Below are 114,163 nucleotides of genomic sequence, written 5' to 3'. Positions count from 1 at the left end.
CCCCAAAGCAGGTCGGAACCCGTTGCCTTCACCACGTCCCCTTGCTGGGCTGGAAGAAGTGACTGCATTGCGTTGCTACCCACATTTTCCGCCATCACGGCTCATTTCAGCAGTTTCATGACTGAATGGCACCTCAGTTCAACATGCACAGATTGTGCGTTTTGTTAAAGAGCTGCACTTACCACCTGAAGAACACAGGTTCTAACCCTTGACAGAAAACTAAACTAAGAGATAGTCCGGCCAGTGACCATTAGGGTGGGAAAGTGTCCTTCCCATTTCATTCCCATTACTTCTCAAGCCTGATATGTCTTCCAGTATAGATCCTCTGAGTAGTACTGCTACTATTTTTCATCTCTCAATAACTGACAAGTTGTTAAGCCTCTGAAACGTACACATGTCATGAATTCTTGAGCTATAAGAATAGAGTAGTAACAGACTTTGAGATATAAACTCCTGTAACTTAAGGTAAAAAAAAAAAAAAAAATCAGGAAAACTGAATTTTGTTTGGAAAAAATGGTTGTTTTATGAGATGGAAAGTCCCAGAAATAACGTATTGCAAATCCATCACAAAATTTGTTTGAATGCTACTCCAGAAACGGCTTTGTCCTAAACCGAGTATTTCCAACTCTTTTAGCATGTCGTGTTTTTTCTGCGGTGACAGATATTATCATAATATTTCCTGCATTATTTATGGAAAGTCAGTTTCAAGGTAATCGGATGACATTGTGGATTGTGCTCTTTACCCTCTATGTCCAGACAAACAAATTCTTCAGTGAGATAGAGCAGTATGTTTACATTTACATTTACATGTATTCATTTGGCAGATGCTTTTCTCCAAAGCGACGTACATCCCATAGAAAATACAACTTCTTACATTCCAGCATTGTTTTATTGTGAAAGTCAAACACTGTCAGTACTGACATATTTTTTGTTGAATAACTAGAGCTTCAAGCTTCCAAGTTCCTAACATGTTAAAAAAATGCATCTCCTCAAAAAGCTGAAGACGGACACTGTGGATGACCACTGAAAAGCCTCTACAGCTGTCATTACATTAAAAAGGATTCAGCTGCAGTTGTACTGCAAGGAGTGGGTTTTCTAAATGGGGGGGGGGGGGGGGGGGGGGTCATCCAAAAAAATCTAATATTACAGTATTTTGAATAAAATAGTTTTGAAACATAGAAATATGCACAATTTCTTGGAAAAACCCCTTTGTTGGCTTTTGATGGATTTAAGCTTTTGCTCTAACAATATTTGCTTTCAGTTTTGCTGGAGGATTTTACACGATATTGATGGACGAGATCGTTTTCGTGATCTCTGCTGGGAAGTGGCTGGAGAATAGATTTTCCAGAATCACTTTGCCAAATTGCGGGCTGAAGCTGCTGCTGTTGTCCACGGGCGTTCAGATATATTTCTGGATCGAGTTCAGGCTTGGTGGGCTCCGGTTCCCTTTTTCACTTGTGGAATCTGATGTTCCGTGATGCCGTCTGCAGCCTTGCAAGGTACTGCATGAAGTCACCTGCAGCGGCACTTGTCTGCGATATTTTTTTGAAATCACAGACCGTACAAGTAGGGCCGCAGAATATATAGGTGGGAAGGTCGTAGCTGGGAACAACGTGGGTGAGTCGTTTGGCTCAGAAAAAGGTTTGCTGGCACAACTATTGCAGCTGGGAAACTGCAGCTTTCGGAATACTTCAATAAGGCCAACATCTACATGTTGGATTTCTTGTCTGTTTGTTCTACGGTTTTACTGTTTACATTAACAAAATCTGTTGTGTCACACATGTAGTCGGTGGTTCGGTTCAGCTGCTGAGTTTATATGGTGTATGCAGTTCATATAATGCAGGCCTCGTAAAAGTATTGTTTTCCAGATCATTTTTGTCTTATTTATAATCTGGGAAGTTTAACGGTGCTGAAGGTGAGGTTTTCCTAGTGCCCAGCAACACAGGACTTGAAAAGTGTGTAAAGCGGCACCACTAAACTGATGTTTTTTTTTTGGGCATTGTCATGTAGTACATCTCCACGCAAAAGAACTATATGGTACCGGACGCACCCATGAGTGCAGCCGATCAGCCTGGGTAAATCCTTGCATGGCACAAAGTGGAGAGGAGAGCGAAAGCGAAGCGGCGCGCAAGTGCCGAACATTTTGCGCGGAAGAGTTGGGAAGACACGTCCGCTGATTTCGTGCTGAAACTTCTGCACCGAATTTCTGATGGGTAAAAATAATTCCCAGAAAGTGTTCTCAAACAGCAGTGGGTTTGGCCTGTGCCTGCTGTCCGGTGGGTCTGGGGTTCAAGTCCCGCTTGAGGTCCCCCTGCAACGGGCTGGCATCCCGTGCTGGGTATCCCTGCGTCCTGCGTTGCTGGGTTAGGCTCCGGTTTGCCGCCACCTCGCTTGAGACAAGCGGTTTCAGACAATGCATGTTCTCAAACTTTTTGCTGGCACTGTGCATTTCTGCTCTGTGTGTGTAGTAAGTGGTAAGCTATTAATTCAGTCATCAGTGAAGACGCAATGCGGGCAGGAGGGACGGGTCCAGCTCGGTCTCGCTGTCCACACAGGTTTCTCCTACGTTCCTCACAGGAGCCTCACTTTTCCTCTTCAGAAGCACCAATTTCAGCTCTCTGCTCTCTTTCCAAAAACCAGAAAGGAGCCTCACTAAGGAGGTAGATGGACAATATTCAAGTGAACCGTGCTGAACATTCTGTCACTTTCCCAAGAGGAGGCCGCCCTATATACTTATGGTTTGTACTTCAGCAAAGAATAGTAGCTTGCAGAGGACTGTGGGATCACGCATTGCTGGATTTATGGCCGTCTTCTGTGTCTTTTGTTTCACTTTCAAGGACACAAATAGCCTGAAAGAGTGAAAAACGCTGGAGCCGTTCTCAGGTTCACAGCAAGATTTTAATTCAAGACCGTTTCAACTGTGCAGTGATTAGTACCAATAGATGGAAATACCAGTAGTTTTTGCTCCTTGAAATCTACAAAACCCAATCACTCGCTATGGCCCAACCGGACTCTTACGCTCCGCCACTTCTGCCTGCTTCATGGTCCCACACGCAAGAGGTCCGAAGTCAAAAGCTTTTGTTTCTGGCTGTGAGGGAATGAGCACCCTCCATCCTTCAGAACTGCTGAATCCCTCTCAGCATTTAAGAAGGGTCTCAGAACTCACCTCTGCAAATCTCACTTTTCTCCTGATCTCACACACACTGAAGCCGTTGTTCCCAAGCGAGGGGGAGGGGACACACCCAGGATGGGACGCCAGTCCACCACAAAGCACCCCAAGCGGGACTTGAACCCCAGACCTGCCAGAGAGCAGAACCCGGCCAAACCTGCTGCTCCCCCGCACGCTCGTCCCCCGATCTCCTATGAACTCAATAAACGTCTACTATGTAATCAATTAAATAATTTAAAAAACCTACATACAGCTGCTCATGTAATACTGGTTTATACGGTGGTATGAGACAAATGGACTGAACTCAAGAATCACGTGTCTGCATCTCGATCTCTCCTCCTGTTGGTGTGATCTGCGTTTTGTTCTCGGTGATGCATGTAGTGTCTGCTAAACAAATAAGTGTAAATGTAAATGCTTGAGAGACTTAAATTTAGGATGTAGCAAAACCCTGTCCCGTATGAGGACGTCTACATCAAATTCTCGTTCTCGGTGACACAGAGCATCAGCAACGGATCGACCGATGTGGACCAATGTCTGCTGCAGGCGTGCAGCTCTGCTTGGTGGACTTCAACCGTGTTTTACAGCTCAAGGTTAATACATCCGACCTGCTGTGCTCTGGATTAAAATAGTATTGTGATTCAAAGGAAATATTAAGTTTTCAACAAAGAGAACCTGTTATTCTTCAAAGAGCTAAGGAAACGAAATGATGACAAAGAAATTTGACGCTGACTCAACAGCGCTCTCTGACGGAAGGAAATTTCTTCTGGGCATTTTTTTAATTTGCTGGGTAGCTTGTTGGGGGGTGGTGCCGAATCATGCAGAAAGCCTTAGGCTAGAGCTAAAGGATGCCTTATTTGCCCCCCCCCCCCCCGACCCACAAAATTTCTGTATAACAGCACTGAGCAGACTTGCTGATATTATTTGTCCTCTCCAAAACCTTGTTATGCTCCTCCAAAAAACTCCCGATTTTTCGAGTTGTTCCAGAAGCGGAACCGACTGTTAGATCCGGAAACGTTTGGGGCGAGCGCATTTCCCAGCATCCACCAGTGTGTCGGCACAGGTCATTTGTCCCGCTTCTTCCGCCGCCACTGTGTCACTATAGCAGTCCTTGCTGTGCCATTTGTTTTTCAACTAGTGTGAGTTTAAGTTTGCTTGGTAGCCAGTGACTATTTTTGTGCTCAGTGTCGACTCTACTCTTCAGATGGTGTAATCTGAGGATACACTGTTGCACAGGGCATGGAGAAAGTTCATTCAAACCAAAAAAAAAAATTCACCATAGTATCCAGCGATCATCTTTCCCAGTTGGCTCCCTGAGTCTGCAAAACTTATGTCTGTATGGTGCAAATATGCAGCTTCTTTAGAAGGACAGCAAATCCAAGGATTGGTGAGATGTACATCAGAGCCCTGGGGGATAACTCTCTGGAACTGCTGGTATCTGGAAGTCATGAACTTTCAGAGAGCTGCACTCTTTCTCTGGATTCCTGAGGTAATGATGATGTTGGCCCAGGAGGGGTCTGGCAACCTCTCCTCTGAGTCGCTGGTCAGATGTGGGATGAAGGTCAGCATCTTACTCAGAAGAGCCCTTTCGGAGTTCCAGAAAAGTGTGAGTAAACACTTCTGGAGCTTCACCTCTCACTTTTACCTCCACGCTTCATGCAGATGCCAGAAAACTAAATCTTCCCTTAGTTCAACGGGATTGTTACACCAGGCCTTTGCCAATAGGAAACAAGAGTCCCGCTAAAGTGAACGAGTTGACTTGCACCCTTAACCTTTACCGGCATCTCTGAAACAGTTACTGCAGGGATTAACAACAGTCACATGGACGTATAAATCAGTGCCAGATTGGCTGACAAGAAATAGAGAAATATTTCTACGTCCTCAGATTCCACCTCTCTAGTGTCATCATTTTTTACTGAATCTTCTAACTCGACACAATTATTGGGAAAGTGAACCCAACTGTAGGTTCTTCAGTTTACCGGACCAGTTCTGTCATTTCATATCTGTATCCGACTTGGCTACACGCCACAGTGAGCCTGAAACCTTCTAATGGGAATATGTTCCTTTGACGTGCAGCCTACTCAGGGACTTGCTTTCTTGACGCCCAGGGGCTACGTGGAAAGCCAGCACTGTGATATTACATTTATATTTACATTTATTCATTTAGCTGATGCTTTTCTCCAAAGCGACTTACAATGTTAAGGTTACAATTACTTGCGCATTTACACAGCTGGGTAATTTTACTGGAGCAATTCAGGGTAAGTACTTTGCTCAAGGGTACTACAGCTGGAAGTGAGGCTCGAACCTGCGATATAACCTTAAGAACCTTCACTGTGGTTAAACAGCAACTTTGTTCCACCTACAACAGGATCATGCTGGATTCTTCCACAACTACATAACTTCTGTTCGCAATGCATAAGTTATGTCACTAAGAAGCAGAGTAGGATGGTGCTGGGGCCTCACAACTCTTGGGCTGTCAGTTCAGGAGGATTTGAATTAGTCTGAGCGGAAGAAATACGATCTTCAGTGTTTGTGGTGGCCTCATCTGGGTGCTCTCGTTTCCTCCCACAGTCAGAAAATGAATAGTTGAATTGACCTTAGTCTATATACTCATTAGTGACTGAGGCTGTGTGATTGGTCTGTAACGGTGGACCCTGCCTCATGCCTTATGCTTCCAGTTTAGGCTCCAGGCCACCACCTGGAAGCATAAGGCATGAGAGGAAAGGGAATAGAAAAATCCATCCAATTTCAATAACTGCTTGTTTCCAGCAGGTTTGTGGTGATCCAGAGCCTATCCCAGAAGCATTTGGTGCAAAGGCTGAAGGGGCTTCGACCTGGATGGGATGGGGATCGAAAAAGGAACACAGAAATGCGTGTAAATGATTCTGAACATGTGCATCTTAAGCCTGGATTTAAAGGTGTCCAAAGCAGTTTTGATACTCTGGATTTGGTACAGAACTAGCGTCGCGTCCGGATGAGAGTCCGACATGGACCCATGTTACTGTAACGTCCGAACACGGATTAAAAACGTAATGACCCCACGTGTGTTTTCACAAAGGTGAAAAGCAAAACACGAATCTGTGAGTGGGACTTCAACACAGAGATGTGACGGAATACCAGGCTGAAACACAAAAAGCACAAAAGGCAGGAGTAGAGGTGACAGGCACTCGGGACTGGAACATGAACACGTATGGAACAAGACTGAAGATTGAATACTGATTCAGAATCACAATCTAGACTCAGTTGTTTGTTGCTTTTATGCTTCGCTGATGACCAGATTGTGAACAGGTATATGGGTCTGGGTTAGTGGCACTGAGTGACATCTCCTCTGGCCCCTAGGGGTATTGTCCCTGTGGGTCATGACAATTAGATATTGTCAGTATTTAATGAGTAAAGCAGGAACATTGCATGTTTGGAAAAAAAATGGCTCAGGAAAGTGCTATTTATATCTCTCATTTAAATTGATGGTAATTAAGAATTCATTTTATAGCAATGGACTTTATAACAGGTTAGAAATTGTGTCCATTGTGCAAAGGGAGCCTGCATTGTCCTCGCACACACGCACGGTGAACTGGAGTCTAACCCAGCAACGCAGGGCGCAAGGCCGGAGGGGGAGGGGACACACCCAGGACGGGACACCAGTCCGCCGCAAGGCACCCCAAGCGGGCCTTGAACCCCAGACCCACTGGAGAGCAGGACCCGGTCCAACCCACTGCGCCCCCCTACACACACACACACACACACACACACACACACACACACACACACACACACACACACACACACACACACATTTTCAGAACCGCTAGTCCCATACAGGGTCATGGGGAACCGGAGCCTACCCAGCAACACAGGGCGTAAGGCTGGAAGGGGGAGGGGACACACCCAGGACGGGACGCCAGTCCGTCGCAAGGCACCCCAAGCGGGACTCGAACCCCAGACCCACTGGAGAGCAGGACCCAGTCCAACCCACTGCGCCACCGCGCCCCCCTACACATAAAAACATTTTTGTCTAAAAATAGAGACCGGAAATGCGGCCGCGTCCCTGTGGGCGTTTTGTCCCCGGGCTGAACCCTGAGAACCTCCGTTCCTCAGAAACACGCACGGCTTCCCAAGGAAACCACAATGATACACCAATGCTGAGGGAGTGACATCCAAAAAGTAATTAAACAAAACTGAGATATGTTCGCGAGGGCAGCAGATCGGCCTCCGACTCCGGGACGGATTTGTTCGCGCGAGCCGATTTCTAACACGCACGCGATGGACGTTCCGGGCAGCGACGCGATCGATAGGGGCTCTTTCTTTTGCGCACGCCGACGCCGTCCGTTTGGACACTTTTCCCAGCTGAATAAATCTACTCTGGGATCAAGGAGGATTTGGCTACGTCCTCCTTCACCGTCGCAGACACGTGCAACTTGTTTCCTTCAAGTTCAACTGCTCCCGGTAACTTTAATGAAGAAAACGGGGAATTTTACCCCGATCCGTGCTGGTATGCGCGGCCTTTCCTGTTGCGAGCAGCCAGGATGGACGCTCACCGCCTAGACCTGCTTCCAGCACAACCATCCCACCCATAAGTGCGGAGAATGAAACGAAACACTAAATCTCTGGCAAACCCTCCGAGATGTCGGAGGAGCTCAAGCTAGAGAAGGTGCCGCAGAAGTTCCACTAACACCGTTATAAATTCTTTACTGCCTGAGCTCATCGTAGCTCTTCAGCAAAACCCAAGCAAACATCTGCTCGACGAGCTCTTTTAAATCCTGGCCCGCATTCTGCCTGTCTCGACGTGAACCTTGTCTGATGGTCACGGCACATCCGTGTTACCCAACTCTCTGGAATCGCCTCTCATGGGGGAATGGAGCTATGGCCCTTCTCCAGAGCACATCTCCTGGGTGTGCGCACCTACACGCCGCTCTCCGTCTTTAGTTTTGTCTCCTAGGGGAAAGTACGGTGTATTTAGGAGAACAGTAAACATCATTCGTGTACGCCGCCCCGGTGGACTGGGCGCTGATGGTTACGCTTTACTCTTCGTCGCTGCTCAACATAATTGCTGTGTGTTGGTTTTACGTTCGAAAGAAAAAGCGGCGTGGTGTAAGACTTGGCCGCTCTTTCCTCTGAAGAACGTCGCCATCTGAAGCTCGAGACGCGCTGACATCGGGCGGAGGATTAAATCCAAATGGGGGCTACTGACTTTCCGGGGTACGGAGGAATTCGCAAAGATCTGAATAACAGTTCTATTGTTTGCAGAGAAATTACCGAAAAAGTTCGATTAAAAAAAAACACGCCCAGTTATCCTCCCCGAGACTTTAATTCGCCAGGACGTTTAAAAAAAAAAAAAAAACAAACAAAAAACCAGCCAAAACCGCATTTTCGTGCAAAACCGCCCGCATTTTCAGACAATATCCAAAAAAAAAAAAAAAAAAAATACGAGAGCGCTGTCCTCGTACACGTGGCTTTTCGGTTCATGATTTGCGCGTGTCTTTTTTTAAATGTTATGTCTTCCCTAACATTACGTTGGCTCGTCAGCTAGCGGGGAAAAGGATTCATCTTTCGTGACATAAGCGGAGCTAAAATGCAGGAAAAACGAGAAAGAATTTCGAGTCGTTCGGTTCGTTCGACTGGTTTTTTCCGCTTCAGTAATTCAATATGCTGCAAGTAGTCAAAGGCCAGTTCGGCTGAGCGCGCCGCCTGTCCGCGCAAGGCCCCGCGTGAAACTGCTGAACCGGTTTCCCTTGATCTTGGCACTAAAACTCATAGGAGGCCTGCACGCGTGAGAAAAGAGCCCCCCGGCCACCGAAGGCTGAAGCGCCGGCGGAGCTCCGAACGCAGCAGATTGCCGGCACCCCCCGGTTTCGGGACGGGATCGCATTCTTCAGCAGTTGTGCAAGACCTCGGCGGCAGGCCCGGTGCCAGAAACGTTGTTCAGCGACTCGAAAATGTGTTCTCCCTCCCAGGCCGTTGCAGAAGTCAGTCCCCCGCACGAATCGTAAGCTTTCTGCTCATCTCATTAAAATATGCTCTGGTTCTCATAAAGCAGAGAAAATAGCAGGAAGAAAAGCGAGGCTCGAGAAGGCGCTTGAGTTTCGTATGTTCAGATGGGGGGGGGGACGCATCTGTGCGAAGGGCAACGGCGGTCCCTCCGCGTTCATTTTAATTGCAGTGGGGATCCTCGTCTGGAAAAGCAGAATCGCTCATTTCGGTCGGCTGTTTTCTCCAGATATTCCTGCGCTCGACTAAAAATAGAGTGAAAGCCATTTGTTTTCCTCCGCAAGTCTGAACGCTTCAACGAGCGCTGCGCTTGGTGCTGTAAAACGATTCCCATCAACAAAAACAAAAAAAAAATCATCTTAACCAGTAGAAAATAACCTTTGCATGTATTCATCAAGCAGACACTTTTCTCCCAAGCGACGTAGATCTAATAGAAAATACGACGTGCATTAAATTACAACTAAATAAAATTAAAATTGTATGAAATTTTTTTAAAAAAATCTTTAAAACTCCACTTTGTTTCGCGAAAGTACACACACACACACACACACATTTTCAGAACCGCTTGTCCCATACGGGGTTGCGGGGAACCGGAGCCTACCCGGCAACACAGGGCGTAAGGCCGGAGGGGGAGGGGACACACCCAGGACGGGACGCCAGTCCATCGCAAGGCACCCCAAGCGGGACTCGAACCCCAGACCCACTGGAAAGCAGGACCGTGGTCCAACCCACTGCACCACCGCACCCCCCTCCCGCGAAAGTATTCCAGTGCAAATCGGCCTTTCGCACTTAATTTTGGAAACTATTTACGGGCTTCATTTATTTCTCAACGGCGCAAAATATCTATTTCTGCAGCCGGTTACACCCGGCGCATTTTTTCTCGTTTGCGCGGAGCGCTGGAGCCGCTTGCACGGGGGGCCTCCTCTTGTTTTTCTTCGCATTTTTCTACCGGAGGAGCGCTCCGAGAGAGCCGCTCATTCACCGCGGAGCCGCGGGCCGCATTCCTGCAGGCAGCGGTGCCACATCTGCAAACTATTAACCCAGTTCCTCCGTCCACGTCGCTGGAATCCACAACCCGAGGCCTCGCAGACGGGCTGAGCTAACTGGAAAGTATCAGTGTCCTACCCGTTGGAGCCGCCTGCCGCGGGTGCCAAATAACACCACGGAACACAAACACGAGTCAAATGGAAGGGATGAGGACGGTTATCCCGCTATAGGAATGCTGCCGCCCCCCACCTGGGAACCACGCCGTTCGATTTCGGCCGCCCGATTGCGTGTCCGTCCTTGCCGTATATAGCGTGACTGCATATGTTCCGCGGCGAACGGCGTAACGGACGCTCTGTTGGCTCCCGCCACGTTTCTCCGAGTGGAAGTCGGGGATAGGAAACGGAAACGAGCTCAGAGAAGCCGCTGAAATTATGCTTCGTAAGGGCTATTAAAGTTATGCTGGATCCCTCTCCGGGACGGATGCAGACACCCAACCGTAGATCACGTGGTCGTCCATGGGGGCAGCAGTCGATGCGCTGATACCGGAAGTGACATTTGGACCGTTGTTTGCACGGATTAGGCCGGACGCCGGAATTCAAGGCGGAGCTTTGATAAACTGATAATAATTCAGAGGTTATCAGTTATGATTCAGCCTTAATTTGTTCCGTGTTGCAGTGTGGCGACAGCTGCGTACGGGGGAGGATCTCTCGGGTCTTATTTCGAGCATTTATCGGCCCTCCCGTGCGATGAGTGTAATAACTACGCGGATTTTTAAGAGCTGGAAAAGGATTTATATCATCGGTGCAGGTGGACGCTCCTCATGGCTAAATTCCTTGAATCGGAAACACCGACTCCATTGCAGACCGCCCGACTGTTGAAATTAACGTCCGCACGGCTGAATATGGTGCGGGATGTGCAAATGCATAATGGAAATTTAAAAAAAAAAAACTGATAATTTCAAAAAAATGATTCATGTATATGGGGGGTGCGGTGGCACAGTGGGTTGGACCGGGTCCTGCTCTCCGGTGGGTCTGGGGTTTGAGTCCCGCTTGGGGTGCCTTGCAATGGACTGGCGTCCCGTCCTGGGTGTGTCTCCTCCAGCCTTATATCCTGAGTTGCTGGGTTAGGCTCCAGTTCCCCGCAACCCTTTATGGGACAAGTGGTTTGGAAAGTGTGTGTGTTTCATATATTCTCATGTCACACTGTGGTCTGTTTCTTACCTCCACTGATGACATTTGAACATCGATCATTACGCGCAAAGTAAAAACGAGTGTGACCGGAGAGTATCCTTTGAAACATCAAAACCAACAGAATGCGGCAGCAGAGGTTTTTTTTCGAGAATTAATGCTCATAAAAACATAATAATGCACTATATGAAAAGAAGGGGAAGAACGACCAGTTCTTTCGAAATGCCCATTGCATAAAAAAACATTCATACGCTGCTTTTCCACATGGGTGACAATAAAACGTGAGAACGTACCGACACAAGCGTGTATAAATCTGGAAGTGATGAAACACTCGAGCTCTTGTGGGTGTCTTTGCAGCCTTGAGGCGGTTGGAAACATCCACGGTTGGGTCTTCTTGCCAGAGGACATCCTGGAGGAAACCCATGCTGTCACACATTCGAACCCACAGCCCAGGAGAAGTGAGGTGCTACCTGCTCACCCACTGTGCTAAGTGAACTGCAGCAGTGAGACAGATATTTACTTATTTAGCAGATTCTTTTCTCCAAAGGAGGGGAGTGTGGTGGTGCAGTGGTGCTGTGGGTTTGACTGGGTCCTGCTTTCTGGTGGGTCTAGGGTTCGAGTCCTGCGTGGGGTGTCTTGTGACAGACTGATGTCCTCTCCTGGGTGTGTCCCCTCCAGCCTTACACCCTGTGTTAGGCTCTGGCTCACTGCATGGGACAAATGGTTTTGCGCAACATGTGTGTTTTCTCCAACACAACATTCGATGAACTCTCTGTAGTGTTATCAGCCCACACACCTTATTCACCATGGTGACTTACACTGCTAGATACACTACTTACAATGGGTCACTCATCCATACATCAGTGGAACACACATGCTCTCTCTGCCACTCTCATGCTATGGGTGAACCTGAACAGCTTGTCTTTGGAGTGTGGGAGGAAACCAGAGCACCCAGAGGAAAACCACACAGACTGAGCAGGGATCAAACCCATGTCTTCTCATACCACTCAGGTGTTGTGAAACAGCAGCGCTACCCGCTGTGCCACCCAGACATTGCACAGATAGCCCTGCAGGAGGTCAGGACAGGTGAAAGGGAGCGAAACCCCAGGAGGAAAAGTAACTCTCAGCTGCTGTCCTGTTCTCACATACGGGACTAAATAAAGAAGCGAAGATCATACGCTTGGAGAGAGCACCTAGGTGGCAAGGGGGCAGTGACAGGAGCGCGCTGGGGCCATGCGAGTCCGCAGACTGGATGCGGAGCAGCTTCCCAGAACAAACAGCAGCCTCTCATTAGCCCTGCCCACGCAGTCGGCCCCAGCTGGCTCCGCTACGCGTCGCTCCCCTCCTCGCGGCCCATCGTTCGCAGGCCTACGTGGCAGTCCGCACGTGCTGGCAGTCTGCAGCCCGATTCGAGGGAGGAGCCCAGGGCGGGACCGCCGCCGGACCAGCGCGTGAGAGAAGACCCAGACAGGCGACTCCTATTGGACCGCGCGCAGCGGCGTTGCGGTTTAACAGCACCTCCGTAGCGAAGGATCACTGTACGCGGCTCTCGGCGAGCCCCCTTTCCCCTAACCTTTCTCACCGCTTCCTTACAATACTCCACCGTTTCATTACACTTACAAATGAACCACCTAAAGATCGAGCAGCGCCGTGTTTCAAATTTCAGTTTCGCTGCTGCCTTCTAGATGTTCTGCTTTATTCATCAGCAGCCTATATGAAACGTGGGTGACGGGATGCGTAAAGATGAACTTTTTCTTTTCAAATCACTAACACTCACTTCTTCAGGGACAGCTGGTAGTGTAGTAGATAGCGTTATTACATTTGCATCCAAAGGTCACAGGTTCAATCCCACCTCCAGCTGTCGTCCCCTTGAGCAACGTACTTACCCTGAATTGCTCCAGTGAAATTACCCAGCTGTATAAACGGGTAAATAACTGTAAGTTCGTAACTGTAATAATTCTAAGCTTAACATTGTAAGTTGCTTTTCAGAAAAGTGTCAGCAAAACAGATAAGTGTCTTCTTGTTCTTTTTCATCAACAATGTACATTATGAATCAATAAGGTTTGCAAAGAAACTTTGTGTCTGTATTCTAAACATGTGTCGACACGGTTGTTGAGATGTTGGTTAAATATGAAAGAGCATTGATACAGAAATAACATATAGCCTAAGGGTTAGTGCTAATGCCTTTGGATCTAGAGGTTGTAGGTTTAATCCCTCCCTCTGACTGTAGTACTCTTGAGTGAAGTACTTACCCTGAATTACTCCAGAAAAAATTACCCAGCTGGGTAAATAATTGCAACCCTAAGGTTGGAAGTTGCCTTGGAGAAAAGTGCCCCCTAAATGCTATTCTTAAGAAGAAATGACACAACTTTAGAAGGAGTTGTGTCCAGATTCCATGTGTGTTCAGGGAATTAAAGGGCAAGTTGATTTTATGAGGAAAAATGTAATCCTGCTCGCCTCTTAGGTTCTCAAGCAGAGGGAAATCTCCGTGTTTCTACTGTCCGGCTCCAGGAAAATGAAAACGTTGAGTTTTCATGTCACTTTCGCCAACGGTACGCATGGCTTTCACGGCGGTCACGTACACACCACCCAGTCAAAGGAACGCAAAGGTGAGCGGCGTACGCCTCCAGAAGAGCCAAGTTTTACATGTCGGTAGCGGAAGGAAAATCGAAATGGTGAGAGCGCGGTGAAAAAAAAAATAAAACAATTGTTTGTACAGTCATGGAACGTTTGCGTAAGGGTGCCGGAATGCCGGTAGCGGGTTCCAAGAGAAAATGTAAAAGAAGATGAAAGAAAATGAAGGCCTAAAATAATGCATATAAGTCCACTTTTTGGCAGTTACATAGTCGTGATGTGGCCGTCTGGTCCCTAATTAAACGAAACCTTTTTTAGTTCTGAAATAAAACGTGGTACGTAGTGGTTAGAGCTGCCGCTGCCTTTGGTCCTAAAGGTCATGGGTTCAAATCCTACCTCCAGCTGTAGTACCCTTGAGCAAGATAATTACCCTCAATTGCTCCTATGAAATTACCCAGCTGAGTAAATAATTGTAGGTAACTTTACATTATAAGTTGCTTTGGAAAAAAGCATTTGCCTAAATAAATAAATGTAATTAAATATGATTTGAAATGGACAAAAATAGTGTTGTACTCTGTCTCTTTGCACATCCTTGCAGTTTTAAAGTATTTTTTTCATACTGTAGTACTTTCTAGTGATTTTACTGCATTACTGGTTTAAACCATGATCAACATGCTGGTACTTAACGTACATACTTTATTTACATGCTTACTCAACAAGTCAAAACACAGTCTTTGTTTCACTCAGATATGTTTGCGTTGCTAAAAAGGAACTGAGAAATTCATATTTCAGATTATTTGCATTCTTGCTTTCGGTGTATGACCCCTCTAGAAGGGATTGGTCGTAAAAAATTAGTGATCAATTGATCACTTTGGGCGCAGAACCACTGAACTTTGCCCTTTCGGACAGTGATGAACAGCAGTAACGGACACCAACAGTCAGCCCACCCAAATCTGTCATATCGCTGTCATTCCGTCTCACTTCATCACTTTTCAGCCAAAGGTCGCAGGTTCAAATCTTAGCTCCAGCTGCAGTACCCTTGAGCAAGGTACTTACCCAAAATTGCTCCAGTAAAATTGCCCAGCTGTGTAAATAACTGTAAGTAGACTGAGGCTGCAAGTTGCTTTGGAGAAAAGCAGCCGAATGAATTGATTTAATGCAAATTCTGCGATTGTAGTAAATTTAATCGTGTGGACGTAATTGTCCATATTTGAAAGTGAATTCACATTATTTCACTTCCAGTCCAATGATACAATGTATCTTTTCACATCGATAGCCTTCATACCTTCTTTCTTTACATTAAAGCACTCCTTGAAAAACAACGCAATACCGTACGGTGTTTTCTTGCAGTTTCATCTCCTACGACGAAGGGCCTTCAATCCTGGTCCTGCAAACCTCCTGCATCTGTTGCTTTTTCCTTCCAGCAGCAGATTAAAACAGTTTCAGTACAATGAACTATTAGAATTCCGACAGCGCTAATCCTAACCGTTTAGTTGCAGGACTTTACGCTTTTAACCCTTTCATCGTTGCATTGCAGGAACGACCTTTAATAGAGAAGATCAGCAAAAACGCTTCTTGAACAGCGATTTCAATAACTGCTAATGACAATACATACATATCCTATTTTATCCCGTATTGCTGTAGGACAAATCAAAATAAATCAAACATTGTATTGGCGCACATCTTTCAATTTTCCCGGACCATCACAAATTTGGTTTTGCGTGACTGAAACGGCGCATCAAGTCGACCCGCTTGCAGGTTCGCTTTCGTGAGGTTCGTCTCGTGCAACTCATTCAATCGCCCGTTTCGGGGGAAATTAGGAGCTCAGCAGCAGGACAAGCCACCATGCAGGGATTAGAGCTGGAAATCTCTGACATGTGTCACTAATGGTAAAATATTCACTTAATTCATGTTCAGCCTGCAGTTTTTAGGATGAAAGCAATATTTTTGGAAAGTACTGTAAAAGTCCAGACTGCTGGTTTAAGTGTTCTTTTTGTGAAGCACACAGACCCTGAACATTTCCTCTACAGATGTGAGTTATGGTTGTGACTGTGCTGCCCCCTGCGGTGATTCTCTGTATGTGTGAGAGCAGAGATCCAAAATCCTGTTTCTGGTAGCAGCAGTGTATGACTGCACACACACGCGCTCTGAAGCCGCTTTTCCCAAGCGGGGTCGCGACAAACCGGAGCCTAATTGAAAGAACTCAGCGTCATTTAACATATCCTAGTATTTCTGTCAGTCTTTGTATTTACATTTATTTATTTAGCAGACGCTTTTCTCCAAAGCAGCTTCCAATGAACTCTATGTAGTGTTATCAGCCCACACACCTCATTCGCTGCTAGATACACTACTCATACCGGGTCACTCATCCATACATCAGTGGAACACACTCTCTCTCTCTGTCACTCACACACTATGGGGGAACCTGAACAGCATGTCTTTGGAGTGTGGGAGGAAACCAGAGCACCCGAAGGAATCCCACCCAGACAGGGGCGGACATGCAAACTCCACACAGGCTGAGCGGGGAGCAAACCCATGTCCTCTTGCACCACTCAGCCACCGTGTTGTGCCGCCCCACCCTTTGCAATATACAATTTGTACAACTTTACAATAGTGTGGTGGCACAGCGTGTAGTACTCGTGCCCCCCACAGTTCCTGGGCTGTACGTTCAGATGTGGGCTTGAATCCCACTCAGTCTGTGTGAAGTTCTCTTGTTCCCCCTGTGTTCCTGGGGGTCACCCTGTGTCAACCTCCTGGGACAGACCACCGTGACCCTGCGCTGACCATGGGGTTATTGATAACGGATGGATGACACTGTACTTAGCTCTAAAGCACCTAAAAGGTCTGGTGACTCCACTACAAAAAAATGTGCTCTATTTAAATAATTCCACGGTCAAAATGAACTCCTGAGGGAGATGATTATGCTCTGTCGGAGTTGATTTAACACTGCCAATTTTATTTTTTACCCAGGTTGAATATTAATATGTACTGCGCTATTTCAGGGCCATAAATAAAAAAAACCCATGAGTATTAAAAAAGGCTGTATGTCTGTGAAGATTCTCAATCATCCAGGCCATGGCATATCTAAAAACGAAAAACAAAGACAACTGGAAATCCAGTTGCCTTTGTTTTAGCTTCGTTTTTAGATATTAAAAAAGGCTTTTTTTTATGCAAATTGCTCCCAGTTAGAATTATGGGCTGTAGTGCCATAACCGTGGCTGAAATCTTGCAGCTGACCAGACTTTTCGCCAGCTTGTGGCGTCCACTGTGGTAAAAGAGTGCAGAACACGGTACTGAGTGAAAGACCCAGGGCGAATCTGCGCTCACATTTCACCGCTGTCCAACAAAGAGACGCTGTCAAGGGTTTGAGTCATTCTTCTCACGTTGCCTAAGTTGTCTCATTACTCTCGTCTTTGGACTACTGTGTTTCGCTAATGCGGACCAGCTGAAGCTGCGCTCGAAATGCCCCCGAAGCACTATAAAACGCCGCCGCAAAGGTCTTGAGTAAAACGAAAAATGCAGCCATATTAAAACATTTAGCATCACTCAGGTAGGCGGCTTTAAAGCAAATGAGTGATTTCAAAGTGTTTCCCTCATATTAACAGGGCATTAAACGGCCTGCCGCAGGGAACATAAAAGGGTTCCCGATCCCCCTTAACCTTCCAACGTAGCGTGTGCTTCTGAAAATCATTAGGGGGCAAAACAGGAGGAAACAACAGGGCCCCAAATCTGTGCTGTGATTTAACTTGGCTTGAAATCAGACAACATTTAAAGAGCCTCGATGTTTCGGCCCGTCACTTAGCCGATGCTTTTCTACAAAGCGATTTACCATGTTAAGTTACCTACCTATTTATACAGCTGGGTAATTTTAAGAAAATTAAAATTAAAAAAATCATTTTAAATAATAAATCAAAAAGTTTATATATATATATACATACATATATAGACATACATATACATATACACATATATATTCTTTTTTTTTAAATCCTGAGGATCTGAACTGGTTAAATTTATGACTTTTCCACTGACATCTCTAGTCCAAAGGGACAAAGACAAAGGCAGCTGGGTAATTTCTACTGGAGCAATTTAGGGTCAATTCCTTGCCTCAGGGTACTACAGCTGGAGGTGGGATTTAAACCTGTGACCTTTTGGGTCTAAAGGCAACTGCTCTAACCACTACTGTGCCATCCATACACAACTGGACACCTGTGAAGGATCTCGTGTTCAGAGATAAACTATCTCAGCTGTCTCTCTGTTGGATGCTGTCTGACTTCTTGATGCTTATTGATCATTGATCTCACCGTGCAAAAGTTTTGGGACATTTCCATGGGTTCGGTATCTCGCCTTGGTGTCATCACCTTGAAGTCTGGGTGAGGACCGTTGGACCAGTCGCCACCTGGACATAGAAGTGATTTTGGGTCAGCAGCATGGCGAGTGGAAAACGAAAAGACCTGTCCAGTGGAGACTTCCTGTGAAGCCCACCAGGTATATACTTAATTAAACAGCAGTAAGGCTGACTATGTACTATGACATCATCTTTAAAAGAGGATGCAGAAGGTTGGGTGCTCATCACAGCCAGGCATTCTGAAGGCACACACTGTTACCCGCTGTATAGCTGCACAACATCACCAGCAGCTCCACACAAGTGAATCACGATGGATCACTTAGAATTTCATGATGAAGGTATAAAGTTTAAAGGAGGGTTATGGGATTGAACACGTGTCATGATTGCTGCGGTGAAGGCCACCTGGCTGAGAGCAGTGGCCTGCAGCACTTTTCCAACATACAAACCCCACAATTCCTGGAGGCCACGATGCTGCTGGTTACTATATCGATACTGGAGTGGGCTGGACTGATTCTGCAGAGCAGAGGCCTTAAAATGAAATAACCGCCAATAATTTTCCGTCATAAATAGTCTACTGCAACACCTTGATTTATTTACAGATGGCTGTTAACTCTTAACAGGGAGACCAGTTATAAGAAAGTGCCTTTCCCTACTCTTTATAATTATTTAAATTGGAGACTTGTAGGAAGATGAGAAATATGCTGAGTAAATTTTAAGCAAATGTACAAATATGAATGCAAAGGCTATTATCCTTACTAAAAATGTTGATTAAAGTGATTAGAAGCGATTGTTATTTTTTCAAGTGACCACAGAACCCAAAAAATTTCCCATCAGAAAAGTTAACAGGTGTGGTCGACCTCTCACGATTGTGTGTGAAATACAGTATTGTATTTTTTTTCTGAAAAAGAAAACTGATATTGGGATATTCACATGATTCGTTGCAAATTCTATTTGCAATGAAACATCTGAGGCCCAGTTAAAAAAGTACTGTCCAGGGAGAGGAAATTATTGCTACGTAGGCTGTTTGTTTTGGATGTTCATGGATCTTTATTTTTGATATTCCTCTTTAGGCCACTTGGATGCTGACAGAAGCAAAGAAGACAGTGGAAATGTAAATTACAAACAAAATAAAGATATTTTGGGAAGCCGGTTGATTCATTTTTTTCATTTCCCTCTCTGTCCTCACTTTTCGACTTTGTCATGTAGGACAAAGTCATATCTTCCTTATTACTATATTGCTGGAACGCTCTTTACTTTCCTGCAGAGGATCACATATAGGGTGGCAAGGTGGTGCCTGGATAGTGTAAGAGAACGTGGGTCCGAATCCTGCAACGTCTGCGTGGAGCTTGCATGTTCTCCCCAGTGTCTCCATGGGTTTCCTCCGGGTGCTCCTGTTTCCTCTCACACTCCAAAGACATGCAGTTCAGGTATACCGGTGTCCCTAAATTGCTTGTAGTGTGTGAATGGGTGAATGACTCTGTGTGCATGTGTGTGTGTTGCTTCCCTGTGATGGACTGGCATTCTGTCCAGGGTAATCCCCCGCTCCCCCCAAGTCTTGCAGGGATAGGCTCTGGACCCCATGACCCTGCTCAGGACAATCGGTTACTGAAATTGGACGGATGGATGGATGGACCTCATAGATCGTCATTTTTTTTTGACAACTATTTTACATTAAAAATATCTCGGGCCTTTTTCAGAGAAAGCTTTTATTAATGCTCAGTTTTTTTCAAGCTACACCTCCATTGTCAAATATTGGGGATTTGTATTTGTATTTATATGTAATGGATTTTTCCTTTAGAACAGGACACAACCTTCACACAGCCAGCCACAGTCAAAAAAAAAACAGGGCCTCATGAATGGCACTCAAAAAATAAATAAGTAAATAAATAAATAAATAACTCAAGCCAAGAAGAAATTCCACACATGATGATGAACGACGACATGATGATGATCAGTCAGACTGATGTGGAGAGAGCTAGGTGACTTAGTGTACAATATTACCTGGTATTTACCTAGAGTGAAGTTCACATTCCCTTACTGTTCATTTATTTTATAAGTAATTACACTGACTTTTCCTCCATAAACACGTTTACTCTATATGAGTTATAACTGCTCCGCTCTGGCACCACGTTTATAGTGCGCTACTGCATGATCCGGCCACGTTCGTCACTCGGCGCTGTATCAATCCGCCAATCCCGCCAATCCCGTCAATCCGGTTCGCTCCGCGCGGCCGAAAGAGGCCGGGAAAGGCGGCGTTGCCCAGAGCAATGGACTTTACGACACTCCGTTTCCATTTTCGGCGAGTGGGACGGTTGGACACGTAACTGCGTACGTGCGGCGAAGGCAGTGGACCGAGCGCAGGGAGGAGGAGGAGGGTTTGTCCGGAATCTCTCTGTGAGTGTGTGTGTGTCGCTCTGCTCAGGTGTGACGCGGCGTCGCGAGGCAGGAGGCAAGAGGCAAGAGGCAGGAATGGAGGCGGAGGTGCGCGGCGCCACAGCAGCAGCAGGTACCGTACTCTGTCCCCAGCCAGCAGCTCCGGTCGAGTGACACCAACGTGCAGTCAGTCACAGTCACTGTGTTTATTTACAAAACAGGGCTCGTGAAAGGGGCACGTGTGACGTGCCAGAGTCAGAGACCAGCCGGCTCACATCGGGAAGGAACGTTACGTGGAATAATAGTGGGGAAAAAAACACAAATGAATCAATTTACTGTAACTGTGCATGCGAGAGCAGCGCAGCCTTAAAGTGACAGCCACTCTTAAAGTGACAGCCACTCTTAAAGTGACAGCCACTCTTAAAGTGACAGCGTCTTATAAGCGCCTTAGTGCTGCTGACAGTGTGTATCTGTGTCATCCTTTTGTTTTCTGTACGTATACAGTACTGTGCAAAAGTCTTAGGAACTTAGATGTCTCACAAAGATATTTGTTTTACATGGTTATTTAATGTCTTTTGCATTAGAGTCAATGGGAAAGAGAATATTTTAGATTTCCAAGCATTCCTTTTGCAAAAAGTTACAGTATTACAGTAAGGGTTTTATATGTCGTTAAAGAAAGTACACACACACACACACAGTCTGAAAGCGCTTGTCCCAAGTGGGGTCGTGCCGAACCGGAGCCTAACCCAGCAACACAAGGCACAAGCCTGGAGGGGGAGGGGACACACCCAGGATGGGACGCCAGTCCATCGCAAGGCACTCGGCGGTTTTGGTCAACCTGATAATCACGTGTCTGCATCAGCAACAACAATAATAATAATAATGGGACAGGTGGATCTAAAAGGTTGCAGATCCAAATCCCATCTCCAGCTTTAGTATCTGTGAGCAAGGTGCTTATTCTGAATTGCTCCAGTAAAAATTAGCCAGCTGTATAAATGGGTAAATAATTGTAAGTATCTTAACATTGCAAGCCACTTTGGAGAAAAGCATCAACTAAGTGAATAAATATAAATGTGTGTAATAATAATACTGCTACTTTATTAGTTCCAGTGGGGGAATTCTCTCAGGTATGAGTTAAATACTGTCGTCTCTCCCCAAGGTGGGTCTTCTGTTCAGCCCTCTAAGCGGCAGAGGAAGGCGGCAGCGAGGGGAGGCGAAAGGACACGGGGAACGACGCTGGCACCGGGGACCAAACCTGCCGCAGAGAGCTGGATGAAGCGCATTTTTGGGTTTGAGAAGGAGGACCTGTCTTCCTGGGAGAGGCTCGTCTGTCTCCTTAACCGGCCCACGGACCCGGCCTCGCTGGGGGTCTTCCGCTTCCTCTTTGGTAAGCCCAAGAAATCTGAAAGTGTGTTGTTAACACGTTGATGGTGGGCTGGCGCTGCTCCGCATCTCATGAGGTTTAGATTCAAGAACGTTCTGTCTCGCTGAGATTTATTTTTTTTTTCTCTGTCAGAGTTGTGGTGCATAGATGGGGTCAGAGTCCAGTGTTTACTTTTTGCGGTGTTCGTGGTCTTGCACAGTTTGGGTTTGGGGGTGGGTTTGGGTGGTGGGGGAGATTGTTTGGACAGCATGGTACAACAGATTTGCACTAACATGTACTGCTTTATATACCGAACCCTGTAGTGTTAAAAAAAAAACAAAAAAACAAATACCATGAAATATTTGATGAACATCCAGTAATCTTCTAAACACTATGTTTAGCGCCCACAGATTTCTAAGAATGGAAGAAAATTATGGTCACTTGTGTATGTAAGGGACTGGCAAGTAAAGTTTAAAAAAAAAAAAAAAAAAAAAAATAACTTCTTTGTTTTTGGAAATACATAAAAGAACTTTTAAAACATTTAACTTTTATATTTTTATTATTTTTCTTATTTTGATAAAAATTTTAATTTTAAAATCATGCCTGTTTTTTAAGGGTTTGATTTTCCGAATGGATTCAACCTAGTGCCAGGAGTCCAGACGCTGGAAACTTGTAATGATGCAACTCCAGTTTTCTCTAGGTGTGGGTCATAGGTCATAGGTTACAGGGTTAGGACTTTATTTGCAGAATTCCGCTATGCTGGCTCAGGTTTTGAGAAGGCACATCCCACACCGAGGTCTGTAAATCTGTAACTCTTTGTAAACACAGAGAAAATATCAGACAGTATGCTTGTAGGCTCCTACCTTCAATCTCAGATTAATTGTATTTTTTATTAAGTGGATAAAGTTAATTAGTCAACTCCTTTTCTGGACATGAGTTTGGAAATCTCTGCTTTTTAGTTTTCCAAAAATTCAGTTCTTCCTGAACTTTTCTGTTCCTGTCACACCCATCAAGTCATCTTTGAGGTATTTGTCTTGGCATTCGGACAGTGGTGTGTCTGGAAAGTGCAGGTGATTTTTTTTTTTTTTTTTTTTTTTTTGGGGGGGGTGGATTCCGGCGAATATGCGTTCGGCCAATTACAAAATGAGTCACTGTAGAGCTTTGATTTACTTGAATTGCTCATAATGTTCTTCTAATTGAGCTGTATGACCATATTTAATCAGGCCTGCTAATGGCTTTGGACGTTACCCAAGAGCGCGGCCTCAGTCACCTGGACTACAAGTACCTGGATGGTGCACCTCTGTGTCGCTTTCCCCTCTTCAATTTCCTGGAGCCGCTGCCCATGGACTGGATGTACTTTGTTTATTTGGTCATGTTCCTCGGTGAGTACCAACCGCCATCTCTTCATCCCATACACACGCTGAAGAGTCCACACCGGTGGAGTTGGCTCATGGAATGGCTCTTCTCTCCTCCTCAGGAGCCATCGGCATTATGCTGGGCTTCTTCTACCGCTTCTCTTGCCTGATGTTCATCTCCACCTACTGGTACGTCTTCTTCCTGGACAAGACGGCCTGGAACAACCACTCATACCTCTATGGTCTCATCGGGTTCCAGCTGACGCTTATGGATGCCAACAGATACTGGTGAGAGGAGAGCAAACCGCAATCAAACAAGTTTGTCTTTACAAGTGTTGGCTGACATTAAACCAACAATTACATTTACTACTACATTGTTCAATTGATGTAAATTCCCCAGTAATTACGCAGTGATTAATTTGTTTATTATGAAAATGGGCGCATTTATTTTTGGCAAAGAGCCTTTTAGTGTGTTGAAACTTGGCTGTGTGAATTTGGTGGTTCACCCATTCGTTGAGAAGTCTTGTTCAAGAATTGGGGCCCAGGTGGGGGAGGTGCACCATCATCAATTTCTTTTCACCTTATTTTTATTTGGGAAAACAAAAAACAGTTCATATTCTGCAAGTTAGATATTTCCCATATTGCCCCCCCAACCCATGCTTTTGCTTATCTCTTAGTTTCCTGACTGTGTTTCTCGTGTGTGTCGTGGGTTGCGTAGGTCTATAGATGGGTTACGAAACCCTAAGAAGAGGAATGCCCATGTGCCATTGTGGAACTACACAGTCGTTCGGGCACAGGTAGGTCATCGAGATGCACTCCGGGGGTTTGCTGGGCCAATCGGAAGAGCTGAGGGTTCCCCTGCCAGCCATCAGCAATTTAGAGTGTGTGGTTCATGTGAGCTACATGTCATAGAACCGTGGGAGGAAACCAGAGCACCTGGAGGAAACCCACCCAGACACAGGGACGACATGTAAACTCCACACAGACCGAGCTAGATTTAAATGCACAGCTGAACAGCCCAGGCTGTGAGGCAGCGGCGCTATCTACTGCACTGCTGTGCCACCCTATTTTTGTCGTCATCATCATCATCATCACTAGTGTCTCACAGAAACACTCCTTTATTGTTTTCAGTTTTAAATGCCGGAAATTAATGTTGTAACTTTGATCCATTTCAGATTTTCATTGTGTACTTCATTGCTGGGGTAAAGAAGCTGGATGCTGATTGGGTGGAGGGATACTCCATGCAGTACCTGGCTCACCACTGGCTCTTTGATCCTTTCAAGTGAGTCTTTCAGGTCAACTTCCGTCTTATTGTGTGTATATTGTATATTCGCTCGCGGCACTGCCCTTTATCGCTGCTGTCATTTGTGCTTGCAGGCTGATCCTCCCAGTGGAACTGGTCAGTCTGCTGGTGGTCCACGGCGGTGGGCTGGTGCTGGACCTTACTGCCGGTTACCTGCTTTTCTTTGATGCCACACGGCCCGTGGCCATGGTCTTCGTCAGTTACTTCCACTGCATGAACTCCCAGCTGTTCAGCATCGGTGAGGGAAGGAGCGGTTCGCGCGTGTGAAGACGAGGTCCGTTGGAAACGATGCCCCTCCGCAGGTGGAGCGCAGACGAGTGTGGCGAGGCATCCGTTAGAAATAATAGCGTGCTTCAGCAAGTGGGTAATTATGGTGGCCAGCTTTGGGGAGGATCTGGCTACCTTCCTTGCAGACACAAGTAGGGTAAAAACAGCCGCAACACCTGAATTTAATCCTTCAAATGACCACAGTCGACTGCGCATGTACCAGCGCGGGTACCATCAGTACTGGTACCACAGTGGTACCAGATGCTTCTCTTTTCCACATGCCATTGGTTACTATAGCAATTTGGCGTTGAATGGCTTTCTCATTCACGATCGGTTGTACTAGCAACCGAAAATGTTCACAGGATACAATGGAAACACATTTTTCAGAGCCGAAACCAAAAAAATTCCTGGAACGAGCCTATAAAACAGATGTACACTCTTGTATTGTTAAATGGGTGTTGAACTTATTGCCCCCTCTGTCCCCACTCCAGGCATGTTCGCCTACACTATGCTGGCCACCTCCCCCCTCTTCTGTTACCCTGACTGGCCGAGGCGCTTCTTTCGCCATTTCCCAGCATGCCTTGGAGTCTTCTTGCCACCCGCGGCGCCCCTCCCTCAGCCTAGCACTTCTTGTGTGTATCCCCCGACCCCGCCCGGGGACCCTAAGGATTCGCCGGGGACCCCCAAGCCCACGAAACCAGGGCGGAGACACACGCTGGGAGCGCTGTTCACCTTCCTCTACGTGGCTGAGCAGTTATTCCTGCCGTATTCCCACTTCATCACGCAGGTATGAGTCCTTTACAGATGCCCATAATAATCACCTGCTCACTCCCCGGGTGAGACTTTTACTGGAGAATAGTTTGACCACTTGGGACTGTTGTTTAAAATCTCCCCACAAGGAATTATGTCTAATGTATAATTATATCTAAATATGTTTAATAATATAAATATTTGATCAATTCAAAATTTGCATATATTTTTTCGAATGCAGGATGCCTGCAGTGCAGGTGACAGTAAAACACTTTGCCAGCAGGACTTGGACAGGAAATAAGAATTAAAGGCTTGGAGACGAGGCTCTGGTGTTGAGATCATCTTTACTATAAATAAAACCTGATTCTTTGACGGCCAAAGTCACGATGCTTTATATTTGAGGGCTTCTTAATGGGCTGCAATAACTCCGGATTTAAAATTAATCTGTTGGCAAGTTTCCCGGCAACGATGGCTGACGACAAGCCATGTTTAGTGGAGAATGAACACGAATGACTACGACATCTGGACACCCATTTGTAGTTAATACGAACCAGCGTGATGTTTACTTTTTAACTGTAATTTACTGCTTGGTTTTTTTACGTAAATATATTAACAAACTTCTTATCTTAAGCTCTTTTGCATGATTACCAGCGTTACTGTCTCTGACTGCATCTGACTGTGGTCGTGTATCTCCAGGGCTACAACAACTGGACAAACGGCCTGTACGGTTACTCTTGGGACATGATGGTCCATTCGCGGTCGCACCAGCATGTGAAGATCACCTACCGAGACGGCAAGACCGGAGACATCGGGTACCTTAACCCTGGGGTGAGTGACTGAAGGAGCAGGAGCCGTGGGATATGTTAAGGAAATAACCTTTTACGGTCAAGTTCCTGGTCTCGGTCGTCAAAGGCCGGCAGTGTCCCCCAGGGCCGAGTGGCTTTAACGCGCCTCTTCTGTTACCCCCAGGTGTTCACGCAGAGCCGACGCTGGAAGGACCACGGCGATATGTTGAAGCAGTACGCCACCTGCCTGAGCCGCCACCTGCCGCGCTACAACATCACCGATCCCGAGATCTACTTTGACATCTGGGTCTCCATCAACGAGCGCTTCCAGCAGAGGTACGCTGGAACACCCCTCATACATTTTATTTGTATATATCATTTATATATATACAGTGCTGCTTGAAAATCTGTGAACTTTGTAGGGACGGTCAATATTCTTGTATAGGATATTAAAATAAACCCAGAAAATCTAAATGTTATATCTGAGAATAAACTTATAACATGAACAAATAACTATGATTTACACCCCTGATTCTACGTACCTACTTGGTTGAACCAATGAAACTTGGGCTTTGCTTATTTTAACACCTCCACTACTTGTGTGTTTCTGCTACAGACATGATTTCCTCTAAAGCAACATATGAAATTGGTCATTACACACCTATTATGTCACATGAGAAACACTGATTATCATTAAATAACCATTTCGTGGTAAAACTAACGGACACAAAGGCTTCACACACCTTCATGCAGCACTCTGTGTGTGTGTGTGTGTGTGTGTGTGTGTGTGTGTGTGTGTGTGTGTGTGTGTATATTATATATGCATATAAAGGCATATAGATAATACTTTATAGGGAATGAAGAGGTAAAGCAAAGGAAGCTTAAAATGACAAGCACTCCCACCCCCCTCCTGTCATACAGGATCTTTGATCCCCGTGTTGATATTGTAAAAGCTGAATGGTCGCCATTCCGCCCGAACCCCTGGCTGATGCCCCTCCTGGTGGACCTCTCTCCCTGGAGGGTCAAGTTCTCGGAGATCGAGGGGACGTTAGACAACCAGACTGAGGTGGTCTTCATTGCCGACTTCCCAGGTCCGTGCTGCTCGCTCAGACCTTCCCGGAGACATTTTTCACCAATGAAATGATTTCCTCTTGTGAGCAATACATATATTATTGTTACTTTAATTTTAAAACTGAAGGGGGTAGAGTCAGCGGTAGAAGGAACTCTCAAAAATAGTGTATAAAATAATCCATATTGAGCCCTTATATAATAGGGTCCCATGTAACTATGAAGATATATACACTTTTTACATACAACGGGCTGATTGAGTTTTACCGCATTTTTGCAACTGTTATTCTGTACAGTCACACAGCCTCTTGACAAGCTGGGAATATTTTTTATTAAAATAATATAAAATATGTTGGTCTTATTTTAATCAGTTTTAAGTGACAAAGACGTAATGGAAATCCGAGCTCTCTCTCTACGGCAATTCGTCTAACGGGCTGATTTCACGCAACGGATCACCCTAGTTTTGCGAGGAGTGGGTTCACTCAGTATTAGATGTTAAAAAGCAGCTCTGCCACATGCTAGTCTTCACAGCGAATTGCCTTCGCATGTGACCCCAGGCCTCCACCTGGAGAACTATGTGAGTGGAGACCTGGGCAACACCAGCGTGCAGGTACTGCAGGGCCAGGTGAATGTGGAGATAGTGGAAGAGAAGGTGAACTACACCCTACACCCTGGGGATAAGATGAAGGTACACACCCTCACCTGGATGCCCCTGCTCCTCTGTCCACCTCTTTCAACCACTTAATGCTTTCTACTTTGTGTTCACATCCTCCTTTCTAAAAAGTCTCTCTTCTCTAATTGTGCTCTTAATACCAAGCCAGCTCCACAAACTTTATTCACTTTGTGTATGTGCGTGTGTCTGTCTCTATGTGAGCAGCTGCCCGGAGGGGCGTACCACAAAGTGTACACGGTATCGGAAGGGCCGTCCTGCTACATGTACATCTATGTGAACACCACAGAGGCAGCGCTGCAGAGGAACTTCACCCATCTTCTTGAGCTGCAGGAGAAGATTCGCAACGGCACGGGTACACATACATCTTCTCTCTCACTCACACACACACACTTGTAGAACCTTCTGGGCTGCTACTCAACTTCAACAGGCAACTCAGCAGTAAAAGAGCACAGTGGTTGATGTTTACCTTTTGAGTAGCTGCTTTTTTTTTTTTTTTTTTAGATGTTCTAAAAACTCCAAGGCTGCTTTCAGTCTAAATGACGTGATGTCTTTATGAATTTGAACAATTGGATGTGATTAATTTGTGTTATGGAGGAGCACTAGTTTTATAACGTGAAGCTGAAAGAGGCCCGTGGTTGACAGCCCACCCCTTTGTTGACAGAGACAGAACCGCTGCCACCTGAGCTACAGCCTCTCATCACCGGGCTGGAAGACGACGACTCCGAGGGCAACGTGAGCGATCCAGTGCTGCGGGTGTTTCTGCGACGCCAGCGGCGAATGAAGGAGAGGAAGGAGCGCCGGGAGGCATCGCTGCCGCAGCGCATAGAGCGATTCGTTGTTAAGAAGTATTACATGTTGCGCCGGGGGTGAGTTTCCTATGAAAATAAACTTTCACACAACGCTAGCGGTCAAATGGTCTATATACAAAGACACCATTCAACTCCTAACATTGGGGCAGGTGTAGTTTGACTCATTTTCCACCCTTTAATGTACAACTTCTACTAGTAAGGCAAATATTTTAACTAGGGTGGTGACTGGCCCGATCATTTTGAAACATTTACATTTATTTAGCTGACGCTTTTCTTCAATGTGACTTGCACTGTTAAGCTATTTACAATTTACTTATTTAAAGAGCTGGGTAATTTTACTGGAGCAATTTAGAGTAAGTACCTTGCTCAAGGGTACTACTGAAAAAGGTGGGATTTGAACCTATGATGTTATACAAAGGCAGCAGCTCTAGCCATGATGCTGCCAGTGCTCAGTTGTGGAAATGTCCCAAAATTAAATGTTTATGGCGACTGTCTTGCTGTTTCTGCTTTGGCAGTTTCCTGATGACGGCCATTGCTATGCGCAATCTGGCAGTGGGACCACCTCCCTTGGAGCAACTGACGCAGGAAGTGGCTTATGCCAACATGAAGGAGCCTGATTCCAAGGCCAGCCTGGATGACAGCCTCCAGGCTGAGGTTGGCCACGGGGAGCTTTGAAGGGATGCTGACCACAGGGTACACATGCAGACATTGGCGTCGCTTCCCCCTCCCATCACTACATGACTGGAGTACAAGCTCAGAAGATCCCCCAGCATAACGTTAGTGGTTACATATCTTTTGATGCCCTGGACCAGCAGTTCTTCCTATAAAATTAAAGCTTGGCAAAATAATTGCCAAGAAAGCCTTAAGTGTATAGTTACTGTTCATTTGGTGGGATGCAAGACACTTTTATATGAATGGTCATCAATATGCCGGTACGAAATTAATGCTTATGTTAAGTGACTGATGTTGTCACCGGTAGCTGACTTAACTGACCAAAATCTTTTTGTCAAGTTTTTCCTATAATAAAGCCTTTCTGTTAAATTTGAGTTCTCTTAATATCCATGTCCTTAGTCTTTTTTTTTTTTTTTTTTTTAAAACAAAAGATACTGGACTTTCCCTAGGGAAGAATTTCAATGAATGAAGATGTTCGATATCAGGGTCGTACAGGAGGGCTTTTCCTCAATTTTGTTACAAACTCACTCTTGTACTTACAACAAAACTCATTCCTGCATTTTGAAAGAGAGAGGGGAAAAAAAAATAAAAAAAAAAATTTACATTGCATGTCAAACCAATGTAGGTTTCTGTTGCAACAGTGGGATGGGGATCAGCCAATAGGAGCATTTTTCTAACCCCCGTTTCTCACTCAGTGTTTACGTGCCCAGGTTGTCGAAACTTACGTGGATGTGTCCCCATCCCATGCTGTTTGGCACCAGGAGGTGCTCTCTGCAGTCTGCAGTATGGGGTCATGCAAAAGTCCAAACAGAAGTCCTGCAGTGCAGCAGATAATGCGAATCACAACAGGACGTAGCGTGTCAAGCCACCCCCTCGCAGCTCCCGCAGCCTCTGGCAGTGGCGCAACATGCTCAGCATGCTCTGGAATCGCTTGTCCGTCTTCAGCTGTGTGAACTCATGGAGGTCCTCCTCCACCACGAAGAATTGGCCTGCAGAAACAAATGGGTATGAAGGTGGTCAGGGACTGAAAAGTGACCAGATTAAATGCTGCCTTTGGGTTCGAATCCCCCGTACTGCTGTAGTACCCTTGAGCAAGGTACTCACCATAAATTAGTCCAGTAAACATTACCCAGCTATATAAATGGGTAAATAACTAAGTAGCTTAATATTGTAAGTTGCTTTGGAGAAAAGCATCAGTTAATGAATAAATGGAAATGCAAATAAGAGGAACGATGAGGCAGTTTTACTTTAAAAAAAAAAAAAAAAGTACTCAAAGCTGTACTTTAATCAAGTATTAATCTTGTAAACATTAACAGATGCATATTAGACAGAAAGCTAATCAAGACACGTTATTAAATCCTACTCCAAGAACTCCTTCCAAAATAAAACATTTACAGTTATTCATTTAGGTTATGCTTTTCTCAAGTTACATACAATCTCATATACCAAAATGCATTTCATAAAAGAGCTTTTGATACAAATTATCAAAGCACAGTTTTATACCACTATGTGCTGAGTCAAGTAGAAAATAAGACAACATGATACGATGCAAGTTTTTGTAGTTGTTTGGAGACAGAGAAAAGGGGGCTTAAAGAGATGGATTTTAAGACGATTTGAATGCTGAAAAGGATTCAGCAGTTCTGAGGGATCTCATTCCACCATGCTGAAGGCAATACAAAACGGTCTACACTTTTGACTTTTACCCCTTGTGACAGTCTTGTAAAACAAGAGGAAAAAAGTGTATTGACAACTGTTCAAAGAAGGTGAATAACACAACTGCTTTTTACCGTGGTGCTCAAACAGTCCACGAACATTGCGCTGAAACAAAGGAAAACCATATGGAGCTTCTGAAACGCCGAGGACTAGGAGCTTTTAGGAATATGTCCTAAAAACATAAAACACTATGATGTGCATATTATGATGACATATCGGAGGGGCAGACAGCAGTGATCCACAGCACAGGGAGTGAGACTAGACTGGAGTAAAGTACCTTTCGTGTCCTTGGTCTCCTCATCCTTGAAGCGCTGGTACAGCTTGCGTGCAGCACTGCTCATTGTCTTGGTCGGCTGGTGCAGGATGCTGTACTTCCCCTTGACGGCTGTGTTGATGCTCTGGACGGCTGCGTTCAGCTGACTGTATGTCACACGGCCCTTCATATACCTGGCAAAGATGATACTGGCTAAAAATCTCATAGGCTGGGAATCACTAAGAATGATGTTCAGTAGTTTTCCCCAAAACAAAAACATTAACTCACAGTCCTGACATTAAAAAGTCTATACCTCCAGCAAAAAAGAAGAAAAAAAAAAAGTTTAACACTACGTAAGAGGAATGATCCAGCTATCGAAACCAACATCCAAATTATACTGCTGAGTCAGACGCTCAGCCACACTGCAAGATGACTAGCTGGAGAGGGGTAAAGTGCTGGCCACCATGTACTGGGAGGACTCACTGTGGGATGCTGTCAAACTCCTGTGTGGTGATGTACTCCATCTCTCGTATCAGGTTGCGTTGAGCCTTCGGGGGTGGGTCCTTGTCCCGAGCGTCCTGTGCCTGTTTCGCCTCACCTTGAGATGGAGCTACGCTGCTGTTAAGGGAAGAGCTGATGAGCGAGACGGTGTGAGAAATACGTAACGGGGAAAAGAGAAGTCAACTACTCACTGAGCTGTATGATGACCCTTTCTAGGCAGGTGCGGTGGAGGGTTGTCCTTGAGGTGCTGTCCATCTCGTAAGTCCTCGAGGAAAAACTCCTCAAGCTCCTGCCACAGCAAAAAGCCGTCAGCATTAATTTCCATCGAGGAGCTGATCCAGGTCTCAGGTCGCAGAAGTATATAGATCTATATATGACAAACTGGGGCAGCTGGTAATATAGTGGTTAGCACTTCTACTTTTGGAACCACAGGTTGTCAGTTTGAGTCTGACTTCCAGCTGTAGTAGCCTTGAGCAAGGTACTTACCCTAAATTGCTCCAGTAAAATTACCCAGCTGCATAAATGGACAAATAACTGTAGGTTCATTAACAGCATAAGTTGCTTTGGAGAAAAGCATCAGCTAAATGAATAATGCAAATTAATGAGGAAAAAAAACAAACATTCTCAACAATTATGGATTATTTAACAATTTATGGCATATAAAATCTGCACCGTGTACCTTCAAGCAGGACAGATTGTTCCTCTGCCGCTCAATGAGTGCCTCTAGCTGGTTCAGGAGCCCATTGGTGGCCACAATGTCTTGCCCTGTCTTTAGGAGGATTTTCCTCTTGTCTGCATCCTTCGCTGACAACAAAATGCAGACGAGACATGAGAAACCAGCCAGTGAAATTTTACCCTAAAACATGTTACAAAGCATGTTTATTTTGGATCTTCTGCAGCCACTACCAATGGACTCTGTTACAGTTATGTTCTGACAACTGAGAAACTGGTCATGGGAAAAAAGAAGCACCAGAATCAAACAAAACTGAGACATAGCATAGAAGTGTTTCTCAACAAAAAATATAAAATTTTAAAAAAAGATTAATACACAGAGTCATCACACATAGGACCGAGAGCAGAGCGGTGTCCAGATCCCATCCCCGCTCATACCAATGGTGCGCAGTTCCAGGACTCTCCTGGTCAATGAGATCTTGTCATTAAGATGTTGGATAAGTTCCTCCAGCTCACCGGAGGCCATCATTCTGACAAGGTTTCTGAGAAACAAGCATTGTTGAGAGACAATTTCCTCGGTTGCACAACAGAGTTATGACCCCCCCCCCTCCATACGCTGCACTTACTAAAAATGTTGACCTACATATTTTAGAAAGTACAAACATTTTACATTAAGGTACTTACCATACATTTCTCCAGTAAAATTACCCAGCCTGTATAAATGGGTAAATAATAATAATCTTATAATTGTAACCTTAACATTGTAAGTCACTTCTTTGGAGAAAAGCATCAGCTAAATTAATAAATATAAATGAGGAATGCTGCACATGTTTATGGGCTGAAGCAGTAAACAATCAGGACTAAATAGTACTTTGTGGAGACAAGGTTTTATTATTACTTGTTTTAAAATACTTATTTTACTGCACCTTGAACAGAACAAATTTTTTTTTTAAGTCTGAACATTTATTTCCTATTACAGCCATATACGTGACTTTTATGGAATCTGCAGTGAATAAACTGATGCATGTCCATGTGCATTTTTACACTTTCACTGATTGTATAGCTTATAAAGCAAAGTAACCAGATGCTGGCAAATGCTGTTTCAAGTTAATAATAGTCAGAACAATGCTGTTATGGACTGGATACCCACTCATGATGTTGCTGCCCATGCCCTATTTTTCCAGGATACATATGATTATATGCTCTGGAACTCAGCAATCCTGCATAACATAGGACTCTGCAAGTAACTGGATTAATGGATGGATGGATGGATGACTAAAGCTTTACCTTTACACAGAATCTAGCCCATAAAACGAGAGACATTATTTCATTAAGCTTTTTATAAGTGAGCCAGTGAGTGTGATTTATGAACAAATCGAGTTACGAACACCCACCGCCGGCCCATGAGCCGAGTACCAAGTGTATTTTCTCGTTATAAAGAAATTTGAATAACAAACACGTGACACCCAAACGGAGGGAAAATGAATTTACTATAACATCTTTAAAAGGCCATTATGATCTCAGTCAAGACAGGACATTAGCACAGGCTAATTAGCATGATGATTATGTACACTGAGTGAATACTACGAAATAAATTTCCATTTGACGAGAGCCGAGAAATAAAGGCCGAAAAATAAACATCGCGAACATCTTACTGCTGTTTCCATCAGAACAACCCACCTGTGTATAAGTCTTCTATGAGAACCCGCACGGTATGTAAACAATGTTTACAAGTTTGTCAGACGTCGCTACTTCGTTTGCGTTCAAACTTCCCTCGTTTTCAACCGATTGATGACGTCACACTCCGCGACTACTAGATGTGCTCTGGGGTCGCGTTTTTTAACGTCATTCCGTGCAGGAATCCGAGGCGTGTCCCCGGAGAGGTCTTCGTCGCATCGTTCGCCGTTTTACATAAAGAAGCGTTATTAAATATATTTTTTTCTTAGGTTATAATGGTTTTGTAATCACTAGTGATCGGATAATTTGATCTTCTGAGGAACCAAAGCAACTGAGACGAATAATTCAGAAAAACTTTTAACTTTTCGAAACACCGCCTCACAGTGACATCTAGTGACCAGATTGTGGTAAATAAACCCCATGTATTGGATGCCGTCATTTTCAGAATGGTCTGTTGTCGAATTAGATGATTTGACACTAACAGACCTAAATTCGTCAGCGTATCGAAACATTTTTATATTGCAACATTGTAGCCTCTGGGACCGGGCCGCTAGGTGTGCACATGCGCGTTGGACGTTATAAAGAGGGTGGATCAGGAAGCGCTCTTTTGAAATACTCTGTGTAGTATCTTCTCTTTTGTACTGTTGTGTTAATCATGCTAAATAAAATGGATGTGTAAGTTGTTGACTTGTTTTGTAATATTTGAACGTTGCGATGAAGTGCGCTGATTTTGACTTGAAATATACCTGAACTACGTGAGAGTTTCACTTGTTTCTCCTCTGCGACTTGAGAGTGATCTTTTATGCCGCGAACTAATGCCTTTTTCCAGCTCCTTATTATTTCACAAGTGGTTTTGTAAGAGCAAAGTCCCCCCCCCCGCCCATGTCTCACAGCGCCTGGGTGGTGCGAGAGAATGTGGGTTCGATGCCTGCTCAGTCTATGTGGAGTTTGCATGTTCTTGGGGTGCTCTGGTTTCCTCCCACAGCCCAAAGACATGCTGTTGGGGTTCACCCATAGTGTGTGAGTGACAGAGAGAGAGAGAGTGTGTGTGTGTTCCACTGATGTATGGATGAGTGACCCAGTGTAACTCATCACGGTGAATAAGGTCAAATAGTATCCATTGGAAGTTGCTTTGGAGAAAAGTGTCTGCTAAATACACACACACACACACACACACATTTTCAGAACCGCTTGTCCCTCACGGGGAACCGGAGCCTACCCGGTAACACAGGGCGTAAGGCCGGAGGGGGAGGGGACACACCCAGGACGGGACGCCAGTCCGCCGCAAGGCACCCCAAGCGGGACTTGAACCCCAGACCCACCGGAGAGCAGGACTGCGGTCCAACCCACTGCGCCACCGCACCCCCTCGTCTGCTAAATAAATAAATGTAAATGTAATTGTGAACACATTGTTGGCTCAACGAGTAGTGCTGCCGTCTCACGCTACCTGTGTGGTGCAAGAGGATGTGGGTTTGATCCCCCTCAGTCTGTGGGGCATTTGCATGTTCTCCCTGTGTCTGCTAGGTGCTCTGGTTTCCTCCCACAGTCCAAAGACATGCTGTTCAGGTTCCCCCCTAGTGTGTGAGTGACAGAGAGAGTGTGTGTGTTCCACTGATGTATGGATGACTTGGTCACAGATGGTGAAACGGAACAACTTTTCCTGACCTTTTGCGTAGGTTTGGTGGGTCAAAATGTGCTGAGTCCTGAGCACAAGCTTGCGTGCTATTGTGTCCTTGCGACAAACCGGTAGCACTAGTCAGTCACCAGAGATTGAGCCTGATACCACAGCACTCCTGGTAAATTCCTGTATGTTTCGAGACATACATGCACTTTTATGTAGCACTTTTTTTTTTTTTTTTTTTTTGGGTGGGGGGAACCTTTCCACCCTTTCCTTAGGACAGATGTCTAAAGGGAATAATGTGGGTCTTCAGTGCCACACACAAAGTAATCTTTAGAATCTGCAGAAAAAAGTAATGGCAAATTGATTGGAATGTGAGAAATGGTACACAAGACGCTCCCAGTTTCACCCCTCACCGCCACCTTGCAAACACCTGAGCTGTGACGTCACACCCTCAGTACACAGTGTTGCGCAATGTCCTCCTTTGTGTGTCCTCTTCAGTCACACGCTTTCTGAAAATAATCAGAATAATATTATTGGCTCTTTAGCGATTGAATAAATATGATTCAGAAGTTGTAGGTGTATGAGATCTGTTTGCTCTGTGGTCACATGGGTGATTAGGTAGATGTGACCAGAGGAGCACTCTCTCCAAACCTGCACACCCTGCGCTGGGAAAGGATTTTGCTCTTGGGACGACTCTCCACCGTGGCAGGCTGGTAACCCAACCATGGAGGACCCTGCCATCTCCTGTGCTGCTCTCCTCCTCATTTCTCTGTCTGTCGGTAAGACATCTGCAGCTGCTCCTTCTCAAGTCCAGATATTTTTCTCCAGATTGTGAGACAACGAATGTCTTACGGTAGGAGGTAGAATGTGCACCTGTGGATTGCTTGTTTTGACTCGTTTGCCCAGTCTGTAACACGGTTATTGCCCAGGTTTCCCACGTATATTTACAACTCGGACGTTTCACTCTAGACCGGGGATAGCGGATGTTTTGGGTCTTCAAAAGAAGTTTAAACCAAGTGTGCCCTTCTTTCCAACAGCTGTTGCTGACCTGAGAGGCAACTCCGACAGCTTCGTCAGCTCCGCCTGGGAGGAAATGTCAACTCCCTGTGAGTGCTACCTGAACGTTGCCATGTTGAACTCAAACAGCCTCAGTCTCCTGGGGGTGGGAGCTCTGCTTCAGAATTCAACATTCTTCCTGGCCATAGATCTTCCACACAGACCAATAAGCTGTTCTTGTGAATGTTGTGTTTTCATGTGTTGAAGTAGTCCCAACACACCTTCACTGAGATGCTCTGTGTACTTCAGCTGGACCAGGTGATGTTGTCTTGCTGGGACCAAACACCGTGGTAGTTGGAAACAACTACGACTTCACGTGCCAGGCAGTCTGTAACCCGCCGTGTAATTTCACCTGGCTCTTCAATGGCGTCCTCGTGGCCAGTAGTGTGAGCCAAGTGTCTATGCGTCCAGCCACCTTCAACGATAACGGGGTCTTAGCCTGCCAGGCGCAGAACACGGTCACCTTCACGCTGAAGGCAGTCTTCAAAGTGATCAGAGTCACAGGTGAGTCATCATCTGGATCATATTGCCTCAGAGTGGGAGGAAGAAACAAATATTACATTCATTCATTTAACTGATGCTTTTCTCCAAAGTGACTTACAATGTTAAGATACCTACAATTTACTTGTTTATACAGCAGGGTAATTTTACTGGAGCAATTTAGGGTAAGCACCTTTCTCAAGGGTTTTACAGCTGGACCTGTCACCTTCGAGTCTAAAGGCAGCAGCTTTAACCGCTGCAATACCAGCTACTGGCACTCCTGCTCTCTTCCACACTTAAAGAATGCTGCTGGTGTTTGATTTTCAGTTCAATTTATTTTTATATAGTGTTCTTCTCATACAGTGACACAGCACTGAACAAAGGAATAAAACAAATAGATATTTGGCTGCATATTAAATTACTACAATAACCATGCAGTTATTAAAGATGTAAGTGAGCCTACTGGCCATGAAGGAAAGGAACAAAAAACTCACAACTGATAGCCAAGGGAAGATAAAAAAACAATCTCTGGGGGTCCAAGTGCCAATGGCTGCCCTCCTCCCCTTGGCATTCTAGATTAAATAACACTAAAGTCAATTTACAGCTATTTATAACCTCTGATGGGTTTCAACAGCTCCTAGAAACCATGATCTTTTAATACAACAGCAACAGGAGTCAGGGGTTATGAACAAGGACATGGACATGACGTTGTAACCTGAAGGGCGGATTGCCAGTTCAAGACTCGCTCCCTCGTAGTACAGTAGTACCCTTGAATAAGTTACTTACCGTAAATTGCTCCAGGGAAAATACTCAGCTGTGTACATGGGCCATATACTATATTATTCAAGTAAGAAAATAAAGAAATGAGTAATACTTGAAAGGGGAGGCGGTGGCGCAGTGGGTTGGACCAGGTCCTGCTGTCCAGTGGGTCCGGGGTTCAAGTTCCGCTTGGGGTGCCTTGCGATGGATTGACGTCCTGTCCTGGGTGCGTTCCCTCCCCCTCCAGCTCTATGCCCTGTGTTGCTGGGTTAGGCTCTGGCTCCCTGCGACCCCATGTGGGACCAGCAGTTTCAGACAGTGTGTGTGTGTGTGTGTGTGTGTGTGTGTGTGTGTGTGTGTGTGTGTGTGTGTGTGTAATACTTGAACGACACTTTGAAGAGACAATAATGGCATTGTTTTCTCCTGTCTCATCCCTCCCAGACCCCAACAACAGTGTGTCGCTGCAACCTGCTGTACAGCACCCACCGAATGTAGAGGAACCCTACAGCTTAAAATGTGTCACCACGGGAAATGCCACTGCTGCTTTGTGGGTGAAGAACCAAATAGAACTCACAGACCAGTCGGGAGGGGTCCAGATATTACAACAAAAGACTGTCCTCTCTTTTGACTCGTTGACAATATTTGACAACGCCATCTACCAGTGCGTCGCCGTCATGGACAACTGGCAACTGTTAAGTGAGCCCTTCATTCTCAGAGTGAACTGTAAGTTCTTGATCGTCTCTAAGGCTGTGGTTTTAGAGATCAGGGTGGGTATTGTCAAGGGATATGTGGGAGGATGATGGGGTTGGATGGATGGAGGGCCGATGAAAGGTAAGGAAGGGAGAAGAAAGCCGGGGACAATGGTTTCTTAGTGAACAGACGACGTCCTCAAGAGGATTTATGTAGCGTTGATGCACAAAGATAGACTGTACAACATATTAATGTACAAAGACATGTCACTTGTAGTTGTGATGATCGATGGTAATAAAGGGCAACAGTGATAAACGTACTTAAAACTGTTCTTTTCAGCTAGATCGAAATACAGCAGGACTATTAAGCCCAGGCTGAGTGTCCCCTTTAAAAAAGTTTTATCCACTTAATATTATGAGTTTCATTATTCGTTATTCAGAATTAAATACTGAAAATACGAATGCATAAACTGAAGTATGTAATATACAGTACCCTCATAATTCAGATTTTCTCAATGTCTTCCTCTGGCAAATGTGAGGTGAGGTGTAGATCGGACTGGTTTGGCTTTACTCTTTAAATTCTTTCTCCAGCAACCGAACAAGTGTATTGTCAATGGGTAATAGAGCCAAGGAAGGGTGTGTGTATTGCCCCCTTGCAAAGTCTCTGTAATGTATTGTTCTCTGAACCTGACCTGTTTCCCTAAGTTACACAGTATCCCACTGATACCAAGCTTTTGTGCTCATCGTGCAGAATCAATAATCAGATGACTACAGAACTGATTTATAGTTATGGATTTGTTTTTCCACAGTCAGTAATTGGTTCCTTTCATGAGAGAAAGAGAAGTCTGTACAAAGTATTTACCGTAGTATTCAGGGCACATTTCTCTCACACACACACACACACACACACACACACACACACACACACACACTTTCTGAACCGCTTGTCCCATACAGGGTTGCGGGGAGCCGGAGCCTAACTGGGCAACACAGGGCGTAAGGCTGGAGGGGGAGGGGGGCACACCCAGGATGGGATGCTAGTCCATCACAAGGCACCCCAAGCGGGACTCGAACCTCAGACCTACCGGAAAGCAGGACCTGGTTCAACCCACTCCGCCCCCGTTTCCATATACATTACATATATTTATCAATAGTGGAAAGAAACTAAGTTAAGAATCACACATCTGCAACTACGTCTCTTGCTCCTAATATAATGCACACATTGTGTTCTCTGAGATGTACGTCGCTTTGGAGAAAAGCATCTGTCAAATGAAAATTTAAATTTTGTATATGTATATACATTTTTGTAACTTGAACAGTTACTATTTCCATGTATGTATCTGCAAAACGGTTGTGCTTCTCTTTGTTTAGACGGACCGCAGAAGCCCATCGTCCAAGGCATGAATGTGCTGCTGCCAGGGATGGAACAGTCATTCCGGTGCTATTTTGACTGCCACCCGGATTGTAACTGCACCTGGTACCTGGGCCACCAGGTGTTCTGGCATGGCAGCCAAGTGAGAGTACGGCTGGCGAACATTACGAATAGCAGCATCCTCACCTGTGAGGCCAGCAATCCTGTGACGGGTCTTTCCAACAGTGTGTCCACCATGCTCTTGGTTCCAAGTAAGGCTCGTCGGCCGGGAGTTTTAAACCCTGTCGAGATGTTTGAAACCCCCGCCTGTGCTCTATTATTATTATTATTGTTTTTATTATTATTACTCTCGTCTCCATCAGCTTATGGAATTTCTTGTATTGAAATACGTGCATAAGGGGCAGCTGGCAGCATTGTGATTAGATCTGTAGTCTTTGGAACCAAAGGTTGCCAGTTCCAATCTCACCTACTGCTGTAGTTCCTATGCTCAAGGTACTTACCCTAAGTTACTCCAGTAAAAATGAGCTAGTTGTGTAAATGACTAAATGAACCATTTTAACTTCTAAAAATAATAACTTGAAATGATATACAGTAGTCTCAGCTCACGCTGTCATTTCGTGATGACTGAAGACTCTCCCACATGAGGACCCAAGCCTAGTTTTAAACCCTGGTCCCAGGTTTCTACCACCCTGCTGATTACCTCATTCTTCAGAAACGTAAGAATCTCTTTATTGCCATAAGAGTGAACGTGTACAAGTGACAGAGGCTTTCCATGTACATTTTCAGCGCACCCCCAACATCCCTTTGAGTCTGGTATTTACCCATGTTCTCCGAATCCTTTGCTTCTGGGCAGGGATATAACCTGAATGTCATTTGTATTCACTTCTTATGTCAATCTTTGAGTGCTTTATGTGCGCTGATTTAATCTTTAATTTCTACCTTTAACGATGCCATCATGTGAAAATGTAATTCTTGACTTGTGGTGCAGTTTATTTGTGTTGGTTTACATAAATCCTTATCCGTGAAACTGTCATGTAATGGAGATGCGTGTCCAAGTGACGACTGAAAAAAGATTTTTTTCTTCAGATGGGCCAGAGAACGCAATTATCACTGGACCTTCTGACATGATCGCGGGACGCAGCTATGTATTTAAGTGCAGCGCACATTCTTACCCTCCCAGCAACTATACTTGGTACCTGAATTCCAGAGAGGTGGCTCAGGGGGACGTGTACAAGATCAGCTCAACCAGACTGGATGGTAATGCCACCCTGGAGTGTACGGCACACAATGCACTGACTCGACTCAGTGCTAAAAATTCCACTATGCTGAAAATCATAAACGGTGAGTGAACAGCGAAAAAAAAAAAAAAAAAAATTATTTGATCGACGCTTACATTATACTTGCAGTGGGGAATAGTGCGGCATTTTGAACCTTTTCCCTTTTAATCCAAAGGTGTTCGGTTTTACTTGTGGTGCAGTACATGGGAGCAAGGTACTTACCCAGAGTACAATACTGTAAAAATGTTTAAATCACTGTCTCACTTGTAGATGAACCTTTACTTTATTTTGGACACTAAGCTATTTACAGTTATTTACTCATTTACACAGCTAGGTAATTTTTACTGTATCTGTTCCGGGTAAATACCTTGAATGATGGGTACTACTGCAGGAGTAGGAATTGAAACCCTGGTCCTTTGGCAGTAAGGCAGAAACTCTAACCATTACGTTCCTTGTATAAAATGTGACAGATGGATACAAACCAAATAGGACTGCAGAGTGACCTTTTAAGTTGACCTGGACAAAGGCATGAGATAAATAAACAGCAATAATGGTCTCTGTCAGAGAGACACTCTTAATATATTTCATTGCTAGGTGGAGGTAATGATTTTAAGTCTGAAACCGAAGCAAGGTACGCACGGTTTTTTACGGTACAGGCAGTTCCCAGATTACGAATGAGTCCCGTTCCTCAGTCCGTTCTTAAGTCGGATTTGTATGCAAGTTGGGACAGTTGGGTACGGTGGGTATCTAATGTCAGTTTGTCAGATGTTTGTCTTAGTATATTGTGTACCTTTCTATGCATAAAATGCATTAAACACTTCCAGATACTGTATTATGTTAAAGATGTTTTAGGGTAATAATCATATAATGATAACATTAATAAATAGTATTTATAATAGAGAGAGGAGGAGAACAGTATTTTGTGTGTGTGTGTGTGTGCGTGTGTGTACAAAAAAACATTAAAGAAACTTTTAATGTTCACTTTTCTGATGTTCGTTGGTGTTTCACCTTTTTCCAGTCACTTTATTATTTCCGCGTTAGTTTCCATCGTGATCGTTTTCCTTTTCTTTGATGCGTCACCATCACTTGCATCACATTTACGCTTTGATGACATGGTTAGGAGGGTAAAAACAAAGAAGTTAAAGCCAAATACAGTAACACATACGAGACACCGTTGACAGCAATGTGGTCCGTGTCATACTGAGCGGGCAGGAGACTGAAGTGTGTGTGTGTGTGTGTGTGTGTGTGTGTGTGGACTCAATTGCAGGATCTTTATTGTCGGTACTCAAGGGAGCAGGCGAGATTCGTGGTCGGGGACAGCCGTGGGTGGGTCGACTCACAAACGTAGGTCTTGGGGAGAATCCAATGTTGTAGTCGACAAGGCCACGCAAGTGTCGGGAGCTGTGGATGTCAGGAGCAGGAACGAGGGATTGAGGAGAGCAAAGGACTTGGAGGACGGGTAGGGTGGTGGTGGTGGTGGTGGTGGTGGTGGTTGTTCACTCGAGAGCACTGGAGAAACCGGTTTCTCAAATGAGATTCTGCAACCAGGGTGTGCAGGTGCACCTTTACACCCCGCTGCTCTGATTTTGGGCAGGTGCGCACGTTCGGGGCCGGGTTGTTGGTATGACACTCTGACAGCAAACAAGGAAGTCTTTGTCCTACCTCGGGTTCACGCGCCCACGAGCCGACGAACCGCTGTAGACACGCAACGTTTTGATGCGCCTCGCAAAGTAGCTCCCGTTCGTTATTACGAACCATCGTATGTAACGTGAATTTTTAATATAATAGGCTAAATTATGACATTTTGATCTGATTGTTACTTAAGGGTGACAGATTAACTTCCGGTCAGTAAGGGGGTGGTTCGTAACTACGGGTTGTATGTAAGTCGGACATTCGTAACCCGGGGACTGCCTGCAGTTTACACGAAATGATGTTTGAAGGTAGAAACTCAGCAAGAGTGCCAAAGGAAAAATGGTATCAATATGTGTGTCGCTTTACAGAGGCAACCTCCTTCAAGTTCAGTAGCACCACCCTGGTGGCTCCACTCACTCTTCTGCTACTGCAGCTTCTCCCTCTGACTTCTTAGGACTCAGCTGGTAAGTTCTACTTGTTGGCTGTTTCATCAAAGGAAACACTGCTATGTATTGTTGCAAACTTATTTATTTCTTTAATATGTGCTTGATGTTGAATTTGGGTTAAAGTCCAGTTTGCCAAAAGTGTTACCAGCCACAGATTTTGAGGTCAATGAAGCTTTTTTGTAAAATGAAAAATGTCTTTTGCTGTAGGGTTTGGATTGCTTCCCCAAAATATTTGCCTGTGAAGACATAATCTCTGCCCTGGGACTGATTGGTTTCCAGGGCTATTATGTGCGTGAACTACATATAATGCTCCAATATTTACTTGCATTCATTTAGCAGGTGCTTTTCTCCAAAGCGATGTACATCTCACAGAAAATACAATTTGTGCATTACATTAGGAGAAAGAGACATAGCTGCAGATGCGTGATTCTTAAGCACAGTTAGTTTCGTTCCACTTTATGCACCGATGTTTATCACACGAGTAGTTGCATAAAACTCCGAAAATTGACGGTTCCTGATAACCTTCTGACTTTTTTTTTGTGATACATAAACATTTACGTACATTACAGGAGTAGCTGTGTAAAGGGTTATCCGGGCATGATCATAAAGTTATGGTGCACGAATATTTCCATCTTACATGAGCTTAATATGAAGTGTTTATGCTTTGTTTGTGTTTTTTAGAAACTAATTGAGTATAAAAACATCATGAAATGAGAAGTATTTCAGTTTATCTCCATGTTTAACAGATCATAATTTAATTTCATGATCACTGCTTGTACTACAACTTATCCTTTTAGGTAAAGAGTAAAATCAATAAAGTATAATAATGAAAATTTAGTGACTCATAATATAATGAGATTGTAGACATCTATACCGAAGAAACAAAACAGGAAACTGGAATAACACCAGTCAGGGATACGCCACAATGCACATATAAGTCTTAAGCCTGGATTTAAAGGCAGAGACAAGCTGTGGATTCCTCACAATAATGGCGACTGTGGTAGGAAGAAAAGACTCAGTTCGGCAAGACACTCAGTTTGCAGAAAGGTTCATTTATTCATGTGGGCACACGGGCGAATCTCTTAAAGAGAGTCACACTTTAGCAGCTGAGCAAGCAGATATTTATACACATTTTAGGGCAGTTCTTCACAAGCATGGGTGAGATACATGTTTTCTTTCATCATTCCAAACAGGTCAGGGTGCTCCTCAATCTCCCATCCTTTCATAAAACATTCCCAACCGTCGCCAGTGTTATCTCTTTTATTTTGCACAGTCCCACGAGAACTACGTAAATCTGTGTTCCCTCGATATCTTATGGGAACAGGCTGACACAGAAAGGGACAAACTGGCACCAAACCGCTGCCTGGAATGTGGCGCTTTCTTGCATAGGCCATTTCAGTATTTAGACGTTCTAATATAAAAGCATATAGGCATAGCAAAGCTTTAAAGTAAAATTTTCATTCCACAGGACTATTCCAAATTTTAGGTGCACTCTCCTACTCGGAGCTTATTGACCACAGGTACTTTAGGGTAACCCACATCCAATGAATGAAGATTCAGCCTGGGAGCAAAAATTGTTTTTCATTTGTGTGAAGTTGTGTTTGACCGTCATGGGTCAAAGCCCACTGCAGAGTGTCGCCGACTACTGGCTGGAAAGCATGAAAATACTTTACATGAATGTAAAATACTGTCTCTGTCCTTAGATGCTCAACTTTAATTTTTGCACCTACACTTAAAAAAAATCTGTTTCAATTTCTAGAGCTTCGTATTGAGTTTTATTTTGAAAGGTGGTCACCTTTTTCTTTTTCTTTTACAAGATTTCAACAGGAGTGTGCCCTGAGGTTAGATGGTGCCGTATTCATCGTTTTCACCACTTGTTTCCTGGGACTGGACCCCTGCACCATGGATAAGCAGTTACAGCAATCTGAGGAATGTGTGTCCTACGTTAGATTTTAAGATACGTATTTTTTTTTTTTTTGAAAGCAACTTATAATGTTAAGCTATGTACAATTATTTACCCACTTATACAGCTAGGTAATTTTTATTGGAGCAATTTAGGGTAAAACCTTGCTCAAGGGTTCTACAACTGGAGGTGAGATTTTAACTTGCAAGCTTTGGGTCTAAAGGCAGCAACTGTAACCTCTATGCTACTAACTGTCTCCTTATTCTATTAGTGAATGTGTTTAGTTTCTGTCAGTTTTCAGCAGCTCTTTTATGATTTTTAGGTTGGATAAAATGCTACATTAGAACACATACACCAACCAACCAGCCTTTTCCTTACTAACATTGCCAATAACAAATTTTTTTTTTAAAAAAGAGGAAACTGGAAATTAATCTGTTAATGGTTTTAAATGTTATATAAATTGCAATCATTCATATTTTCCCATTTTAAAGCTCATGAATTGTACATCAAATGTAAATAAATCAAAAACAGCTGTTGCTGGAAGAACAGTTGACTTTTCTTACTAAAAAAAAAATTTAAAAGTACAATTTATAAGTTTGAGATAAAGTTGCTTGGCTGTTGTTGAGGAAATATTTCATATAAACAGCTGATTTGTGTATGAAGGGTGTCATGTCTTCATGTGTCTGTCCATTAGCTGTCAAATATTAAGACCATTGCTGCAGAGTAATACAAACTTACATTCACTTATTTAGCTGATACACTTCTCAAAAGCAGCTTATATTTATTTATCCATTTACAGAGCTGGGTAATTTTACTGGAACAACTTAAGGAAGTACCATGCTCAAGGGTACAACGGGTGGAGGAGGGATGGGGCAGCTGCTTAAACCACTCTTTCACCGGCAGCAAACTTACTGAAGTGGGGTTCATCCAATCATTTAAAAAAAATTAACAAAAATGGTTTTCTTGCTAAGTCAAAATGATATTTTTGAAATAATGGAACACAGACTGATTATGCATACATGGCAAAGAAATGTATTTTATTGTTACAGTGTGTACATCTGAAGTTCCTCCTGTGAATATGTGGATCACTGAATTAATTTTCGGCTGCTTGAAAAATTAACGTCTGCCATGTAACATGTCATGTAGAAAGACTGAAAGTAAATTTTTATTTTTTTAAGAAGTACTTGAGTAAAAGGAAAAAGTACAATTTCACCAAAAACTGAGTAACACAATAAAAGTACCTCCACCAACTCTCGATTAGATTACCGCTTTATTTCAAATTTGCTTAGTTTGTAATAACAGATTAGTGCAGGGGAGTCAAACAAATCATGGGCTAATAAACGAGCAATATTGATCAATACACGGCGTTATAGGAGTATAGCTGGATATAGACTTAATAGGTTCGAATTTTATTTGTTCAGCCTGCTATTCATTGTCTGAACAAATATGTTCAAAACGGGGATCGGAGAGGCGTCACATACCGTATTTACCCGAATATACAGTAACTCGCCCTCGCGTATCTCGCACCCCTAATTTACTGTACGGAAAAAAGGAATTAAAGTTTCGCATATACCTCGCACATTAAAAAAGTTTTAAACCGTGAGAAATAGATAATCAGTGTCAGTGTTGTTACGGCAGTTTCACATATTTTGGAATTCAGTTAAAGAGAATCAGCATTTCAATCGTCGGCTTTCCATTGGATCACGAGGTTCATGAAGAGGAAAAGTCTTTCCCTTCGTCGAAGGACATCTCTTTGCCAAAGAATCCGAAGGATTTCAAGGATAAAGGATGGATTTTCATCGCTATGACTATGTGATTCAACTCAAGATTCAAGAGTTTGTCATGTGTACACAGTAAACAGTTCGTTACACCGTACAATGAGATTCTTACTCTGTGAATCATCTCAGCAGCCTATGATATATAAATAAGGACAAAAGGAAAGAAAAACAGAAAGAAAACAAGGAAAACACAGGGCGTAATCACAGATTTACAAAATTACTATTAGTGCAAGGTCGCAAGTTACAAAAATTACTAAAATTACGAAGATTACTAATTAGTGCAAAAATCCAAGAAACGAGGTTATTATATACGTATTATAAAGTGTGCAGTGCCCAATGTAAACAACATCCAAGTGGTACATGTGCAAAGTCCTGCAGATTGGGTCTACTCGCAGTTCGGGGGGGGGCTGTATTTGTGTACGAAAGATATGCGGAGGTAGTCTCTGGTCACTGATGATATATTGGCGTTGTGGATGTGGATGTGTGTGCAGGAGGGATGGGGGGTAGTTGACAGAAGCTTCTGAGGATTCGTCTTGGCATGAAAAATTTCCTCAGCCTTCTCAAGAAATGCAGACGCTGACGTGATTTCTTGACCAGATGTGTTGTGTTGTGTTGTGAGACCAGGTGAGGTGAGATCTTCAGTAATGTGAAGACCCAGGAATCTGAAGCTGCACACCCTCTCCACCACTCACTGTCTCACCTGGCTGAATATGCAGTGTGACGAGTGTTGCTCCCTCCTTCTCCGTGGATCTCGGCATGCCGCAGCAAACAACAATGATAGAAAAAAGGTGAATACTGAGTATTTAATTAAAAACATCAATTAAATTTTTTCTTGAAAACCTTTACTTTGCGAAAATTCCCGCATACATCTCGCACCCCAATTTTTTAATTTGAATTTTTGGAAAAACGTGCGAGTTGTATTCGAGTAAGTACGGTATTCTCTTCGGCACGCTGCATGAAATGAGTGCGACACCCCTACCTTAGACTGCCATGCGGTCCGCACAACGTCTGAGCGCGATTACATCATTACGCTGCGTCATACGTAGTGTTGTAGTTTTTTTTAGGCCTCCTCAATCCACTACTTTAACGGTGTTAGCTAGGCTGCCAAGTACTATAGTACTACCGGTACATAAAATGTGTCGCATGTGTCTTTTGTTCAAATGAGCTTTTTAACATTGGATATACATTTGGCTTCTCGGGAGTTAAATTCCGAATTAGGCAGTCACCGAGTATATGTCATCTCCTGATAAAGTCATATGATCTGATCACAGCAGCGGCAGCTCTAATAATCGTGGATTTTTTTTTTTTTTTATTATTTTTTTTTGCCGGGAATCGGGATGCAGAGTGGCTTGCCAGTTAGCTTTCATGAAATGGTAGCCAAACAACTAGCAAGCTAGCTAGCTAACGATCAACAGAGCTTCAATTAAAGCACCTCTCTACACTCTTCGTTGTAGCTCGCCGATTGACATTGAACCACGCCGCAAACCCAAATGAGTTCATTCGGCTTGGACCAGTTTCGTTACGAAAAGGACAAAGCCGGGATTAAAAAATGTTCTCCCGAGAGGCAGAGACACAATGGAGCAGTTAGTCCTGACTGGGAGAAGGAGAACTGCAGCGGTATGGAGCCCCGAATTCCGCAGTCAGGCTACAGATGTGGCAGCGCCTTTGTTGCGGTTCATGATCACCGACCGAGCGCCTTTTCTTTTGTGCAGCTGTGCGATCAAGGGTAGTCCTTTTAACTACGCCGGGGAACCGTGTCAGTGCGCCAGGTGCCCGCTGTAGCTGCTGCTCGGGCTCATAATCACGCTTTTCCCAGCAGAATCGAGCTGCTCCGTGGCGAAACCGCCTCAGCCGCGCGGCTCGTGCGCGTTTTTTCCTCCTCCGCGAGCCGCCGAGCTGCGCTTCATCACATCGTGATCGTGTTTGTACCGTACGTGATTCTGCTCGACCTGAGGGACCCATTTAGCGGCCAGAGGGACGTGTCTCCCCCCAGCCAGTGCTGACGAGTTAAGTTATTTCCTTAGTTTACGAGTGACTTCTTTGCACGTCCACGTCTCCGTTCCTCAGCCTCCTCTTCTTCCTGAGGCGTCTCGCGCGCTGCTTCGTGTTCCTCACACGAAAAAAAAAAAAAAGCTGCTCCAAAATGTGTGTGTGTGTTTCGCAGCAGCCCTGGAAAGCTGTGTGTGCACTTGACTTGTGAGTGTGAAGAAGATGATGTGGGTTCGTTAACTCATCGGTCATCCCCCCCCCCCCCGCCGGTGGTGTGATGAGCCCAACCGAATACTTTTCGTGGCATGAAAGCATTTGAAGTCACTTTGAAGTAGGCAAAGGCGCTAGTGGTGTCCTCTCCAGAGTTGGCAGATGTGTGGAATCTTCTCAGAGAACAAATGTTGGAAGTGAACATGCTGTCTGTGTGTGGCCACTGGTTTCAGGACTCTGTTGAGGTGGCCGATTGTTGAGGATGTGCACAATGCAGTGTCACTAATCCCAAATGTGCATCCTGTCACCGTGTGTGTCCACAGTCACTGTTGTCCCCGAGACCCCGGAGCTCAAACGTCCACCTGGGTTGACGCTGCGGAGGGTCGCCGACTGCGTGGTCCTGGACTCGGACTCGGACTCGGACGTCGAGGTGTTGGGAGCATCAATGATGGCTTCTGGGAGGTACGAGGTGTTCTTTTTCAGTGCGTCACATCATCCAGCAGTTTATTATTAGTACGCTTGGGTTAAAATATACTTTGTAATGATGTACACTTAACTTGACACTTTTCTCCAAAGCAATTTACATTTAAACTTACAATTACGTAGCAATTTCTGCAGCTGGGTAATTTTACTGGAGCAATTTTAGGGTAAGTACCTGGCTTTCTCAAGGGAAACTGTAGTCGGGGGTGGGATTCGAACCTGCGACCTTTGATCCAAGGGCAGCGGCTCTAACCGCTACACTACCAGCTGTCCCCTGTTTGTACAGCTTTGTCGGGGCACTACAGGTACAGGTTGTGACAGCAGGGCCTTTGCTGAGATTTTCAATGACTACAGTGGACACAGTGTTTCAAGCCTGTGTCCTTGACACAAAGTTACATGCTGCTCTATATTTGTAAAGATATTACTGAAATTGAGTTTTTCCCTTCACAGTATGGATATCTTTAACTTCTACTTTTAGTCCTTTAATTCCTTGCAGTTGGGCGGGCAGGCGCCCGGTCCTGTGTGAACTGCTCACAATGCTCTTGACGGCATGTGGCTCATGACTGTGCTGCTTTGGCAGGTCAAGTTCCTCCTGCACTTGTTGTATATACGTTACTCTTACATTTATTCATGTAGCTGATGCTTTTCTTGACATTTTTTTTCCTACTTACAATGATTTACCCATTTATACAGCTGGGTAATTTTACTGGAGCAATTTCAGGGTGCATGCCTTGCTCAAGGGTACTACAGCTGGAGGTGGGATTTGAACCTGTGATCTTTGGGTCTAAAGGCAGCAACTCTGTGTCACCACATAAAAACTGATAAAAAAAACTCATGATGTTGGGTGTGTTCAGTATCTTGTACTGTATGGGTTATCTAGGATGCCATTGCAGATGGTCCCCTGTTAATGTGGTCTCTTTAAAACACAGTCCACATTGCTTGCCCTCTGATGACAACTCAAGTGAACTATGCTGTAAATAGTTTTTGTACAGAAACTATTCTCACAAATGTGACAGTCATAAAATAATCCATGTGATCATTTTATTGTTTGCAGTATCTTTATTTTAAGTGAGGTAAACTTATACGTTTGTCTCAGGACACAGGGAATGAATTCAGAAAAAAGATGCTGGATTATATTTAAAATTGTGGACTTGTTTGCTGATTTTAATGCCGTTTGGTATGTTGAGAGAAGACTGGCGATGTGCCTGCTGCTCCTGCTGCATTTGGTTCTGAAGGTCTGGGACGACACTAGAAGCCAGGTCCGGTGCTGTGATGGTGGTGTCTGATGAAGAAGAGAGTGGGGATGAGGAGACGGAGCGGAAGCTGGAAAAACTACAGGAGCTCTTTCCTGAGACTGAGCGGAATCAGCTGTTGGAGGTAATGTAGTGACCCGGTACAGCCTGACCAGTTTTACAGGAACACAGGTTTGGCTCAGTCATTCTTGTAATTTCTTGGCTTCAGGTAATCAAGAGCACAAGCACTTTGGATGGAGCCGTGGCCACCTGTACACTGAGATTCAAAGGAGACTCTTCTTGTAAGACCTTGTAATGACCGACTGGGTCATGACATTATAGTTACCTTCACACTGGAGTAGACCAGACTAATGGAGGAAGCATGGAGGTTGGAATTTTGTCTCCTTTTCAGTAGTATAAATTGCCTAAGATGTTAATATTGTTTTGATGTTTTCTGTGGTTCAGATTCAAACCGTAAGAGGAAGCCAAGCAGATCAGATTGTGGCTCTCAGGATAAGGATGATGGCGATGGTAATAAGAAGAGGAGGGATTCTGTGGTAAGTCGCAGTTCACTATTTGAGGTTGTAGGTACGTTTAAGTGGAGATTGTGTTTTGAAGGGTCTGACTGACAGGTCTGTGTTCAATTAGACAGATGACTCTGAGGTGGAGGGTCCGGAGCCAAGCTGGAAAAATCAGGAAGATATGGTTCGGAGACTACAGAGGAAATTTCCGAGCTTAGACAAGGAGGTGAATCATCATTTTTCTGATAGAAATCAAAAGTGTGATCCATATAAAGACTGTTGTTAACTGTAAAGACACTTTGTCTGTTTTGGGTTTACAGCTCAGCTTGCTTTATATAGTGTAGGTTTGATAGGTAAATGCTAGAGTAACAATGTTTAGTTTGTTTTAAGCTATATTAGGCCCCAAGGGTTTTGGAAGAGGGATTGTGGACCTCTCCTGTATGCTTGTATACATACCCCTTCTGCACTGCTGCCTTTGTACTCCCTCCAACCCATCTTCACTGGTGTGTGTAAATGCTCTGGCTTGATACTGTTCCGTAGGAGCTCAGGGATGTGCTACAGGAACACGACTGGCTGTTTGAGGACACCCTGGAGGCCCTCCGCATGTTTTCTGAATCGGGTATGAGTTACATGATCTCTTGGGTAGTAATAGTCTTTGCCTCTAACATGACTTTGATGTTAATTTATAAAGGAGAGTGGGTCAAAACTGAAGCAAAGAGTGCATTTACATCACAGCTTTAAAAAAAAAAAAAACTCCCTGTTCTGTGCTGTTCTGAAACATCCCTTTCTTTTGGTGAACACACTTGTTCTTGTACTGAAAGGTACTCCTATGTTTTATACCACAAAGTTTAGATAAAACTTAATCCATTAAATACAGGAAAGTATGGCTGTCATGAATACTATACATATGAGTGTTACTTCAGTCTGGATTATTAATCTTTTATATCAGGGCTCTCAGACACCTTTAGTGAATTTGGACCCATTAGTAGTTAATCATAGAAGCACTTATCTAGTTATGTAAGTGGATTTCCTGTAAAATAAACAATTTTGTGGGGCAGCCAGTATTGCAGTGGTTAGGACCATTGCCTCCCAATCAGCGGACCTGGCTTTGAACACTAGCTCCTACTGTAGTACTTACCCTATAGTAATCAGCTGTATAAATGGGTAAATTCAGTCCAACAGTGGAACAACAGATTTTGGGAACAATGGACAGCAGCCAAAATATAAATTTATTTTTATAAAATTCTCCAAAAAAAAAATACTCGCACAAAAGTAGGCTTTGCAAACAAAAAATATACAAATGTATACATGCATACAACTATGAGTGTATGCACAAACATTTGCAAAATGTACCTTAAGAAAAGCCAAGTGAATAGGCATCAGCCAGTCAGAGGAAGCCTAGGCTTTGCATGTGTTTTGTTACCCATTGTGGTATTTTTAAACTTTTATTTGACTTGCATTATTTTGTTCCCGTTCATACGTATGTGCATATTTATATACATTCTGATAAAATAATGACATTGTGTACACGTGTATTTTTTATATTGTGTGTGTATACAGTATAGAAAAAATGCGAACAGCGGATTTTCTGAGCTAGAGACGGTGTGTCCCCCATATAGTCCGTTGTTGCGAGGATTGACTGTAATCAATCCTATTGCTTTTATGAAAAATTACAGTGCATTTCCCCTTGCTTAGAAAGTGATCCAAATGTTACATAATATGGGGGGAAAAAATCTTACACTAAACAATGTGAAAAGTAATAATATGTGTACTCTTACTGTAAACAGTAGCTTTAATGGGCTGGAAATAATGTGAATTTTTTTGAACCATCATTCTCAATGTTGTCATAAAGAAATACAGGTGAATCTGCTACAGTGTGTTTCTGTAAATTAAGTGTTTGCTAACTGGGATGCAAGTTTATATAATAGTGTACTTTTTCTTCAAATCCCCAAAGTTAATCCCCATTGATTTAGCATAGTATTATAAGAACTGTAGCCAGCAGATCGTCACACATATCATTGGAAACCTCTTGTCCCATGTGGGGTCGTGAGGAGCCGGAGCCTAACCCGGCAACACAGGGTCTAGGGCCGAAGGGGGAGGGGACACACCCAGGATGGGACGCCAGTCCGTCGCAAGGCACCCCAAGCGAGATTTGAACCCCAGACCCACCGGAGAGCAGGACCCGGTCAAGCCCACTGTGCCACCTTGCCCCCCCGTAGCCAGCAGATGTTATTTGTAATTTACATTGTATGGTAAAATGTATTATGGTGGATAATTTAAAGAAGTATTTAAAATCTGCTTATGGTCACTTTGGATTGACTTTCGGTTAATTTTGCTGCAGCTGAGGAATCGGACCTTCCCGATCTGCCTGAGAGGAAATCCAGCAACATCGTCGTAGAAGAAAGTCCCACCACCACAGAATCCTGGAGAGACTTGAGCCCAGCACTGGGCCATACAGCCTTGAGGCCAAGCGAAGGAGGGAGTACATCCCTCACTACCTCACAGACATTGCGAGGCCAAAATGGTGCAGCCTCCTCCTCCCCCTCCTCATCAAGGCCACACGAACATCACGCTGGGTCCTGTAAAGCCAAGGCAGCGGAGAGACAGCGTTGCTCACAGCTCCTCCCAGAGGCGGACAGCAGCTCAGACGGAGAGGGCTCCATCAGCAGTGAGTTTGGTGGGTCGTCTGGCCAGACAGATTCTGACCGTGAGGACAGGGTAGAAGCTGGACTGAAGGCCCAGATTTTGGAGTTCTTCCAGACTGCGTCAGTAGATGAACTGTCACTCATTTCTGGCTGCTCCATAAGGAAGGCCCAGAAGATTGTGGAGCTACGGCCTTTCAAAACATGGGAGGACTTGGTGAGGAACTCCGTTTACTGAATGACAAACTTCCTCCTCCCCCCCAGTGCTGCTCCAGAAGCTTGAGGCTCTCATATCCTCAGTGTTCTTTATCTTGGAAAATCCTCATCTGTTAGTTAGCCGTCAAGTGACACTTGAAAACTGTTGATGATACATCATTAATTTTATTTTCCTTGGTAGATGAAGGAAGGTCCCACATTTATCTGCCCTGGTTGTACTCCTGTCTAGTGGTTTAGTGAAGGTTGTGTTTTGATAGCAACGTTTTTTCCCAATCAGTGCTCATCACTGCGATGTATATTGATCTGAACAAGTGCAGATTGGCAGCCATATAGTATTATATAGAAATTAATATGGGGAAACTGCCTTATTTTTTTTTTTATTATAACTACTCTTTATTGTGAAAGCAATTCTGCCCATTTTCATGGCATATGGTTATATTTTAGCATAAATGAGATGTCTGTTTTGGGTTCCAGAAACCCATAAAAATCTTGACCATTGAAACCAATGGCAATCACATCTTTGACCTGTGAGAATTCATCTTACAAAGCCCCCCTTTTCAGGAAGGCATTACTTTTGTGAGGAGGGAGAAGACTATATGTAAATGTATTCTTCCATATATCACCTTGAGTAAAAGTTAGAAATAGGACAAAAAATGCTCAGTTATGATTCAGATTATGCATTGTAATGTTCCAAACTACCACCAATGTTTTAAGAAATACTGTGTGTGTGTGTGTGTGTGTGTGTGTGTGTTATAAAAAATCATAAATCTTCAATAGATTAGATCTGCTGTTGCAGTGAAAGCAGGTGATGCCACTGAAAGTAATGAAACACACACCACAGGTAGCAAAGTAGTTAGAGCAGTCACATTGCAATCAGAAGATCCTGGGTTCAAATCCCTGCTCTCACTGCCCTACACCAACAGTAGCTAAATGAGTGATCCTGCTTTGCTCAGTCAGTTAATGTAATGTGACAAATAGCCAAGCAGTTGTGTGTGGCTGTGGTTTTCATTGGAGATCACACACTGTTGTTGTGATTTAAGCTGAATGGTTGCAGTACACCTAACCCTGCTGTATAAATAGGTAAATAATACAGTTGTAAGTTGTTTTGGATGAAAGCATCTTAAGTGACTAATAATGATACTACAATTGCTGTTCGTCAAAGCATAAGGGGTAGCATAGTACCATTGTCTTGCAAGCTGAAGGGTCTCGAGTTTCATTCCTCTTCTGCTAGGTACTTAAATTGCTGCACTCTGCTGTGCAAATGGTGAATAATTGTAAGTTAATTATACAAATCTTGACTTCATAAGCTGCCTCAGACAAAATATCAGCAAAATAAATGTTATTAATGATAACAAAGTACCTTAACCACTACACCATCTGTTGACTCCTTTTTGGGTAGGAGATGCATCTCTGCCAAATTGTTTTGCTAATCTTGAGGAAACAGTTTTGATAAAATATTGGGGAAAGTGTCCACTAAGTGTACCCTGAAAAAAAATCACTTTTTGGTACTTATCCAAGAGGTAGATGCCTTTTTCTAAGGTTTTACAAGAAAAGTAGCAAAATCTTTTCTTTGCTGGTCAAATCATAATTACATAAAAATGTGAACTTCCTATAATGGTATGTGAGTAGAGTGGTCAGAGCTGTGGCCTTTGCTTTTTGGTTGCTGTGTCTGCAGGAAAGACCCCATACACTGACTCCATTACGCTGAACATACTTTGGAAAAAGTTGCACAGACAGTCTCTGGTGAACGTTACCGTGTCTGTGACTTTGCCCTACCTCTCTCTAGTATGACACCTTCCACAAGGGCAATGGCCTTTCATCAGAACTGGTGTGGGGCTGCCGCATGGTGCTAAAGGAGCGGGAGGTGGTGCTCCGTCTGATGACCAAGTGCGAGGGGATCTCTCGGAAGATGATGGCCGATGTGACCAGAGTTATCGAGCGAGGGGCCGGCTCTTTGAAGCAGCCTGATATCCTGAACAGCACGTGTGTTACCCTCTATTTCTATGTACATGCCTGAACACTCCTGAATAGACAATTTTAATGAATGCCTCTTTTCCAAAATGTCAATGAGTTAACCTGTTTTTGATGCTCTCGATCGTTGTAGGAAGTAAGTGAAAACTCCCTGTTAACTGTTTGTTTGTCTTTCTCTTTTGACTCCTCTATCATGATTCTGTCATGGTTGCTCCAGGCTCCAGTTAAAGCCATACCAGTTGATTGGACTCAACTGGCTGGTGATGCTGCATAAGAACCAGCTGAGTGGGATCCTGGCAGACGAGATGGTAAGGATGCAACTCGGAGTACGGTTTTGTTTGTTCATGAAGATGAGATGATGTTCGTGAAACCAGTGGGTGTGTTTCTCATCATGTGTTTTGGCTTTTTTTTTTTTCCCTACTGAACATGATGTCTGTCTGTGTGGAAAAACCTTACTTATTTTGTGCTGTGCAGGGCTTGGGGAAGACTGTCCAGGCTATTGCATTCCTGGCCAGTCTGTTCCAGAATGGCATTAATGGACCTCACCTCGTCACTGTACCATCCTCCACCTTAGGTAAGGGGCAAAGGGGAACAGGGTAGGGGTTTGTTTTATTGGGATATGCAGACTACTGGTATTCAGCCCTGGTCCAAGTGGATCACTGCATATATTTTTGTTTCCACTGAATTCTGAATTATGCTAGTTATTAATCAATAATATAATAGTGTTGTGCTCTTGATTCTATACATTCAGATCAATGTAATTCTAATATGTGAACAGCAGACTTAGTCATTTCTTTAGAGTATTTTTCAGGATACATGTAATTGTGGGGGGAAAAAAAGTTTTATAATTCACTGTAGGGGAAATTAATTGTATTATTTGAATCAATGCTTCGCTGAAATGAAAACCAGAATACATGTGGGGTGGACAGGACTATGGTTGAAGGTACAGCCAAATGATCCTGCCTCTGTCCCATGGCAGATAACTGGGTCCGGGAGCTCAACCTTTGGTGCCCTAGTCTGAAAGTACTGATTTACTATGGTGAGTCAGTGTTATTCACTGTGTATGTCATGTGCATGAATTTTTTTTTTTTAATTAAGATTAAAGAAGCTCATTAGTCTTTGTGCTTTACTCTGAGACTTGAGTTGTCAGGTAAATTTTAATATGGCACTTATGTCTACTCTGGGGTTACATTTCCATTCTTGCTTCCTATTGATTTAAAGTACATTCAGAATATATCACTTAATTTCTCATTTCAGCAGTTTGTTCACGGAATTTCACTTCACATTAAGATCACTCTTTCGTAGTGAAGCTTTTGTAATTGGTGTTCATTACGGTTGTCATCTAGGCTCTGTAGAAGACCGCAGATACCTTCGGCATAACATCCTCAACAAGAGAGTTGACTTCAACATCATTGTGTCTACGTGAGTGGCCTCTGTCACCCCTCAGTCCTTTACTTCCACTTTTTGTCGTAGTCTTCTGCAGTAGCTGAAATGTTTCAAAATCCTGACCCCATGCGGTGCCAGATTCAGCCTGCTTATTGTGATGAAGTTAGCATTGTTATTAATCTACAAAACTAAATGGGTGCCTGAGTCTTTTATGTCCTCCTTCCTGGCAGGTACAACCTGACAATCGGGAATGACAGCGACCGCAGCCTGTTCAGGAAGCTGAAGCTGCAGTATGCAGTATTTGATGAGGGCCATATGCTGAAAAACATGAACTCTCTGCGCTACCGCCATCTCATGGCCATCAATGTCAGTGCAGCAGTTCAAGACATGTTATTGTTATGTCTGCAGCAGCAGATCTTGATGGCATGTCTTAATTCCCTATCACCCCATCTCACCTAGGCCAGGTACCGACTGCTGCTCACTGGAACCCCCTTGCAGAACAACCTCCTGGAGCTCATGTCCCTGCTCAACTTCATCATGCCTACCATGTTCTCCAGCAGCACATCACAAATTGCCAAGATGTTTTCTATGGTAAGAGCACAGCGGGTATAGTGAGCGGGCTATAATAGTCCATAAAGTTCAGTGACAAGCAGAATATGACACGCTTGAGTGACATGTTCACCACATCGGAACCCTTGGTGGGAATAGATTTTTTTTTTTTTTTTTTTTTTTCCCCCCCCCCTTCTTAAATTTACGAGTAGCAATATGTGGTTACAGCTCAGTGCTGCACCTGTCATCTGTTATGCTGAGGCAGTTTCGATTGCCTTGCCTGTTTCAGAAATCCTCGGAAGAGCAGAGTAGCTTTGAGAGGGACAGGATTGCTCAGGCCAGACTCATCATGAAGCCTTTCATCCTGCGGCGAGTGAAGAGTGAGGTATGCCGGACTTCGGTCTTGTTACTGAAGCTGATGGTTTAGCTAACAGTTTAGCATCTGACACTTATGCATTTGCAAAACTTGCCGCACTTTGTTGTTCTTGTACTCCACTGCAGTGAATTGGAGGAAGTCACACTTTTTTTGTGCCTGTTCCAGGTGTTGAAGCAGCTGCCTGCAAAAGAGGAGCAGGTGGAGTTTTGCCCCATGAGTGTGAAGCAGGAGGAGTTGTATGATGCTTTGTTCAAGAAGCTCAAGGGCTCCACCACTGGAGAGAGTAGGTCTGGGTCAAGGGTTTATGACGAAGGATTGGGTTTGCTAGCTCCGGGGAGCTCTGCCAAGGCCTTTCCACCTCATCAAAGTTTCATGGGGGACGTCTGTCCACTTCAACATGTTAACAACATTTTACAAAACACAGATTTAGCTACTCTGCACCCAGTAAGATAAATGGAGCATGTTACATGACTCTCACCACTGAATCCACCAGGAAAGCCGTATTAAATAATGCTTGTGTAATTCACCCCAAAAAGTCACATTGAAATATTATATGATTATATCGATAAGGCAACTCCTCAAATATAATTCATGCACTAGTTAAATTGCAATAAATCATTGTGCTCTCTTTCAATGAGCTCAGCTGCCAAGATGGCTAATTTGAAACGCCCCCTCATCTGCCTCTGTAGATGAGTAATGAATGTTCCGCTTGCCAGGGGAGTTGTGCTGCGTCGGGCTGTGCTCCGGCCGTCATGCGTGACCCTGAACTCTCATGCCGGATGCTCGGGGGTGCATCAGGCCCTGCTCACTTGTGGCTTTGTTCAGCCTTCTCCACTTGTTCTGCTCCACCTGTCTCATGATTTATGGACTTAATTCATGAGAGGACCGAGACTAATGTCCCCATCCCTTTTCAGAGCGAGACCTCTGCAATGTGATGATGCAGCTGAGGAAGATGGCCAACCACCCCCTGCTCCACAGGCAGTACTACACCCAAGAGAAACTAGCAGACATGAGTCGGCTCATGCTGAAGGTCAGGTTCCTGTTCAGTGCTGTATTTTCCCACAGCCATCACATACAACAACTACACCCCCCATATAAAGGCACCATCCCTGCCATGAAGGCCACACCCACCAATGATAAGTCAGAGAGAACGAACACACTGAAAGGTCGTATTATCACTGTTGACACACTTATGCAATGACAACCATCAGTGAAAGGCCATACACACTACTTAAAGGCATCGTGCTCATCACAGACGGATGACACCTCCTGCTGATAACTCATACACACCGCAGAGAGCTCATACCAACCCCTGAGAGTGGTGACAATACTGAGAGCTCACAGCAGCCACTAGGTGCCTGTCCTGAATGTCCTGTCCAAAATATTCACAAGCTGTATTCACTTTTGAATTGTACTCATTTATAAATACACCCCCTTCTGCAGATCAGAAGTATGAGCGTGAGTTGAGCATAGCAGAGCTGATCATGCTGAGCTTCTGTATATTTTTTCATATTTAAAATTTATTCATGGTAAGAAAGTGCAAAAGTTACTGATAGTCCAGCGCTGGCAATATATGGCTTTAAAAGGCACAAGTAAAATTGTACTCCAGAATAAGGAACACGTGATACAAGAATGTTACATTTGCTTACCGTTTTAGAAATGTTTATTATTCTGTTCTGTCTCAAATCCATCCTCGTCAGATGAGCGTTCCCTTCAATTCCACACCAGCTTGTCTCCTTGCTGTTCCACAAAAGAGCTGTGTTTTTGAATGTGATGGCAGCACTGTTGAACATGTGGCCTCAATGTGTGCCGACACTGCCTGCTAGCTTACACTCACTACTTTGTCGCTTGATTGTTTAATTGTGGCTTACCAGGAGAAGTAGACCCCCCCCCCATTTTAGCACTGCCATTACCCCTCACGTATACACGCTGTACCTGCAGGAGCCGACGCACCGTGACGCAGACCCCACCCTGATCCAGGAGGACATGGAGGTGATGTCAGACTTTGAGCTGCACCGTCTCTGTCTGCAGTACTCTGCCCTGCGGAGTTTCCAGCTGTCCAGTGAGCAGGTTCTTGACTCGGGCAAATTCTCCCTGCTGACACAGCTACTGTCCTCTTTCAAGGACAAGGTAAGAATAGGAGCACATGGGTTAATGGGGAGATGGGGCATTAGATAAGGAGAGTGGTGAAGTAATGAATTAGACGTGGACCTTCTGGCTGAGATGGGCAGTCAGTGGAGAATAGGAGATGATGGGCTGGAAGCTGAGTAAGGGAAGTTACAGAATAGAATGAGATGAGCACTGAAAGATACAGGCTGGGAAAGAGTGGGTAGAAGAAGGGCCATGGTACTGGGTTGCACACAGTAAAGCTAGTAGAAGGGAAGCCAGGTGAAAGGCAAAAAATGTGTTTTGTGTTGTGAGGATTCACAGATGTTAGGCTGCCCAGAGATGTGAGAGTTTGGGGAAAATGCTTCAAACCATACAGTGTGCAGTGTCCAGTCTCTCGTTCCAGACATCTCTCTGCTGTCTTTCCAGGGTGACCGTGTTGTACTTTTCAGCCAGTTCACCATGATGCTGGATATTTTGGAGGTTCTGATGAAACATCTGAACTACCGATACCTTCGCCTGGATGGCTCCACACCCATGGCAGATAGGTACCCCAGCAATTGAGAAAACAGATTGTTGCTTTCTGTCATGTCCTCTGTTTGCATCTGCATTTCCTATGTGGTACAGTAGAGGGAGATAGAGTAAATTACACCCAAGCTGGGACAGAATTGGCAGCACAGGCAGACGGCCTTGTTTCAGACATTTCTTGGTGCAAACAGGATAGTTTGGTCCAAATTATTCTAGCTGATTTTCTCACACTGCACCTGTAGCCAAAAGTCAGTTCTGAAATTTACAGCAGTGTGAGTCCCATAAGTAAGCTTAACTCTGCCATCTGGATCTTCCACTTAAAATGTGACAGATTTTGGCAAGCAAGAAACTATAGCAATATAATTTCCAATTTATCTAAAAAAAAAAAAAGAAAAAAAAAAAAAGAACATCTCATTTGCAGAAAACTTTTAAACCCATTATGAGTGATTATTTCCATAATATTGGACGTTGAACAACTTGGCCCTTCTGATAACTTCAGAAGTTCCAAGAACCAATACTCTTCAGCCAGAAAGAAACTTAAATAGAAAAATATGTTTTCTGTGCTGGGCAGCCAGAAAACATGACATTTTAGTTGTCTTATTAATATCCATACATGACAAAGATTTCAAGTGCTAGTCAGTCTAGATGGTTGTTATTTTAGGAACAATTTGTAAAAACTCCTAATAAAAAGCCTCAAAATTTTTTAGAACAAAGAAGGGGGTTTCTCACGGGAGCCAATAAATTTTTCTTCTTTCCCCTTTCCTTCTCCAGGATTGGCCTCATTGACGAGTTTAACAGTGACTCCGAGATATTTGTGTTCCTGCTGTCCACGAAGGCTGGCGGCCTAGGCATCAACCTCACATCTGCCAATGTGGTCATCCTACACGACATTGACTGCAACCCCTACAATGACAAGCAGGCTGAGGACCGCTGCCATCGAGTGGGCCAGACAAGGTGAGGAACACCGAGCATGAACATGAGGGGGCAAGAGGGCAGGGAGCTGGCCTCTGAGGGTCTGGGCACAGTTTTTGGGAAGAAAGACTGAGAGCTGATCATGAGAATGACTGGAATGGGAACAAGGCTTAGAGGCACAACAGAAGAGGGACATCAGTAATGCTGTGACTTTTACACCTAGGCCAGTGACTGTGATTAAGCTTATCACAAAGGACTCCATTGAGGACTGCATGCTACGTGTGGGCCAGAAGAAGCTGAAGCTGGAGCAGGACATGACAACATTTGAGGAAGGTGAGTATATCCAGCCCATCCTGGCAGACAAGCCTTAACTTTGAGTTGGCTGAAGCTGGCTTTTGTGTTGTGTACCAGGTACTTGTTAACATTTTGCAATATGTTTCTTCTGCATTGATCCATACTTTTGTTGGAGATGTGCATTGTACTATAGTCAAGGGGAGGAGGGGGCTGTTATGATTAAACCCCAGTCTTTGTGAGGTTAGCTTTGAAGGTGGTCTGTTGTTTTCAGTAGTCTCTCTCCTTCCCCCAGGTGATGAAGGCTCCATGCCAGAGGACATGGCCTCTCTCCTCAAGGCTTCTCTGGGACTTTGAACCTTGCTCTGCATTCAATAAATGCACTCTGACCAACCCACTGGAACAAACACCACAAGTGAACAGTCCACCCCCCCCCCATCAAAAGTGGATTTTACATTAGCCAACAATTGGAGCCCCCGTATGTTGGACTCCTTGACTGGAAGACTGGGTTTGTTAACCCTCATTCTGGAAACTGGAAGGATTTGCAGGCTTTTGTTCCAGTCCTCATCAAAGAATAATTTGCACTTCGTTTTGCAGCTCATTGTTACATTAAAAATTGCAAAAATTTCACTCTGCAAACACCACACATTCTGCAGTGACCAAGCTTACCTGTCAACCGCCATGTCTAGAGACTCAGCTGCCCTTTGGAGCTCTTCATGACTCTTCACCACCACCAAATAGGGAACTGCTACTGAAAAGCCCTGTGACATCCCTGCTGATGCAGAACCAAGGGAATGTCTTATGTTCATTACTGTACAACTAATGTAAAACACTGTTCTCAGTGCCTTAAATGTTGTTCTATGAGATGTTTGTATTTTAGTCTTGTTTATTGCTGCTGCAACATCAACAGTGCTGTTTGAAAAGTACAAACAGCTTTTTTAAAACCTTTGTTAAAGGAGATAAAGCACTAAAACTGGTGCCCTTTACATGTGAACTAACTGGCAGTGTTTTGTGTTTAATGTGTGAGAGAAGTGAGTGTAGTGTATATATGTAGTGTATGTGTAGTCTGTGTTTGCGCATGGTGTTCATTACCCATGATGCCTCTCGCTCATGGATAACGGACAAGTTGAGAAAATGTTGCCCATTAAAACATGTGAATGTTTAAAAACAAATATAGAGATGAAAGTCTCTCTGTGCAGAAATGTGTAGAAATTTGCCCTTAGTCTGTGGGAAATGTAGAATTAATCTTGAAGACTCATTTAACATTAATTTTCTAGGAACTGATTCCTTATTGAAGCTGAGAGGGATAAGCATAAGAGGAGGATGCAGTTTGTGAGTTACTCTTAATACTACTGTTAATTTATTCTCCCTGGGTTGTCAACTGTGTGTATTTCAGAGGGGAAATGTATAATTTCAAAAAACGCTGGGTGTCCCCTTGCGCCACATCCTTTTGCTGCAGGGGCGAGTTCCGGACCACCGCAGCCATACACTGGACAAACTGTTATTGATGATCGATGGAAGGAAAACAAAAGTTTCAATACTACAATATAACAAACATATGGCAGTTCAGCTGTATACAGAAGTCCTGGACAGTATTTAATATCTCAGTGTCTCTGGGTTTTAAATGTGACCTGTGACACTAACTGGAAGGATCCTGATAAATTAACACTTTACTCAGCCGCCAATAAACAGCACTCCGTACTCCAGTATTTATCTCCGCAGTCCACATTGTCCTTGAGTGATGTGGCAGAAAATCAATGTATTCGCTGCGTTTCTCTCCGCAGTATCTATTTAAATCACTTTTGGCGGGAAATTATAGGCCGCAGCAGCCAAACGCGTGGAGGCGGGAAACAGCTCTGACATTGCATCAAATGGCACGTGGGCTTACACAAACGGTGAACGTGAAGACAAACGTCACATAAAAATACCAAAGAAAATGTTTCCATCAAGCTTATCAGCTTTTTACTCTCGGATAACAGCCTGTTCCGAGTGGCATTGCGTGGCCTCAATCTCGTGCCTTCCGGTTACGAAGTCCGCATTCCTGATCGAGAAACCGTAGCAGATGCTATTCTGCCTGCGATTTCAAAGAATGATCGATCTGTAAACCTTTATACAAAGAAATTAATCGATTATAGGCCTAACCGAGAAGACACGCAAGCGGCGGTGATCTCTGATTAAACAAGCTGTCGGAATGCAGGTGAACTACTAGTACAGCACTGCATTCGTTCTCGCGCCATACAGCCTTGGCGCTGCAGGCGATCGGAAGCTGTGCCAATTCCATTTCCTCTCCGGGCCAACGGAAGTGCACGCGCGCGCCATCGGTACATTTATAGAAGCGGGACCGGTGAGTTTCAGCTCCTCTGGGACCATCTCTTGCGTCCGGCCGATGTGCTTCCCGCTACATCAGCCCAGGCAGTGCACTGTGGGTATTTCCCCCGACACTCATACGTCGTCCACTGTACACGGGGCGACCAGGGGCCACGCGCAGGCCAACACTGTACATCAGCATCGAGGGCGATGCGGGGTTCGATATGTTAGATTGAATCTTGGATTTATTTCTATGGCTGTGGGGGGGGGTAGGGCTCAATCAAATGCGCCGCCGTCAATCTCCCCAATGCTGACTCCACATCGCCCTTCAGCACCTCATTAAAGAGAATTAAGAGTCTCTCTCCACCGAAGTGTGTGGAAATTGAGAAAAAAAAAAAAAAAAAAAATCTGTCTGAAAAACTGTAAAACTCCGCTGTAGTTTTTACGCGGCAAAAACGAACCGTTCACACGAGTCGAACTCTTATCCCGTGTTATTTATTATTTCCTTCATTTTAAAGTTGATACAAAATCCGTGGCACATGCAGTGAAACAGAAAAGCAGCACTCAAGTAAAACGTCGGATCAGTTCCGTGATGTATTTTATATTTATAGCGCTCTCGTCTTCTTGTCAGCGGAAGCGCGAAAAAGAACGCGTGAAAAGCGCGCGGCACAAAACGCGCCCGGCGAAGCGGTGTCGGGGACCCGCCTCCGCTGTTCATGTGGGGTCATTAGACTAGAACTGTACTCTGTGCACGGTTACAGCTGTACTGTACATTCATTGCCATAATAAATGTGAGCGATGACACGTGGGGCTGCTTTAGTGTCGGATAAAAGCGGGAATTGCAGGGGTGTCGCACCCAGCTTTTAAAACTGATCCGTTTAGATTCTAAATGAAAAGAACATCTGCGGCAAAGAAACTTGGGACGGACGGGCTAATTGATGCGTCGCGCGCGAGAAGACGGCGACGAGGAGGATGATGATGATGATGATGATGGTGATGATTATGATTATGATGAGGGCTCGTGCGGAGGAGGCTCTTCAGTACTATTATGATGGGATGTTTACAGACGCTCGCCCGTAAGTCTGGAATTTTCCATGAGATGCGCGACGAATGAAAAGCTATGACGTCTTAATTGATATTGGTGCCGTGACGTCAGCGTCAGCTTGGCACGTGCCGGGCGGTTAGTCAAGGAGAACTCGTCTCCGCTGCAAACCGCGCGGGCCCGAGCCAGTCGAAGATCGTAAAGTACCCTCCAGCACCTACCCCCCACCGAAAAACCTTGAAATGATCAGATTAATGGGGGTGCGGTGGCGCAGTGGGTTGGACCACGGTCCTGCTTTCGGGTGGGTCTGGGGTTCGAGTCCCGCTTGGGGTGCCTTGCGACGGACTGGCGTCCCGTCCTGGGTGTGTCCCCTCCCTCTCCGGCCTTACGCCCTGTGTTACCAGGTAGGCTCTGGTTCCCTGCAAACCCATATAGGACAAGCAGTTCTGAAAATGTGTGTGTGATCAGATTAATGACCATTCTTGCTATAGATATGAGCTGGCGAAAGAAGAAATTTAGACAAAAAAGAAATACTTTTAACATTTCTTGTTATACGCCATCAGAAGAAAAAAAATATTGTTAGAACACACATTTTCTGAACTGCTTGTCCCATACGGGTCGCAGGGAACTGGAGCCTACCCGGCAACACAGGACATAAGGCTGGAGGGGAGGGGACACACCCAGGACGGGATGCCAGTCCATCACAAGGCACCCCAAGCGGGACTCGAACCCCAGACCCACTAGAGAGCAGGACCCGGTCCAACCCACTGCACCACCGCACCCCCTCCTTATCATAATATTGCGGGATAAACTTTAACAATTAAACATAAACATCATTCACATTATATTTTAATGGTGAATTAGTACTGCACTCAAAAACCGTGTCTTTATTAAAGTGATCAAGAAGCCATAGTACATGGATTATTTATTAATGTGCATTTCTGCTGTTTAAAGTGCTTTTATTCGCAAACCCTTGAGTCAGCCTCCCCGAGTAAGCGTTTCTTATGACGTCATTTGTATCCTTTTCTGAAATTAGTCAGAGCAGGCAGTCTGACTGCAAGGACCTGTACCTGTACCTGGGTCCACCAGTATTCACTTTAGTAGATTTTCAGTATTCGTCCACCGCCTTGGATATGAAAAGCAGCTCAAACGGAGCAAATATCTCAGGAGTCTCACAGCGCCTGGAGGGTGCGATCGGACGTGGGTTCGATTCCCGCTCAGCCTGCATGGAACTTGCACGCTGTCCCTGTGTTTGCGTAGGTGTCCTCCACATACTCTGGTTACCTCCCACAGTCCAAGACCTGTGAACTGGTGTGTGTTGTGTTGCTCTGCCGTACACGTGGGCGAATAACTGCAGGAAGCTCACTGTCGTGTATCTAGCACTGGAAGTGACCTTGCATAAAGGTGTCAGTGAAATACTACAGATTGTACCTTGCTTTGGGGATAAAGTGTCTCCCAAATGAATTAATGCAGATGCTGCTAGGACAACTGACAGAGGGTTACATTTGTTCTCTTTTCGACATTGATCGACTTAGTTAAACACTGTACGCACAAGTTATAAATGATCATCGGGGAGAAGTCATCAGCAACAAAATTATTTGTTTAGCTGACAGCTTTGGCCAAGGCGACGTGGATTTATATACTAAGACGCTTACGGCTTACTCATTTCTTAAACTGTGTGTTCTTACTGTTTCAGTACCTTGCTCACGGGTACGACAGCCACAGCAAAACCCAGGCCCTTCCGATGACATGGCGGCAGCTCTAACCACCACGCCACCTGCTGCCTTGATACACAAGCGGAGCGAGCCAGACGGCGCCACGCGAGGATGGCTCGCGCCCAGGCAGCCCGGCTCTAATGGAGATCGCAAACAATGTCGGGAAAGCATCATCACATCAATCATTCCGAAGGGTCAGAAGTACCATCAATCACAGAACATGTGCAGCCACTGGAACTAAAAGGATTAAAAGCAAAGTGCCAGAGTGTGTTAACCTTCACCCTGGCATCACTCCAAATAGGCAAGGCAAGGGTTAGTTCTGGAATAACACTGTATAAAGAGAAGTCCCAATTGCAAAATGGACAAGTCGTGACGGATCTGAACGGAGGTAAGTCATTATGGGCGTCGGGATACATTCAGAGTTGGACAGATATGGATTATAGCACTTCGCCAAAACCATACACATACAGGGATTAATTCCAGCCTCACGAGGTCAGTTCCACAAGTGTAAATAACATGGCGAAGTACCATCTGTCCATCACTGCAGAAAAGGTGTTTACTTTTACATTCACCTTAGATTAATTATTTCAGTTACTTAACTAAGCAAAGCTTCAGAGCAATTAATTTAACAGGCGTATAACAAGTGTTCCACCACAATTTTTTAATATTTTTCTTGTTATTTTTTGCATGGAACATTGGGGTACACGGCACTAAAATTGTTTTTCTGTGTATGTTGTACATTTGTATTGTATATTTAAACCTTTTATTACCATTATGAATTTGTCAACTTGGAAATGGTAATATGTGTGAAATTCAGACCGTTTTCAGACATGAAAAAAATCGAACTAAGAGATGAAAATCAATAACCACACGGGGTCTGAGAAACACAACTTGGCCACAATCGATAGAAAGAAAAATTGCAACACTTTTAATGATCCACCTTATTAACATGTTAATCATGCACTGTACACACTTCATTAATGTTTAACATACATAACCTCATTTCCAGCAATACAATATTTCTGTGACAGTATTAGATATACTGCACCATGACCTCAAATTATATGGGAAAACTGGATGGCAGAAGGAGTAACAATCACATCACACACACACACACACACACATTTTCTGAACCGCTTGTCCCATATGGGGTTGCGGGGAACCGGAGCCTACCCGGTAACACAGGGCGGAAGGCCGGAGGGGGAGGGGACACACCCAGGACGGGACGCCAGTCCGCCGCAAGGCACCCCAAGCGGGACTCGAACCCCAGACCCACCAGGGAGCAGGACCCGGTCCAACCCACTGCGCCACTGCACCCCCCAATCACATCACATAATATTGTTTTTCCAGTCCACAAAATGTAAGCGAGAGAGTACACAACCACCCTTACCTTCACTGCATCTGGAGCACAGTTCTTAAAATAAACTGTTCAATTAATAGTTTATTCCAGAGTCCAGTCCTGACTGGGTCAGCACCAGCAATCAATCCCACAATATGCAAATAGCCCCGTCGCCGGAGCACCTAATACCGACTTTTTCTCTGCCTGGACAACAATTCCTTCTCACACGCAGACTTGTGTAACTGAGGAAGGTTTTTATTGTCTAATTTGTGAATTTATTGAACTGCTATGCATGTTAAAAAAAAAGGAATACAGCACTATAGATCCATAAGTGTGCCCCCTTCATTGTCCAAGTAAACCTAATGCCCCCACCCCCAGGCTCAATTTTTGGTGTCTCTAATACCTGTAATGCCGCTGTGGGGCCTCACAGTGTCTGGGCCTCCTGTTCAGGTGTGGGTTCGAATCCGGCTCAGTGTGTGTGTGGAGTGTGCATGTTCTCCCCATGCTTGCAACCCAAAGACATTCACTGTAGAAGGGTACGGTAAACGAGGTCCATACCCGCCCCTTACCATGAAAACCATGCAGGTGCTCACTGTGACTGTCATCTGACCGGACAGAACTTAGCTTTACCTGCCCAACACCTGGCAGGGTGTGAAAGAGGGGACAGCTGGTAGTGTAGTGGTTAGAGCTACTGCCTTTGGATCCAAAGGTCACAGATGCAATCCCCACCTCTGGCTCTAGTACCCTTGGCCAAAGTCCTTACCCTAAATTACTCCAGTAAAATTACCCAGCTGTATAAATGGGTGAATAATTGTAACCTAATACTCTAAGTTGCTTTGGAGAAAAGCATCACCTAAATGAATAAATGTCAAGAGAACCCATTTGGGCTCTTAGTACCTCTGATCTGCTGCAGTTTAACAGAGTCAAGAAATGCATCCTGTGACAGATGAGGTAAAGGGAACACCCTGGAGACATGTCTCAGGTGGACCAGAGCTGCCGTGTCCCCCAGGGCACTGACAGACAGCACCTCACTGGGCCAGACGGTGCCCCAAGTAGGAGAACCTGAGAAGCTCTGGACCAGGACAGAACTGAATTTAATCCGCCATCAGGACGGAGGTTGAGAAACGTGTCCAGAACAGGATCCCTCCAGCTGGTGGGTAAAATGTTTAAAAAAAAAAAAAAAAAAAAAAAGGGGGGGGGGTGAGTAAATAATTGAAGAGAATCATCAGGAGTTTCGCAGTTGTCCTCAATCCCAACTCCCTGTTGACCTAAGAATCTTTTCACGTCCGGACTTGTTCGCGAAGACACGCGCGTGTCACGTGAGCGCAGTGGCTCCGAGCCACACGCGAGGAAGGGGAAAGGGACGGTCCTGCGTGGGGATCGCGTCCGCGTGGCGACTGCGAGAATGTAGCAAAACTGAGTCCCAGGGAGGAGCAGCACAGCGCACGCATTCAAATCCGCGTAGCCTTGTATTTATTATTATTTAATATTATTCTTATTATTATTATTATTATTACCGATCCCGTCATGTTCACGATTAACACGTTTCCCTGTGATTGTCCCTCCCTTGTTTGTAATCATGATGCGCATCCGCGATTTGTCCTTCTTTCTCACGAGGAAGGCAACCCGGCGCGAGCCGCGGCTATAACAAAGGCTACCCCCCCCCCCGCGATAGTGCTGACGACGCGTGTTTTCATTTTCATCTCCTCAAGTGGCGCGTTGCGACTGCGGTACGTACACACTGCGGAGCCCCGAGTACTTTTACTGGCTCGGTGTGTGGAAATAACTGTGCATAAATAAATAAGCAGACAAATTAAACGACTTTGCATTTTGAATGGCTTTTTTTTTTTTTTTTTTTTTTTTTTAAAAAAAAAAGGGTTGTTCAAATCAGACGCGCTCTAAAAAACCCCTAGCTTGTAATCATCATGCCTTTTATTTTAAGATTTAGTTGCGCGTATGGTAAAGGAGCCGTGATCACCTTTAAAAGACAATGGAAGTGCTTTCTTGAGCGTTATCAAGGACGGATATAATAATAATAATAATAATAATAATAAACTACAGTTAGTTTTGATTAGTGCTGGACAGTTACCCATCATCAGTGTCACCTTGTGTCACCAGGTGTGAATGACACTGCGGGTACGCATCTCTCCCGGTCACAACCATGATGGTACAGCTCAGGTAGTTCAGGGCATTCTGACACAATCAAATGTCTTGAATGCGTTGGCGCAACTTAAAGGTTAAAATGAAAAATTGCCGCTCAAGTCCGTGGCCGGCAGATTGTGGCACATTCCAGCGTGATCGGTGATGGGACATGATGATTTGTGCGAAGTTGGACCATCGCGCACTAGGAGACATGATCCGAGACAGTCCTAAAGTTTCAGGCAAAGAACATGCCCCGAATAGTCGAAATAAGCAAAAAAGAAAAAAAAAAACCCTCATATAATTTTGTCTGTTTGTCCTAAGATTTTACAGGTATAAAGTTAGACTCAACGTGCGGAAAAACGACATGAAGAGTCTAAGTGCCACACTGTTGTGTTGGACACGGGACTGCTGGTCAGTCAGTCCACCTGCAACTTTTTGTGTAGGAATTCAAAATCAAACTGCGGCACAGTCTGAGTCTAATAATTAGACTTATCTTATGTGTCTCCGTTTCAACACAATAGCGGACATTTGAATTAAGGAACAAAGTTTAATAATTTAACACCGAGGGCAGTTTCCTCTCGCTCCCGACCCCCCTCCCCCCGGCCGGATAATTCCTGCTGCTGGAAACAGAATAGTCTCCAAAAGAGCCGTATCGCTTCCCTCATTCCAATGGCCGAATATTCGCAGCCTTTCCACTGCGGGTGACGTCAAGCCAGTTGTTTTGGGTCCGACGACCAATCGGATTAAGCGCTGGAATTCTACCGGAGCCGAAATGGGTCTTTCCTTGCCCCATGTGGACGCGCCCGGACCTACCAGAACGCGTTAGTCCGGGCGCGCAGCCCGCTCCTCCTGCGGCTTTAACATCCCTGACATGGGAACCCCGCTGCCGCTGCAGTACGACTTCTTCCACGAGCAGCACTTCCAGCACTACAAGTACGAGCCCTGCTGCGGCCCGGAGGGCCGGTTCCTCGCGCAGACCGAGCAGTGCTGCACCTGCAGTAACTGCACCTGCGACGCCGGTAAAAACCATGTCATTGTCCGCAACTCACCAGCCGTAGTAGCCGGAGCCCCGGCGCGAAAGAGAACAGGACCGCCGTCCGTGTCTTCCTCTTCAAGGCGAGGCTGCAGGCTCAGCGGCGGGGAGTTCACGCCTTCCAGTCATGGTAGTTTCTCCAGACACGGTCCCCACGGTCGGCAGCAGCACAGCCCGAGCAGCAGCCGCAGCCGCGCAGGAAGCCACGCGTTCACCGAACCGGCCATGAGCAGCTGCAGGTACAACGGCGGCGTGATGCGGCCGCTGGGCACCCTGAGCTCGTCCCGCAGGAACATGCACGAGTTCGACTCGGAGTCCCAGCCGCTGCAGCCCGGCTCGAGCGCGGACGCGGCGGACGTCGTGGTCTCCAAGCCGGCGGAGCGCAACTCCAGCGGGCTCGTGCCTTACACGTCCGGCGACGGAGCGGCGCCGGCGGGATGCAGCGGCGGCGGCGGCGGCGGCGGCGGCGGGGGAGGCGGAGGCGGAACGAAGTCCGGCAAAAAGAAGAACCAGAATATCGGGCAGAAGCTGGGCCACCGGAGAGCTTTGTTCGAGAAGCGCAAACGCCTGAGCGACTACGCGCTCATCTTCGGCATGTTCGGCATCGTTGTCATGGTCATAGAGACGGAGCTGTCCTGGGGCGCCTACGGAAAGGTGCGTTCGCGACACCCCGGCGGCCGGCCAGGCTGTGTGTGCGCGCGCTTCCCTCCCCGCCGCGAGCCGCCGAGCCCCCAGGCAGGCGCGCGGAGAGAGCGCGAGCCCCACACGTCATGCCGGGGAATCCCTGGGACGGCGCGCGGCGAGAGCTCGCAGCTTCGGGCGACAGACTCAGTCAGTGGAGGAATCCCCGACTGCGGTTGTTGTTTGAGTGATTTTCCCAAAGTTTGGAAATGTGCACGCGAACATGACATGCGCTGAAATTTAAAAAACATGAACGTGAAAGTCAGTCGCCGGTAGAATCGCCACTTACTTACCTAAATGCCAATTTTATTATTCTTGTTGTTATTACTAATACAAGTACGTTCTCCGTTTATCCCTTGAAATGTTATAGTGCTGACTGTTGCTTTTCTTGCTGTCAGGTACTGGTGTCATTTTTCAGGCCGGCTATGCTATGGCAGTCATTCTAAGCGACACATAAAATGTGTCTACAGTCTAAACTATCTGTTAACATGATATTACATCATTCAATCAGATTAACATCTGTGTTATTCTGTTTTGTGCAGGAATCTCTGTATTCACTGGCTCTCAAATGCCTGATCAGCCTTTCTACAATCATTCTCCTGGGTCTGATCATCATATACCATGCAAGGGAGATACAGGTAAGTGTTTTTCAGCACTCTGTTGTTAACTTCTATTTTTATCCCAGACCGGTGATGTGACATGGACAGGGTTCAAGAAAGCCTACTTTCCCCTGTATTAATTTTTTATGACTCCAAGTGTTTTTGATCTCTCCGATACCTAACAAGTTGTTATGCACGTGTCGCAAACCCTAATGTTTTTGTGTGTCTTCAAAGATTGGGTCAGTTCTCATTGACGGATGCACTGCTTTCTTCTAGTTTTTTTTTTTTTTTTTTTTTTTTTTCTTTTTTCCTCCCACACACACACACACACACACACTGTATGAAACCGCTCGTGGGGTCGCGCCAAACCGGAGCCTAACCCGGCAACACGGGGCATAAGGCCGGAGGGGGAGGGGACGCACCCGGGATGGGACACCAGTCCATCGCAAGGCACCCCAAGCGGGACTCTAACCCCAGCTCCGCCAGAGAGCGGAACTCGGTCGAACCCGCCGTGCCACCGCACCCCCCTTTAGTTTTTTCTCGTAAGTTTTTCTAAAATTTTTGAAAAGCAAATGTGCACTGATGCACTCTCGGTACGACGCAGCCTTACGTTACAAAGAATTCAATAGGCTTATACTCAAGTTGAGTCCGTTCCCTCCCTTTTTAGTAATCTGTAAAAATCCAATTATTGCATGAAATGCTGCTGTTTAGTTTCTCAGCATGTGTGACGGAGGAGTAAAAGCTAGCAGACGTATACTGAAAGAAACGGCGAACGCTCCATCTGCACCCCCCTTCGGCTGTGACGGTTTATTCTGCTGAAGAGGTGCGTCGCTGGCAGGTGCCCAGAGTTCACCTGCGCACCTCGGTGACTGATATTCTCGCCAAATGCCGAGCCACTAGTCCGAAACCCGAAGAGCACTCACTTGCACCTTTAAACCGCTTCGGAAAGTATAACGGTGAGCAGTGTGTGTGTGTGTGTGTGTGTGTGTGGACACAACAGAACTGTCAAGCAGAAACTGCTGTAATATTGGGTGAGATTAGATGCCTCTGAGACACAGTCTGGCGTTGCAGAGACCAGGCTGCCAAGGGCCAGCTGCTCCACGGACAGCCTCGCGCTGCACGTTTGCTGTGAAAGCACTTGTATTTAAGCGATTAACCCGTGCGGTGAGAGGGTGGCTGGATTTATAGAAAGGACGGGATGGAGTTTTATGGAGGGGTGCCCATGCGTGTGACCTTGCAAGGGGGTCGTACTGCAGCTTGATCAGCTGACATCTGTGACATAGCGCCACCTCCTTAGGGGGTGGCAGCCTTCAAGCTGGCAGGCTTTGGACCATAGCGGGCAATTAACACCCTGTAAACAGTAAATGTGGATTTGTGGTCTGTTTCTGCTAGGATCGCAGAAGGTGTATGAACTTCCCGCTCCTTTCACCCAAGGTCTGCAATCATGTTGGAGGGGAGGGAGAGGCGTGTCTTCCCAGTTACGAATACATTAGTACAAGGGGGCGGTCACGAAAGGGCTTAAATTTCTGCGACCTCCCTTCTGAACGAACCTGAAATTGGCCGCGCGAGACGCGAGATTGACGCGAGATTGACGCATCCTTGACGTTCGGCCCCCGCTTTGAAGGATCGGATCCGAGCTGCTGGAGCTGAGATTGGCAGGACCCCGAAGCGTTCCCGTCTCCACGTTGAGCGGACGTGAACTGAGCCGTGTCAAATTAGGGATGGGCTCGCGGTCGGTATAATTCCTACCGATTCACCCTAAACTTCGAAATGGTCCGGACTGAGCTTTGTGAACCGCGACACGGCCGGGCCGTCGGCGTGATTCCCACCAGTTAGAGCCACCTCTTGGGTGGCTTAGCGGTACCTTGGCAAACAGGCTGTCTCTGCACTGAGCTGCGTTTCAAGCCCAGAGACCCAAGAGAATAGTTTACCCCCCCCCCCCCAACTGCTCGGCAGGGTGCTTTTCGCAGAGCCTTCGTTTTGCGCGCAGATGCGCGCCCGTCGGAGCGGTGAGCACGCATGCCTTTGATGGCCAGCTGGCAGGGCGTGCGCAGCATGTGGGATGCGGTCGCCACGGCAGCAACTCTCGGGCCGACGCGCTCGGTTGAGCGGAAGCAGACACGTGTACCGCGGTATACAGTGCCGCGCTGCACCGGTACCCTTCCGTGAGGGGGTTAGGACTGTAGGCATGACTCATAGATGTTGAAGAGCGTAGCGCTCCTCGGCGACTTCCGTTTTTCTTCTTCTTCTTCTTTCTGATTAATTGATTGATTGGCCATTTATACATTTCTCGTAGGCCTCGATGAGTATTTACAGTAAGCTGAGGTCGTCGAAAGGTTTTCCTTTTCTTGCGGAAATCTGGTTTACTCTGAAACTTTTTCGAACGCTTCCGTCAGCAATGAGTATTGAATTCCCCGAGTTGCCTTTTCTTCAAAGGTTAATGCAAATGGGGTGTAAAAATGTCTTGCGAGTTTTGTACTTTGTGTCATCCCACAGGGAGGAAATAAAAGCGTTTCGAGATAAAAGCGGCCAAATACTAAGGAAATGCGAGGAAGAATGGAAATGAAGCTGCTGTTATGGAAGAACTTCTGATGATCAGTTTACTGGTTTGAAAAAGTATACTGTTTAATACAATTAAACAGTGCTATTTCTGGTAATAAAGAAAAAAAGCGTTTAGCGAGTTACCTGTGGAAGTACAACGAAGAGAAATGGATGGAATGCCTTCAGAAAGTAAAGTAAAAACAGTTTTATGCTTTAATTACACAGAATGACACTAGACTGATACTTTACGTTCAGTCTGAGAAAGTGATAGGATACGGACTTTGTGGAACGATGTTCTTTCCAGTGCAGTCAAACTGTCATTAATAAAAAGTTATTTTTGTCTCCCTTGCTATTCTTGTCAATGAAGATACTGGATGTATAACGATGAGTCGTACATATCTTCCAAGGAAACGCATTTTATTGCTTCGGTCGGCATTGATGTGGTCGACTCGAGCGCGTCACTTTCTTCCAGCAGTTATCGTTCGAGCTGTGCGATAATTTAATGAATTCTGAGACGCTCGGCCACTTTTTTTTAGGACTTCTTATACGGTGCTCTATCGCCACCCCATTACATATTCTAACCTTTTGCCGTTGTACTGTGTTTACTTGCCTTTCTCCTTGCGTTTTCTCCATATGCTGTTTTTTGTCCCTGCATTGCTGAGACCTAGTTCTGTAATTAATTAGAAAAACTCACTTCGGTAAATGTGCAATCACAGCAGCAGTGGTAGCTGTTACACTATAACTGGTACCAGTAGTAGTACCACAGGTAGTACTAATGTAGTTGGTAGTATCGCCGGTTGTATTAAGAGTCGTAGGTAGTATCGCCAGTAGTATCAGTAGGGATATGTAGAATGACCGCTAGTATTAGTATGGGGTATGAAGTGTCACCAGTAGAATTAGGGGTATGTAGTATCACTGGTAGCAATTGTGGGAGGAATGTAGGACCACCGGTAGTGTTAATGGGTGTATATAGTAACACCGGTGGTATTAGTAGGGGTATGTGGTATCGCCGGTAGTATTAGTAGGGGTATCGCCGGTAGTGTTAGTAATCGTACGTGGTATCACTGCTAGTAGTGGTAGTTGATATTACTGGTAGTATTACTAGTGGTAGTTAGTATGACTGGTCATTTGGCTGATTTATGGGATTGACTGATACCAAAGCACTGACTGCATCATGGAAAAAAAAAAGTCATGCAATACATGTAGGTCAGATTTAGTCTAGTTCTTCCCTGTTTTCATGCGCGTTGCCCGGCGAACATCCTCAAGTTACCCCGGAGCCCGAGCAAGAGGTCGTTGCGCTGCGGAAATGTCCTCTCGGAGGAAGCGGTCCCGAGGATCTCTCGCGGAACGGTTCGGCCCCCCCCCGCATTCAGTTTGTCAGCGGGGGCCCTTCTTCTGCGGGGCTCCGATTGGCTCGCGAAGGAGTGGGACCTCAGCCAATCGTCTGCCTTCCTGCGTCTTTGCACCTGTATTGCCAGGATGGAGGAGCGCAAAGGCAGGGGGAGGGCGAAGGGAAAGGATCGCTCTGCTGTGCTCGTTTTCACTTTTGTGCTGACCTGGCCTCCCTCGTGTCCTCTTTGCGCCATAAAGTCGACTCATGTCAGTCCGTGCTGCTACAGTAAGAAGACTCATCTCATATCGTTGTCATTTATGTTTGAATGCTGTACAATAATAAAGTTTAGGCAGTAATTTTGATGCAGTTACCCCCCCCCCCCCCCCCCCATGTCAAATGTCATACATCGAACTCTAACAGTCAGTAGCGCTGCTGTTTCAAAGCGCCTGAGTGGTGCGAGAGGACATGGGTTCGATCCGCGCTCAGTCTTTGTGGAGTTTGTACGTTCTCCCAGTGTCTGTGTGGGTTTCACCTGGATGCTCTGGTTTCCTCCCACACTCCAAAGACATGCTGCTCAGATTCACCCAGAGGGTGTGAGTGACAGAGAGAGTGTGTTCCACTGATATATGGATGAGTGACCCAGTGTAAGTAGTATATCTAGCAGTGTAAGCCTTCTGGGTGCTCTGGTTTCCTCCCACACCCCAAAGACATGCTGTTTGGGTTCCCCCATAGTGTGTGAGTGACAGAGTGAGTGTGTTCCACTGATGTATGGATGAGTGACCCAGTGTAAGTAGTGTATCTAGCAGTGTAAGTCATCATGGTGAATAAGGTGTGTGGGCTGATAATGCTACAGAGTTCCTTTGAAGTCACTTTGGAGAAAAGCATGTGCTAAATAAATAAATGAAAATGTAATAGGAATTTAGATTTTTTAAAAATTGTCATTAAGGTCTTTTTTTTTTTTTGGTTGTTGGAAAGACTAAGTAAATATATGATAGTGTACTTAATTATTGACTATTTTTTATGTGATATGTAGCGTTCTGTGCTACAAGCATGGGGAGACGACAATATTTCTTACTGACATTAGAGAAGATGAATCTTTCATGCATTACTCTTTAGGCGGGCAGCGCTCTGCTGTGATACAGCTGCCGTCTTGGACGGTCTTTAAAGATCTCCTTCCAAAGATTTGTTGTCATCATGTATTATTTGAAGTCTGGAAAATTTATCTTGGCAGCCTTTCTCGAGCATTTTCCCAAATGTTGCGTCTTTTCACACCCAGTGGGAGATCGAACTTCACGCAGTTCTTCGCTTTCCGCCAGATTTCGCAGCTCACGTTCGAGGTCCTTCGAATGGACACTAGAGCGACTTGGGATTCTTTAGCCGCGGGAGCGCGTTACGGGGTGGTGGCGGAGCGTCGCCGCCCTGCTTTCTCCGGCTGACGTGCCTGACAGGTGTTGGGTAGCCTGCCCTGGCCAGCGAGCTGGGTGCTTTCATCACGCAACCTCAGGTTTTCAAGGACAGAGATATTGAATATCGGGATTGAATAATTGCCGCACGCTTAGGTTTGCTTCCCTTAACATGGCTGAATCGCCAATGGAGATTCCCGTTTTTTTGTCAATGGAATTTAATAACGCACACGGTGAAGTAGCGAGGAGCCCAAGACTTTTATTTCAAGGGCAGCAACGTGAAAAGGACAAAAGCCATGTAATAGATAACATGAGATTTACTCTGCCAACCGCTGTCTTCGTCGACAGCTTGGATATCATAAATAAACCATTGCATTAATTTCTAATTGAGCTAAGCTTCTCAACCTCATTTGCTAATGAGATTGAACGATTTCTTGCACAGTGACAAGATATATGTTCCCAATGCCACATTACACAGATTAAATATTGAGTCGAGGTCCATTAAATATATTGAGCTTTTTTTTTTTTTTTTGAAACCGGTGACCAAAACCAACCAGCAAGGCGAGGTAACGTGCTGTAAATAATCTTTCAAATTTATCACACTCTGTTTCAACTTGCGCAAAACCGGGTGCTCGTGCGTTCGCGCGACGCCTCGAGCGCGGGCCGCCGGAGAAAGACCACCTCGGCGGAGTGACGGACGACGCTGCGGATCAAGGAATCAATACGTTGCCACTTTTTTACGTTGTTGTAGGTCCCTCTTTGATGGAGTTCAACGTTCAGTACCATATTTTCTTGATATATGAAAGTGGACTCCTTTGGTGAGGGGTTCTTCCGCATGGTGGTAATGTGCACTCCGGTATTATGTTGCAGTTTCTCCATTATTCTAATTGCTTTTGCCACCCAGCAGGTTTTCCTTGTGTCGTATGTTTTTAATGTTTCATTATTCGGTAATGGCAGAACAATGCACTTCTTAAAACTCCACTTCGTTGTGTCAAAGGAGTGAATTCGAACCTCTCCGGCTGTTAGGTTGTTGCTCGTTGCGCGTATCTGGGCGACTGCCCTCAAAATCGATTTAGGTTTTGTGCGCCGGAATCACCGTTGGGCTCGGCTGCTGTAAATCCGCATCGGCAGGGAGAGCGTGAGCCAACCGGACGACCTTTGACGCGTAGCTCTTCGTTGGCTCTTCATTCGTTACTTTCCACGAGCGTGAAGAAGTGCCTCATGGGAAAAAAAGAAAGTGCTCTGCTTGGCTCAGGGTTTCACGCTCAGTATTCCACCCCACGTGGGCCTGGTTGCTCATTTCTTAGTGCCATACGAAGAAGACAGATGCATAAACGCGTATGTGATACCCTGCTGTGTAAATATGGCAGGTGTCTAGGAGTGTTAGGTTTCTCCTTTGACCTTTTACCATCTACATTTGTTAATTTAGCAGATGCTTTTCTCCAGAACGGTGAACATCTCAGAGAACGCCACAAGACGTATATCATACCAACAGAAGGAGAGAGCCGGATGCAGACGCGTTATTCTCGAGCGCAGTCAATTTCAGTATATAGACCAGGATACATTACATGAGTAGCTGCATATTAAGATTTTTTTTTAAAAACATGTTTAGCGAGCACTGAGAAGTGAGACTGAAAGAGGTCAGTTCTGAGACCCTTCTTGAATCTTGAGAGGGATTCAGCAGTTCTGAGTGAAGGAGGGAGGTCATTCCACCACATTGAATCCAGAGCTAAAAACCTTGTTGCTTTTGATTTTGGACTTCTTGTGCATCAAACCACCAAGCGGGGCAGAGGTGGATGAGTGTAGCAGTCTGCTTGGGACATGATCAGTGGTCTTGTAGTAGCGAATGGAGAGAGACGAAGTGGGTGGGGACATTTACATTTATTCACTTAGCAGACGCTTTTCTCCAAAGCAACTTCCAATGAACTCACACACACACACATTTTCAGAACTGCTTGTCCCTTACGGGGTCACGGGGAACCGGAGCCTACCCGGCAACACAGGGCGTAAGGCCGGAGGGGGAAGGGGACACACCCAGGACGGGACGCCAGTCCGTCGCAAGGTACCCCAAGCGGGACTTGAACCCCAGACCCACCGGACAGCAGGACTGCGGTCCAACCCACTGCACCCCCCCATGAACTCTATCTGGTGTTATTAGCCACACACCTTATTCACCGCGGTGACTTACACTGCTAGATACCCTACTTACACTGGGTCACTCATCCATACATCAGTGGAACACACTCTCTCTGTAAGATTGCCATACTTTGTAACTCACTCTGTTACATTGCCATCCTTGTTCCCCACCTGTGAAGGACAGTAGCACACTTTTCTTCGCTCATGCTGTGAAGGATCTAATGTTGGGCAACATTCGGTTTTGCTCAAGGCATATTTTTTTTTAAATCCTTTAAAGGTTCACCCAACCTGGCCTGAAACTGCCAGTAGAAAAAATGAAAGTCTCCCCATTTGGCTGAGCTCCTCGCTGGGAAGAGGGCGTCGCTGCCGGTGCTATCAGTTGAAGCTGACAGCAGTCGACCAGAACGCACCATGTAGCTACCTCCACAGGTCCAGCTCACAGCTAACGACAAAATATCGAGGAATGAACACGCTCTGATTTTTTTTTTACAAAAAAATTTTTTGTCCTGCTTGGGGGGGTGCGGTGGCGCAGCTGGTTTGGCCTGCTCCTGCTCTCTGGTGGGTCTGGGGTTCGAGTCCTGCTTGGGGTGCCTTGCGATGGACTGGCGTCCCATCCTGGGTGTGTCCCCTCCCCCTCCAGCCTTGCGCCCTGTGTTGATGGGTTAGGCTCTGGCTTGGGACAAGCGGCTTCAACCAGTGTGTGTGTGTGTGTGTGTGTGTGTGTGTGTGTGTGTGTGTGTGTCCTGCTTTGTGTAGGCCACATTTTATTGTAAGGTAGCACATCTAGTATTGCTGAATAGCTAGACATATCTAAGCAAAGAAATGTAATTGTGTATAAAATAAAAAATGTAACTATGTGGCCAGCAGGCTGTGAACTCACTTGTGGACACACTTGTCAAAGTATGTTCGGGCTGAGATCGAGTAGGACTAACAAATGCTGCTAATATGAATGGTATTTTGCACGTGGCTAAGGTAGCATTCATGCTAGAATAGAATCTTTTGGTAGATTCTTGTTCCATAAATAAAAATCACTGGATCCTGTTATTACTGTAAATGCTTAGATGCCTATTGAGGTAAATAACCCTAATATGTGTGAAACGGTTGAAACCACAGTGTTCCTGTGGGCAAGAAACTCGACCAGAAATGTGTCCCACCATAGCAAAAATGGAAAGTAGTGCTCAGTATTGTTTGGAAACACTGAAAACCATTACATTTGACTGTTAACAGAATAAGAACAAAGATTTGTTTGAGTATGTCCTTTGATGCCACCAAACCAACCTGGAATACTTTGAGAACCCACTGCATGCGCTTATGAGCCACTGTCAGACATGCTGTTTTCTGTGATGCAACATGATAGCTGAAGATGTGACGGTGTTCCTCTCGGGTCCATGAATTAGTCAGGAAGAGCCCGATGTCACGTTGCAGTAAGAGCAAGAGGCAGCAGAAATCACGTAAAAACGGCGAGTGCCGCTGCAGGGTTGGGGCTCTGGAATGGCACTGTGGCACGGAACCCGAATGGACGGTTTCCACGCTGCTTTCCTAGGAAAATCTTGACGCCGCCCTCACATCCGCTGTCTCGACTTTGCGCTGTCATCGATTTTCGTCTTTTCGGATTCCCCCACTCCGTGGGGCTCTCCTCTTCCTGGCCCTGCAAATGCCCTCCTTCGGGAAGGACTCGAGCCGTGATGTGTTAAAGTGACCTGTCGAAAGTTGAACCCTTTGTCTTTTTCACGACGGTGGCGAAAAGTTGTCGGAGCACCTCTTTTCATTGGATGGGAAAATTACATTTTTAAAATTTTTTTGTTTTCTTTCATCTCTCAGCTATTAGCAAGTTTTGTTTCTGAAGCTCAGAAGCCCAACAGCTCATCCCAGAGCGTAAAATCAAACACGCACACACATATTGGGAAAAATAAGTCAGCACTTAAAAATAAGTGTATTTAAGTAGCTTGAGGAGAAGGCGAAAGGGTATAACTCAAATAAAAAGGTTGTTGAGACCGAGGTTACAAGGTCTCAAAATGAAACAATTGAAATAATGGAAAAAAATACAAAATAATTGTTTCCGGTCTCGTTTCGCACCGCGCTTGGAGCTTGGTGATGTCCGGTGAGTTTGAAGTAACGCATCCTATTTCCTTCATCTCCAAGCTGTTCATGGTGGACAACGCAGCTGATGACTGGAGAATAGCCATGACCTCGGAGAGGATGTTCTTCATCTGCCTGGAGATCCTGGTGTGTGCCATCCACCCCATCCCGGGCAACTACACCTTCACGTGGACGGCACGGCTGGCCTTCTCCTACACGCCCTCCAAGACGGACGCCGACGTGGACATCATCCTGTCCATCCCCATGTTCCTGCGGCTCTACCTCATCGCCCGGGTCATGCTGCTGCACAGCAAGCTGTTCACCGACGCCTCCTCCAGGAGCATCGGCGCCCTCAACAAGATCAACTTCAACACGCGTTTCGTCATGAAGACACTTATGACCATATGTCCGGGGACTGTCCTGCTAGTGTTCACCATCTCCCTTTGGATAATTGCTGCTTGGACGGTTCGAGCATGCGAGAGGTACGTTGACCGGCCAACGCAACCTGCTCTGATCACTGAAACATCAAAGATGATACAAATTTTGTGTGCCTAGAATGAGTTTATTTAACTTAATACATTATCTAGTTGAGTAGCTGAGATAAGTTGGTAACGGGCAGCTAGTAGAGTAGTGTTTAGAGCCGCTGCCTTAGGATACAAGGGACACAGGTTTGAATCCCACCTTCAGCTGTAGTACCCTTGAGCAAGGTACTTACTCTAAAATGCTCTAGTAAAATTACCCAGCGGTTTAAATGGGTAAATAATTGTAGGGAATTAACATTATAAGTTGCTTTGGAGAAAAGTGTCAGGTACTTATAAGTTAAGGACAACAGGAACTTACATTAATATTACACTGATCCCTTTCCATTTTGACACATACGTAAGTTGGCATTCATAGTTAGCCTCTAAAAGGTTTTAAGCAAATAACTTTTGGCAAATTCTCTATTCATTCTAATATTGATGGGTAGAAATGCGCTGCATTATTAAGCAATGAACTTAGTAAAATATGTACTCGCTGCAACTGCCAAGGAAATATTACTGCCACGGTTGCTGGATCCTCTGGAAATACTGTGGAAATACTGAACTAAAGAGTACTTGGTACAGCACTCGCTCCTGATTTATTGCAAAATGAAATTTAACCACAGATGCATTTCGCCTGCAGCTATTGGTGGACGTTGGCTGTCCTTTGTCCAATCAGATGCCTTCATGTACACCGTCCAATGACTTTCCTTGTCACGTGACATTGTGCGTTTGTCGATTCACGTTTCGTTAAAATCCGTACACGCTGATGAAGACCTGTGCCCAAAACGCATTTGCGGCTACATTTCGCATTTGAATTTCATATTGCAACGAACAGTTGTGAGTGCTCTCCTAAGTACACTTTATTTTAGCATCATTAACGAAAAATGTTAAACGGTAGATCTAAAAAGTGTAACATTTTTTGAGAATGATTTTCTTCGCTATGCTGCTTACAGACCCCTTAAATGAGGTGTAGAGATTTGATCTGATGTTAAAATGAAACATGAGCAAGGCGTCCGACCCCCAGCAATGAAGTTTTCCTTCTTCTGATGTTTGGCTGCTCTCCAGCACCATTGTAGTGGAGGAGCTTCATTGATTCGCTGGCTGAAGAGAAAGAAGTCTGGTCCCCTCTTCCTGTGATGATCTGATTTATTATTTATTTATTTATTTATTTATTTATTAGGGGGGTGCGGTGGCGCAGTGGGTTGGACCACGGTCCTGCTGTCCGGTGGGTCTGGGGTTCGAGTCCCGCTTGGGGTGCCTTGCGACGGACTGGCGTCCCGTCCTGGGTGTGTCCCCTCCCCCTCCGGCCTTACGCCCTGTGTTACCGGGTAGGCTCCGGTTCCCCCGTGACCCCGTATGGGACAAGCGGTTCTGAAAATGTGTGTGTGTGTGTATTTATTTATTTTTTAACAGCTCTAATATGACATCACGGACGACTATGAGCACAAAGCCAAAGGAGCTGCCCATCTTTCACATCTGACGTCGTTTTTCTGTTCTGAATGTTTCAGATACCATGACAACATGGATATAACCAGCAACTTCCTTGGGGCCATGTGGTTGATTTCAATCACTTTTCTCACCATTGGATACGGGGACATGGTGCCTAACACGTATTGCGGAAAAGGAGTCTGCCTCTTGACGGGTATTATGGTGAGTAGCAGCCGTTAAACTGCCAGGAAAGTTATTACGCGGGAAGGCCGTCCTCGTACCGCTTTTACTTTCAATAAAGCGGCTCGCAGACGTGATGGGAAGGTTCTAGAGATTTACAACGTATGACCACGTCATTTTATGTTACAAGTTGAAGAGCGAGAACTCGGTGTAAACCCTATTAATTCATATCCTTGCACAATAACGCTGCCGTTCTGCATTTTACACATTTTCTGGGGCAGCTGATAACGTAGTGGTTAGAGCTGCTGCCTTTGGATCCCGAGGTTGCGGGTTTGAATCCCACCTCCAGGTGTAGTAAATAATAATTGTAAATAGATAAGATTTTAAGTCAATTTGGAGAAAAGCGTCAGTTAAATGAATAAATGTAAATGTAGTACCCTCGACTAAGGTACTTGCCCGAAAAATGGCTCCAGTGAAATTACCCAGCTGTATAAATGGGTAAATAATTGTAAGTAGCTTAACATTGTTAGTCTATTTGGAGAAAAGTCTCAGCTAATTGAATAAATTTTAATTCTGTTCAGTATTTGTTTAGCAGAGAAGGAATTTGCCTTTTGCCCCAAGCAAGTGGACATAGCAGAATCCTTTAAAAACTAGTGCAGGGAAAATGGGCCAAAAGAGGAAACATAAATCCTTTGAACTTCTCATAAGTGGATTTCTAGAAGTTTCACTTGAGCACCGACTCAGACCCTCTCCGGTGTGGCTCGTTGGCTGCCGGCGTCGGACACGACCTGGTGTTTCCATTTGTGGACTCTGATGTCCTTGGAGCTCCACATGTTGGCCTGATGGCTGCGGAGAAGGAAACCAGGGCAGAACCAACTGGTGTTATTGAATGTGTGTGTGTGTGTGTGTGTGTGTGTGTGTGTGTGTGTATTATATACTGTATATAATTTTTCTTTATTTATCTGTGTATGCATATAAGCAGCAGAATCACTGACATTTTACTGTGAATTCAAATTTCCACAATGCCAGACAAACGCAATGGTTGTTTTCAAACAATCATTTTTACCCACAAGGCTGATCATCCTTTTTCTTTTTCTTTTTTTTTTGCTCCTGCTGTTAGGTTTTTTTTTTTTTTTCCCCTCTTCCAAATTTTGTGTTTGCAGCTTGTTGCTGTGAAACTGGCCCTATCAGCTACACATTCTCCTCCTGAGCTCCTAGGGCAACGGATGCAGGAATTTTTCTTTTGAAAAAGTGGTCAGACCATCAGTTCACCACCTGAAAAATGGAGTACATTGATTTAATGCAATTACAGCGCTTCCTATTAAGGCATTACAAGGCAAAATTGTGAGTACCATACATTTACTTCATTTAGCTGACACTTTTCTCCAAAGCAACTTACAATCTTAAGATACTTACAATTATTTACCGTAAAAATTGCTCTTGTGAAACTACCCAGCTGTATAAATGGGTAAGTACCTTGTTCAAGGGCACTACAGCTGGAAGTGAGACTCGAACCTGCGACTTCTGGGCCCAAAGACAGCGGCTCTAATCACCGTGCTACAATCTGCTCATGAACCCCCCCCCCCCCCCCCCCCCCATAGATAAGGGTCTTTGGTTCATAGACTTACATTGTGATGACTTTACAGTATTGCATGTAGGGAAGCGTATTGAAACCACATTAAAAAGCCGTTTCAATACATTTCCTTTAAATGAAATCCAACCAGAGAAGCTCTTGAGTGAATTTTAAACTTTTTAAATGGGGATTTATGACCGTAGAAGGTGGCGACGTTGATTGAGTAGATTCAGCGCGGGCTCACGCAGCCGTGGAGCCGCGGCCTGTTTTAATTGATGTGGCAGCTCCAGAGCGCATCCACGCGCGGGGTGCCGGAAAAACGCTTTCCATACAGGTGCTCACGAGTCGGGAGGGAATACAGTGGAAGGTCGGTGAACTCTGCCTAATGGAGCGACCGCTCTAATTATCTGTGTCAGAACACCGGAGTGGCGGATAGTTCATAATTAGGGTGCTGTGTAACCCTGCAGCTGTTACTCTGAACACCGGGGTAAACGCATTAGAGCCAAGGACTAAAGACTGTTCCGGTCAGCGAGGCTGCAGGTGCCGACCATTTTATGCCTGCGTAATGCACACGAACTCGGAGGTGTGTTTCCGAGTGTACAGGATTCTCACGTGGTAAATGTTTGCTCACCTGTACTTTACTTTTTTCTTTTTTTTATTTTTTTAAACACCCTTGCTTAAGGTCACAGCTATAATGTGTTCCTGAGGACACAAATTTTTTGTATAATGGGTTCTAGATTATACACACACACACACACATTTTCAGAACCGCTTGTCCCATACGGGGTCACGGGGAACCGGAGCCTACCCGGCAACACAGGGCGTAAGGCCGGAGGGGGAGGGGACACACCCAGGACGGGACGCCGGTCCGTCGCAAGGCACCCCAAGCGGGACTCGAACCCCAGACCCACCGGAGAACAGGACTGTGGTCCAACCCACTGCGCCACCACACCCCTGGTTCTAGATTATAAATTAAATTTAAAAAAAAAAAAATAAAAAAACAATGTGATTTGGACAAAAAGATCTGTAACAGATGGAGCTTAAGGTACAAATTTGACTCCCTTGCAGAAATTTTTGTAAATTGGGGAGCTCAAAACCATGGCATGGATTTATGTGGAAATGCCACTTTCTCCTCAAAGCCCAAGGGTGGGAAGGTTTATTTTTGCGTGGTGCTTTTTTCAAAAGATAAAATAGAAATGTTACTATTAACTGCCACAGTAGACAGTTCAGAAAAAGTGTGTGTGTTGGGCGGGGGAGGTGGGTTCAGAATACATTAAGTAAGAGAAAATAAACTGTCTATGGCTCGTGATAGAGGGGGGAGAAAAAGTTTCCAAGGCTAACTTTCTAAGAGTACACAATTGGGTCAAAAGTGTTCCAAACATGTTATAATAAAATGCTTGACGGAATAACCGTCTCCATCCAGTGCCTGTATTTAAACAGAGCAGTCCAAACACCCCCATTCAGACACTTGTACAGGGCAATTGCTTTTTTCCAATTTATTTCCATACATTACTTCTAATAATTTAGAGTTTAATACACTAGATTTTGCCAAACTGACACCGCTGAGGGGCAAAAACCTTTTGGGTTTGAGACATCAAGTGCGAATCTCTCTTCCTAAATGTCTAGGAATAGTAATAAACCCATAATACATTAAGCTTTTCTAAGTATTTATCCTTTTATACAGCTGGGTAATTTAGGGTAAGTACCTTTCTTATGGGCACTACAGCTTGTTGGGATTCAAACCTGCAACCTTTGTGTGCAAAGGCAGCAGCGCTAACCGCTATGCTACCAGCTGTCCCATTGTCTGAGCCAAGGGCATTTTAAGTATTTATAAGGGTTTTTCATTGTGTGGAACCCAGATACATGAGGGCTGGTTGTCCTGGGACATCAGTGAAGATACCAGTACACAGAGTAATGGTGAAAAGCAGTAGCCATGTGGTTGGCAGTGTAGACAGGTAGTGACAATGTTTCACGTTCACGTTCCAGAAGCTGCACTGGCCTTAAACAGCTTACATTTACATGTATTTATTTAGCAGACACTTTTCTCCAAAGCAACTTCCAACGAACTCTATGTAGCGTTATGAGCCCGCACGCCTTATTCACCGTGGTGACTTACACTGCTAGATACACTACTTACACTGGGTCACTCATCCATACATCAGTGGAAAACACACACACACACTGTCACTCGCACACTACGGATGAACATGAACAGCGTGTCTTTGGACTGTGGGAGGGAACCAGAGCACCCGGAGGAAACCCACACAAACATGGGAAGAACATGCAAACTCCACACCGACTAAGCGGGGGTCAAGACAGCAGTGCTACTCGCTGTGCCACCCCGCAACCCCAACCAGCTTCTGTAAAGGTTGCCATTTGATACAAGTGTGTATTTAGTAGCAGGACTATTGTATTATGTACAGCTCTATTGGTGCTGCATGAGTAAAAAGCCATGACTTTGTTCAGTGTCGCTGACTTGCTGATGTCCTGCACTGCATGTCCCGGTTTCATCAACGCCCTCCTGAGCGCTTCGCTTCACCACATCTGCAACATCTGTGCGGTGATATCACCGTGGTCCCAATTCTGCACTGTCAGTTCCCCTGCCTGCTGGCACCTCACCAGCCACCTTGGAATCTGCCTTGTTTTGTAATGTCTATTAAATCAATATTGGTGATTAAAGCATGGGTACTTTAATTAGTTTACCCAGTTTTTTTTTCTTTCTAAAAAGGGCTTTGAGTTTTAAAAAAAGCACATATTACAGTTAAAATATGCAGCCTTTTTGCTGTCCAGAGTTGAAAGCAGAGGAATGAAAGCAGCAGCGACACTAATGAGTGCACAGTGAAGAAGCCAGCGTGGCACTGAAAGCTGATCCCATTACCGTGGAGCTTTAAGACGTATGGGCTTCACGTACTCGCACTGCACCGGGAACTTTGGTCCATCTACTGCGTGGACCCTGATGGACGCCGGACCGCTCGGGGCACTAATGGACACCTAATAAATGAATCCATAAACCACTTTACATCCTTTATGTATGAAATTGCATGCACTACTGTGTTGTTCATAATTTTAGATGATGCTTTTCACCAAAGTCACCTACAGTTTTTTGGTTTGTATATTAAGCTGCTTACAATGATTCACCCATTTATAGAGCTGGATCATTTTTACTGGAGTATTTCAGGGTAAGTACCTTGTTCAAGGCTGCTACAGCAGGGGATGGGATTTTAATGTTGGTCTTCCAACTGCAAGGTGACAACTGGTGTGACAACTGGTGTGGCACCTGCTGCCCCAGTGAACTGTCCTTTGTCAGAACCAGTGACCTGTTGACCACAAAAAGGTAACTGTTAGGGTTAAAAGAAGCCATGAGTTATGTGCTTTTCAGCAATGTGAGCCCAGAGGCAGGAATTCATGGTAAATGCACCAGTAGAAGATATTTTACATTAGCTAAAAAAAGGACAATTATATATTTGTGCGTTTACCATGAATAAATAATAATGATAAATTTACCACAATAAATTTTATATATATAATATAAACATTTTGGCACGGCTTTTCACATTTGAGAAAGTTACGAGGTTACCCTATTTTTCAGTGAGTTGTATTTATTCATCTGCCATGAAACACTTTTCTGTAATTTAATTTTTTTTCTTTTTTTTTTTTTTTTTTTAAATTTACTTTGTTTCAGGGGGCTGGATGCACTGCTTTAGTGGTCGCTGTAGTCGCGAAGAAATTGGAACTAACCAAAGCCGAAAAACACGTACACAACTTCATGATGGACACACAGCTGACCAAAAGAGTAAGTTACCTCTTTTTTTTTTTTTCTTTTTTTTTTTTTTATTATACAGAAGATTTCTGTTTGATTGTGTTGGCGGAACACTGTTCAGATGTGCTTGGTGGAATGGAAATGCTGCAAACAAACTTCTCCTTTATTCTTTATGCATGAGATGTTTCCCTTTGGATGTGCCAAATGTCTCTTTGCATTCAAGCATTGCATTTGCATTTTTTTCCCACAGATCTTTGATGCACTGCATAGCACTAAAGCTAAAGTGGATCACTTGTTTCAAAAATGCTGATAACTCATAAATAAAATAGTACTTTATAACTGAAATGATACCTGCAGGTGTGTTGGAACACTGAGGTGTGGCTCCTATTTTATTTCGAGCTTGGTGTTTTGATGAAGCCGGTTCTACAACAGGGGGCCTTTTTTATGGAAACCTCAAAGTGGTGTCTTTTTTTTTTTTTTTGGAGGTTAAGTGAAATATTAATACCGTTCTTTGTCTGCCAGTCTCCAGAACACATGGGACTTTCTTTTTATTATCTTGGACATGTACGCTTTGAAACGTGATCAACCAAAGTGATTGAGAAATTTCAATTGCTTTTGTCGGTCCATGAAAATTTTTTTTTATCCGGAAGATACTGTAACGACCTACGTTACTGGTATTTAGGTGGGAAGATTTTTCTGTAAATAGTTGCATTGTGGGTAACTTGTAAATAGCGTGTGTAACCACTGAGGGCACTTAGGGGGAAAATAATGGGGTGACTGTGTCTGCGGGGAGAGAGCCTAGGGGTGCTAAGCAGGTTGGGAAGGCTGGCTGTAGGCGCAGGTCCTGATGGAAATGGGGTCCTCAGACTGAGAGCATTTCCCCCTCCTTCCCTGGTGCCGGTGTTCAAAAAACCCTTTGTGATGAACGCTGCCTCTGCAGCCTTCTTCACCCCATTCAAACCCCTGGCGCTGCACACCACAATACTTCTCAAGTTTAAGCCATAATTTAATACAGAGGGGTTCAGAGCTGATGACCTCCACAGGTATATTTACCATATGCCTTTAGCTGATGCTTTTCTATAAGGCAACTTACAATGTTAAGGTTACTACAAGCTTATAATTACTTCCTCATTTATACAGCAGGGTAATTTTACTGGAGCAATTTAGGGTAAGTACCTTGCTCAAGAGTATTACAGCCAGAGATGGGGATCAAACCCACAACCTTTGGATCCGAAGGCAATAGCTCTACCCACTATGCTACCTGCTGTCCTTGTACACTACCAGGTACCCCTTTGTGGACTGTGGTGAACTTCGATGAGCTTAATATGTGGTTTGGCTGACTGTCTGCTCAAGTCCAGAGAACCTGATGATTTCTGGTCTGGAAACCTCTGTCCCCACTATAGTAGGCCCCTTGAATGACCGGCAGTACAGAAAATTCTTTCTTCTATTTTTTGACCAAGGTTTCCGTTTAATCCTGATTAAAATGGCTCTGTGGATTGCCACATGGTCTGCGCTGGCAAGGCGAGTGTAATGCAGTGAAAATCAGAGCAAAACATCAGCCCTCACAGGCAAAACAAAATTTCTCTAGAACATCAAAGTGGAGGACTGGACCTCGGGCAAGAAAGACTAAATCGATTCCCTTGACACTTCAACGGAGAAGCCAGCAGATGTCTTATAAAACCAAAAAAAGAGAATGAACTAAAGCTTAGACCAGACTAGCTAGCAAAGGGAGCGATCCGTGAACGAGGTGTGTGAAATACCATTTACTGGAGGCCCGAGCCGTCCACAACGTTTTTATTCCACGCAGGCAGCAACACCTGATTCAAAATTACTGCCTGGACTGAACCCAACACTTTTTCTGAGCTTTAAGTGGTTGGAGGAGGGCTGGGAGAAGATGATAGATTCAGCCCTGAAGGACTGAAGTTGAATAGCCCTTACCATACGGTATAGTTTACAGTAAAGTACTGTACCATTTGTATCTCAATGACTTGATGTTTGCATTGTACTTGTTGTACATGGATATTAATTCACCTATGATTTATACACGTAATTGGCATGATCGGCCAGTAAGCCCAACAGCACAGCAGCAATCTGCACTCTGTGAGATGCTTTATATTTTTTTGAGCCAGGGATGCACGGAAAGGCAACATCATGAGCAACTGAAGATATGCCATCCCTTGTCTGATTCATGTCCCCTACTGGAAAGGTGCTTTGAACCGTTTCTCTGTGAGGAAGAAAACGCGTTCCGTAATAAAGCGCTTTTGTTATGCGTTGTGCTCTTTTTAATAGACCGCCGTACCATTTGCACATTTGGAGATGCTGTTCTTTACATTCCAGGTGAAAAACACGGCTGCTAATGTACTCAGGGAGACGTGGCTGATCTACAAGAACACAAAGTTAGTGAGAAAGATGGACCACGCCAAAGTGAGGAAACACCAAAGAAAGTTCTTACAAGCCATCCATCAGTAAGTATACCTAGTGATGTGTTTTTAATAACTGAGCAAATTCCATTGCTTTTCAAATACAGCCATCCCTCCATTTACAAAATTAATCTGTTCTTGAAAATGGTGCGGATATCAAAAATTTGGATAACGAAACCCTATTTCCCATTACTTTAAATGAGGAAAATAATAACGCGTTCCCAGCCAGCCTGGAAACCACCAACAATATTTCCCAAATATTACCATAATTTCAGCATATTATAAAACACATATACACAAACATACTGCTTCGGAGTAATTCCCACTTTTCTTTTTTAACTGCTCAGTTCTCTACAGGATGGGTAATAAACCAAGCAAGGATCCATTGAAGATATTGTGTTTACTGTGAACAACTTTCTTAAACTGTGCAATGCTGCCAAAATACGCAAACGTACCCAATCATTCAGTTATACAGTGCCCTACGTGTTCGACAGATACTGCTGTTGAATTTCACACACTTCCCAAAATTCATACACTCCTCCCCTCTCTTAAAGCAGCACACATTCCTACTGCACCAACAAATGGAAAGATGTGGGTGCAGACATGTCAACCGCAGTACATCACCATACTTCTGTTTCACTTACACAAGATGACTAATTTTTTTTGAACACGCTTCAGATAACTTGCATTATATACTATTTTTGAATTGTTCTGAGCATCAAAAATTAGGTATCGAAAGAGCTGTTATACGAACATTTCAGATAAAAGGAGTTTGTAAAGCAAGGGATGCCTGTATAAGGAAAATACTGTTGCTGATGAAACACGAGTCGAGAATGTGGACAATGATGTCTCATGTTTACTCTGTTTACATTTTGACCTTTGTGAAGTATAAAAATACTTCTTAGTACATAACAAAGTGCCAATGTAAGTTACAGATTTTAAAATAAAATATTTAGCGTACTGTTGGAAAGCTTTGACTTTTCATTTTAATGCTACTGCTGTGTTCTTTTACTGTAATATTACCAGCCATATAAGCCATGAATGTATTTCCATTATGCAACATTATTAGTTCTGAGATGGATGCAATGGGTAAATGAAACTCCAGACATTTGGATATTGTCTGCTTGTGTATGTATTACTTTTTTCATGCTTTACTGACGTTGATGAAGTGCATTGTTAATAGACCACAGTATTATGACACAAACGGAATATGTGGTGCAGAATAATATGTATTCTTTCATGAACACAAGACATTCTTTTGTATTCTCTCAACGGAATACTAGTTTGCCGAAGTATTTGACACATTTCTAAGGTTTCTTTGAATCCTGTAAAAATGCTTCACTAAGGATTTTATTTATTTCTTTACTGTTCTTTGTTCAAAATAAACATTCTGATATATCTTCTGAGCTATCATTTGGAGTTGTCTTCTGATAATCAAGGGACATGGTATGTTCATGCTAAAAACAGTATGTGAAATGGTATCACATCTTATGGAATTCTGTCTCTTAAATGTCTTTATTGTAATTCCCTGATCTTGACCAAGAGGTAATATTCAACTTTTTTTGCTTTTTCATTTTCACACTTCCACGATTGCCTACATAAAAGTAGGATGGGCTCAATGGGAACTAATCTGCTTATAATAAGTAGTGGAGCCTCTACAGGCCTTTTCATTTATTTGCCTTATGACAACATAGTTGCTTATTCCCAGTAAACACAGGTTTCATTTCATTACTCTGTGCTTATTTGACAAAGATGTTGGAAAAAAAAAGATTTGATCAATGTGGATAAAAGGCATTTTAGATTTTTCTCTCACATGCATGTATGAGATGGAAATAAATGGTCAGACTGGATTCAGTCTATATTTTCACACTAAGAGGTTTTGCAAGACGGGTTTTGTGAAAGATCCAATTTCTCTTCCTGAAAAAGGTTGGGGTGGAGAGGTCCGGGAGACTGGCAGATTCGGCCCCAAATTCCTGAGAACCTTAAATAATTCACCAGGTTCTTTATTGCATTAATGATTTTTCTCTGTATTAATTTTGTATGTGCCTCCTTGGAGCAATGGACTTGCGTCCGATTTTGAAATTTCAGCTTGATGTTGTTACATATCCGTACTGATTCATACTAAGAAATTCTTGTTTACATCATACTGATGTTTCTTTAGAAGACATTTAGTGTGCAGGAAAAAAAAAAAAAAAAAAAACATGCTTCCTGGTACAGCTCTCTATAAATAACCTTGTTATTGTTATTCAAGCATTTCTGTGACACGTTGCCCCAATGAGGCATGTCAAAACAACTCATATTTTGCGGGGATTAAATTTTTATGATCACATGCTGAGATGCTGGAATATTTTTGTTGCACTGATTATATTGACCGCACAGATGCTTCATCCTGATGTTTCCTTTCTCCTATTTGTGCATATGTGTATATGCAATCATTTATGTACAAAAAAAATGCACAGTACAGCGCTCTGCTGTTAAATGGCCTTTGCAGATGTCATTTTAAAGGTGTAATTTATTGAATGATTAAGTCAGGAAGTGAAACTACTGAAAATGTTCATTTTATTTTGTATTTAAAAAGTTTGGTGTTTAGTTGTATTTCAGCATGTTCATCAGAACACAAAACTGTGTGCAATCACTGTAAATATGCTTTACAATACTGTAATTTATTACTGTTAGCATCAATATGCATGTTGTGTTGTGTCAGTCAGCATCTCTGTGTGTTTTTGAACAAAATACTCTTATTTACAAATTTTCGTTTAGTTTCAAAGAATGTCCTCTTTAACCAAAAAATTCAACATTAAAATGTTTCTCAGATATATTTCTTATGCTTTCTTAGAAATATGTCCTAGAAATTTCTTTGAAAGTGTGTAACGGTGCACTGAAAAATTAGGTGTTGGTCATTTAATACTGAAGGAAGCGATTAAGTTCATTTCTGGGCTTTACTGTAAATGTATAACCTGTGAATTTAGCAATGTTTAACCTAGAGTAAATGAGTCCAGTGAATCAGAATTTGTAGAAGCCTGGCATAATAAATAGGTGTATTTCTGAATGCACAGTTCTGAGGAGGAAAATCTGGAAAATGGAAAAACTTTTGTTTGTTCGGCTTGAAGTGTGCATGATGGTACACGGTGTAAATGTACTACACCATGATTTGAGTCAAGGAATACTGTTACAAATCATATAAACAGAATGACTTCTATTTTGCTATTTATTCCACTCCTTTTTTTTTTTTTTTTTTAATTTATAAGCCCATCATCAGAGCCATTCACATGGCATACACTCATTGCTTTCTTGGCATCTTTGGCTGCTGTCAGCTGCGTATTAGCCTCTATAGGCTTGTACAGCGGTTCAAAATTCCATGATGAGGTGGTTGTACACCCCCTCCCTGCTCTCCATAACATTAGGGAGTGCAGAATTTTGGCGAAGCTGCACAGGGCTGGCACACTGGCTTTGGAGTAATAGTGGATATGGCCTGATGCCCATAATGAGCTTCATAATGTGTCTTCAAGAATCAAGCATCCAGCTATTAAAATTGTCGTAAAATCGTCATTTATTAATTCATTTATTTATTTATTTACGTTTTCTCGTTCTTGGTACAAGAATGTTAAGAGTTAGTAGCAAGAAGCAAGGTTTAATTATGGTTGCAGCGGGGCGCGTATAATGGCTTTTCGGCATCACGGGCACCTGTGCTTCCAGTTTGCACTTCCAGTATCAGTTGTGAAACTCGATGGAGAGGGAAACATCGTTCTGGAGAGGTCTATTAATTATTCACCAGCCCACATGGCTGCGAACAGAGCCAGGCATACGTGTGGCTCTTGGAGCGAACGTTGACTGCATGTCTCTTGGGTATTTCGGGTCTCATTTAGAGCTCCGGGGCTCTAAAGCACCCGCATCTGGATTCCCGCAGATATCTCCATCTGTTGAAGCATCACTCTTCATCCAAATGTCGTATCTGATCCCTTTATTAAGAAGACTAGAGATGGGATTTTTCTGACATGGCACTTAACATCAGTGGAAAGGATGGAAGGGTTGCTGTGCTTTTACTTTTTACTATATCACTGTCACGGTTTACATCAAATTCTTTCACTCATTGCTCTGCTAATGTACTGCGGTCCAAGAATTTTTGATGTTGTTTCTAGATTTCTCCCCAGATGAACTTGTCAACCAATTTGAAAAATAGTTTAACAATCTATATAATGTAGTAATATTCAGTACATGATAAAACAAGCGAATGTAGCAGAAGAAAAGTTATTACTGATTGCAAATATTACAGGAACGTTACATCATGTGGAATTAATCGCATTTGGGTTCATGGAAGGCTGTTTAAAGAGGTTTTTTTTTTTTTTTTTTCCCTGGCTTGTGTTTAATGCGATTATCTGGTGACTGGCCTGGAATCACTTACCGTGCCTGACTTTAATCAGATTGATCGCGGTGTCAATAAAATCTCAGTAAATTTCTGCCCATGGTTTTTATATTTTGTAGATATGTAACTCTTGATAATATTTCAGTGTTTTTGCTCTTCCCCAGTGAAAAGCACCAGCACTGAAAAGTTGTTTATGGCAGCTGTATAATATAAAATTTGTCCTAAATGCGCTAATTGTGTAAAAATAAAACATCCCTTTGCGAAACAATTTTAGACGCGTTGTCAGCAGTCTATAGCTGTATGGGTGATTTTCTGGAAACGATTGTACGTCAGTTATTTTTGGAGAAGTGCTGTGTTTTTGACTCTGTGCTGAAGTCGTGGTCTGACATTTGACAGAATGACGACCCAGTGTGACTGTAGTACAGATGCTGTAGCACCAAAAATTTGGGAGTAATTGGATGGAAGTGGCTCGTCTTACATATTCCCACATATTCTTTTTGAATTAACATTTCAGTTATTTTAAAATGATTTTTGGCATCATGTTCCAGCTTTATTCCATATACACACTAGTTTAACTGTCAAAATTTCAATTGGACTCAACTGCAAGTAACAACAAGGTTACTGATGGCTGAGACAAAGAGATCATAACCGTCTTAACAGCCACGTGCAATAATTCCTGATCCAACTGCTGGCATTTTATAAAGTACTTCTTCACTTTCAGATTTTTCCTGTATGTAAGACATAAAAAGTCAAATTTAAAGAAACTCGTAAACTTTTTTTTTACTAAAAAGTTGTTGTAAATGCTGCACTTGACATTTCACATTAACCATTATAGTATGTTGAATAAAACATGTATATAAAAAATGTCATCCACTTCCGAAGTGTTCCCCCTGAATAAAACAATCATAATAATACAATCAATGAACAATTTAAAAAAAAAAACTGGTATAATAGAAGACCTCACCACCTGTTTATCGATTCAATGTTCTGGTTTTGTTAGCAAACTGGAAATGACGGAGCCGGGAACAATCCTGGAAATGTGGTACGTGATATAAACAGTCACACTGAAGAGAGGAAAGACCCAGCTATTATACCAGAAACAACCCTGAGAGGCGAACAAATGAACTGAGCGTGTTTTACGAGCACCTCTTTTTACTGCCTGAGCACCGCGGGCCGAGCGGGGACCTCCGCGCTTTACAATCTACCCGATCCTCCCGATGATTGATGGCGTCCTCACTTCTCATCTTCCCTCTCCTTCATTACAGATCACAGTTCAAGGATTCCATTCAAAATATTGTCTTACGCACACTTTTTGCCCGTTACGAAACCACTTAATTCGTACTTCACATGAGGATTTGAGAGGACAGGGTACTGTGTCACCTTTTTTGTTGCACTGTATAGAGTTTAAATGATATTTTAATTCATCAGTGCAGGTGGGTAAGAGTTAAATTCCACGTTTTAGGACACGGCTGAATGGATTTCAAGCAGTTAGTCTTTGAAATTGTCTCGACTCAGCTTAAGAGCGGTTACATGATGTTAACCAGTGTTTGGCATTCTCTTTTGGAGGGTGAGACAAAAAGCACGGAGGGCTCGTGGGCATTATCACTCCAGCATTTTTACAAGCACTCGACATACTGACTAGACTGAGCTGAAGACCATTTTGGGATTTTATTCTGTTGTAGTTCTAAGACCCAGAAATCTGTGCGTTCACCTAACAAGACACTAAAACCTGAAGTATCGCATAAATTACGTCTTCTATGACTGGTACCTAATATCCGTGTTAAATCAGTTCTTTTCCCTGACCTAGCAGATTTATGTACGCTCCTGTGAATGATGTTATTTTATCTTGGGCTAAAAGGAAAATTTTGGCTGACTATAAATAGATTAAAAAGTTGTCACATAGTCGGTTCCTTCATAATAATGGGGAACTGTTTTTAAAAAAATGGCAATGAAATCAACATCTGCAGCAAATTTGATCTCTGACCATTTTTTTAATCATGATGCAGATGCTTAGGGCTAGTATAGTTTATTACAAGTATTTTAAATTTGTCTTCTTATTTTTCTACATGTTCAACAACTGGGTAATATGACATTGGAGTTCAGGTTTCCCCTCAAATATGAGTTTTGTGTCCTTGTTTTCAGTTGCTTTTCTATATTTGACTACTGTTTATTTTCAGCATTGTTTAAATGTTAATGTCTTGTCTGTTTTGTCTTTTTCTTCACTGTACTTGCACCTGTCTTTTTCCTCTTACACCTCTGAAATGGAATAACAGTGATAAACATCTGTGGTTTATAATAAACTTCATTGGCACAATTTCAATGTATAAATATCATGGCCTTTTTTTACGTAAAGTTACATCAGTGTGCACAGTTCCTGCATTTAATACATTTTTCCATTATTAAACTGGGACTGTTGCACAGTGTAGCTATGTGTAAATATCACATTTGTATTAGTAGTTTTCTATGCCATTGTTTTCAGCGTTGTCTTGGACACCAGTTATTGCTTGGTACAGGTTTAGTTGTGAGGGAAAAAAAAACATTTCTGAAATATTAATTTCGCTGCTGCCTTGACTTTTACGGGTTAAGGCTGTTAATGGTGGCAGAAGTGGGATGTGTGGTTAGTTATAAGAGTGTGTTGTTGTCTTCTCTCCATTTCTTTGTACACTTACAATAATTGCAGTGTATAACTGTGTTCACACAGTAACCATTACAGTATGTATAACCATCATTGCTGCCACTGCTGTTCCTGTCATTGTGTAATCCATACAGTTTATCTTAAGCCACTTTTACATGTTGGAGTTCTATATTGTAATTGTTAATTTGTGTATTTTTTATATTTTTCTTTTTCCCTGTTTGTGTCAACACAATTCTCTAGAGCTCGGAAGTAAGTCTGTTTGAGCATCTTTCCCTAAACATTCCAACCCAGTGGCTTTGTGTGCATGCAAATGAGGGCCTGTCCTTCAGACTCAATAATAGGACCAAAAACCACTCTTTCATTCGACAAGGAATATTCATACCATACTTATTGGGCAGCTTGCCAGAGTCTGATCTCATACCTCGATTTAGAGTTACCAAATTGATTTGCTCAGGGAAGAATCATTTCCAGTCTACCCTACAATAAATTTACATATGGCAGTTTGTTTTGCAGCCTAGGATCTCAGGCTGTAGTCCTTTAGTCTTTTAATTCTTGCTAATTTAATTCTGACCTATTTCTCTATGTCACAAAATGTTTGCTGGTGAACAGTCAATTTAAAAAAAAAATGCAATGCCTTTATTTACATTTGACATTGCCAAGTCAGCCTGAAATCATATTGCGCCGGCTGTCCTTGCCGGGCTTGATATCGCTGTCTCACTGGAGGTTGCTCTTTATAAAAACTAAGCTCCAGCAGCAGTGTGTCTACAGCTTCTGTAAAAAAGTAATGAACTAAAAGGAAACTAAAATTGAAATTTAAAAAAAAAAAAACGTATTTCAGGCCTTCGTTGGACATCAGATGTTTTTATAAGTATGATGAAATTTGGATATTTAGTTAGTGTTTTCCTGATGGGCATTGGATTCTGGCAAGCCTGTCTGTTTAGAAGCATGGAGATTAAAATTACAAAAAGGGTAAAACATAAGATTTATTATTCTACGGAGAAAGTTTTCCTTGTTCGCTGTTTTCTCTTTTATTATTGTATTTGAATAATAACGGTCTGATTTTGAACCATGGTGACTAACAGTGATGTGGTATTAATGTTTTTTGTTAGTTGGATGGCGATAACTTAGTCATGGAAGAATCCATGCATTTTTGACATATCGATGTAAGGCGATATCCACAGTAATTACTCCATCCCTTTATGACCTACCATGTCATGTTAGTCACGCATGTTTGCTTGTGTTTGAATGCCTGCAAATTAAAATCTGTTGCATGGAAATCTGAAACGTTTCCCTGTTAGTCTCTGAAGACTTGCATTCTTGGGCATTTTCAGGCTATCCCCTATTGAAATTGTGCAGGTGTTTCTCGTGCAAATGAAAATTCACTTAAGACCATATCATTTCAAGCTACATCTCGCCCAATGCATTTGAACCGTTTTTAAACTCTGCACATAACACCGCTTTACAGGAACACACCAGGCTATTCCCACAATGAAGTTTCTCACAGACACGTCCAGCATGTCAGACCCTACAAGGTGAAGCTTACACACATATGTAATTCTATGGTTCTATCAGTTTCATTTATCCTTTGCAAATATATCTGCAGTTCAAATATCAAAATCTTCTGTAAAGAAACAAATGAATCCTTGTTCAATGAAATCAGTCCACTGCAGTAATCATTTACGGTAACAGCTGAGCATTTTTCAGTGATGTTATTTTAAATCTGATAAATGATTTTTGTAAAAAAAAAAAAATAAAAAATAAAAAATGAAATACAATATTACATTTTTTCTCTATAGTTAAGGCATGCACTGACTGTGGCTGGAAGTTCTGCAGGAGTGACAGGATAGAGGAGCAGCATAGTTACCTGACCTTTGTGTCATCACCCCCTGCGGACCTTTTAGACCCTGGCAGACTGCAGGCTTCCAGCAGTGGGCGCTAGCTCTCCTGGGCGGTGGTGTGTGACTGGCATTGTTGGAAACCAAGCGGGTTGCTGAGATTTTTAATCACAGAGGCGCACATCAACTATCCTGCGTCAACAAGGACAGGGATCAACGGTGATGGGGATGCAGTTGCCAGTATATTTCACAAACTAATATATCAGAAACAAATTTAAAGTATAAATACAGTTTTATTCACAAGCCGTGGCAAATGACCCATTTTCTATACTATTTGCTTCATTTTCCACTGTGGGTATAGCTTGCATGTCAATCACCAAGCCACATCAAGAATTTAAGATTAACAACTACATTTCCTACACATTTCTGCATGTTTTAGGCTTGCGATGATATTTTTTACTCTTTTTTTTTTTTTTTTACTCGATCACTGGTGTTTGTTTAAAGCCCATGGTCTTGTGTTCAGATTAAGAAGTGTAAAAATGGAGCAACGCAAACTTAACGACCAAGCAAACTCTCTAGTGGATCTTGCTAAGGTAAGTAGTGCCATTCTTTTTAAGTATGTATGTAATTCAGTGAGTGCATTCATATAAGACTGGTTTCAGGCAGTCAGAATCTGAGTTAATTTCACAAGAATACCTTTTATGGACTTAAGTTTAAACAACTGGAAATATTTCATTTGTGTTATTTTCATGCTTATTTCTGTTCTGCAATATTGGAGTTCAAAAATCACTTTCATATTTGATATTTTGGTTTGTGCTGAGACAAAAACTGAATAACCACAAAACATAAAATTTTTCATTTTTGTATACAGGTGATTCCCAATTTAAGGTGGGATTACTTTCCGCGAAACCCATCATAAGTTGAAAATATTGTAAGTCAAAAATGCATTTAATACACCTAATACACACCTCTGCGTGACAGACTGGGAGATGCGGATCGCTGCCGCTGCCCAGCATTGTGAGAGCATCGTACCGCATGTTGCTTGCCCAGGAAAAAAATCAAAATTCTGAAGTTGAAGTATGGTTTCTACTGAATGTCTATCGCCAGCTTACCATCATAAAATTGAAAAAATTGTAAGTCGAACCATCGTAAATCGGGGACCACCTGTATTCATTGCCTGTTTAACAACATATGCAGTTAAACTTTTATGTCTCTGCCATTTTTGTATCATGCTCACAAATACAGGCTTCCCTTGCATAACATATGCGATGCATTCCTGAAAATGAGATGCTTTTATTTTTCATAAAACAAACTCTTAATTAACCTTAGTATAAATGGGGGAAAATATATATTGTCTCTCTGAGTCACAAAAGATAACACCAATTTTTTTTTTTTTTTTTTTAAATTTGCCCAATTCAAGGAGAAAATATAATTCACCACCAATTGCAGAAAGTCAGAACTACTCTGGATACCTTTAAATCCTGTCTTAAGACCGGCATGTTCAAATTCCCTATATAAGAGATTTGCATGGTCCCCTTTTCTGTCCCCTTTTCTGCCCCCTTTGCCAGTTTGGCACTAGTAATTTATCTCAGTGTTATTTACTTTTTATTTTGTTATTCATGGGTGGCACAGTGGGAAAGTGGAATATGCATACTTTTCCTTGTGGTCATTTTGCTTTCTTCTGGGTACTCTGGGTTCCTCCTGTAGTACAAAGTTGTGTTTCAGGAGATCCGGTGACTTAAAATTTCCCTTTTAGTGTATGTCTTAGTTGAATGAGAGTGTGTGGAAGCTTTACAATGGACTGGTGTCCTGTGCCTTGTGTACCCTGCCTTGTGCCCTGTGTTTCGGGGATAGGCTACAGACCACCGCCACCCTACATTTGGACAAGTGGTTAATGATAAAAACATTATTAGCATTAATCTTTTTATTAATGTTATTTTTTCTTATTTTTTAATTTTAAAATGCCAATTTTCACAGTAAATAAACATTAGAAATGTAACTCGTTTATCGTTATTTGTTATTGTAAAGTGCCTTGAGAAGCAGTTAATACACAATGTAAAATAAATGTATTATTGTTATTATTATGTAATTGCTGTTAGCACCTGGAACACCTGTAACCACTCTACTGAGCTATTTATAAAGTAGCATTTCTGATAAATATTAGATGAAACCACAGTCATTAATAATAATACTGCCTTTCCAGAAGATTCTATGCATTTTATGGCTTCAAGGGTTAAACTGATAGGTAAGGCTTTCAGTTACTTTTTCAACCTTTTAAGGCACTTTCTTAGCACTACCCACGTAGTCTTTTGCTGGCCTCACTGTTGTGATAGATGATGGTTTTATACTACGATAAAGGTCACAAGGTTTCTGCGAGATGCTAGTGAGTGGGCGCACGGCTACAAGACACCTGAAATGATTTGGAGAAGTCACGGTGCATGTGATTTGGTGACTTTTCGCCTTGTGTGGTGCTCCGCATCTCCAAGGCTCATATTTTAAATAGGAGTTTCTGCTCTCCTAAGGCATTTCTTTTGAGTTAGAGCTGAAATCTTCTGTGAATTTTACTGTTTGACTATGAAGGGGAATGCTTTTGTTATGTGAGGGAAACCTGTACAGAAATTGTCCAGTTATGCTTTTCAAATTTACAAGGCTTGTCTGCACTGAGCCTTTTGATAATTTTTCAATGAGCTCATGACTTTTCAAACCCGATAACACAGTGTGAAAATCTGTTTTTCTAGTGTAGTAGTTGAAACAGTGCCTTAACATGATTATGGCGTACAGATTAATGTAGTGAGTTTATCTTTTCCAGAGAATAGTACTTAACCTTCCTCACCGTCATTTGTTTCCCTCCTGGGTCCAGACTCAGAACATCATGTATGACCTGATTTCGGATTTGAATGAACGGGGCGAGGACATGGAAAAGCGGATCGCCATCCTGGAGACCAAGTTGGAGACCCTACTGTGCAGCCTGCAGGCCCTACCAGGGATCATCAGCCAGACCATCACCCAGCAGCACCGGGACTTCCTGGAGGTGCAGATGCAGCCTTACGACAGACACGGCACCCACAGCCCTGAACGTTCCCTGTCCGTGTCTCGCAGAAGGTCCACCTCGACGGCACCGCCAACCTCGTCGGAGAGTAGCTAGAGTCTGATGGAGAGCCATGCAGTGAAGACTTTTGCCATCATATGGCCAACATCCATTTATTGTAAAGCCTTATGGTTTTTAATAAATACTATCCAAATTCTGATGACAGAATCCAAGGTACCTGGATAATTAACTTCAAAGGAGCTTTCTACCAAAAAAAGCATCATTTAACATGCTTCTTACATGAAAAATAGTTGTTGTCCTTTCTCTGATGTTCAGTCAATGAGAGATTTTTTTCCACCCCTAATGAAGCGGCTTATATCCTAGGAGGTCTTTGGATAGAAAATCCATATAGTATTTGTTATTCGGTCATCATGGGGGCAGCTGAATGAAGTGGCAATGCTGCTCACCTCCCGACTATGGTGCGGACGTGGTGTGAAGCCATCAATCTTAAATCGACAGCTTCTCAAAGTGGCAACAACTGTTTTTGGTTGGGGTCTGATATTTAATTGTTCTTGTGAAGCTGACAGTCATTCACTGTCGCACGGCAGCCTGAAACAGCCACGTGAATGTGGTACGGAGATACCGGGATCGGACACACTAGACAAAGGATACCTACTAGCTTTTCGGGTAAGAAACATTCATATTTTTTAGGTAGAATGCGCCTTTAAATTGATAGTTTGTAGGGTGACATGCAACATTCCTTTTTTTTCATAAAAAGGCTCTGGAACCTGTTCCTAACTTGTTCTTCTGCAGACTACTCTGGATTTATTGTTCATATTTTAAAAAGTAAAGCTGTTTTCCCCCAGAATGCTCAGCATAATCACAATCTATAATTTTGCGGATTCTGTCTGATACCGGAATCTGACCCAGCTGAGGATGGAGGCATGTCTATCTCTGGTGACCTTCTGGCTGTGGTTCCTTTGCGGTGGATAAGATTTTTCCACACTGACCCTGGAGCTCTTGGAATAGTGAGCAAACTGATCCTAATGGACATGCTGGACCACACCCAAATGACCATGTCAATGGTTGTTTTTTATGACTGATGAACTACACCTCTCACCTGGCAAAGTCTTCCCACCTGGCCTAAATGGTCAGGTCTCCTATGCAAATAAGGCAACTATGAAATTGTTACTGCAGCGTGAAGCTCAACGGGTCCTCCATTCTTTACTCCATCGTTCCGAGTTGCCCAGCCCTATTCAAAAAAATAATAGTTTGCTTTAGAACAGGTCCTAGTGGCAGGGGCTATTTCTTCCGTTCCTGTCACTCTTCAATCAACAAGCCCAAGTCAAAGAACTGAAATTGACTTGGTCAAGACTGTCCTTAAGCTCAAACAAGTTGATGTGTTTAGCTGGAAAGAAAATTGAATGGAAAGCTGGTCTCCGGGATAAGGGTTGAGCACCTGGGCCCAAAGGCCGGAATACATCAAACAAATTTAGTCGGACCTGACAAGGTGGTGGAATTGTGGGCTGGAATTGGAATCTCACAGCACAATGCGATACGCTCACACCGACATCATGGGATAAAATGCATAGCGGTCAAAGGGAGTTTGCACAATGTAATGAAAAAAAAAACGATAAATAATGAGGCTGTAATATGGCAGCTAGATAACTGTAGTTAAAATGCAGCAATAGATTAACTTCTAATAATAGATTAACTTCTGTAATTTATTAGCCTAAGACTTGCACCAGTACCCTGAAAACTCCTATAGATTTTCATAGTATGTACTATTCCAGCTGACCAGGACAGACCATCATTTGATTTGCTCTGTCCACGTGCTTCTGGATTCGAAAGCCAGCAGTCCTCAACGATAAAAGTGTCTCTGCGATGCTTTCCGATTGGCTGGGTAGATGGGGCAGTTGGATTTTGAATAAACAGCGCGATGGGCCAGGATCACTTAATCTACATAAAAGGGTTAAATGATGAAACACCACGTAAAATGCGGCTGCTGGCCGTCATGTTGGACTTCCAGTAATTGGTTTAGTGTATTCCGTACTTATAGGTTATAGGCAAAGGATTCTGATACTTCACCAATAATGATACGTAAGAGTGAGTATCTACTGTATATTAAATAAATATTAACCTGTTTAACCAATGTTTGTGTTCTCTTCATTTGTCCTTGTGCCCTCCTGCGACGTTCACGTCGGAAGTCTATTTTTTTAACGCGATCTCTTCAGATCAATAAGTCGTACTCATGAAATAAGAGAGCATCGGATACCGAAAGAATGCCTCGAGTTTATTGAGATTAGTAGGTCGTAGCTCAGATTTCTACAGTTTTGAAACTCAAGATAGTCTGTTCCATGAAGACAGAGAAGCGGTTTGTCTCGTTGGGAATATTGAGGAATATTTGGAAGCTGAGGCCTGCCAATCGCCCGCAGGGTGTTATGGTCAGATATTTTCATTTTTGACATGTTAGAGAGTCAAGCCCTCTGCACAAGCTGTCTACCTCAGCGATTACAGGAGTCCAGCTCGGAATAACTTAGTTTTGTGAGATTTTTAAGCAGATGGCTAAATTTCTCCCGTGGAAGCGAATCAGTGCATACTTTAGTTTAAATTATGGGTGGTGTTCATTGTCACATTGAAATTATTTGTTAGTATATCAGGTTTTACGATCACCTTTTACTTTTTTAATATTTTAACTCACTTGACAGCTTATTTTGTCCTAATGTCCCAGTATTTCAAGTTTCAGAATCACATGTATATTTATGGGTACATTTTTGTATAAAAAGCCATAATAATTTAAATAATGTTGATACACAAAATCATATGCCTGTGACTTTGAAATCCGTGTCTTAATTGGATTTTCTCATGAGTATTAATTACAAGTATGAATATTGATCAAATATAAATATTTTTGTTGAAAGAAAGCCTATTAGCCTTACTGCTAAAGGGAAAAGACAGAAATATGATGCGTACCTCCAGAGAATAGTGCTAGATGTAACGACTGGTAAGGGTATTAAGTATAAGTGTTTTTTTTTTAACACTTCCGTAGCTCTTTAAATACATTTGCGTTGGTTTTGAACCTTTAAAAACCCTTTGTTATTTGTATTCTTGCTAATGTGCACAATTTACCTTGGAAGAGACTCAGTTTGAAGCCCTTTTCCAGGTTTCCCTCATAATGATGAGCTACTAATTTTTTGCATAACATAGAGGCAAAGTGCCTAAAGGCATTGATATGAGAGCGAATGTCCCATGGGGGCAAGGTTTGCTCGAGAGGATAAAGAAAACCATTTTTTCTAACGTTTTCCTGCTTTTGTAGTGAGAAACCGACTGTAAAAGTTGCAAGATGATGCGGCGTCATGATGCAAACATCGAGATATAGTCACAAGCCTATGAGATCAAGTGCCAGCAGTCACACACAATGATCTAGTAAAACCAATCAAATTACATGTACACCTCGTGTAGAGTTTGTAATCACTGGGTGTATTGTATATTTCTTATTTTCTTGTCCAGGTATTAGACCGTAGGAAAGTGAGCCTCAGTCACTAGAGGTCTGCTGAGTGCAGGTTACAAAAAAGGTTTGTGTATTTAACCAGATGTACAGCACTGTGTGAATGTGTGTGAACCCTACAGAGATGCTCATTGTTCTTGCATGAAATATTAAACGTATATCTAAATATTCAATCTTGAACACACGTTGTATAAAATGAATGAATGACTATGATTTACACCCCTGATTCTACTCACCTACTTGGTTTAACCAATAAAACTTGGGCTTCACTTATTTTTACACCTGCACTACTTGTGTGTTTCTACTACACACACGATTTCCTCTAAAGCAACATATGGAATTGATCATTACACACCTATTACGTAAGGTAAGGGACACGAGGACTTCATATGCTTTCAAGCAGCGCCGTAGAGCAGACGTCTATCAGAAGGATCAAGAGAGCTGTGCACTGGCAGCCTCATTGTGTACCTCTCCTAAAATCTGTCTTTGGATGTTTACTTTCCGTGGTTGACCCTCCCAGGATCGATGCTGCATTCCACTCTAACTGGGTTTGTCGGTGTGAAACCACTTCCAGAACCTTGATTTTGCGGGTGTGTGTTTCTGTCACGAATTCCTCATGACTGAAAACGAAAACGGTGTCCAGCTTGTAGGTTTTACATCCTAACGTGTGTTCGACGCGACATATTGTCGTTTGACGCAAGTGTTTGCTCTTCGTAAACAACCCGAGGCACTCGATAAACGAACGTCTATCAGCATCAGGAAGACGCATCAGCAGAATGGAGTTCTCTGAAGATCTCGTTCGAACCCATGCCAGGGGAGTCAGCGGAGCCGCGGGCTTTCGCAACAGAAATGTCGACCCTTGGTATTTCTGACGGCACGGTGCTGCGACGCTGCTTTTTTTCCACTCGACCTCATTGTCCCGACGGCGATAAAGGCTGGAGAGGCTGGCTGGAGGGTGGAAGGTACTGGAAGGTGTGGTGTTAGACAGGCACTGTGGTTGCATCAGAGACCACGGTGCAGATGAATGAAAGGGATAGGAGGTGGAGGGCTGGGGTGTTGGCAGGGAAAACTCTAGAAGCTTTTGGCAGGTGACTCCCCTGAGTACTGGAACCCAAGAATCTGACAGCTCTTTTTCTTCACCCCTTCCCGTCTCTGATGAGGTGGCACCCCGCATGGTGGCAAGCATGTTTGTCAGCCCCAACACCTTCTTATCACGCCGGCGTTCTGAGGGTGCAGCGAGGGCGGGTATGCATGGCTCACAAAGACATGTGCCACGGGCGGCCTGGAGAGGGCGGAGGGAGGGTCGGCTGCACCCGTTCCTCCGAAAGCACGGAGGGTGAGGGTCGTAAACTGGAGAGAACCAGAGAGCTCTGGACGAGTCCTGCGGGCAAGTATCACCGAGAGGACGACGCGGTCCCTCCAGCCGCTCCTGACCCTCCTCAGCAGCCTCGCTGTCTGCGTGTCCCCAGAGAAATGCGTTAACCACGTTATTACTCACTCGGAAGGTCCGGTAGCACCAGGTGGGCTCACCAACGTGAGAAAACGTGATTTTTTTTCCCACTAAAATACAGATACGTGAAGGAATGCATGCAGGAGAGCTACTTATGAAACCTTTGGGAAGGTAACAAAAGAGTCATGATAACAAATGACATCTAAGGTCTTGGATGATTTCTAAAAGTCAAACTGGGCATTAGTTTCCCCGTAGACATTAGAGGGTAATGAGTACGAGGTGTATGTATAACACACAACGTTTGTCCCCGGCTTCCTCATTCGTATGCCTCTTTTTGCACCATCGCTAATTAAAGTAAGTCACCTTTCTGACACCGCGCTGCCTTGCAAGGTATTGATTTTTTGCTCGTTTGTTTTGACTCCTTCGGGTTGGGAACGGGAGTAAGAGCCGGTCGTCGCCTGCAGATTTGCATTGAAAGCCGGCGCAACGTAGACCGAGATGCCAGTCGCTTTCAGGAGACACAAGTTTTATTGATAATGCCTTAATTATATGGAGTACATTTCACATTCATATACGTCACTTCCTGAAATACTTTACTCTTTTTTCTTCTTTAGAATTATTAACATATTTTGCTGTACATGGTAAGAAAACTCCACATTTTTTCAAAATACAAACTGTACACATCTACACATCAGTTGCCCCGTTCTTCAGGAATCTCATCTATTTTTAGATTTAGAAAAAATCCAAAACTGTTTTAGATTCTAACCAGCACTAGATAACACTGGTGTCTATTTTCTGTGTAGATACTTAGTTTTACTACTCCATCGCTAGCTGTAATTTTCTCAGAGCAAGATTAGAAGCACGTCATAAGTTTTAACCCAGTATCTCCTCCCTCATCGCACTTCATCCTGTTCCAACCTTCACTGCCACGCTCTTTCCACGCCACTCGTCCCCCTTCCTCGTCTTCTTCCCTACACCTACCCTGTCCCAATTTGCCCTGTGCCCACACTCTTTAACCTTGACGGTCATTGCGATGACTATCTGCAGCCACACTCTGCCACCACCATGCTCTCATACTTTGCTTTGTAGGTCATCACACCCGTGTCATCCAGGTAGAGGAGGGAGATGGGCTTCAGCTTGGTGGGTACGCAGCAGGCTCGAGACGCCCGCTCCGGGCTCTTGAGGTTCACCAGCGTCTGCACCATGGCATGCTTGGTGGGCGTAACGTGCTCCAGCAGGGGGTAGGAGCAAATTCCGCTGCACTTGTAGGCCTCATAGCCGGGTGGTGCCAAGATCCAGCTGTCCCAGCCAATGTCCTTGAAGTCTACATACATGGGAGCCCTCTTGCACGGGCTGTTCTGGGCGTTGCGGCGAACTCTCGATGCCGTGTCGTAAATCACGTTGGCGTGCCCTTGGCTGACGGACTCTTCATCCTCTTCCTGTTTATCCTCACCCCAGAAGTTTTGCAGACGAAGGTCCTTGTTGCCCTGCTGGTTTATGTAGCCAGTCATCAAGTTCAGCTCGTGCATTTGCACGCTGTGTTTTCTGCTCTGATCATTCGAGAATACAACCAGTGAAGATGTGTGCTTTGCTTCTGTGCTCCCATCTGATTTTGTTTCTTCTGCCGTCGTTCTACTACTGGGCTCTGCGAGGCTTGCAATGTGTACCTCCAGCCTCTGGGGGGCATGCTTCGATTTGCACCAGCGACGAACTACAGCTGTCAGGTCAAACGTCTTCCACGCGTGGTCTTTGGTATCGACCCGCCGTGATGCCAACTCCGCCAACTCTCCCGACTGCCCTCTCCCTGTGCCGCCTCCGCAGTCTTTCATCCTTCTGCTGCCATTCTCCCGAATCTCGTAGATGGTCACCCAGCGACCTTGACCAGCATAAAGGTGGAGGTCTTCTTGCATCATGGCGTGGAGGTGGAGTTCAGCACCAGTAATCTGCTCATAGTCGGGGATGGACACATTGAAGAGTAGTGGATGTCTCCTGATACCCTCAGCACTTACACTGCAGTGGGATGAGTCTGGAAACAAATTGGGCGGGAAACATGTTTAGCTCACACAGAGTCATTTTTGAAGTGTTTAATAAAATATGCAGTAATTGTGGCATCACAGCAGATGTGAAATATGGAGTTATGCCTGTAGGGTGGCATGTTGGCACAGCAAGTAGCGCTGCTGTCTCACAGTGCCTGGTGAGAGAGGATGTGGGTTTGATCCCCACTCAGTCTGTGTGGAGTTTGCATGTTCTCCCCGTGTCTGTGTGGATTTCCTTCGGGTGCTCTGGTTTCCTCCCACACTCCAAAGACATGCTGTTCAGGTTTGCCCATAGTGTGTGTGTGAGTGACAGAGAGAGTTAAACGAATGCACAGTGGGACAGTGTGGTTACTTGTCTGAAATGGCATTGAAAACAGACTTGCAATGTGAAAGTTACTGCTTTAATTCTCCAGAATGGTGTGATTATTACACTTCAGTGCAGTACGGGCTCATCTGGCAACAACGTAATAAAAGTAGTCAAACTAAAAATTAAGACTGATATATATACAGTGCTGCTTGAAAGTGAGTGAACTCCATTGTGTCCCTTAGTTTTACCACGAAAAGGTTCTTTAATGGGAATCAGTGTTTCTCATGAGACATAATAAGTGTGTAATGACCAATTTCATATGTTACCTTTGAGGAAATCATGTGTGTAGAAGAAACACACAAGTGGTGCAGGTGTAAAAATAAGTGAAGCCCAAGTTTCATTGGTTAAACAGAATTAGTGTGTAAATCCTCATCAGCGGTTAATTTTAGTTTGTTTAAAGATTCAAGATGTAGATTTTACAGGTTTATTCTAATATTCTGTCATTTATAAGTTTTTATAACACTGATATTTTAAATAATTTTATAATACTGACCATTCCTAAAGGTTTCACATATGTCAAAGCAGCACTATATATAAATAACTATAATATATGTATTCATGATATATGTTTTATGTAACATATATATTACTTTACCGTACAGCTTTTTTGCTTCAGAGAAAATAGACAGCAGTAACACAGTTCAGTAAATGTGCTGCTTATAAGTCAAATAAAAAAAACACCATGCATTTATAGTGGCTTTGAAAAGTGTGTGTCAGCACGGTATTAGGAAAAGCCCACATATTGCTTTTTGTCCCGAAGTTGATTTCCATTAATCTCGTTAAGTTGTGACTGTTACCACGTCCGAAATCAGCCTCCGAAAACCCGTTTTCGCAGCACCTTGCAATAATGGATCCACGGGATTAATGCGTGCATATAAAACAGCCGAACTATGTGTTTTTACAAGAGATTATTAATGCTTCAATTATTAGTAATTGTTGCACGCCGAGAAGTTTGAAAAGACCGAACGCGGTTTTATCCTCGGTCAAGGTCAGTGTGTTTCTGCCTGGTAAGGGACGGATGCGCAGCTGCTGCTGCTCGTGCCACAAACATGGTGCGTACCTTGGTTGCGGAAGCTGCGCACCGTTGTGGCCGAGGGTCCGGCCGTGCGCTCGCCGGCGAGGCGCTCGTACAGCTCCAGCATGTCCTCTGCGGGTGTGGCGGGGGTCCGGTGCCCCTGGGGTCGCAGGCCCGTCAGGTTGAAGGCGCGGAGCCGATGTTCCGTTTCGGGCTCTCCTTTCGCATCGCTAACGGGATGTCCACGGCCCCCGTGGGCCAACCAGAAAACTAGGACTAGGCTCAGGACAGACGAGCATCTGAGCCAAAGAAGTCCTGCGGTGGCCATCCCTCGAATCCAGCAGGTCTTCCGTCTGCCTTTAGCACGGGTTTCACCTGACGAGCGGCAAAACTCTGCTCTCTTTGTCAGTGACTCAAGCTTCTTGCTCCCATGTGTCCTTCGAAATGGGGCGAAGCATTGGTGTCGGTCCCCCCCCCGCCCCCCACGGAGGGCAGGGCGGGGGCGTCGACCCCTCGTGCTGACAGGTCTTGAGATGTCGCCGCTCCGTTTAACCCCCGGCTGTGTGACGGAGGTGGGTGAGCACCACCAGCGCCTCACCTACTCCGCATCTTATTATTTATTTATTTATTTACCCTGCGTGTGTCTGCATGTATTTCCCAAAAAGATTAGTATTTCCATTCAGAGCTTCTCTGGCCCAGGTTTCACCGTGATTGGTCTTTTTTGCACGTCCGCCTTCGGTGCCGCTTGCTTCCGTCTTCTCCCTTATCCGTGCGACAGGACCCTTTGCTTA

The 114,163-nt window shown here is 44.1% G+C and overlaps 6 protein-coding genes across 9 annotated transcripts; 4 read left to right on the top strand and 2 right to left on the bottom strand.

The window, feature by feature from the left end:
• Positions 1-20,481: 20,481 nt before the first annotated feature.
• Positions 20,482-30,049, top strand: ggcx (gamma-glutamyl carboxylase). Its single transcript, XM_018748102.2, has 15 exons — positions 20,482-20,753; positions 21,780-22,007; positions 23,207-23,365; positions 23,461-23,626; positions 24,057-24,135; positions 24,514-24,620; positions 24,716-24,879; positions 25,400-25,695; positions 26,355-26,486; positions 26,628-26,779; positions 27,365-27,534; positions 28,069-28,199; positions 28,389-28,536; positions 28,846-29,050; positions 29,509-30,049. Exons 1-15 carry the CDS (start codon positions 20,717-20,719, stop codon positions 29,666-29,668), a joined length of 2,334 nt encoding a protein of 777 aa, XP_018603618.2. The 5' UTR covers positions 20,482-20,716; the 3' UTR covers positions 29,669-30,049.
• A 77-nt stretch (positions 30,050-30,126) lies between these two features.
• ska1 (spindle and kinetochore associated complex subunit 1) lies at positions 30,127-34,578 on the bottom strand. Its single transcript, XM_018751692.2, has 7 exons — positions 34,485-34,578; positions 33,243-33,346; positions 32,812-32,936; positions 32,324-32,421; positions 32,115-32,249; positions 31,656-31,825; positions 30,127-30,654 (listed from the first exon to the last, which is right to left on the bottom strand). The coding sequence occupies exons 2-7, from the start codon at positions 33,331-33,333 to the stop codon at positions 30,506-30,508; spliced, it is 768 nt and encodes a 255-aa protein (XP_018607208.1). The 5' UTR covers positions 33,334-33,346; positions 34,485-34,578; the 3' UTR covers positions 30,127-30,505.
• A 1,984-nt stretch (positions 34,579-36,562) lies between these two features.
• Positions 36,563-45,838, top strand: LOC108932678 (carcinoembryonic antigen-related cell adhesion molecule 5-like). The gene is made up of 8 exons (XM_018749227.2): positions 36,563-36,881; positions 37,140-37,208; positions 37,408-37,662; positions 38,839-39,120; positions 40,458-40,709; positions 41,545-41,799; positions 43,736-43,831; positions 45,631-45,838. The coding sequence occupies exons 1-7, from the start codon at positions 36,827-36,829 to the stop codon at positions 43,819-43,821; spliced, it is 1,254 nt and encodes a 417-aa protein (XP_018604743.1). The 5' UTR covers positions 36,563-36,826; the 3' UTR covers positions 43,822-43,831; positions 45,631-45,838.
• Positions 45,839-48,129: 2,291 nt separating this feature from the next.
• On the top strand, positions 48,130-64,041 carry smarcad1b (SNF2 related chromatin remodeling ATPase with DExD box 1b). Of its 2 annotated transcripts, XM_018748190.2 has the most exons (24): positions 48,130-48,282; positions 48,949-49,111; positions 50,017-50,155; positions 51,409-51,550; positions 51,635-51,707; positions 51,871-51,962; positions 52,054-52,152; positions 52,467-52,545; positions 54,268-54,785; positions 56,571-56,767; positions 56,973-57,063; positions 57,230-57,329; positions 57,735-57,794; positions 58,102-58,177; positions 58,372-58,507; positions 58,601-58,732; positions 58,980-59,075; positions 59,232-59,349; positions 59,981-60,096; positions 61,008-61,196; positions 61,602-61,720; positions 62,472-62,654; positions 62,836-62,945; positions 63,199-64,041. In XM_018748190.2, exons 2-24 carry the CDS (start codon positions 48,985-48,987, stop codon positions 63,258-63,260), a joined length of 3,054 nt encoding a protein of 1,017 aa, XP_018603706.1. In that variant the 5' UTR covers positions 48,130-48,282; positions 48,949-48,984; the 3' UTR covers positions 63,261-64,041. The 2 variants fall into 2 exon arrangements, with proteins under 2 accessions (XP_018603706.1, XP_029108973.1); XM_029253140.1 differs by lacking the exons at positions 48,130-48,282; positions 48,949-49,111 and having other exon boundaries at positions 50,133-50,155; positions 51,366-51,550.
• Positions 64,042-72,262: 8,221 nt separating this feature from the next.
• kcnn2 (potassium calcium-activated channel subfamily N member 2) lies at positions 72,263-105,113 on the top strand. Of its 3 annotated transcripts, XM_029252981.1 has the most exons (9): positions 72,263-73,135; positions 73,705-73,800; positions 83,317-83,735; positions 85,283-85,424; positions 90,638-90,748; positions 93,053-93,180; positions 100,374-100,382; positions 102,492-102,561; positions 104,829-105,113. In XM_029252981.1, the coding sequence occupies exons 1-9, from the start codon at positions 72,320-72,322 to the stop codon at positions 105,111-105,113; spliced, it is 2,076 nt and encodes a 691-aa protein (XP_029108814.1). In that variant the 5' UTR covers positions 72,263-72,319. The 3 variants fall into 3 exon arrangements, with proteins under 3 accessions (XP_029108814.1, XP_029108813.1, XP_029108815.1); XM_029252980.1 differs by lacking the exon at positions 100,374-100,382; XM_029252982.1 differs by lacking the exons at positions 100,374-100,382; positions 102,492-102,561; positions 104,829-105,113 and adding an exon at positions 93,483-93,781.
• A 5,878-nt stretch (positions 105,114-110,991) lies between these two features.
• Positions 110,992-113,700, bottom strand: LOC108933082 (bone morphogenetic protein 10-like). Its single transcript, XM_018749911.2, has 2 exons — positions 113,418-113,700; positions 110,992-111,980 (listed from the first exon to the last, which is right to left on the bottom strand). The coding sequence occupies exons 1-2, from the start codon at positions 113,698-113,700 to the stop codon at positions 110,992-110,994; spliced, it is 1,272 nt and encodes a 423-aa protein (XP_018605427.2).
• Positions 113,701-114,163: the final 463 nt, after the last annotated feature.

Source organism: Scleropages formosus, chromosome 6 (assembly GCF_900964775.1).
Source record: "Scleropages formosus chromosome 6, fSclFor1.1, whole genome shotgun sequence".
Classification (NCBI taxonomy): Eukaryota; Metazoa; Chordata; class Actinopteri; order Osteoglossiformes; family Osteoglossidae; genus Scleropages; species Scleropages formosus.
Note: the sequence above shows the minus strand (reverse complement) of the source record. Positions and strands in the feature narration are given on the sequence as shown.

Coding starts and splice junctions, on each gene's coding strand:
- ggcx (XM_018748102.2), top strand. CDS start 20,717: ATGGAGGCGGAGGTGCGCGGCGCCACAGCAGCAGCAG. Junction 22,008..23,206: donor GGTCTTCCGCTTCCTCTTTG/GTAAGCCCAAGA, acceptor ATATTTAATCAG/GCCTGCTAATGGCTTTGGAC. Junction 26,780..27,364: donor AACGAGCGCTTCCAGCAGAG/GTACGCTGGAAC, acceptor CCTGTCATACAG/GATCTTTGATCCCCGTGTTG.
- kcnn2 (XM_029252981.1), top strand. CDS start 72,320: ATGGGAACCCCGCTGCCGCTGCAGTACGACTTCTTCCACGAGCAGCAC. Junction 85,425..90,637: donor GCCTCTTGACGGGTATTATG/GTGAGTAGCAGC, acceptor ACTTTGTTTCAG/GGGGCTGGATGCACTGCTTT. Junction 102,562..104,828: donor CTCTAGTGGATCTTGCTAAG/GTAAGTAGTGCC, acceptor TCCTGGGTCCAG/ACTCAGAACATCATGTATGA.
- smarcad1b (XM_018748190.2), top strand. CDS start 48,985: ATGAGTTCATTCGGCTTGGACCAGTTTCGTTACGAAAAGGACAAAGCC. Junction 50,156..51,408: donor TCAATGATGGCTTCTGGGAG/GTACGAGGTGTT, acceptor TTGGTTCTGAAG/GTCTGGGACGACACTAGAAG. Junction 51,708..51,870: donor ATTCAAAGGAGACTCTTCTT/GTAAGACCTTGT, acceptor TCTGTGGTTCAG/ATTCAAACCGTAAGAGGAAG.
- ska1 (XM_018751692.2), bottom strand. CDS start 33,333: ATGATGGCCTCCGGTGAGCTGGAGGAACTTATCCAACATCTTAATGAC. Junction 32,422..32,811: donor ACAATCTGTCCTGCTTGAAG/GTACACGGTGCA, acceptor TTGCTGTGGCAG/GAGCTTGAGGAGTTTTTCCT. Junction 30,655..31,655: donor GGAGACCAAGGACACGAAAG/GTACTTTACTCC, acceptor TTGTTTCTGCAG/GCCAATTCTTCGTGGTGGAG.
- LOC108933082 (XM_018749911.2), bottom strand. CDS start 113,700: ATGGCCACCGCAGGACTTCTTTGGCTCAGATGCTCGTCTGTCCTGAGC. Junction 111,981..113,417: donor GCGCAGCTTCCGCAACCAAG/GTACGCACCATG, acceptor ATTTGTTTCCAG/ACTCATCCCACTGCAGTGTA.
- LOC108932678 (XM_018749227.2), top strand. CDS start 36,827: ATGGAGGACCCTGCCATCTCCTGTGCTGCTCTCCTCCTCATTTCTCTG. Junction 37,209..37,407: donor GGAGGAAATGTCAACTCCCT/GTGAGTGCTACC, acceptor TGTGTACTTCAG/CTGGACCAGGTGATGTTGTC. Junction 40,710..41,544: donor CACCATGCTCTTGGTTCCAA/GTAAGGCTCGTC, acceptor TTTTTTCTTCAG/ATGGGCCAGAGAACGCAATT.